The 144,179-nt window shown below is 35.6% G+C and overlaps 5 protein-coding genes across 6 annotated transcripts in view; 2 read left to right on the top strand and 3 right to left on the bottom strand.

Annotated features, from left to right (window-relative positions):
• The window catches only part of LOC132545100 (uncharacterized), a 20,283-nt gene extending 5,049 nt beyond the window's left edge, over positions 1-15,234 (bottom strand). Inside the window, exon 1 of the mRNA XM_060208802.1 lies at positions 15,174-15,234. The gene's annotated coding sequence lies outside the window, so the exon portion shown is untranslated. The remainder of the gene's footprint in view (positions 1-15,173) is intronic.
• A 39,701-nt stretch (positions 15,235-54,935) lies between these two features.
• On the top strand, positions 54,936-66,796 carry LOC132544542 (transmembrane protein 45B-like). Of its 2 annotated transcripts, none has more exons than XM_060208264.1 (2): positions 54,936-55,036; positions 61,700-66,796. In XM_060208264.1, exon 2 carries the CDS (start codon positions 61,760-61,762, stop codon positions 62,609-62,611), a length of 852 nt encoding a protein of 283 aa, XP_060064247.1. In that variant the 5' UTR covers positions 54,936-55,036; positions 61,700-61,759; the 3' UTR covers positions 62,612-66,796. The 2 variants fall into 2 exon arrangements, with proteins under 2 accessions (XP_060064247.1, XP_060064175.1); XM_060208192.1 differs by lacking the exon at positions 54,936-55,036 and adding an exon at positions 58,338-58,405.
• A 608-nt stretch (positions 66,797-67,404) lies between these two features.
• LOC132550056 (MORN repeat-containing protein 3-like) lies at positions 67,405-74,466 on the bottom strand. The gene is made up of 5 exons (XM_060214096.1): positions 74,322-74,466; positions 73,797-73,951; positions 71,564-71,723; positions 70,178-70,362; positions 67,405-67,473 (listed from the first exon to the last, which is right to left on the bottom strand). Exons 1-5 carry the CDS (start codon positions 74,464-74,466, stop codon positions 67,405-67,407), a joined length of 714 nt encoding a protein of 237 aa, XP_060070079.1.
• A 407-nt stretch (positions 74,467-74,873) lies between these two features.
• LOC132549765 (protein orai-3-like) lies at positions 74,874-79,597 on the bottom strand. The gene is made up of 2 exons (XM_060213762.1): positions 79,173-79,597; positions 74,874-78,461 (listed from the first exon to the last, which is right to left on the bottom strand). The coding sequence occupies exons 1-2, from the start codon at positions 79,353-79,355 to the stop codon at positions 77,955-77,957; spliced, it is 690 nt and encodes a 229-aa protein (XP_060069745.1). The 5' UTR covers positions 79,356-79,597; the 3' UTR covers positions 74,874-77,954.
• Positions 79,598-79,914: 317 nt separating this feature from the next.
• LOC132549663 (lysine-specific demethylase 2B-like) lies at positions 79,915-118,059 on the top strand. The gene is made up of 17 exons (XM_060213650.1): positions 79,915-80,013; positions 95,584-95,722; positions 96,000-96,078; positions 96,765-96,811; positions 97,273-97,445; positions 97,688-97,794; positions 97,979-98,072; positions 98,664-98,817; positions 100,030-100,145; positions 100,537-101,238; positions 101,660-101,743; positions 103,347-103,559; positions 104,733-104,978; positions 105,115-105,288; positions 105,572-105,898; positions 107,816-107,968; positions 113,524-118,059. The coding sequence occupies exons 1-17, from the start codon at positions 79,981-79,983 to the stop codon at positions 114,862-114,864; spliced, it is 4,182 nt and encodes a 1,393-aa protein (XP_060069633.1). The 5' UTR covers positions 79,915-79,980; the 3' UTR covers positions 114,865-118,059.
• Positions 118,060-144,179: the final 26,120 nt, after the last annotated feature.

Raw genomic sequence — 144,179 nt, 5'->3', positions numbered from 1 at the left:
CAATATTACTGATTAGCATGTACATCGAATTTTCATTGTTTTCCCCAAGACGCGGTTTATGTGCAGGTATGATTATGAAATGGTCTCAGATAAGATTAAGTCGGTAGCGATTTCGCTTTCCTGTAAAAATTGTCACTTTTATTGATGTCAACAGAACAGATGTTGAATTTGTTAAATGCGAGGATTCTAAACATTTCCTGTTTATAGTTCTTTATGATACAATCAGACATCCAACATGGTGTATAAATTACACATACATAATAGTATTCCCACTAAAAACAGATATTAATTTGGAGACACGTCAGTCTATTCTCCCTTATAAATCACGGTGAATCATACACGTATCTGATAATAAGGAATGGTTTCATATCTTTTAATTCTGTTTTTGTCTTTAAACATTGATATATATATATATATATTTTTTTCCTTTCTGGATGCATAATTGAATCCCAAAATTTGAGATGAGAAATATTATAGAATTGATTTTTATGAGAATAATGTGTCTGGGACTTGATGGAAAGCTTAAAGTAAAGGACTGTAGTATATATACATTTACAAGTGTATTCTTACACCTCATCTACTCACTTATTCCCAAATCCTCTTTCCTGTACACCACTTTAACACAATTCTATGGTGCTATATAGACAGATAGTACCGACGTCTGTCATTGTCAAATGTGATAATAAGAAACAGTGCTAGATAAAAACTGTACGACTGCAACCAACGAAACAGGAAGAAGCTGAAGTTGGTTCTCAGTTCTTAGTCCTGTATAACGGAACTAGGAACCAGATCATAGTTCCGTTTAAGGAAAACGTATGTTGGTGACAAAACGGCAGATCCAATACACATGATGTAATTCTAATTCGGTACAGGAATCGAACTCGCAACCTTTCCGATAGAAATAAAGACTACCATAGTTTTTGAAAAGAAACGGGTCTTATACGGAACTAACATTCAAACTCGAGTTCCGTTTGAGGTTAAACGGAACTAGGCTCTGGTTCCCAGTTTCGATTTTTTAAAGTCTATCACAAAAATATAGTGTAAATCAAACTTGTAAATCATAGAACTCGATACAAATATATCACAGAACTAAATCATAAATCACAGAACTAAACAATGTAAATCACAGAACTAAACAATGTAAATCACAGAACTAAACAATGTAAATCACAGAACTAAATCATAAATCACAGAACTAAATCATAAATCACAGAACTAAATCATAAATCACAGAACTAAATCAAAAATCACAGAACTAAACAATGTAAATCACATAACTAAATCAAATCACAGAACTAAACAATGTAAATCACAGAACTAAATCATAAATCACAGAACTAAACAATGTAAATCACAGAACTAAACAATGTAAATCACAGAACTAAATCATAAATCACAGAACTAAATCATAAATCACAGAACTAAATCATAAATCACAGAACTAAACAACGTAAATCACAGAACTAAATCATAAATCACAGAACTAAATCATAAATCACAGAACTAAATCATAAATCACAGAACTAAATCAAAAATCACAGAACTAAATCATAAATCACAGAACTAAATCATAAATCACAGAACTAAATCATAAATCACAGAACTAAACAATGTAAATCACAGAACATAAATCACAGAACTAAATCACACAGAACTAAATCATAAATCACAGAACTAAATCATAAATCACAGAACTAAATCAATGTAAATCACAGAACTAAATCATAAATCACAGAACTAAATCACAGAACTAAATCACACAGAACTAAATCATAAATCACAGAACTAAACAATGTAAATCACAGAACTAAATCATAAATCACAGAACTAAACAATGTCACAGAACTAAATCATAAATCACAGAACTAAATCATAAATCACAGAACTAAACAATGTAAATCACAGAACTAAATCATAAATCACAGAACTAAACAATGTAAATCACAGAACTAAACAATGTAAATCACAGAACTAAATCATAAATCACAGAACTAAACAATGTAAATCACAGAACTAAACAATGTAAATCACAGAACTAAACAATGTAAATCACAGAACTAAACAATGTAAATCACAGAACTATATCGTAAATCACAGAACTAAGCAATGTAAATCACAGTACTAAACAATGTAAATCACAGAACTATATCATAAATCACAGAACTAAATCATAAATCACAGAACTAAATCATAAATCACAGAACTAAATCATAAATCACAGAACTAAATCATAAATCACAGAACTAAATCATAAATCACAGAACTAAACAATGTAAATCACAGAACTAAATCATAAATCACAGAACTAAATCATAAATCACAGAACTAAATCATAAATCACAGAACTAAACAATGTAAATCACAGAACTAAATCATAAATCACAGAACTAAATCATAAATCACAGAACTAAATCATAAATCACAGAACTAAACAATGTAAATCACAGAACTAAATCATAAATCACAGAACTAAATCATAAATCACAGAACTAAATCATAAATCACAGAACTAAACAATGTAAATCACAGAACTAAATCATAAATCACAGAACTAAACAATGTCACAGAACTAAATCATAAATCACAGAACTAAATCATAAATCACAGAACTAAACAATGTAAATCACAGAACTAAATCATAAATCACAGAACTAAACAATGTAAATCACAGAACTAAACAATGTAAATCACAGAACTAAACAATGTAAATCACAGAACTATATCGTAAATCACAGAACTAAACAATGTAAATCACAGAACTAAACAATGTAAATCACAGAACTAAACAATGTAAATCACAGAACTAAACAATGTAAATCACAGAACTAAACTATGTAAATCACAGAACTAAACAATGTAAATCACAGAACTATTTCGTAAATCACAGAACTAAACAATGTAAATCACAGAACTATATCGTAAATCACAGAACTAAGCAATGTAAATCACAGAACTAAATAATGTAAATCACAGTACTAAACAATGTAAATCACAGTACTAAACAATGTAAATCACAGAACTAAACAATGTAAATCACAGAACTATATCGTAAATCACAGAACTAAGCAATGTAAATCACAGAACTAAACAATGTAAATCACAGTACTAAACAATGTAAATCACAGAACTAAACAATGTAAATCACAGAACTAAACAATGTAAATCACAGAACTAAACAATGTAAATCACAGAACTAAACTATGTAAATCACAGAATTAAATCATAAATCACAGAACTTAACAATGTAAATCACAGAACTAAACAATGTAAATCACAGAACTAAATCAAAAATCACAGAACTAAACAATGTAAATCACAGAACTAAATCAAAAATCACAGAACTAAACAATGTAAATCACAGAACTAAACAATGTAAATCACAGAACTAAACAATGTAAATCACAGAACTAAACAATGTAAATCACAGAACTAAACAATGTAAATCACAGAACTAAATCATAAATCACAGAACTAAACAATGTAAATCACAGAACTAAACAATGTAAATCACAGAACTAAATCACAGAAATCACACAGAACTAAATCAAAAATCACAGAACTAAACAATGTAAATCACAGAACTAAATCATAAATCACAGAACTAAATCATAAATCACAGAACTAAATCAAAAATCACAGAACTAAATCAAAAATCACAGAACTAAATCAAAAATCACAGAACTAAATCAAAAATCACAGAACCAAACAATGTAAATCACAGAACTAAATCATAAATCACAGAACTAAACAATGTAAATCACAGAACTAAACAATGTCAATCACAGAACTAAATCATAAATCACAGAACTAAATCATAAATCACAGAACTAAGTCATAAATCACAGAACTAAATCATAAATCACAGAACTAAATCATAAATCACAGAACTAAATCAAAAATCACAGAACTAAACAATGTAAATCACAGAACTAAACAATGTAAATCACAGAACTAAATCATAAATCACAGAACTAAATCATAAATCACAGAACTAAACAATGTAAATCACAGAACTAAATCATAAATCACAGAACTAAACAATGTAAATCACAGAACTAAATCAAAAATCACAGAACTAAACAATGTAAATCACAGAACTAAATCAAAAATCACAGAACTAAATCAAAAATCACAGAACTAAATCATCAATCACAGAACTAAATCAAAAATCACAGAACCAAACAATGTAAATCACAGAACTAAATAATGTAAATCACAGAACTAAACAATGTAAATCACAGAACTAAACAATGTAAATCACAGAACTAAATCATAAATCACAGAACTAAATCATAAATCACAGAACTAAATCATGTAAATCACAGAACTAAACAATGTCAATCACAGAACTAAACAATGTCAATCACAGAACTAAATCATAAATCACAGAACTAAATCATAAATCACAGAACTAAATCATGTAAATCACAGAACTAAACAATGTCAATCACAGAACTAAATCATAAATCACAGAACTAAATCATAAATCACAGAACTAAACAATGTCAATCACAGAACTAAACAATGTCAATCACAGAACTAAATCATAAATCACAGAACTAAATCATAAATCACAGAACTAAACAATGTAAATCACAGAACTAAATCAAAAATCACAGAACTAAACAATGTAAATCACAGAACTAAATCATAAATCACAGAACTAAATCATAAATCACAGAACTAAATCATAAATCATAAATCACAGAACTAAACAATGTAAATCACAGAACTAAACAATGTAAATCACAGAACTAAATCATAAATCACAGAACTAAACAATGTAAATCACAGAACTAAATCATAAATCACAGAACTAAATCATAAATCACAGAACTAAATCATAAATCACAGAACTAAACAATGTAAATCACAGAACTAAACAATGTCAATCACAGAACTAAATCATAAATCACAGAACTAAGTCATAAATCACAGAACTAAACAATGTCAATCACAGAACTAAATCATAAATCACAGAACTAAGTCATAAATCACAGAACTAAATCATAAATCACAGAACTAAACAATGTCAATCACAGAACTAAATCACAGAACTAAATCACACAGAACTAAATCATAAATCACAGAACTAAATCATAAATCACAGAACTAAATCATGTATATCACAGAACTAAACACTGTCAATCACAGAACTAAATCATAAATCACAGAACTAAATCATAAATCACAGAACTAAATCATAAATCACAGAACTAAACAATGTCAATCACAGAACTAAATCATAAATCACAGAACTAAGTCATAAATCACAGAACTAAATCATAAATCACAGAACTAAACAATGTCAATCACAGAACTAAATCATAAATCACAGAACTAAGTCATAAATCACAGAACTAAGTCATAAATCACAGAACTAAACAATGTCAATCACAGAACTAAATCATAAATCACAGAACTAAGTCATAAATCACAGAACTAAATCATAAATCACAGAACTAAACAATGTAAATCACAGAACTAAACAATGTCAATCACAGAACTAAATCATAAATCACAGAACTAAATCATGTAAATCACAGAACTAAACAATGTCAATCACAGAACTAAATCATAAATCACAGAACTAAATCATAAATCACAGAACTAAACAATGTCAATCACAGAACTAAATCATAAATCACAGAACTAAATCATAAATCACAGAACTAAACAATGTCACAGAACTAAATCATAAATCACAGAACTAAACAATGTAAATCACAGAACTAAACAATGTTAATCACAGAACTAAATCATAAATCACAGAACTAAATCATGTAAATCACAGAACTAAATTATAAATCACAGAACTAAACAATGTAAATCACAGAACTAAACAATGTAAAGCATAGAATCACCAATATTATCAGAACGAGAGAAATGTGAATCACAGAATCAGATAGATATTAATTACAGAAACAGAGAAATGTGAATCAAAATATCACAGGAATAAAAAAAATTTCAAAAATACATAAATGCGAACCACACACCTAAATCGTAAGTCACAGAACCAGAGAAATGTGAATTACAGAACTAGAGAAATGAGAATCAAAATATCACAGGAATAAAAATTAAAAAAAAAACAACACACAAATGCGAACTACACACCTAAATCGTAAGTCACAGAACCAGAGAAATGTGATTCACAGAACCAGAGAAATGTGATTCACAGAACCAGAGAAATGTGATTCACAGAACCAGTTCCAGAGAAATGTGAATTACAGAACAGGAGAAATGTGATTCACAGAACCAAATAAATGTGATATCAGAACTACATAAATGTGAATCACAGAACCAGAGAAATGTGATATCAGAACTACATAAATGTGAATCATAGAACCAGAGAAATGTGAATCACAATCACAGAACCAGAGAATTGTGATATCAGAACTACATAAATGTGAATCATAGAACCAGAATAATGTGAATCACAGAACCAGAGAAATGTGAATCACAGAACCAAAAAAATGTGAATTACAATCACAGAACCAGAGAAATGTGATATCAGAACTACATAAATGTGAATCACAGAACCAGAAAAATGTGAATCACAGAACCAGAGAAATGTGAATCACAGAACCAAGAAATGTGATATCAGAACTACATAAATGTGAATCACAGAATAAATGAAATATCGATCATTATTACCACTTTTCCTCACTTCATTGTTATTTGTTAAAATATAGCACATGTTACCTTAATAATTCACCTTGTTATATGAATCGGGAACAGAGATAACTTCATAATTCATCTATTACGTAATGGTATATTGAAATGGTGTTAGCGTTTCGGCTTTCTCTTTTCTAACTGAAACCACTAACGAAAGGTCCTTGGCCGGTGAGTAGTGGGCGGTGAACTCTCTTTCCTGACCGTTTGAACCCAGTGTATATACACAGCGTATGTCTGTCCTCGAATCTCGTATCGATTTGGTGGTACAGCCTCCGACTCCGTATAAAACATTATCGCACGGACAACGCTACAAAGACGTTGATGTACACTCATATTACATTGATATATGCCATCTTTCTGACGAGTTCAACTTTTATAGAAGTACTTTATGGTGAGGTGGGCAAAAGTTTACAACACTAAATTGCTTCCTTCCCTTAGTGGCATCTTATACAGTATCAAGTTACAGTGTACCAGAAATAGTGAGGAAAGTAACCACAGAAAGAGGGCAGGCGGTGAATGTTGACTTCACCTGTCATAACTCTACTGGACGTATCAATTATGCGGGTTAAAATTGCGTATTGAAAGATAGCTCTGACCAGACAAAGCATGTGATGAAACAAAGAATTTAAAATCATTCAAATAACTAGGAGACCGTTCTTGATCATTCATATTTTACTTTGTCCGTGAATGTAAAATATTCACATTTTATGAATGTTTTACGTTCCGATATAATATGTAAATCAGCCAATCTGTAATATATATCTATTCTGTTTGTAAATAAAGAAAGGTTAATAAGATTTAACAAGGAGGAAATAAATGTGAAACAATGTAAACTACCAGTATAATAACACATAATAAGATTATTATATTTATTATCTTAGTGTTTTGTTTGATGCAAAGGGACATTATCTCCGTTTTATCTCTATGTAATCATGATATGTGACAATGGGTAGTTGGAGATTGTGACAATGGGTAGTTACAGATTGTGACAATGGGTAATTGCAGTGATTGAGACAATGGGTAGTTACAGATTGTGACAATGGGTAGTTGCAGATTGAGACAATGGGTAGTTATAGTGGTCGTTGTTATTTAACAGGTTCGAATAGACCAATAATTGTAAAGTACGTTTGTATAGACCTAATATTGTTCTCTAGAACAGGTTCGAGATAAGCTACGTTTGTATAGACCTAATATTGTTCTCTAGAACAGGTTCGAGATAAGCTATGTTTGTATATACCTAATATTGTTCTCTAGAACGGGCTCGAGATAAGCTACGTTTGTATAGACCTAATATTGTTCTCTAGAACAGGTTCGAGATAAGCTATGTTTGTATATACCTAATATTGTTCTCTAGAACGGGTTCGAGATGAGCTACGTTTGTATAGACCTAATATTGTTCTCTAGAACGGGTTCGAGATAAGCTACGTTTGTATAGACCTAATATTATTCTATTGAACAGGTTCGAGGTAAGCTACGTTTGCATTACTCCTTATATTGTTCTATTGAAGTTTGACTATTATTTTATTCAATTGTACTAAATGAGTTCGTGATAACCTACGATCATAAGTACATAACATTCAGTAAATTTACCCTCTAATATTTTTACAGATGTGTGATATATGCCTTGGAGCGTTTTTATTGACTGCACCACTCGGATATCAATTTTGACATTCAAATATGGACAATGACGTCATGTCAATAATTGAAGCAACAGCCGCTTTTGATTTTTTTCCACCACATTTTTACTTTATAAATAATCGAAATGTATTGATATTTTCTGAGTGATGTGATTAAAATGCATTTCACAAGAGATTTTATAACACTCGCCTGCAAGTTTTAATTCTGGCGAGAAGCTTGCAAAATTTTCTTTTAAACATTTTAGGTCTTGTCTTATGAAATCTCACATGAAATGGCTACTCGTCATAAGACCCTTTATGTACTTCACTATTCGTTGATGTTGTGTTCTGTTTATTGTTAATATTAACCTTTCTCTAACCAGAACATGTCATAATCAGTTTTCCTAATATTCTAAATTCTAAGTTCATATGAATCTTCATATGTACACGTTTGGTCTCTCTATTTTACTGGTTCAACACTAACCTTCAGTTGTATGTTTGTACTGACACCTCTGTCTCCCTATTTTTCTGGTTCAACACTAACCTACAGTTGTATGTTTGTACTGACACCGCTGTCGCCCTATTTTACTGGTTCAACACTAACCTACAGTTGTATGTTTGTACTGACACTGTTGTCTCCCTATTTTACTGGTTCAACACTAACCTACAGTTGTATGTTTGTACTGACACTGTTGTCTCCCTATTTTACTGGTTCAACACTAACCTACAGTTGTATGTTTGTACTGACACCGCTGTCTCCCTATTTTACTGGTTCAACACTAACCTACAGTTGTATGTTTGTACTGACACTGTTGTCTCCCTATTTTACTGGTTCAACACTAACCTACAGTTGTATGTTTGTACTGACACTGTTGTCTCCCTATTTTACTGGTTCAACACTAACCTACAGTTGTATGTTTGTACCGACACTGTTGTCTCCCTATTTTACTGGTTCAACACTAACCTACAGTTGTATGTTTGTACCGACACTGTTGTCTCGCTATTTTACTGGTTCAACACTAACCTCCAGTTGTATGTTTGTACCGACACCGTTGTCTCCCTATTTTTCTGGTTCAACACTAACCTACAGTTGTATGTTTGTACCGACACTGTTGTCTCCCTACTTTACTGGTTCAACACTAACCTACAGTTGTATGTTTGTACCGACACTATTTTACTGGTTCAACACTAACCTACAGTTGTATGTTTGTACTGACAGGGGTGTCTCCCTATTTTACTGGTTCAACACTAACCTACAGTTGTATGTTTGTATGTTTGTCTCCCTATTTTACTGGTTCAACACTAACCTACAGTTGTATGTTTGTACACCGCTGTCTCCCTATTTTACTGGTTCAACACTAACCTACAGTTGTATGTTTGTACTGACACCGCTGTCTCCCTATTTTACTGGTTCAACACTAACCTACAGTTGTATGTTTGTACCGACACTGTTGTCTCCCTACTTTACTGGTTCAACACTAACCTACAGTTGTATGTTTGTACCGACACTGTTGTCTCCCTACTTTACTGGTTCAACACTAACCTACAGTTGTATGTTTGTACCGACACTGTTGTCTCCCTACTTTACTGGTTCAACACTAACCTACAGTTGTATGTTTGTACTGACACCGCTGTCTCCCTATTTTACTGGTTCAACACTAACCTACAGTTGTATGTTTGTACCGACACTGTTGTCTCCCTACTTTACTGGTTCAACACTAACCTACAGTTGTATGTTTGTACTGACACCGCTGTCTCCCTATTTTACTGGTTCAACACTAACCTACAGTTGTATGTTTGTACCGACACTGGTTCAACACTAACCTACAGTTGTATGTTTGTACTGACACTGTTGTCTCCCTACTTTACTGGTTCAACACTAACCTACAGTTGTATGTTTGTACCGACACTGTCTCCCTATTTTACTGGTTCAACACTAACCTACAGTTGTATGTTTGTACCGACACCGTTGTCTCGCTATTTTACTGGTTCAACACTAACCTACAGTTGTATGTTTGTACTGACACCTCTGTCTCCCTATTTTACTGGTTCAACACTAACCTACAGTTGTATGTTTGTACTGACACTGTTGTCTCCCTATTTTACTGGTTCAACACTAACCTACAGTTATTTTACTGGTTCAACACTAACCTACAGTTGTATGTTTGTACTGACACCGCTGTCTCCCTATTTTACTGGTTCAACACTAACCTACAGTTGTATGTTTGTACTGACACTGTTGTCTCCCTATTTTACTGGTTCAACACTAACCTTCAGTTGTATGTTTGTACTGACACCTCTGTCTCCCTTTTTTACTGGTTCAACACTAACCCACAGTTGTATGTTTGTACTGACACCGCTGTCTCCCTATTTGACTGGTTCAACACTAACCTACAGTTGTATGTTTGTACTGACACCGCTGTCTCCCTATTTTACTGGTTCAACACTAACCTAAAGTTGTATGTTTGTAATGACACCGCAGTCTCTCTATTTTACTGGTTCAACACTAACCTAAAGTTGTATGTTTGTACTGACACCGCTGTCTCCCTATTTTACTGGTTCAACACTAACCTACAGTTATTTTACTGGTTCAACACTAACCTAAAGTTGTATGTTTGTAATGACACCGCAGTCTCTCTATTTTACTGGTTCAACACTAACCTACAGTTGTATGTTTGTACTGACACCGCTGTCTCCCTATTTTACTGGTTCAACACTAATCTGTAATAGAGAATTTTTACATAGCTTCCATGTTGTGCTCAAATCGCGTTAACGTATAATAACACACACAGTAAAAATGCCAATTAGCTTACCAACATTATTCAATTAAAAGAGATACACGACAGCCTCATAATTTTCACAATACATTTCCATTTTTAGTTGTATGGTCTGTCTATAATTGTGTTTGGTAAATGTCAAATCCAAATATCAACTCACAGGACGAAGTGGGCGGACAGCGAGGTTCTCACGGTACATTGTATGTCGTCCGTCTGGATTTATACTTCAATCATCCAGCCACTGTTTTATCTAAAGTTCCATGAGATTGTGTAACTCGATAATAAGATAATTATGAGATAGGACCAGATCAGATGAACAACCAATTGTTTCTTACAGATACATTTATATATAACATTTTACTGTGTATTTTTATCTCCATCTCTATTACCGTTTTTAAATAGAGTTTGGTCCCCCGGAATATGTTTACTTGACCTCTAACTTTTAACTCTACGAGAACCATAATAAACATGTCAATTTTTTTCATATCTTAATATATTTGGTTTCTATTCAGAAACTATAAATCATGTTTCTGTTTCAATGCATGCAAGAAACATTTTACTATAAATATTTTCGATCAAAAACACGAAGTATACATCCTTATCTTAATGTCAGGATTTCTAATTGTTTCGTGAACAAATTGATCATTTGTATTTTCCTAGTTTACAACGACCAGTGAGAATAATGTAAGCTAGATATAAGTAAATTGTAAGCCAGTTGCAAAGAGACTACATGATACAGCTTACTTATTCAGCAATGAACTTGACAAGTTGGTACAATACCACACCTTTTTAAAGAGAAGTATTGTGTGTCTGGTAGAAATAACAAAATACAGAAACATCGTAGTCGAACAGTTGTTGTGAAATTTTTCTTTAAAACGTGTTCGATTTAATTCTAGCTTCAATATCAAGATACGATAGTGCGCTGCTGCAATATTACATTAAAACCCAGGTAGATATTTACTGTGCAAAATGTCCTTTTCACTATCACGTGCTGTTCATGCGTAACAATTCAATTACGAGTTACTTCCCTTAGATCACGTTAACACAGATCTTTAACCATACCACACATCAGGTACTAGTTTACATAAGCAAAATTATTATGTATTTGAATGTATGCATATAAAAATGATTCATATGTAAAAAAAATGATTCATTTGTCAGTGTAAAAAACCCTCTTATGAAAATCTAAAATACTACGCTTACATTATCTTGGACAACAGTAATTTAATATAATAAAAAATCAGATCTCTCCTGTTCACTCCAAACGCCTGTACCCGGAAAACCTAAATAGCTAACCATAGAGTTGAACGTCTTTTGTTTTGTAGTTCAAATCTTTGCGAAACTTAACTCTCTTGTGTTTAGCCATGTGCGAAATTTCATCGAATTTAGAAATAGATTTTGAAAAAAATTATTTTAATGATGTTATATATCTATGGCTACTTGTGTTAATATATATTTCACGGATATCGTGTAATTTTAAATGTATGATAGGAAGAAGGTTTTAATAAGTTATAATAACTTGTGTCTAATCCCTTGTTCGTATTTCTAATATTTGGGTTCAACAAAAAATGCTGGTATCCGTTTTTAATAAGGAAACATTAAGTTTACAGGGAAGTTGACTTGATAGGTTCCCGGTTCTACATGCCGATTTAAGTAACCCAATAGTCTTAAACCCATTCTATAAAACAGGTCCCGTCTGTCAATACATTCCATAATACAGGTCCCGTCTGTCAATACATTTATTCTATAAAACAGGTCCCGTCTGTCAATACACACATTCTATAAAACAGGTCCCGTCTGTCAATACATTCATTCTTTAATACAGGTCCCGTCTGTCAATACACACATTCTATAATACATGCCCCGTCTGTCAATACACACATTCTATAATACAGGTCTCGTCTGTCAATACACACATTCTATAATACATGCCCTCACTGTCAATACACACTTTCTATAATACATGTCCCGTCTGTCAATACACACATTCTATAATACAGGTCTCGTCTGTCAATACACACATTCTATAATACATGTCCTCACTGTCAATACACACTTTCTATAATACATGTCTCGTCTGTCAATTCACACATTCTATAATACATGTCCCGTCTGTCAATACAAACATTCTATAATACATGTCCCGTCTGTCAATACACACATTCTATAATACATGTCTCGTCTGTCAATTCACACATTCTATAATACAGGTCCCGTCTGTGAATACATACATTCTATAATACATGTCCCGTCTGTCAATACACACATTCTATAATACAGGTCCCGTCTGTCAATACACACATTCTATAATACATGTCCCGTCTGTCAATACACACATTCTATAATACATGCCCCGTCTGTCAATGCATTCTATAATACATGTCCTCACTGTCAATGCATTTATTCTATATTACATGTCCTCACTGTCAATGCATTTATTCTATAATACATGTCCTCACTGTCAATGCATTTATTCTATAATACATGTCCTCACTGTCAATGCATTTATTCTATAATACATGTACTCACTGTCAATGCATTTATTCTATAATACATGTCCTCACTGTCAATGCATTTATTCTATAATACATGCCCCGTCTGTCAATGCATTCTATAATACATGCCCCGTCTGTCAATGCATTTATTCTATAATACATGCCCCGTCTGTCAATGCATTTATTCTATAATACATGCCCCGTCTGTCAATGCATTCTATAATACATGTCCTCACTGTCAATGCATTTATTCTATAATACATGCCCCGTCTGTCAATGCATTCTATAATACATGCCCCGTCTGTCAATGCATTTATTCTATAATACATGCCCCGTCTGTCAATGCATTTATTCTATAATACATGCCCCGTCTGTCAATGCATTTATTCTATAATACATGCCCCGTCTGTCAATGCATTTATTCTATAATAAAGGTCCCGCCTGTCAATAACACTAATTCCTGAGTCATCTTCTGTAAACATCTGTATTTAAATTTCTCTCCGTCGTAACGATGTCCTCAGTGAATTATCTATATGGTGATATGCATGTAACAAATCCCTTTTTATCACGTGATTGCGTTGCTGTTCAGAGAATATAACCATTTCATACTATTGCATGTTACGCGTGTAATAAACGGTTTAATGGGATACGACTTTGAGGATTGTGACTTAACAATGAAAACCATTGATATGAAGTGGATGTACAATGTAACTGCAAGTTTTACGTAAAAATTAATGTCATTTTACTACAATATTTACTTAAAAATTCCATCATGCGATAAAAAAAGTTATAAAATTCGTTTCGAATCGATATCTAATTTAGGTAACTCGTCGGAATTTTGGTTTTAGTTATTTTAACTCGCCATATGCTCACGTAGATGATTTTTAGACTCATTTTATATCAAATGTGAACTCAGTTAAATTCTATTTATAGACTCTTAACGTCAACAAGAGACTATTACGATATATAACTATATGTCTGTAATTCGTCAGAAGTCACTTTTAAATTTCAAAAACATATTGATTAATCCCTTTTGCATTTTATATGCTAATAAAATCCATATACCTGCATACTAAAATACGTTTGTCAGACTGGCTCAACAACGTACGTCCCTGTCTAAATTCGATCACTGTCCTTTTAACAGATAGATTTCAGTTTCTCCCGATTGTAACAGGCCACCATAAGTTATACCAGACGAATAATGTCTCCAAGTATTATGTAATCCTATTGTACGGAGGACGTAACCGTAATTCAAAACAGACAAAACTAGTTGAGATTAATAGGTGCACGGTCCATATCACCTTCAGCGTGCAACATACAGTTTCCTTCCTGTAAGATCATGCTTTGAATAGATAACCGTACCCCGTATATCCCGTGCTTTTAGCAGAATGAGGATTATGTTTACTTGTTATATAAGTGAAAGTCATTTCCTGAAGAAAACGATGTAGAATAACTCTTGATATAGTTAAAGTGTAAACAAAACGCACGGCTAATAGTGCTACATTAACATTACTTTACGTATTGAGATCTACATTCCAAAGATGAATCAAACGCTATACATATCATTTATGCCTTAAACAATTGTAAACATCAAAAAAATAAAGACTTACCTGATTAACCCTAATGTCTGATTAAACTGAAACCACGTCTTACTCGCAGTCAATACCGTGCCTCTCAATGGCCTAGATAGTCAGTCTGTTTACAAAAATAAACATTAACGCATGCGCAGTATGCGTTGACTGGGGAAGGTCAATGTCCGTTCACGAACTCCAGTGTGAGCGGCCTAGTGTGACCTATACGGGTCGCGCGATACCTACACACAGAGCATTTTTAAAAATCTGTATTACACAATGCTCGCTGCTTTTCCCGGCGTTTTTGTGAGGTGCGAACGAGGCAGTTGTGTGAAGCATTATTTACTTACCGGTGTGTTGGCTCATACCATTTATATGTAGTCCTGTTTACTTAATCCAGTTACTATACATATCCCCAGATGAAGACTTTATTCCAAATGTACTTTAATAAAAAAAAAAAATCAAATACATAGAAAATGTATTTTAGCGTTGAAAACGATACATAATTCACATAAAAACATGTAAAAAAAACGATATTTTCTATCAACTTATTTTTCATTACTTACATATAATCTATTAAATGAAATATATTGTTTTTTATGTCTGATTAAGTTTGACATATTATACATAAAACACGATCCGCATTTTTTACGCAATTTGATATCTTTCGTTGTTAACCACTGATATAAAATTTCTTTAAAGTTTGAACATTAATTGACCAAGATTTGCATGGCGGATGTCGTTGATGAAACAGAACACCCTTCCGGAACACCTGATCTTCTTTTTGTCCCTATCTTGCCCTAGTTGATTCTGTTGATATGCCGGTATTTTATTTAATTTTGTTCTTCTATACCACATGTGCCCGAGTACTACGCTGACTTTCAATATTATATAACTCTCCTGTCCCTTCTTTACAGGTTGATGTAACAAAACATTGAATTTTTGAGTGACAATCTCTTTGCCGAACTATGGTGTTTAAATGTGACAGTTAATGCTATAATCAAGGACTTGTTCCGAATATCACGATTTTCGTGCAAGATGTCAACAGCTGGCAGAAATGCGTGTTGATTGATGTTAAAAGCGAAAGTTTCTCGGGAAAAATGATTTCATGGAGAAATCTGCCTGAATGGTATGAAGTTGAACGTGTTTGCTGTTAGTCACAGTGTAGTATGCCTGGCGGTCCCCTTGTTAACTTTTTTCTCATTTAGGAAAGTGACATTATTTATTCGGATTGACCAAGATTTACACGGCTGATCTTCGACGAAGAGGACGCTTACCCCTCAGGAACGCATGGTCTGATTGTACATGTATCTGTCATTTATACTCTGCACTAGTTTCACTAGTGTCATCGAAGTTGAGTTTGAAATAAGAATAAGTTCTATTGATATGCTGGTATTTTCTTCGTTTTTTAATCTGATATCTCATGACAACAGATGGTAAAAGCATTGTCCAGTAATTTTTAGATAGACTGGTGTTTTGTATTGAGATACCGTGATATTGATGTCCGTTGTCTCTACATTCCCCTGTACTAGACAGGCATGGATTCATAAGAACATTTGCTTTATCTTTGTGCTATATAAAGTAACATGATTTACCTGGATTGATCAAAATTTGCACCCTGGCTGGAGTCGTCGATGAAGCAAGACTTGGTTATCATTTTGTTACGCCTGGTTACACTCTCACTTTAATTTTATTCGAGTGTCGCCGTCTAATTCTATATATATATATCTCACAACCATCTTTGTTTCAGTGGTTAAGGCTTTTTTTTTCTCATTTTGCTCGATAAACTGTTGTAATTCTGTCACCACTTGAAGGGTGTAACATTGTAATCCTCAATAAAATACCATGCATGTTTGTAAAAGCAATTAATGTCGGCAAAATAAAAATAAACATTCTGACACAATTGACGTTGACAGTACAAGGAGATACCGTTCATGTGTTACTTAAGTTATTTCATATTTATGTTGTTGTTTTCTAAATGAGCATGTGACTACCACAATGTGGTGTAGGTGTAAAAATTGTGTAATGAAATTTAATTGTGACGGAAGAAAAGGATATTTTATCTATATTTTGCCGTTTAATCCATTGCTTGGCTCTGCTGTGTCTTATCTAAATTTGTTTTAAATGGTGTCGTTCGTCGTGACCTGCAGGATTCGTTTTAATTAACTCGAAGAATTGTAAACAACAAGATTTTTAAAATTTAAAAGTCGTGTTTTGAAGAGGTAGCTTTAGTGCAGTAGGGCTGTTCTCACGACTTTTATCATCATTACAATAGCAAACACGTCAAAATATCATAATGAGATCATGCATCACAGAGAGCTGAATAGATAGAGTAATAAACACATTGTTTCAAATGTCACGCAGACATTATATTCATGTAACATATAGATTATATAATAAAAGTCACCTTTCTAATGTACATATATGTCAATGTGGCAAAAACTATGACAGGATACATACTGCAGTGCATAATCTAAAACAACAATGCAATATTTATGGAAGAACTTTTCAGAAATTACAATATAAAAGTTTTACAAACACAAAACAGATGAAAAAGCAGTTGTAGAAATAATAAAGGCAGTACGTAAAGGTGACACAAGGTAACGGTTCGTGATGATATTTTCTTTGTACTACAACTGCACATCGAGCCGTCCAAGACGTATAGCTGTTTCCAGAAGTCGGGAAAATTCGACTTTCCATGTCTCATTAAGTAGACCGAAAGGATTTCTTACCATACCTAGTTCTCTTGCGTTGTGGAATAGTAGCAGTGAGGTCGCGTCTGAAATTATAATTTGAAATATTAAGATTGACTAGATTAGATATATACTGAGGTCTGATTCCATGTAAAGGCTTTAAAACTTCCAAAACCTTCGGTGTCAAATATGAAGGAAAGCAACAATTTCTTTCTAAAAGTATATGTAGTTGAGTGGTAAAATGATTCTCTATAAATAGGATAGCCCTTTCCTGTATCTTTTTAATTTCTAATTTCCTGGTGTTTTTCATACTTTAGAAATGCAAAACTAGATGACAATAGTTAAAGTTTGAAAAAAATGAAAGATTTGCAAATAATGATTTTGCACTTCTTGGTAATATATCAACAAATTCGTTTTAGGATAAAAGAATTGCTTGGGAGATTTTTCTGTATATGTCTGTATATATTTACATAAATTAACATTCAGATCAGAGTCGACTTCAACACACAGAAGTTTAACAGAACTTCCTAATTTAATTTCGTGACAGCCAATGTTGAAAGTAGGAATAATTTGATTTGTTTTCTTCACCTGAAAGAAAGCTTGGAATTTATCGAGATTCCGTTGCATATCCTTTCAATTAAACCAAGCTACTAAGGTGAGGTTTTCTTTTTCCAGTGAATTAGACAGTATGACATTGTTATTGCAAGGTTCAATAGACATATACATGATGTTCTAAAATCATCTTCATATATGAAAATTACGATTTTACTTAATCATGTGGTTAGTTCTTCTTCCCATCTAGATTTTGATTTGATCACTTTGGATTTTCCACAATTACCTGCTAGGTTTAACAATCAGGCCTCAGCATTTCTGACTATGATGCAATTAAAATCGATGTTTGGCTCTACTGTATCCTATCTATGATTGTATTTAATGGTGCTTTTCACTTGTGTATTTTTTCACAGTCTTTGACAAGGATTTATTTCTAGTATGGAAATCATGACAAAAACGTTACTCCAGGTCAGGTAGCTACATCTAGTTCATTACAAATCATCATATTTTTATCTCATTTATCATTATAATCGCTATCATGACCTTTGATTAATCATTATTATTTCAATAAAAGTAAAACTTTTACGATGTATACAAGTTCAGTTTTAGTTTTTACGTCGATAGCTTTATAGACTCGAACCTGACTGAAATATCTGTCCTTCTTATTCATTAGTATTGATGTATTTGTTGGATATTTTCTTCATAAATTGTTTTCTGTATTTTTCCTGGCAATTTTGTATTGTACCTAGTAATTTTGTATTGTTCTAAGTAATTCTGTATTGTACCTATCAATTTTGTATTGTTCTAAGTAATTCTGTATTGTTCCTGGCAATTTTGTATTGTTCCTAGCAATTTTGTATCGTTCCTAGCAATTTTGTATCGTTCCAAGTAATTTTGTATTGTTCCAAGTAATTCTGTATTGTACCTATCAATTTTGTATTGTTCCTAGCAATTTTGTATTGTTCCTAGCAATTTTGCATTGTTCCAAGCAATTCTGTATTGTTCCTAACAATTTTGTATTGTTCCAAGTAATTTTGTATTGTACCTAGCACTTTTGTATTGTTCCTAACAATTTTGTATTGTTCCAAGTAATTTTATATTGTTCCAAGTAATTTTGTTTTGTTCCAAGTAATTTTGTATTGTTCCAAGTAATTTTGTATTGTTCCAAGTAATTTTGTATTGTTCTTAGAAATTTTGTATTGTTCCAAGTAATTTTGTATTGTTCCAAGTAATTTTGTTTTATTCCTAGCAATTTTGTATCGTTCCTGGCAATTTTGTATTGTTCCAAGTAATTTTGTATTGTTCCAGGTAATTTTGTATTGTTCCAAACAATTTTGTATCGTTCCTGGCAATTTTGCATTGTTCCAAGTAATTTTGTATTGTTCCAAGCAATTTTTTTCCTAGTAATTTTGTATCGTTCCTAGCAATTTTGTATTGTTCCAAGTAATTTTGTATTGTTCCAAGCAATTCTGTATTTTTCCTAGTAATTTTGTATTGTTCCAAGCAATTTTGTATTGTTCCTAGCAATTTTGTATTTTTCCTAGTAATTTTGTATCGTTCCTAGCAATTTTGTATTGTTTCAAGTAATTTTGTATTGTTCCAAGCAATTCTGTATTTTTCCTAGTAATTTTGTATTGTTCCAAGCAATTTTGCATTGTTCCCAGCAATTTTGTATTTTTCCAAGTAACCTAGCAATTTTGTATCGTTCCAAGTAATTTTGTATTGTTCCAAGTAATTTTGCATTGCTCGTAGAAATTTCAATGAAAACTGTGTGTAAGATACAGATGAATAAAGGTATGTATACGTTAAAAAATTATCATAAGTTAATAAACACTCATAACGCCCAACGGTCATCATGAAGCATGTTAAATCATCGTCCCTGTTGCTTACACGAGGTACATTTGAGACTATGATTTAGTGTTTATGAAAATTTAGCTTACAAGGATTTTCATTAATTAGTCTAACTCTTCTTACTCTTTAATATACGTAACTACGTTTATAACTTACCTACAGAGTAACACGAATGCAAATTTAACCAGAAGTATGCATAACTTAGATCCTACATCCATCAAGGCCACATTTTTTAGTTCTAACGAGTGCTTTATAAACCCAAAACCTATGTATATATTCTACCATGTTTATGTATATATTCTTCCTATGTATATTTATATATTTTACGTATGTATATGTAAATATTCTAAGTATATGTCATATTCTACCAATATATATATATATTCTATCTATGTTTATGCCATAATCTGAATGTGTATATGTATATATTCTTTATATATATATTTTTTACGTATGTATATGTATATATTCTACCTCTGTATATATATTCTACCTATGTATGTATTCTAATCACAACTTAAATATAATTACTTTATTGTAGCGTGTAAATATTTTACTTACCTATTGCAGTAAAGACAGAATAAATATATCAGCGTTGACAACTATGAACACTGTGACCAATTGTTATTTGAGATTGATTTAGTTTAAAGTTAACATAACTCTGAAACATATGAGGAAGCAATTGAAATTGATCATCGTGAATATTTCATTGCAAGGGACCGGCCTATGTTTTAAATAGACTTAAAACACAGGGTTATATCTCTGTTAGTGCTGTGTTTATTGACTGATCGATGTATTTGTCTCTACAGCAGGTTTACAAGGAGGAATATACATGTTAAATCCTCTAGATATAAATCTTTATTAGAAAGTAACATAAGAACTAGAGACCTATCTGACAGGTGCGCCACTTTTGTCAAAATCATTCTGTCAGTGAAAACAAATACAATTCAATAATCTGCGAGTCAAAGAACTGAAGTTTTTGCTTTAGTAATTATTTAATAAATGTGGTATTGCAAGGATTGTTCTGGGTGCATACTTGTGTCTCTCTCTTAATCTGAGGTTCGGAAGGTTTTATATTACAGTCAGTTTGCCATCAGACCTTCGGTACTGACTTGAGTGCAATGAAGTATTGAATTGAACTCCATTGAATTGGGCCGTAGACGGATACTACAGCCAGCGAAACAATGATATGTAATGACGTGTCGTGTGAAGTGTTTATCCTATGTAAACTAACCTCACCCTGAACTCAAGCTGGCGGAAACTTCGGCTGCTTGTGTAACGATATCTGGCCAACGGTCACGGCTGTAACTTGTACCCTTCAGAGTTGAGGAGGTAGCCAACAGCTAACTAGCTTTAGGTGTATGCTTGTTGTTGTATAAAAAATTAGTTTGTTGATAGATTTACGAGATGTTTCCGAGTTAGGTACGCTGTTGGCGTGCAATTAGAGTGTAATTAGATTGGAATGTTTGTATATGTAAGATAGGAAGGGATCTAGTCGATATACGAAACGGCTGGATGGATTAGAGATGAGATAAGCTATGCTTGGTTTCTTTTTATTATTTTTCAATGGATCTAAATGAAATGTTACATGCATCTTTTAACTTATGTACTATATATGAAATGATAAAATGTAACACTTGGTCGAATATTGATTATCAGTAACTAGTAAAAGATGAAAACTGTAGATTGGTAAAACAAAGGATTTAGAACATGTATTTAATGTATAAAGATATGAAAAAATAAGAGAAACATTTTTCAATCTGGCTTCAAAATCACAAAAATACCGTCAATATATTTTGTAATGATTGTATCAAAGACACACAAGTGATAAAGATACAACTGTACCATACAGCTGTTTCGTCCTTCTAAGACTCGTCAGTGATGCTACATCGTAAGCTGTTTCGTCCTTTTAAGTCTCGTCAATAATGCTTCATCATACAGCTGTTTCGTACTTCTAAGGCTCGTCAGTGATGCTTCATTATACAGCTGTTTCGTACTTCTATGACTCATCAGTGATGCTTCATCATACATCTGTTTCGTCCCTCTAGGACAAGTCAGTGATGCTTCATTATACAGCTGTTTCGTCCTTCTAAGACTTATCTGTGATGCTACGTCATACAGCTGTTTCGTCTTTCTAAGATTCGTCAGTGATGCTACATCATAAGCTGTTTCGTCCTTTTAAGTCTCGTCAATAATGCTTCATCATACGGCTGTTTCGTCCTTTTAAGTCTCGTCAGTGATGCTTCATCATACAGCTGTTTCGTACTTCTATGACTCATCAGTGATGCTTCATCATACATCTGTTTCGTCCCTCTAGGACAAGTCAGTGATGCTTCATCATACAGCTGTTTCGTCCTTCTAAGACTTATCTGTGATGCTACGTCATACAGCTGTTTCGTCCTTCTAAGACTCGTCAGTGATGCTACGTCATACAGCTGTTTCGTCCTTCTAAGACTCATCTGTGATGCTACGTCATACAGCTGTTTCGTCCTTCGAAGGCTCGTCAGTGATGCTTCATCATACAGCTGTTCATCCTTCTAAGGTTCGTCAGTGATGCTTCATCATACAGCTGTTTCGTCTATCTTAGACCCGTCAATGATGCTAAAATCAGGAATTCTGAAGCCTAGGATGCGGCATTGAAAAATCCAAAGCGATCGAAAAAAATGTCTTAATCCAGATTGGGAGGTGCGTCGTAATTTTTATATATCTGATAATTGTAGAAGAACGCAAAGTATGTGTTATTAATTACACGTGGTAGGGGGATACCACATATTACTTATGTAAGATTCCATGCCCTGGACGATATTGTTCTCTGACTGTAAAATGCAGTAATCAAAGTCTGGAAACTCCGGAAACGACAGTACTTAACGCTAATGTACTTGTGTTCGTTAGGGAAAGCTACAATAATATTAATAACTAAACATTTGTATTGCCTTGTTAATCAAGCGTGACAGGATAGCATGACAACATCTACAACTAACAAGTCTTACCAAAGACACACATCTGGAAAGGACTTCTCAGTACACATTTAAAATTAGTTACCATAAAGGAAGATGATGAACTATGATTCACTAAACAGCTCTTTTATCCTTTTATAACAGTTCTATTACGCTCACGTTCTAAAGTATTGAAACCTAGGAGGCGACTTAGGAAAATTCGGACTGGTAGAAGAAATGTCAAAAAAAGAGATAGGGTTGACTTAGTTCAAAATTCAATAAAGTTCATAAAAGTCAATAAAACAAACTTTCACAAGGACATGAAATATATTAGTTAATTAAGAACAACTACTCGGAAGTATTCTTTCATTTATCTTCATTTATCTTTTAGTAATCCATTTCTTTATGCGATATAAAGTTGAATGTGTTTGATGCCCATTAGTATATTTGTTGTGCCTTCGTTGTGTACTTTAGCTCATTTGGGGTCGTGATATTATTTACTTGGATTTACATTGCAGGTGTCGTCGATGAAGCAGAAGACCCTTATGCTTACGGAACATCTGGTCTTATTCTCCTTATTATTTAAGTCTACGTGTAAACAATTCTTTTGTGCGTATTTCATCCTTGTTTTACTGAATTTGAGTTTGCATTACGATTATGTTCACGTTTTAGTATTTTCTTGGTTGGAGCAGATCTCTGAGGTAAGGACTTGGCCAATCTTTTTGAAAGCTCAATAACTCTAAAAAGTAGATTGATTTTTTTATTCCTTTTTCATATCTTTACCAGATCGCACCGTCACGCTTCAGTGTCATGAAGGTCACAACAGGCACCCTACCTTCAGTGAGCATATCGTATTTATCATCAAAGAACATGAATTTTCGGAAAAAATACCACATAACTACCATGCTACATGTGTCAAAGTAATATCACTCACTACATTCATTTTTATCATTACACATTACAGCCTAGCTCAAAGGTTTCTATCAATATGTTATTTCACGAATGATTGCAAATCTATCTGAGCGTTCATCGTCGGTAAGTCACGGTCCTGATGCTTACACATAGAATGCTATGACTGTGGCTTAACGAAATTTTAAATTCCTTTCCATTTCACACGAGATTTGTTAATCTCGTATGGACTAAATTCAGCTTAAATTTCATCCTTTTCTTTCAAACATCTACATTTACATACCATATTAGGAAAAAGAATATTTCTCAATGAGATCATTATGACTATAGAGCTTTTCTATGGTCTGCATTAGCTAGCATCTCCCGAAACTTTGTGTCGAGAGTTTGACTGTAAGTTACCAACATCTTGCACGAAAATCGTCGTAATATCGGGAACAAACCATTGATTATCGAATCAACTCTGTGACATGTAAACACCATAACTTGAGGATGCAGGTATGTTGCCATCCAAAAAAAGAAAATCTACAATAGGGAAGTTAAAACAGTCACGCTTATTATGCAGCTTGGTAGAAAGCTGTCCATGTTGGATTCCTGGTAAGGAAAGATCGAGATAAGCTGTTAATGTAGAAGAGTAGGTCGTGTCCTAGATTTCCAATGCTGATAAGAATATTCGATAGTCTTGTATATACTTTTGCTCGTCAAGCTCCTAAAAGTTAAATTTAATACAAAGATGGTATTGACCTCTTGTTACAAACTTCGAGTGCTCGAGATGAATAAAGAAAATCTTGAAAAATCTTGTCTTGTGGTCATTGTCAATAGAGATCATGACATTTAGAGACAAACATCATAAAATGTATTTGAAATTGAAACTGAAGTTTTTTTATAAGCTCCGTGGTCGTTAATGACACGTTCTATTCAGCGTCTACCTAACATGACAATAACTATAGAATAACCGCCAGCACCGTGCTATCTTTTCATGTATAACTGTATATCTAACCATCGTTAACATCTCATTTAAGTATATTTTATAATCCGATGTTTTTGGCTGGAAGTGTTTTTCCTGCCAAGTTTGTTTACAGCTTTGTAACGGAAGTGAAAATATTTTGCATTCTCACGCATTTTAAGTGCCTGATAACATGTATGTGTGTTCATTGTTCTCTTTTATCATGTAAACTGTATGGTTATCTTTTTTAATAAAGCAGTATTTAACGAGAAAAGTCGATAATGTATGTTAAAGGATGTAATGATCCAGACAATACTAGTTTGTCCTCAATTGTTAAAATCCAGGAAGTCTTTGTCACCTCGTCGGAGTTTTTGTTTAAAATTCAAGATGAGTTTGCTTTCACTTACTGGTTTCTATTTAAATTCACACTTATTACTTGGGGGTATTCCTCTTTTCAAGTTCAACCGATTTCATTATCAAAACACTGCATCGCACTTTATAGTAACAAAGAAAATGCTATATTGTATCTCTGTTGTATACGAAATGGCACTTTTCTTTCAATGTTACGTGCACTTTTCACAAATAAACAATTTATTCATCATTCATGACAAACCGTTGTAATGATTTTAATTTTAAACTAAGTAGGATTTTTAAAATTTGAAATAAAGAAATATCAAATCTACTTAATCGGAGGAGCTGTCAACATTATAGAACGTCTGCTCTTCAGTCATCATAACAAACAGAAAAAAATTTTCACCGCCAAGTTTTGATAAAATGTCAGACACCCAACTTTACTGAGAGAGAGACCAAGAAGCAAGCAGGTCCCTATTGTATTACTTAAAACCAGATGTGAAAGGGAATTTATGATTTCAACAAGTGCACCCACGCTTAATAAAATACTGTGCTGCTTTTAAAACTTGGTTAAAAACGATATGTAACAGGATGTTTGTGAAAAATTTTTATGATGATAGCACAGTTGGACTAACAGAACTCCACATTGTTGACTGTTCCTGTGTTCAACAGGATGCTAAAGTATGCTTATTCCGACTTCACGCGCGTGATGTGTGGTGACAGGTTACGTGTACAATGTACGTGTGTAGCGTGGCGCTGACTGTTCGGTCACTGACCCCACAGACGTCCGGATGGTGACGTTTGATTAAGACGTTAGGTTTTATGGAACAAAATCGATGGCCTTTCCTTTACCAGGATAGGTTTGGTATGACTAGATCCTGTTGAGATGTCGGGGTCTACTCTAGGAATACAACTTTCAACTCACGATTGTAAAACGATGTAAACATATACATATTATATACACTGCAACAATGATTGTTTATTACTTATAAGTACAGGCAAACAGTCAGCTCTAGCAAATCTACTTAATCATTTTAATGCTTTTGTTTTGTATTAAGTTCAGGTACATACTTCTTTACTGTACAATCGACACACATCAGAACAAAAACGGTTACGATATTGCTCCAAATTTCATAAATATTTAGCATATTTTCGTTAAATAACCATATTTATAAGAGCAGGATATTACACGTAAATAGAATATAATCACAGGAGTTTTGTTAAATTGTAAATCGTAAACTACAGTTTAAACTGTTTCTAGTTCAACACGTTCAACTAACACAATCACATTATTTTTCGTGAATCTTTTTCACCATGACATTGATTAAGTTACACTTTACCGTATACAGACTACGTCACTGTTTTAGCTTTAATGAAAACTATTAACATATACCTATTGGATACAATGAGCTGGTTCCATGGTAACTTGCAATAAGGATCTGGTCGGGGTCACGCCTGAGAAGGTTTGGATACATTGATAATTTAGGCAGGACCGCAAGAGTAAATCAGGCCACACGGAACTGGTGCGCATTCCCGTCCCGGAAATAGACATTCCGAAAAAAAGTTCGGTTCGGTCTATTCTTGAATTAATTATCCGGAACGCCAGTCGAGTTGAACGGTGATCAACCTGCCATTAACCTCTGATATAAACTACAGATTTGATATATGTGGTCACCAAAGTCATTAGCTCAGTGTGACTCCAACACTTCTTCATTTGTACGGTTTGAATGAATGCGATTAGTTAAAACATAATACTCGTAAAGCCGTTCGAAATCTGTGGATGAAGACGTCATATTGCTTAAACAGTCAATAGCATCACTAGTTAAATCAGATCCCGTTTTAGTACATCCTCTCGGGGTCTGTTCTTTATTAATATGATGAACCAATTAGCACGTGTAAAAACGCACCCAAAGACCTTTATTTCTCATTTAATGTATTGATATATTAATCTTAAAACGTAACAGATACAATTTCTGATATCATTTATGTGTTCCTCATAAAAAAATTATCAATTAAACATTTGATAAAAATGTAGCAAGGTTAAAAGTAACTACATTCTATGAAGAAAGTAATCTCTGTTAATCTAATTAGTGATGTCCATGGGTTGTAGCTTTCACTGCTACTGTAACCTACAATATGTACACCTTGTAGTAATCTGTAGTATAACTACAGTAACTACGGTAACCGTCATCACGTATACACTGTAATCTGTAGTATAACTACAGTAACTACGGTAACCTACATCACGTATACACTGTAATCTGTAGTATAACTACAGTAACTACGGTAACCTACAATACGTATACCTTGTAATCTGTAGTATAACTACAGTAACTACGGTAACCTACAGTATGTATACACTGTAATCTGTGGTATAACTACAGTAACTACGGTAACCTACAATACGTATACACTGTAATCTGTGGTATAACTACAGTAACTACGGTAAGCTACAATACGTATACACTGTAATCTGTAGTATAACTACAGTAATCTGTGGTATAACTATCAGTATACACTGTAATCTGTAGTATAACTACAGTAACTATGTATACACTGTAATCTGTGGTATAACTACAGTAACTACGGTAACCTACAGTATGTATACACTGTAATCTGTGGTATAACTACAGTAACTACGGTAACCGTCATCACGTATACACTGTAATCTGTGGTATAACTACAGTAACTACGGTAACCTACAATACGTATACCTTGTAATCTGTAGTATAACTACAGTAACTACGGTAACCCACATCACGTATACACTGTAATCTGTAGTATAACTACAGTAACTACGGTAACCCACATCACGTATACACTGTAATCTGTAGTATAACTACAGTAACTACGTATACACTGTAGTATAACTACAGTAACTACGGTAACCCACATCACGTATACACTGTAATCTGTAGTATAACTACAGTAACTACGGTAACCCACATCACGTATACACTGTAATCTGTAGTATATCTACAGTAACTACGGTAACTCACATCACGTATACACTGTAATCTGTAGTATAACTACAGTAACTACGGTAACCCACATCACGTATACACTGTAATCTGTAGTATAACTACAGTAACTACGGTAACTCACATCACGTATACACTGTAATCTGTAGTATAACTACAGTAACTACGGTAACCCACATCACGTATACACTGTAATCTGTAGTATATCTACAGTAACTACGGTAACCCACATCACGTATACACTGTAATCTGTAGTATAACTACAGTAACTACGGTAACCCACATCACGTATACACTGTAATCTGTAGTATAACTACAGTAACTACGGTAACCCACATCACGTATACACTGTAATCTGTAGTATAACTACAGTAACTACGGTAACCGACAATACGTATACACTGTAATCTGTAGTATAACTACAGTAACTACGGTAACCGACAATACGTATACACTGTAATCTGCATTATACTACAGTAACTACGGTAACATATAGTAAATACAATGTATGTTGGAATATAACTATAGTTACTACGGTAACTTGTAGTACTACTGTAAGCTATAGAACGTATAAAATGTGTAACCATGGTATCATACAGTAACTGTATAATGTATGTTTTACTCTCGTGAACATATAAGATGTCAGGTAGTACACATTTGCTGTACAATATCACATTTCTATGACATCGAACAGTGAGGCAATTGTGGCGCATTACAATATTGGTTGTTTTGAAATATTTAAGGGTTTAGCGTGTTCACACCTGGGTCAAAATATGATATATGTGAATATCTAGCATGTATAATATAGGATGTTTAATATGTACGGTATTGACGATATGACATGAATATTTAATATAATAAGCTTTTATATCCTGCTGTGAACATTCGAAAACATAAATGTAAATTGTAAGATTAAAATACTCGATTTGAATAAATATTTTTGACACTTTAGATAAAGTTTGGGTGGGTGAGGGTAGGAGGTAGTGGGGGGCGGTAATCTGGAGGGGATTGGTTTAATTGTACGCTGACAGTATGGCTGGGAATATCGAAATAAACATCATGATTGCTATTTGTAATGCGATGTTTGAGTGACTTAATAAATATGCCAGCTCTTGAAAGTAGACACATAAATAACAACCCGTAAACCGATCGATATGTTCTGTTCCAAGCAATCGAACCCTCCGCTTATTACTTTTGCACTGGCAAGTACGACAACGACAGAATGTTGACACATCAGCATTTTTTTAAACACTAGTGCCGATTAGTTTCACGATAGCCTGATAGTTGTTCACGTCTCGACTACCATATGCTTTCTTGTTTTTTCTGTTAGTGACCAAACAATGTGTAACCACATCTTCCGTAAGTCCATAGTCATTAACATCTTACTACAGAATACATGTGAGGAATTTTCAATGGAAGATTAATTTAAATGACAGGAAATAAAAAAATAAAGTTTTCTGAATAAAGCTTTTAGCTAGACCTCCCGGGGGCAGGGGATGGAGGGGGAACGCCACTGTATACACTATCCGGGTCTCCACTGATTTAAACATATATTATTATCGGTGGCAGATCAATGGATGATAGACAAGTTCTAGCAACTTATGAACTCTTATCCATAAATAAGATAACAAATAATTAATATACAGCACGTGACACAAATTTATACTATAAACACGAAGGTGTGTAATTCGTAGACGTACAATTGTAAGTTTAAATCATTTTGTCAAAAGGGGGAAAGATGAGATGATAGGACAGAAAGAAAAGAAGAGAAAAAGAGATAGTATAGATTTTATATCAAGTTTATATCTATTCAGTGCCGACTACAAACAGTTCATAATTAGGTAGTGTTACAACGCTTTGTTTGTTAATAATGAACATGTAAGGAAATAATGACTTGCGTCTTCATTACCATCACCACAATTCGGGGATTGGCAAAAACCAACCCTATATAAATCTGAACGCAGGCCACTACAGTAATGTCTAATGCGGCCATGTAGAACAGAGAGGTATCGATTATTACAATGTCAATAATCAGGAACTGAAGAGTGTATGCGGGAAAGTTTGGTTCTTAATGTTTTAGTGATACGGCCGATTCAGTAGAATTGTCTAAATCATTCCACAAATTTATAGACGACGGAACAAGAGACCTTTTCATAATATCCAGACGACTTCCTGGGAATTAATAGTTGTCTGGATTTCTCAACTCCGTGTTTAAGTCACGCCTATTAGGTGGTATCAAGCTTTCTAAGTATAGAGGGGCGTTTTTGTTAAGTATTTCGTAGAATTTAGTAGGCTTTGATTCTTCTCTTCTCTCTTTGAGTGAATCCAACCTGTTTCAGTCACGAGTCACGAGAAGCAATGGATGTGAGGCCAGAAACGATTCTAGCTGCTTCAAACTGAACTTTTTCGAGTCGGACAAGTATTTCGAACACCCATCCCAAACACACGAGGCATGTTCAAGCACAGTTCGTATAAATGATACATTTATAGTATTGAGAGTAGACTTCACACTTCAGTTTTTTTCAAAGTAATTACTTTTTGAGAAGGAGATTTGATCAAATGGTTTATATGGTCTCCCCATTTGCAATTATAACTGAGATTATTAATGACGATGTGAGTCGTTGCACGTCTCAAAGTTGCATAAAAATTTGGCTTAACTGGGATATGCATAGAGGAGAAGATAACTGCCCCAGTCTTTGCAGGATTGAACTGCATAAACCATTGACCAGACCAAGTTTGATTCAATGTTTGCTTGATTTCATTTTAATTGGTAGATGATTGTTGAAGAATCATCAGCAAATAGTCTGGCAAACGTTTTGCATTGGGTCAGCTAAGTCATTGATATAAAACGGTAACAGCAAGGGCCCAAGTACAGAACCCAGAGGAGCCCCTGCTGTGGCATATTTAAAAGAAGAAACGTTATTTTCATCCACAACAGATTGTTGCCTGTTACTTAAATAGTTTTCTAGCCAGGATAGTAGCTCTCCTTCAATTCAATACTGACGAAGTTTGAACAAAAGGCTTTTATGCCAGACTTTGTCAAACCTTTTGACAAGTCACAAAAACCAACACAAGAGTATTCATTACAGCAGAGATAATATTATGATACAGTTCTATTAACTGGTAGACTGTGGAGTGAACTGAATGAAATCCAGATTGACACTTATAAAAATATCATTGTCTCTAGCAAAGTTTAAAATATGGTTAAACACGCATCTTACCATAATTTTAAACAGACAATTAAAGAAAGTGGTCTATAGTTAGAAGGAATATGAACATCTCCCTTCTTGAATAATGGTAAAACACGAGCTTTTTTCCAATCCGATGGGAAAACAGTACCACTAATAGATCGCGTAAACAACATAGAAAGAGGCTTAGAAAGTGTCCTGACTGTTGCTTTCAGCAAACGATGTCTGATCTTGTCTGGACCAACAGCCTTGCCTGTATCAAGAATGGATAAAATATCAAAGATTTCTTTTTCATGTATGACAATGCTGGAAAGAGAGTTTGGGCATTTTCTAATGAAGTTTGTCACATAATGTGACATTAGAATCGTTAATTGATGATAAAGAAATGAAATAAGTATTCAAAGCTTCAACTTTTTCTTGGTCACTGTATGCCACGTATGGAAAGCCGTCAATTTTGTATTCTAAAGGAGGAATAGAACGAGCAGGAGATGGGCAAAAACTGTTAAGAATTTGATAGAAAGCACGAGGATTTTCACCTTTTATGCATAAACACGTGACTCGAGATTATTAAAGAAGTCAACCTTAGTTTTTTCAAACTCTTGTATGTTTACCAATGTTCAGAGCGTTTAGAACGTAATGCTTTTTGTTTAAGTCTGTCACATATACAACAATGTCTACGTTAAACCGTATCAAACCAAGGTTTGTCAGATGGACGAATAATAACTGTTGAGTTTGGAATATAAGTACTAGCTACTTTCAGATATTTTGTAGTAAAATATACAACTGCACGATCAATAGAAGGTGCATTACAAATGAGATCTTCCCAATCGATTGTCGCTAGTAAATCATTAAAACCTTAGTAATCTGTCCTGTTATAGCTCCAGGCATGTCTTACATATGATGTTTTGCAATTAAAACAGTTGCTTTATGGTCCCTCATTGCGTTGTTTACATTGAAAACCCCACTATCAAGACACTTGATCCTAGGTGTAATTAGGATTGGATCAGGAATTGTTGCTGTATCAGCAGCAACCCGATATGGCTCTGTTATTATATTTAAAGGCTATGATTAGTTGCTATGGTTACTAAACTACTGTTACGACGTTTCAAATCAACAATAAAATCACCAAGGATAACAAGATCAGAACAATGATCACACAATGGAAGTTAAAATAAATCTCCGATAGCTGATCGGGGGTCTAGAGGAAAAAATAGATAAAATATGGTTATTTCCGGGAGATTGAACTTAGGATACATGCAATTCTACAGAGACACGCAAAACTCCAACATTTCTATATATGTAAACCTTATACTACTTAAAAGATACAAAGCTTGAAACATGGTAAGGATAGCAACAGAGATCAAACGGAAGATTGCATTCATGCATTGAAAAATAAGCATCTTATTGAAATATAATATAACACATGTACACAAAGAATCAATCGATAGTAACCTTACACATACATCTATACATAGTCACCGAGGACACCTACCACACATACATCTATATATAATCACCGAGGACACCTACCACACATACATCTATATATAAGTACCTAGGACACCTACCACACATACATCTATACATAATCACCTAGGACACCTACCATACATACATCTATACATAATCACCTAGGACACCTACCATACATACATCTATACATAATCACCTAAGACACCTACCACACATACATCTATACATAATCACCTAGGACACCTACCATACATACATCTATACATAATCACCTAGGACACCTACCATACATACATCTATACATAATCACCTAGGACACCTACCACACATACATCTATATATAGTCACCTAGGACACCTACCACACCTACATCTATACATAGTCACCTAGGACACCTACCATACATACATCTATACATAATCACCTAGGACACCTACCATACATACATCTATACATAATCACCTAGGACACCTTCCACACATACAGTATACATAGTCACCTAGGACACCTACCATACATACATCTATACATAATCACCTAGGACACCTACCACACATACAGTATACATAATCACCTAGGACACCTGCCACACATACATCTCTACATAATCACCTAGAACACCTACCACACATACATCTATACATAATCACCTAGGACACCTACCATACATACATCTATACATAATCACCTAGGACACCTACCACACATACAGTATACATAGTAACCTAGGACACCTACCACACATACAGTATACATAGTAACCTAGGACACCTACCATACATACATCTATACATAATCACCTAGGACACCTACCATACATACAGTACATAATCACCTAGGACACCTACCATACATACATCTATACATAATCACCTAGGACACCTACCACACATACAGGACACCTACCATACATACAGTATACATAGTAACCTAGGACACCTACCACACATACATCTATATATAATCACCTATGACACCTACCATACATACATCTACACATAATTACCTAGGACACCTACCACTCATACATCTATACATAATCACCTAGGACACCTACCATACATACATCTATACATAATCACCTAAGACACCTACCACACATACATCTATACATAATCACCTAGGACATATATCACACATATAGTATACGGTTTTTTTGCAAACAAAAAGCGAATAACTTTACATTAGATATATCTACTTTGGATTAATTAGGTCAACATCATATCAGGATCGCAATATTAATTAATGAAACATTATATTAAAGCACGGACCACATTTTAGTAAGCAAGATTATACATGATAGCATGATAGGTTTGACTATATAGCCTTCATAGAAAAATCTTAATATCACTGTAAAATGTTTCTCGCATTACACAACACAAGCACGTTTTGGAATCACGTGGACAACAAGATAATGACTTAACCTCTTATGCAACTTGGTTACCTCTAGACGAGTTAGTAAACATTTAGGGAAAGAAGCCACATATTAACCATCTAATAACGAGAGGATGGCGATGTGTTCAGAATATGGAAAGTGATTCTGTATTGTCACACCCAGGAATATGTGATCAACCAGCACATTAAAGGCTTTGTCGGGATTAATTTACATGTACATGCACGAATGATGTGGTGATTATATACGGTAGAACATTTTCGAGGACTAAATTCAGGACACTGCAGCAACGGTACATAGATACACAAGACAACGAGAATATACTCTTTCTCATGATCATGCAAGTGATTTGCGCATGCGCTTCCACTCACACTCAAATAATTATTCTTTCTTTACATACGGGAAAATATAAGTTCCATAACCGGATTTTTTTTTTTCGTTAAATCACACAGATACAATTTTTCCATTTTTTTTTCAAGTCAAGAAAGCAAAATAAATTCGTTTCTAAAACAAACATAGAAGACTTGAGGGTAGATATTGACATCAAAAATGGGAAGACACAAAGATAGGACATATGGAGCAAAATTCTGAGAGGAAACTAAATATAACACGTAGTTAAAATGGCCTTGACATATGGAGCAAAAGCTGAAGGGAAACTACCTATTACTTATGATTAAAATGGTCTTGACATATGGAGCAAAAGCTGAAGGGAAACTACCTATTACTTATGATTAAAATGGTCTTGACATATGGAGCAAAAGCTGAAGGGAAACTACCTATTACTTATGATTAAAATGGTCTTGACATATGGAGCAAAAGCTGAAGGGAAACTACCTATTACTTATGATGAAAATGGTCTTGAAATGGATGGTCTTGACATATGGAGCAAAAGCTGAAGGGAAACTACCTATTACTTATGATTAAAATGGTCTTGACATATGGAGCAAAAGCTGAAGGGAAACTACCTATTACTTATGATGAAAATGGTCTTGACATATGGAGCACAATTCTGAGGGAAACTACCTATTACATCATATGCATAGTCTCTACTCCTGATGCGTAATCAGTATTTGCATTAGAAAAAAATTAACAGAACTATAGAAATGCATACTTTTATACACAAAACAAATTTAAATAAGACATAGATAATAATATATTTCTATTCTGGTATCTAAAATGTATTCTGTGGAAAGTTTTATCACTTTTTTACAGTTTTTTTTATTTTGGTTTGAGAAACATTTCGCACAATTTTGCTCCCCGCAAATTTCTTTGTTTAATTGATTTAATTGATTACTATCAATCACTGGCTGGTTATGTGAGTTTAGATGTTGTGTAATGTGTGTCTGTCATTTACTAATTATTGCTTACTGTGTTAGTAGTGACGTGTGGACTCGCCTGAGCACCAGACTATCTTAAATATTTGTATCCTTAACATTTATTAAAACAGACAGATAATGGAGAATTCCATACTATGCGCAGATGAATAAATGCTCATGTTCAAATAAATTACATGTCTGAGATGTGCTGTAAAGAGGAACAGTATTTTTTTTAAATCATGGAAGTCAGAAACTCATAGGACAGTGACCCGTCAAACGCAACACATTTACACACAAGCACGTGAATAACCCACGTGTATGCTAATTTCTTCTCAATTCAATGGCTTTTCGATTTCGTTATCATTCTTATTTTAAATTTGCACAAAAACAAAAAATTCACTTGAAAGTTAATTTCCAATTATTGATCCGGCATACTCGAAATTGTGTAAGGTTACTGTACGGTTTACAAGTACCAGGGGATTCACTACTCGAGACTGAAAGCGAACTGACTTACTGTAAGCTTGTCACCTCGAACAACGAAAACCAGGGAGTGAAAAAATGACATACTACATAAATCTTCATTGTTTTCTGTATAATTTACATGTATGGAAGAGTATATCTTGTACAAGGGAACTCTTGGCTTAGTACATATATCGCAATCTGTCCTTAATCATTATGGCAGTTTTCCTTGGAAAGTGATATGTCGATTTCTGGCTTAAAACTCAAATATACATATATTACGAATATTACAACACAGATATTCCAGTAGGATCAGAAAAAAATTGAAAGTATGGAGTGTGATAACTCGGATTCCAATGTCAGAGGTCACAAAAATATTGAAAACAAGGGAAAATTTTGGTGTGGAGTTAAGAGTTAAGAACAGGATTCTGTACATTAAGAGTGAAACAGTTCAATATGTAGAATACTTAATACAGAGACGTGTGTTATAGATGTCTGACTAAAACCATACACAAGATATTTTCACTTTCGGAGTGATTCAAGTATTTTCTGAATATAGCTTTAAAGGAATGGTATATTTGAGCGTGTCATTTGGTGAGCAAGGAAATTAATAACTTTCTCAAAAAAAAAGAGTGGCAGGATGTTTACATTATCATGACACGAAACTTAAAATTATGCTGTCAACTGTGTGAAATATATGAAAATCAAGAAATCAAAAAGTCATTATTATGAGAGTACACGTACAGTGAATATATTTTACATAATAAAATAAAATTGTTATGTAACCGTGATTACCTATGGAAGGGGATTCGGTATGCAGCGCAGTGTGGTTTGATTGTAAGTGTTACCCAAGATAAAAACACGTGTCTTTCGACTAAATTAAAGGGCCCATCTTATTGTATTACTACACTGTCATGTACAATGTGAATACGTCTATATGATATCCCTACATTGTAAATACTATTACATGATATCCCTACATTGTCAATACTATTACATGATATCCCTACATTGTTAATACTATTACATGATATCCCTACATTGTTAATACTATTACATGATATCCCTACATTGTTAATACTATTACATGATATCCCTACATTGTTAATACTATTATATGATGTCCCTACATTGTTAATACTATTACATGATATCCCTACATTGTTAATACTATTACATGACATCCCTACATTGTTAATACTATAACATGATATCCCTTCATTGTAAATATTATGACATGATATCCCTATATTGTAAATGTTATTACATGATATCACTACATTGTAAATATTATGACATGATATCCCTATATTGTAAATGTTATTACATGATATCACTACATTGTAAATACTATAACATGATATCACTACATTGTAAATATTATGACATGATATCCCTACATTGTAAATACTATGACATGATATCCCTTCATTGTAAATATTATGACATGATATCCCTATATTGTTAATACTATTACATGATATCACTACATTGTAAATATTATGACATGATATCCCTACATTGTAAATACTATTACATGATATCCCTATATTGTAAATACTATGACATGATATCCCTACATTGTAACCTTATTTGGTCTTGTAATAACAAAATCCAACCGATAGAACAGATCCTATTATAGTCAGATAACGTATTTTAACATTGTCATGTAAAACAGCTGTTTTAAGTGAAAACACATGTACAGTAGACTCGTACGGCAATAATGAAAAACGATGTACAATTGTATTTCTACGCCACGAACAAAAGCACACGGTCCACTTCTTTCATGGGGCAATGAAACGGTTGGATCTCCATTGAAGCAAATAGAACCGGAAATACATTTATAGACGAATTGGCCCATCCATGTGTTAGCAGTCACGGTTCCTAATCAATGGATGTTAAGTAAGATGTCTTCATATTGAATCAGAAAGGAAGCTATTAATATGACATCCAGCTTTTTATCCACAATTTAACAAAGAGTTGCATAAAAAGTAGAACGTACTTTAAATCGATATACGTTCTTTACAGTAAAATATGTTATATATTGTAGGTAGTGGGTCTATATCTTTGACACATACTTTTGTATAAATCAATTATCATTAATATGAAACATATTTTAGAACTGTGTACCTGGTATCTCTGACACCACGCCTTGTCAGTGTGGTATCTCGGCTTACATTTTCACAGCTTGTGATCGCAGTTGAAAGGTTTAATGAACTATTTTAATACTATGACCCCTGTGACTTTAAAAACATCCCAGCTCACCGATATAGATTATGTAAAAATATCCAAGTTGTCATGAGCATCATTTAAACATATATAACTATCAGGACCTCGGGAAATTGTAAAGGTTGACACGCAGACCTCAGACGCTATACAGCTCATCATTAGGACACAGCATGTGAGCTGGAAATCATTGAGCAGGAACATTTAATAGGAAAATTGAACCTAGCGGCTTAACAGATACACGTTCTACATGTTTAATTCTGAAAGTTCATACAGATTGTAATCAGTTTATCAAGGACACACAACAATATCAGTGTAAACAATTTAAGAGCAAAATAAACCAACAAACCAGGTAAACTTTAGCTGTGACTATCAGCTTTATAGCATCAATTATCAACAGCAGGTAATGACAAACAAAACACACACACAAAAACCCAAACTTTTATTCAATATATCTAACTCTATATCACTTGAATATGTCACATGTGGGATGGAGAAACAAGGATAGGATTTTAATGCTTTTCCCAAATACCTATATAGATAAATTATTCTACAGTACTGAACTACCTCAGTTCAACACAGAAAGAATGGTAACATTTTTTGAAAGTGATATACACGTATAGAAATGTTATTAACCATAACTCATGCACTTCGGAAGACATTCATACTTGAAGTATTTTTTAATACTGACATTTTATTCTGCCGATTTGCTGGTCTTTCATACAAATCACAACCTAACACTTTGTTACATAACTGATAACGGCACAAGTTTGTTTTTATCCAAATCGCCTTACGTCCATGGTCCGTGGTCCATGGTCCGCCATCTGCCCCTAAACAAATTTGTATTCGCTATTTCTTTATAAAAATAATCTATGGATCAAATTTCTTTAGTAGGCTCCTCTTGGTCCCTAGTTGTGCCTGTTTGATTTTGGGTGTAATCATCTTTGATTTTTACTTTCCAAGTTATCGATATTTCTTGAGTACTCTATGGACCTCTCTGTAGGTTTGTTGGCCCATTTAGATTTGGGACTGATCTAAATGGCTGGCAGGCGGTCATCTTGGATGTTTTACTTTAAAAATTTGTTATCGTTATTTCTTGCATTGATCTTTCTCAAATTTTAACTGTAAGGACCCCTTGGTCCCTGGTTGCCCTCGTTTGGTTTCAGGCCTGATCAGAAAAACAAAATGGCCGACATGCGGCCATTTTGGATATTGACTTTGAAAGTATGTTATGCTTACTACTTGAGAAATACTTTATAAATCTTTCTCTGCTTTCATGTTTGGGTTCCACTTTGTCACTAGTTGTGTCCGTTTGATTTTAAGGACTGATAAGGGGGGGGGGAATGCCTACAGGCAGCCATCTTGGATTTTTATAAAGATTGTTATCCCTATTTCTTAAGAAATACTTAATGGGGAAAATCATGACAGTACGAGTAGTGAATTTCAATCCGATTCAATCTTTCATTACTCTTGATTTCATTAACGACAGTTTAATGAGATGCACATATTGACCTCATCTGTTCCCATGAGGGTATTGGGCGGGGTCAAAAATTGACCAAATTAGCTGAATATCAAAAACAAATACTTTTCCAATCCCAGGTATGGTAGAATCATGTACTCTTCATGGATGTGAAGGCCTTTAGATGTTTTACCAAAATTGTAAATAGGGTCTCGCATTTCCCCTAGGGAGGGGGTAAAGTTTACTATAGGTTTTTATAGGAAATCACATTTTTAACCTTATTTGTTAATTTACTTTTGGAAAAGTTCAAACCTGATTATAGTTATTAGATTAAGATGAAAGTTTAATAAGATACACATATTGACTTCGGCTGGTATCTCTGTATTATGACATCACAAAGCTCTTGTCATGATCAGTCGTTTTGCGTTCTTCATCGTACAAAATATATTTTTCGCTCAGTATTGCCGGATTCTTAATTCAATTATCCAACATGTTTTGGGTAATGAAAGTACTTTCCGAATATAGTGCAGTAGTCGATATAAACGTAATTCGTGTTGTGGTCGATGTAATTGTAAGTTTCCCTTCCAGTGATCCGTCTGTTCAGTAAAAGTTCAGCAGTTGAATGCTGCAGGGTAACAACTAGTATAAGCATTGATTACTGTACATTGGGAATTCGTGCAAAGAAGTCTGTGTATACACTGAGGTAAATTTGTTCCTTATTCAGGTCACTTCGACCTGACTGGGTCACTGTGATACCGAGGCGTTCCTACCTGGCTAAGGTGAATGACCGACCGAGCAGACTGTGGGAGGGTTAACGTCCGCTCAATCTGTTCTCCCCTTCCTGTTACCATCATGGAACCGTTTGTGTATACAAATGGATCAGTGCATTGTCGCACTAGGGGTATTTCTTTTTACCGAGACTTACGTAATTCATTTGATGGCTGTAATAGCGAGACTAGAACTCGAAAGATTCTCATCTTGAGTACAAGACTCCTATAAAGTGTTACCAATATATATAGTTCTAACACTCCTTTCTTGTCCTTGGAGTTTGATAATTAAATCGTTCTCTTTCGGTGTCGTAGGAAGATGGTCGCCGAGTTTCTCACCAGACTGTGTATATTCGTTGAAGATCACAACACCGAAGAATGTCTCTGAACATACGAAACATATATCTGTAGGTCTTAAGAAATATTTTCTTCCTAAAGAAACTTACACTTTATATTCTTCTAAAATTACCCGATATGAGGAAGTTACAAAATTTATTGAATAATGGGGCTGCTGCACCTGGTTTATATGTTAACTTCTCTTTCAGTCATTCTGGATTTCTTCAGTCACCTCCTAGACTTCAAAAATTGAGGCCCTCAGCATCACAGCTAACGTGCTATCCACGTGTGTGTCTTTTGCACAGTTTTTTATACTCTTTAGGCTTTGAACATTACTGATAAGTCGTGAAGGTGGTTATCTTACAAACCTTTAACAAATCAGGGATTAACAATGAATGTTTAAAGGATATTACTAAAATAAAGATTCATATTTCACCATGTTGTTGACGACATGCTACTTCTAATAAACAAATAGCCATATAATATCTAATTCATATGTTTAAGTAATAAAATTAGTGATCAATACCAGTGTTTATATAACACTATTTCTCCCTTCTCTTACACCCAGTCTAATATTATATCTAGGCTACATGATAACACTGTGTAGATCTAGGTTACAGGATAACAGTATATGGTTGTCCTTATTAATCACTACTTTTGTTTATGTTTTCAAAAGATCGGAGCGTCACAAATGAATGTAACACAATTATCACAATGATAAGAAATAAATATTGTACATAAAAAAATACATCTTTAACATAATATATAGTGTACAGGTATACATTGCACTTTCAGGAGGGACAATTCTCATAGAATCGCTTCGTAAGATCAACTAATCCTTCTGTTTTCAATGTAGTTATATTTGCGATCTTATTTCATCCTCGAAATAAGCAAAGGAAAAGGAGAACAAAAAATGAAAAAGAAACTGTCGACTATAGAAGACTAGGTTGTACCCACAGCTATAACAGTCTGGTTCTCGTTATGTGTTTATTTTCTAACGACTGTAAAATTATCGACTGTAGAAGACTAGGTTGTAGTTACATTTCTTTATCCTCTGAAGACTGTGTTGTACCTGAAACTATCAAATATTTTGTTGTATTTCGCTAAATCTCCTATCCTACATCAATGTACATAGAGAAATATATCATGACGTCACACTGACCCCCGTATTGTCAGAATGGCTGATATGGTGATGAGAAGTGACAAAAGAATTAATTTAAAACTTCTTTATGACCTTTATCAAAGAAATAGTTAAACATTGACAATATTGAAGATATATGTAATAATTGTGTACTGTATTTCACTAGTTATTGGTTTTGACATTAGACACGATCATCTGTAGACAGTATATGTACAATCACTTTATTTGCTTCTCCAAAATACCCCGTTCTCCACGGTCTCATGTTAGATAAAGACGGTATGACGGTTATTGATTCCCATCGGCGACAGTCGTGTGTACGTTTTTCGGATTTATCGGACAATGACCTCTGTTGAGCTTATCTATCCTGAAGTCAGTAAATCAATTCAATATACAAACAGAGCCAATCAGTGTAGCATACATTTCGTCAACTCATCATTTGGCTGGTTAATGTAGACTACCTCAGCCTGAGCACAATCCGACCCTCAACGCAGATGTTAATATAGAAAAAATATCGTATGGCGCGACAGTGATGTTTACTTATATGAAACTAATTGTAATATTGTTAAATCTGTTCAAAAGTTTATAAAACAAAGCGTTTTAACACTAACCAATTATGAACTGTTTGTAGTCGTCACTGAATTGATATAAACTTGATAGAAAATCTATACTATCTCTTTTTCTCTTCTTTTCTTTCTATCCTATCATCTCATCTTTTCCTCGTTTTGACAAAATTATTTAAATTTACAATTGTACGTCTACGAATTACTTCATATATATGGTAAAAATATGTGTCACGTGCAGTACATTAATTATCTGTAATATCATTTATGGAGAAGAGTTAATAAGTTTCTAGAACTTGTCTCTGATCCATTTATCTGCTACTGATAATAAAATATGTTTAAATCAACGCAGATCGTTTTGCTACGTTGTTAAAGTATAATAGAAAAATGAAGTATGAATTGATATCAAAACCATAAAATTCAATTTATGAAAGGGCTGATACCTATTGGAGGCCTGCTGTTTGTCTAAACATATTATGTACTACACATATTTGCTTATGGAAGATTTTTTTTGTAATTTGACAATCTTAATTTCAAATAAATATTTTTTAAGTCTAGCTGACAGTCCTCTCATAAATTATGCATGGTTGCGACCTCACAGACTGCCTTAGATGCTTTATATAGAAACATGTATTCTCAATTGTCGATCAAAACCGGTTTAAACACGCTAGATAATAATGGTACGGTTGTACACTTAATAGGTCTCTATATTTAATGGATAAAAAGCTATTTGTGTGTGAGCTTTTGGAAACTAGAATAAAAATGAATTAAATAAAAAAAAGATGTATGACAAACAATAACAGAGCAACTTGGTATTTTATGGATTTCAAGGTCACTTTTTTAGTTTCTACGGCAATCTTTCATTGTATGCTAACGTGATATTTACTTAGGTTTTTTTTCACGATGACATAAATTTCTATAAACTTTAATATCTATTCTAATTCTGTGAATGGTGGGACAGGTATACATGTGTGTGGCATTCTCTTTTATTATCATAAAACGTTTTAGAACAATAAATACCTATAGTTATGGTATCCCTGAATGTGTGTATTTGTTCTTTGCTATACTTATTAGAAGAAACATTTTAGTTACTATGTCGATCGCCACAGAACTACAGACCAATCTTCCACATCATTGTCACTAGATAAATAACAACTCGTTTAACAATGAATTCTGTTCTTTTCTGTCTGTGTGCTGAAGGCAAACCACGAAGTGATCTGTATGGTGGTGTACAACAATACATCTAATTAATTGGTTAGGAAGATGATTTACAGTAATCGTGGAAAATCAGGAGTCACTACTCCGAGCTAAACACATATACCCGATACGAGTGACGGGAGCACGAGACCTTCAGGTGAGAAAGACGATACAGGTAAGAGGGACAGTAAAAATATTAGTAACGTTGTCTCACAAAAGTCCTCTCCGGACACTCACTTTACAACCAGTACTTTGACCATTGACCAAAGTGCTCAGGGTGCCACACCCAGCACCAAATGTCCCCAATAAAACACCATACCTGTACACCAACAAATGAAAACCCCACATGTATATGCACCGCCATTTTTCTTTACTGACATTCTACAGTGACACCTATTGGATTTCCGCCCATCCCGAGCCCTCCTCCTGTATCCCCGTGTCCCCTAACAGGGAGAGCGATAAACATATGTTGTTGTATAATTTCAGCATTTAAAAGTAGTAAAGTTGAACAGATAAGTTTTGAACCAAATACCCGACTTAATAAGCTGGACATGCTTGACCAGATAACGACTTAATAAGCTGGACATTCTTGACCAGATAACGACTTGGTAAGCTGGATATGCTTGACCAGATAACGACTTAATAAGCTGGATATGCTTGACCAGATAACGACTTGATAAGCTGGATATGCTTGACCAGATAACGACTTAATAAGCTGGATATGCTTGACCAGATAACGACTTAATAAGCTGGACATTCTTGACCAGATAACGACTTGGTAAGCTGGATATGCTTGACCAGATAACGACTTAATAAGCTGGATATGCTTGACCAGATAACGACTTAATAAGCTGGATATGCTTGACCAGATAACGACTTGGTAAGCTGGATATGCTTGACAAGATAACGACTTGGTAAGCTGGACATGCTTGACAAGATAACGACTTGGTAAGCTGGGCATTCTTGACAAGATAACGACTTGGTAAGCTGGGCATTCTTGACAAGATAACGACTTGGTAAGCTGGGCATTCTTGACAAGATAACGACTTGGTAAGCTGGGCATTCTTGACCAGATAACGACTTGGTAAGCTGGATATGCTTGACTAGATAACGACTTGGTAAGCTGGGCATTCTTGACCAGATAACGACTTGGTAAGCTGGACATGCTTGACCAGATAACGACTTGGTAAGCTGGGCATTCTTGACCAGACAATTACTTGGTAAACTGGGCATTCTTGACAAGATAACGACTTGGTAAGCTGGACATGCTTGACCAGATAACGACTTGGTAAACTGGGCATTCTTGACAAGATAACGACTTGGTAAGCTGGGCATTCTTGACAAGATAACGACTTGGTAAGCTGGACATGCTAGACCAGATAACGACTTGGTAAGCTGGATATGCTTGACCAGATAATGAACAAATTTGAACGTTTTGAAAAAAGAGTACATAAAATGCAAACAGAAATAGTGAAAATTAAGGATATTGTGAAAAACCATGGTAACACTTTAGAAACGGAAGAAAGACATCACCATGACATTGAAAATCGATCCTGATCCTGAAATCGAAAACTTGGCAATTGAACAAAAAGTAATTTGAAGGCAGATTTGTTGAAAATACAGGCTCATTCTATGAAATAAGATTTAATTTTCAACGATATCGAGGAAACTGACAAGGAAGATACGGAAGTTGTACTGAAGCGATTTATGGTGAAATTTTGGAATTTGAGAATGCTGATAGTATTCGTTTTCAAAATGTCCATCGCCCGAAGCCCAGAAAACCGAACGGCATCATCGCGAATTTAAACGATACATTGATCGTGACGCGGTTAAGGAGCGGGTACCAGTAAGTTACGAGACAAGTGCTAGTGTTCTGTTTTTCAACAACTTCCACAGGAAATCGCTAATCATCGTTATGTTTTATTACCAAAAATGAGTGAACTCATACATCATGGTTAGAGTGTGCGACTCCTGTACGACACGCTACATGTGAACGACGCACCTGTTCAAGCGTGCGCCCCAGGACAAGACACGTGTACCTGTAGGCGGCGACATTGGAGAGAACACATCGACTAGGTCTTCAGTTATTTTGACTGATCACGGAAATCTTTCCGCTAACTGTCTAAATGACAGAATTTTTTGAACCCAAACTTTCTCAATTTATTTCATAAATATGATTTTTTGTAAGTGTTGAATAACAAAAACTGATGAATTTGATGAATGAGAGGTTCTCAATGGTTACCTCTACGTTTTGAAAAAATGATCTAAATTTAAACTGTCTAATACTTTAGAATTTATCAGTTCAGACTAATAATTTGTTCAATGGATTAAAGTTGACATAGGAAACTTTAGTGCTCTAATTGATTGTGTCTATATACCCCAGATGGGTCTGCATACTCGTCAAATGACTGTTGTATTGAAATTGAAAACGAATTGCTAGATATTTCGTCAGGTGTGGATAATATTGTAACAGGTGACTTTAACGCTCGCACAAACTCATCGGTCGACTGTGTCATAACCAAGGAAAAACTCCTAAATATGCTTGATATAGACTCTTCTGATGTAGAGAATACCTATGTCTATCAAAAAATAGCATTAAATAAATTGATAGAGCTAACAAGGATGTTGGTCGCACTAAAAGGTACGGTACTAAATTAATTGATACGTGTAAAAGATGATAACTATTTATAGGTAATAGTATGCTACAGAAAGACAAAGTTGTTGGAATACCCACATATAAAGGAGTGGGCGTGGTAGAAAATTTACAGTTCAGTTCGGATATAGTGTCTTAATTAACAGTTTTAAAATTTGTGATTTTAACCCAATGTTCTCTGATCTCCATTCTCGATTGATTTTTTTATATTGATTATAAAGCTGGAAACATTGAGAAAGAACATTTTCCTGTTTAAGCTAAATCAGTCAAATTCTTTAAATGAGATCAAATTAAAGCAGACGGGTAACAGTTAATGATGATGAATTCAAGAGAATAAGTGAATAGATAGACATCTTGAATGCTGATAATATTATTGAAAATGAAGTATTGATCAAGTTGTGTCAGATTTTTGTGATATTGTTGAATACAGCACAGGAGACAATGGGTGTTAAAAGGTACAGTTAAGAAAACGAAACCGAAAGTAAAGGCTAAAAATAGACCCTGGTTTGTTAAGACGTGTGAAGATGCTCGAGCGACATTTAACAAAAGTAAATCAAGGAATAACAGAACAAAACGTAAAGAATGTAAAAATGACATGTAATCATGCGCTAAACAAAATAGGAAACAATTAGTAGTTTTAATTAACATATTTCAAAATGGGCACATGACTTACGAGTATCTAAAAATAGTGGAAAAACGATATTACCCTTAATTCAATGTTAACTTTTTCAAAGAAATAAATGCTGCTCCTGCTCCTGCTGCTGCTGCTGCTGATGATGATGATGATAATGAAATTTCACTTTATGAATTGAAACAGTGTGTTCAGGTACTCAAAACATCTAAAGCACCTGGCTTTGATGATATATTAAATGGATATATGCAGTACTTACTGGGGGAGGCTCTTGTAGTTATATATAAATTATTTAAACTGATATTTGACTCCGGAAGAATCCCCAAGTCCTAGACCATACATATGATAAAATCCATCTTTAAAAACAAAGACCACCCAATGGATCCATATCACTACAGGGGCATATCATTAATTAGCTGTCTTGGTAATATATTTACATGTATGTTGTACAATAGGCCCACCTTTAACTCAAATAAACACAGTACAATTTCTCGTTGCCAAGCAGGATTCCGTGAAGGTCATTCCACTATTGACAATATTTTTGTACTTCATACATTAATATCACTGTATTTGTATAAAAATAAAACACTGTTTACAATATTTGTTGTCTTTAGAAAAGCCTTTGATACGGTATGGAGATTGGGACTAAAAAATACATTAAAATGAAATCAAAGGATAATGTTTCTCTTTTATTAAAAGTATGTATGATATATCAGATCGTGTGGAGTTGAAAAATACAAGGTGTAAATAATTCTAGTGTCTAGTAGAGGTAAGACAGGGCGAACATTTATTCCCATTTGTATTCTTGATCTTCCTCAATAATATTAAAAACTTCTTCCGTAAATATAGTACAGTTCCTTTGGAACAATTAAAAGACAAATTCCAGCATGAAATTGACATTTTGGTGAAACTTTTTGTCTTGCTTTATGCTGACGATGCTGTAATTCTTTCCAATACTGTTGGAGGTTTGCAGAAAGTTTTGGAAGTTTTCCAAAAAATTCTACTTCTTTACTATCGTAATACTCCAAATTAAGTTTAAAAGTACGAGATATTATCAGGTTATTACAAAAAAATAATTTCTCTTTGTCTTTTATTAAGCAATCTAAACAAAATATTGTAGAAATTCATGTAAACATTACGTAATATTACTGTATACTTCCCACCCACTTTGTCATTTATCTGTGTTAATACAGTTTGTTACCTAATATAATGCATTTTTTATATATATCTGAGGAAATAAAATAAACTTGTAAACTTGAGTCCACTGAAATGTGAGCTGTAGAAACAGTAAACATCTTATTATACTGTACTATAGTACGATTTCGTGTGTCTAGATGTTTACAAGATATCAATCCGAGTGTTTGTCAGATTTTTAAAAAAAAATCAATGGTAAAATCACATTAAACAATGCCAGTAAACATATGCTGTAAAATCTTTTAGATATAGGAAGAATTTCATCACTGCCAAGGTGCTGAATACCAAGAATATGATTGAATTTACGTACGTGGAATTAATACAGGAATCTTAATACCGGGTGTCGTATCATATTTGTATCCCCCATCAGAACAGGATCCGGATCACTTTTCCCTCATCAGAAAAGGACCCGGGGATCGATTTTCCCCCATAAGAAAAGGATCCCCCCTATAGTATTTTGTGAATTTTATTTTGAACTTTATAGCTTATAAATAAAATAAAATATGATAGGTAACTGTGTCTGGGACTTGGTCACTGATACCTGGGTTTTGGAACTTTATAATTTGTTGAAAGATAAAACATGTCAGCAAAGACACCAATAAAGGAATTGTACTTGTTGACGTCACCAAGCCCCGACAGGACATCTATGGGGTGAATAACCTCTTTAAAGCCTGAGTAGGACTTATTGATGTCACACTATACGTGGTATGATGGACGCTTTAGGTCATACTGACTTACCGGCCACAAAAAGTCATCAGGATATTTATAAATCAGGTAGAGGTTATGGGGGTCGGTGACCTCTTCTGTAACCAGTTGGAGTGTGTATACACATGCTAGCAGATATCCAGGACGCCATCTTTACCGTGTGTTCACAGATCGATCAGCAATCACTGACTCTAACTATCATGACAATCCTCTAAAACCCAGACGGAAGAAAATCGATGGTTACTATAGAGTTTCTTTTTTTCTGACTTAAACAAAAATAACATTTATTATCAATGAATGTTATGTGAACAAGTATCAATTTCACTTGTATACAAAGAATAATATTTACCTTTAGGTATAGATTATGTGCTCCTCTCCATCCAGATTTTGACATTCTTTCGGTCGTGTTTGATGTTCCTTGGTCGCCTCCCGAGTTTGGAAATCTAGGCCCTCGGCATTCCTGACGAGTCCCAGAAGTACGAATTAGCCGAAGCGGTTTTATTAGTTGGCTCTACTTTTTCTGATTCTAAATTTGTCTTTATAGACTGTATTCCCTGCCGTGTTTTAAGAACAACGAGCGCGGATAACAGACAAATCGTGTCGTATCCGTCTATTACACAGCTCCCTAGGGTTTCAAATTACGTCATGTTTGTTTTGTTTTTTTTTTTTTTTGTACTAGGAGATACGGAACATTTTAAATGTGACTTTACCTGATAGTAGATCATTACACAGTTAACTGATGGGGCTGTTATACACGTCTTGTCCTTATAAACATTCATAGTCTACGACAAATTTCACGTCAAATGGCAAACCCTATAATTACAGAATCCAAATGAGAAATTCGCGTAGAGAATATATGAGAAAAGTTCGTGTAGCAGTTGTATTGTCACATGAGATAGTAAAAAGAATCTGGAAGGGACAATAGTTTTGGGATTGAGTTGTTGTTCCAGCATACAATGTACTAAAACATGAACAAACAGAAACCACACCTGCTATCTTGATTACATAACGTTTTACGTCTCCTGATGTCCCATGCCACTCATAAAGATGCCACCATGGCGAGTTATAGTACTTCTGGGCAGAAGACATGGAGCAATACTCTTTTTCTCGTTTATCGATAAAGTCGACATTTTGGTGAGGAATGTCACTCCATATATGAAATACATTTGTTTTTGTCAGCATCTGAAGAAAATTAATGATCTATTAGCAATTGTAAATTAAAACTACAAAAATTACAACAGTATGCCAACGGGTTCCAAAGACAACATGGCGACGGGTTCCAATGGTTAGTAACACTTCGGGTTCCCTAAGGACGAGAATATAGCGACGGGTTCCTAAGGTTAGTAACACTACGGTTCCCAAGGACAACATGGTGACGAGACCTAAGGTCAGTAATGCTTCTGGTTCCCATGGACAACATGGCGACGGGTTCCTAAGTTCAGTATCACTTCGGGTTCCAAAGGACGAGAATATAGCGACGGGTTCCTAAGGTTAGTAACACTACGGTTCCCAAGGACAACATGGTGACGAGTCCTAAGGTCAGTAATGCTTCTGGTTCCCATGGACAACATGGCGACGGGTTCCTAAGTTCAGTATCACTTCGGGTTCCAAAGGATGAGAATATAGCGACGGGTTCCGAAGGTTAGTAACACTACGGTTCCCAAGGACAACATGGTGACGAGTCCTAAGGTCAGTAATGCTTCTGGTTCCCAAGAACAGCATGGCGACGGGTTCCTAAGGTCAGTAACACTACGGTTCCCAAGGACAACATGGTGACGAGTCCTAAGGTCAGTAACACTACGGTTCCCAAGGACAGCATGGCGACGGGTTCCTAAGAACAGTTCAACAATGGGTTCCCAAGGACAACATGGAGTCGGGTTCCTAAGGACAGTTTAACAACGGAATATCATGGATAGCATAATGACGTGTTCCCAAGGACAGTATGACAAGAGATTTTAAGGGCAATTGATGTATCAATGAAATGATCACAAACGTTGTTCTTAACAAAGATTACTAATTGAATCACACTAGGACAAAATATGAACAAAGGAAAACCTAGTCACACGCAGGAAAAGTCTAAGACGTTTTCAGTGACACTCGCCATTTCAATCTTTGTCAAGCCAGTTAATTTACGTCATGTTCCCAAACGAGAACACGGTAAACAACAACAAAGTCAACAGGCACACTAACGAGCTTAAAACACGTCATGGTATCGCATAAGTAATTATGACAACCGTAAAATTTCACCATCATGTTTTCATCAACCTGCATCTTTCGAAACTCGAAGCCCTGTGTTTTGGGTTGGTCTGTCAGTTATTGTCATTTTTCACGAAGATCATAATACTAAGAAAAAAACTCTCGAATCAACTGCGACATGTAAAGACCATAAGCTGGAGATACAAGTACTTTGCTGTTCAGAAACGGAAATTTTACGACAGGAAAGCTGCAATCATCGCGCTTATCATACAGCTTCAGAAAATGCTGTCCCTGTTGAATTTGTTGTAGGGAAAAAAAACAAAGTAAGCGGCTGATGTAGAACAGTCTGTCGCGTCGTGTCGTGTCATTGGTGAGTATTGCTATGCCTCGTTTCGGCTTTCCTATGTGACATCTAAAAAGATACTCCGCTCAAGTTAGAATTTCATAAGATGCTTTAATGAAAATTATACAAAATTATCGTTTTATTTTTTACTTTTGTTCTTCCCATCAATATACCATTTAAATAAAAGAATGATATTTAATTCGTGGAAATTCTTTCAAGAAGTAGCTAGATCGATTTACAGAGCACGCGCAGCATTCCCTTGAACTTGTTGGTGTCAGGATGTGTTTGTGATATCCAGGTTTAATTCTGCAACCGTAATATGTGTATACTTTTACCTGTGTCTGAATACTTGTAAACGCTGTAACCCCTTTCGTGACATGTTGATTAAGATATATCGTTCAACTGTCACGGTAGTAAATTTAAAGACTTGAACTTTCAATTTACTTAAAATACACCTATGATCTGACATTGATTTTCTGTTATGTTACAGGAATATATGCGTTGGGAGGCTTAAAGGACATAACTTTTGGAATTAAACTCAACTTATCTGTCTGTAGGTGGATCACACCATACAACTACGTAACGATGCACGTGCTATACACGAGATTTCCTTCCTTCGCTTAATGTTTTAAACATTTGATTTGTAACCTTGGTTCCGATTTGCTCTTGTGTTCCTAATGATTCGTTTAAAGCACACGCGACATGTTTGCATCCTATAAAATTTGTTTCCTACACGATTTCTCTGTGTCCTACATTTTTTTTCAAGATTTCCATTAAGAGACACTTAATCGCACTTGTACAGCTATTTATTTGTGATTTTTAGCACATTCATTCACAAGTACATCATCATCATCATCATCATCATCATCATCATCATCATCATCATCATCATCATAATCATCATCCTTTACCGGTATGCACATCATCATCATCATCATCATCATCATCATCATCACCATCATCATCACCATCATCATTTTGACCGGTATGCATAGCATAATTCCTCCTCCTCCTCACCACCACCACCACCACCACCACCACCATCATCATCATCATCATCATCATCATTATCAACATCATCACCACCACCACCATCATCATCATCACCACCACCAACATCACCACCACCACCACCATCATCATCACCATCATCATCATCACCACCACCACCACCACCACCACCGCCGCCGCCGCCGCCATCATCATCACCACCACCACAACCACCACCACCACCACCACCGCCGCCGCCATCATCATCATCATCATCATCATCATCACCACCACCACCACCACCACCACCACCACCGCCGCCGCCATCATCATCATCATCATCACCACCACCACCACCGCCGCCGCCGCCGCCGCCATCATCATCATCCTTTACAAGGTTGGACTTTATTAATATCTAACAATTAATGTAAGATTGATACGTACTTATGTCCTATTTATTATCACATACTCACATATCGCACTCATACACTGTACAAGCAGGATTTACAAGAAAGAGGAAAAAATTATACAGGATAATACAAGAAAGACATACAATGCATTCTATATAATATGTAACTATAGTTTCAGAATACAGTTGTATTTCAGTCAAGAGCTTTCACACTTCCTTCTTTTATGTTCAATTTTACTTTTATATATACTTTATATATAATGCTTGAACAAGGAAGTGAAAGTTTCTAGCGTTAATGAGTCCGTTGAGTTGTAATGATCTGCTAAGACATTTTATGATGATATAAAACTTCCTAAGAATTCAGATTTCGTTGTCGACTGGATTACAATTCTGTGAAACTAATCCAAAAAGAAAAGAGTCTTTGTTATATACAAAATGAATGAAAAATACATCGAGCAGGCTTTCAAATCTCTGAAGAAGTGTCTGGACATCTTCGCATCCCCATAAACAATGAATTATTGGTCCCTGTTCCAAGTTACACAGGGTATGTGGATAGCTTTATTTTATAAAGGAAGATATTGGTTACTAAAATGTGGTGTATAATTCTAATTTGGACCCTTATGCAACTTTTAGAGCTTCTAGAGGATGAAAAATGTATCATAAATTTTTTTCCGCTCTTCATCATAAAATTCAAATGCGTAGATTCCATTTTCTGATTCCAGTTGGACATGACTCTGGAGCAATAATACAATTTGAGAAGTCTTTTGAATACTTTTTACGCTTGATAATAGTTTTTATTGGAATCATAGATGGATGAAACGGTCTTTCTGAAGATAGCTTGGCTCTACATTGATTTTTGTTTCTTAAAGAGTTTGTTTGTCTCATACATGATACGTTCTGCAAGATTTTGTCCTACAGGATTTTTTTATCTTGCTGGATTTGTTGATTTTATCCTACAAAATTTGTTTGATTATATACTATAGGATTTGTATTATACTAAAGGATTTGTTTAGTTTTATCCTACAGGATTTGTTTGTGTCCTGCATTATGTATTTATATTCTACGTGATTTATTTGTATTGTGCACGATTTGTTTGTGTCCTAAATTATTTGTTTGCATCCTACATTCTTTGCTTGTATCCTATCGATTTTGTCCGTGTCCTACATGATAAGCTTGGTTGTTTCTAACAGGATGAATTTGTATCCTACTATATTCGTCATATCTTGTTTGTATTCATCATATCTTGTTTTTATTCGTCATATCTTGTTTGCATTCATCATATCTTGTTTGTATTGATCATATCTTGTTTGTATTCATCATATCCTGTTTGTATTCATCATATCTTGTTTGTATTCATCATATCTTGTTTGTATTCATCATATCTTGTTTGTATTCATCATATCTTGTTTGTATTCATCATATCTTGTTTGTATTCATCATATCTTGTTTGTTGGTTGTATGATTTGTTTGGTTTTAACCTACATCATTCGATTGTGAAGATTTACACTCGACGATTTTCGTGTCTTAAATGATTTTTGCTCGTGGTTAACACAACTCCTAAACACGACCCGTGTTGTATAATATATTGAGCAACGCATTTCATTTCACCAGACAGATAAACTGTTTTCTTAAACAGCTTACCGACATTCGACACTATCAAATGCATATTGTACTAGTAAAGAACCTTGTCTATAATGAACAGTTATTTTCAATATGTGATGGCATAATGCTATTTATTTTCCAGCTTCAGTATACATGGTACAGGTAAATTGATGGCGTTGGTGAGGTTCAACTTTTGTCCTGATGGAGAATGGGAGGTAATACAAACAGGACTGGTGGAACTCTTGAAAAGTTGTCCTGCTACAGTCAATTACGTATCTTATATCTGGCTGATTGGGTTGGTGATCATAATGAGCAATAAAATTAGAGATTAGTATATGCTGCTAGCTTTAGTACTAATAGGTGTTCGCAACGGTTGCCATGGTTTGACGAGGCTCCCAACCAGGGGCGGTTGTCCCGACAATGTAGTGTTCTAACACGAGCTGATAAGGTACTGTACACTTATTTTTTTTCTATTAAAAATTGGATCTGGGTTATATTTACTTATCATTAATTTTGACTTTTTTTCTCTTTAAAATCGAGCATAAAACTCATTCATTTATTAGTGCATGTGTGTAAATAAGATTCTGGTATAATGCTCATTTTCTGTAATGTGTCAATGTAGATAATTTATGGTATAAATAAGATTCTGGTATAATGCTCATTTTCTGTAATGTGTCGATATAAATATTGTTTTCTATAAGATGTCAATTTAAGTATAATTATACATATAACTAGGTTGTAATCCTTGTTTTCTCTAATGAGCTAATATAGATCCTTGGTTTCTATAAGATGTCAATTTAAGTATAATTATACATATATCTAGGTTGTCATCCTACTGTAATTAGTACATAAAACGATAAGTACACAGGTCCATATCTAATAGTCCCATATCTATCGTTTGATTATCATTTATGTATATAATATTTATACAATAGTACTTAGTTGTCTAAAATGTTGTTTCAAAAATGAATCATCTTGATTTAATATTTTATGCTGGTTCTCTCATATCTATAAATTCAGCTGAAGGCGCTAATTACGTTAGCTCATCAGATTATTTCCTTTCTCACGTCAGGAAGGTCCTAGAATCGCTCGATAAACAATTTCTTCTTCTTTTTCTTCTCCTACTTTCTTCTTCTTCTTGTTTCTTCTTTTTCTTCTAACTTCCTCCTCCTCTTCTTCTTCCTCTCCTTCTTTTTTCTTCTTCTTCTTTTTTCTTCCTCTTCTTCTTTTTTCTTCTTCTTCTTGTTTCTTCCTCTTCTTCTACCTTCTTCTTGTTTCTTCCTCTTCTTCTACCTTCTTCTTTTTTCTTCTTCTTCTTGTTTCTTCCTCTTCTTCTACCTTCTTCTTGTTTCTTCCTCTTCTTCTACCTTCTTCTTCTTTCTTCCTCTTCTTCTACCTTCTTCTTCTTCCTTTTTTTCTTCCTCTTCTTCTACCTTCTTCTTCTTTCTTCCTCTTCTTCTACCTTCTTCTTCTTTCTTCCTCTTCTTCTACCTTCTTCTTGTTTCTTCCTCTTCTTCTACCTTCTTCTTGTTTCTTCCTTATCTTCTACCTTCCTCTTCTTGTTTCTTCTTCTTCTTCCTCCTCCTCCTCTTTTTCTTCTTCATCTTCTTGTTTCTTCATCTTCTTGTTTCTTCCTCTTCTTCTACCTTCTTCTTTCTTCCTCTTCTTCTACCTTCTCCTTCTACCGTCTTCTTGTTTCTTCCTCTTCTTCTACCTTCTTCTTCTTTCTTCCTCTTCTTCTACCTTCTTCTTCTTTCTTCCTCTTCTTCTACCTTCTTCTTCTTTCTTCCTCTTCTTCTACCTTCTCCTTCTACCGTCTTCTTGTTTCTTCCTCTTCTTCTACCTTCTTCTTTCTTCCTCTTCTTCTACCTTCTTCTTCTTTCTTCCTCTTCTTCTACCTTCTTCTTCTTTCTTCCTCTTCTTCTACCTTCTTCTTCTTGTTTCTTCCTCTTCTTCTACCTTCTCCTTCTACCGTCTTCTTGTTTCTTCCTCTTCTTCTACCTTCTTCTTCTTTCTTCCTCTTCTTCTACCTTCTTCTTGTTTCTTCCTCTTCTTCTACCTTCTTCTTGTTTCTTTCTCTTCTTCTACCTTCTTCTTCTTTCTTCCTCTTCTTCTACCTTCTTCTTCTTTCTTCCTCTTCTTCTACCTTCTTCTTCTTTCTTCCTCTTCTTCTACCTTCTTCTTCTTTCTTCCTCTTCTTCTACCTTCTTCTTCTTTCTTCCTCTTCTTCTACCTTCTCCTTCTACCGTCTTCTTGTTTCTTCCTCTTCTTCTACCTTCTTCTTTCTTCCTCTTCTTCTGCCTTCTTCTTCTTTCTTCCTCTTCTTCTACCTTCTTTTTCTTTCTTCCTCTTCTTCTACCTTCTTCTTCTTCTTTCTTCCTCTTCTTCTACCTTCTCCTTCTACCGTCTTCTTGTTTCTTCCTCTTCTTCTACCTTCTTCTTGTTTCTTTCTCTTCTTCTACCTTCTACCTTCTTCTTCTTTCTTCCTCTTCTTCTACCTTCTTCTTCTTTCTTCCTCTTCTTCTACCTTCTTCTTCTACCTTCTTCTTCTTTCTTCCTCTTCTTCTACCTTCTTCTTGTTTCTTCCTCTTCTTCTACCTTCTTCTTTTTCTTCCTCTTCTTCTACCTTCTTCTTCTTTCTTCCTCTTCTTCTACCTTCTTCTTTTTCTTCCTCTTCTTCTACCTTCTTCTTCTTTCTTCCTCTTCTTCTACCTTCTTCTTTCTTCTACCTTCTCCTTCTACCGTCTTCTTGTTTCTTCCTCTTCTTCTACCTTCTTCTTGTTTCTTCCTCTTCTTGTTTCTTCCTCTTCTTCTACCTTCTTCTACCGTCTTCTTGTTTCTTCCTCTTCTTCTACCTTCTTCTTTTTCTTCCTCTTCTTCTACCTTCTTCTTCTTTCTTCCTCTTCTTCTACCTTCTTCTTCTTTCTTCCTCTTCTTCTACCTTCTTCTACCTTCTTCTTCTTTCTTCCTCTTCTTCTACCTTCTTCTTCTACCTTCTTCTTCTTTCTTCCTCTTCTTCTACCTTCTTCTTCTTTCTTCCTCTTCTTCTACCTTCTTCTACCTTCTTCTTCTTTCTTCCTCTTCTTCTACCTTCTTCTTCTACCGTCTTCTTGTTTCTTCCTCTTCTTCTACCGTCTTCTTGTTTCTTCCTATTCTTCTAACTTCTTCTTTCTTCCTCTTCTTCTACCTCCCTCTTTTTTCTTCCTTTTCTTCTACCTTCTTCTTCCTCCTCTTCTTCTTCCTTCTTCTTGTTTCTTCCTCATCTTCTACCTCCCTCTTCTTCTACCTCCCTCTTCTTCTTTCTTCCTATTCTTCTACCTTCTTCTTTTTTCTTCCTCTTTTTGTTTCTTCTTCCTCCTCTTTTTCTTCTTCTTGTTTCTTCCTCTTCTTCTGCCTTCTTCTTCTTCTTCCTCCTCCTCCTTCTCCTCCTCCTCCTGCTCTTCTTCTTCTCTTTAGGTTAATAGCATCATTCCTTTGGGTGATATTGGTACGGACTTTTGCCTTGTGCAAATGGTATATGGAATGATTGTGGAAATCTAAATCACTGGTTTGGGTGAGGAATGTTTAAATCAAGGTTTAAAAAAGAAATACTGTGAAGTCCGGAAATAAATTTTGAGTGTATGGTAAGGAATTTAAACAATACGACAAGGAAAAAATCAATACAAATAATAAAGATAATTTGGGTCTCGGCTGGATGTTGAAACCCTGTAGTAGCACGTAAACTTCCGGCCTGGGTTAGCTCCCTTTCCGTCACATCACTTCCGTGCTGGAGAGATGAATCTGGAGAAGTGGAAAGTATTGATACAAGTCTGAACTGGTAGGTTAGCGTAAGTTATCATTATACAGGCAATATACTAAATATGTTCACAAATGTTATAGAAGTGAGCTTGTGGTGTAGTGCACAGTAAACAATGGGAATGGACTATCACAACGACACTCTTCACTGATATAGATCTGGATTGTAAACAACTCACAGACCACTTAGGTTACTGGACTGTCGTTATTTTGGCTGCGACTCTTCACGTGGGTTGTTTACAATCCAGATATATGTGCCTATGGCGCAACGGATGTTGAGCTGTGAAGATTGATATTCAGGTTTTAATTATGTCGTAGCTTTAATAATAAAACAGCCACATGGGCACGTGCACGTTACAACAAAGAGTAATTAGGTACACGGGACTACGCTCTATTTGATCGCCTGGACAGTGCTAAGCGTGTGCGTTTCGTATTGCAAGCCAACTTGACCTAAGCAAAGTTGATCATGTACGTATTTATTAAATAAATAGGATAAAGAGGATATCGAAAATGGTAGACACTAACAAACCCATTGTGCATTAATAGATAGCATCAATGCAGGTTAAGTCCACTAATGGATGTGATGGATGTGACGTTACATTGATGGTAGCATGCATGCAGCCAGTTTCATTCACCCTTTGTTCTCACATCATACTTTCAATCTTGTATTTTTACGTAAAACGTGCATTCTTAAGATGAATGTGATGTAAGGATGGGAGAATTCATTTTAAAACACTATTTTGTAGGTCATGTGAAAGTCTGGTTCTGTATAAGATGTGGTATGATGTTTCTTTTATAAGACATCATATGAGATATCTTATTTACTGAACTATTTATCTAATTAAGTAGATGTTTAATTTAGAAAATAAGAAATCTTATTTAGTAAAATGGATATCTCAAACATTACATATGATCTTATAACCAAAGAGGATATGTTGTAAACAAATAAAAATCTTACTAAATATTTATGAAATAAACAGATGTCTTACTGGATTTTGTCAAAGTACTGAATTATCTTCCTTTATGTACAAATGATGACTTGACATTCCATGGTTTTGGTTAGTCCATTTTGTGAAACTGACTTATCTGTAAAATATTGATTAGCATGCCTCTTACCTGGATGATTTTTGTGATAGTGTTAATTTTATCGTGTATTTTATTGTATTCACAATATGATAATGTTTATATTTCATCTTTTCTTATACGCGTCCGTTTGCCGCATCAATCCGTTTGAAGTTTATCCTGCGCATTGTGAGTGTGTATACTAGTGAGTGTCGTGTGTAAGAGTCACGTGGTGTAGTGTTAACCTGTTTGGCTAGGTCACCTGATTGGCTGTTTTTATTTGTTTTGTTTAAGTTAGTTTTGGCGCAAGTTGGGCAGTGTTGGTCAGCGCAGTTGTAACGACCGGACATGTTTTTTGTTTGGGGTCTTGGTATTTTTAGTCGTGGTGGACCTGAGAATTTAATGACACAGTATTGAAAGACAAGTATATGTACCACTATATATTTGTCGTACGTAACACTTGGGTGTGGAAACCAACAGAAGAGGGTTTTATTTCATCCCTTCAATAAATAAATATATGATTGAGAACCCTGAGTTGTGTGGTTAACCAGGCCCGGAAACACGACTATTACATTTTGTTGCTGCAACTCGAAACAGTTGTGGAAAGAAAAAAATGTCAATAAAACTTGCTATTCATTGTAAGATATTATGATCAATGACTTTCAAATGACAAATCTGAACAGTTTTTGCTAACCTGACCCTAAGGATTGATCAGCTTAATAATTTTTGTTTAAAAAGTTACTACTGATCATGATAGACTGAACAGATTTCTACCAAATTTGGTCAGAACCATCCTTTGGGGAAGAAAAACCAAGTTTATATGAATGTTGGTTCTTGGCCTCCAGGGGCCTGAGGTGCAGAGATGGAAATGGAAAATTGAGCAAGATCTTTAAAATCATCTTTTGTAGGAATGCTTGAATTCTGTCAAAATTTGGTTTTTGGGCATCCTTGGGTGAAGGGAAATCAATCTATGAGATGGAAGGGGCAGTGTAGAGTGGTGGAAATAAAGTAAATCCTTTGAAATCATTCTTCAGTATTTGTATCAATAATTGTTCTGTGAGGGGAATTAATTTTGTGAAAACAATAGCCCCTTGGGATTCAAGTGGTGTAGTGTGCCCATTAGAGGAATAAAGCAAATTCTTAATAATCCTTTTATTTTTCCTGGGAATGCATGGATACTCTCTAAATTTGGTTTGTAGCAACCTTTGATAAAGAACATCAATAAATAAATGGCGGGTCGTGGACCATAGGGGTGCAAGAGGGGATGAGTGGGAGGCAAATATTTGAAATAGCGCAAATTCTTGAAAAGTTTGTGTCTCAGTTTGGTCTGAAGAATCCTTGGGTGAAGGGGGATCAGTTTTGTGTAAATGATGAAACTTGGTCCCCAGAAGTAGGGCCTAATAGGGGAAATAGAGAAAATTCTAATTCTAATCCTTTTTTTGGAATACCTGGATTCTGTCCCAGTTTGGTCTGAAGCTTCTATGAGAGAAGAGGAATCTATTTTGTATAAATGGTTGTTGTCTTTTCCCTGGGATGATAGGGGCTGGGCCCAATAGGGAAATATTGCAAATTCACTGTCACCCTGCTGCTGTAGAAATTATAGTATTTTGTCCCACTTTGATAGGCAGGGTCCAAACTGAACCTTTACCTCTGTCTTTTGACCCAATTTAACTTTTTAAATATCCTCCGAAATATGGAAAAAAACCTATGAATGTCAAGTGATGAAAAAATGGCCATCAGTGATAAGTCATGTTTTGCAAAATTATTTTCTATGATTCACGTAATTCGCAATTTGCCAATTGCAATTTGAGTTGTTGACCTGTAAAGAATGAAATGAGAACTCTAATCGAACAATTTGTAGTACAAACAAAATGTTTTGAAAGGAACATTGCTTATTTGATTTTGTCACAGACTCGAATGATCATAGTTTTTATAACATGATTGTGTTTTTAAGTTTGATTCCTACATGAAAATAGAATCCCAGTTCTAATAATGGTTTCATATTACTTTAAATTGTATTTTCAAGAAATAAGATGACATTCATATTATCATTATTATGACCTTCCATTGATAATCTATCCATTAAGCTAGCATTCACGACATATCCAGTTGGTTTGATTCCTTGATCGGAAAGGTCAGGGGTCAGATTCACCTTTGTCTAAAAGATACCATCAGTATCAATGAAATGCAATACATACAGATGTTTCCTTTAATTCAAATTACTAATTAAAGAAACTGTGTTTTCTTTTTTCAGAATGGTTATGAAGCAAAGTTTAGAACTTGTGCCTCTCTCTGACATCTAATCTGCACAAACATGGATATTCCATTGGTTTTGTCAGGATGTTATTTTTTTCCCATTGGAATCTGGTGGCTGTTTCAAGCAACCAAGAAATTCTTTTACTGTAAACAAAGAAGAATCGAATTTGTCAGTGCAATTTCCTATCCATGTTGCCAGTCTTGCCAAAAGTGGCCTGTAGAAGGCAGTTTAAAGTTGATGAGTTGTCTCATCATTATGGCCTACTGTTTTGCATCATCAACTGACTTTGGTAGAGCCGGTAAAATAACCAGCTACAGTGATTTGAGTCATGGAACAGTATTTGCTTTTTTCGTTATTTGTAGTGCCATAGATCTGACAAAATCTATCTGTGGGAAACTATTTCTGGAAGATTTAGACTACGCAGCACTGGCCTTGACCTTTGGTGTACAAGGCATTCTGTACGGATTCCATGTTCCAGATCTTCATGCTGAGGAATGGACAGTCAACACACTTATGATGATGTCTGCATTTGGCTGTTGTATCACTGTCATTGTAGAAATGAGGATGCGTACACAGATCTTTTGTCCACTTCTGCGTGGGTTTGGGCTAATGGTGCTGGGCACATGGTTCCTGCATTCCTCTTTAGTGTTGATGGATCCTCTCACCATAAAGGGCAAGGTTGAAACTCACGACATGGTTATCTCCCTTTCCATGTTCTACTCTTGGCATGTGGCGGTGAATTTCATCCTGGTGATATGTGGCTGGATCATAACATACAAGCTCATGACTCTAAATAAATGCTGCTGCGTTCCTATGGGGATGGAGACAGGGGGAGATGCTATATTCCTGGAGAACCGTATTCGATTTGACTACCATATGCTCGACCGACTTGATTCAGATATAGATTAAGGCACCACTGATGGGCTTTCATGGAGGTTATTCCAACAAAAGATCTATATCCTACTTCTGGACTCCAGGTTTTGTACAGGGGTAACACCCACAGAATTTGATTGATTATTTACATGTAAATTAGTGATAGGGAGAAATCCAAACCATGAATATATGTTATTTACATTGGAGTCCTGAGTTCAAGTAGATGTTTTACTGGAATAATTATCAGGTATTATTTGAGAATTCTTGATACAATTTTAAAGAGCATTTATTAAATATTGTTATCTGAGAGGAATCGTCTTTTAAAAAATGTAGGTCAGATATGCTATTTTTACCAATGATAGTTTTTTAGAAGATAGTTTTTTCCTTCTTTCTGAAATTCAACAGCAACATAGTAGAAGCAAGTCAACATGAGTAATTATACAGATATACATTATAAATGATATATTCCAGCTTACTTAAACATATCTATAATTATCACACATGTCATTGTAATCAGGTATATGAGGGTGCTTTCCTTTATTTCTTTCATCATTGACAATAATTTTCAGCATGGTATGAATTCCCACTTTGTTAGTTATCCAGTGTTAGGGTTTAACGTTCCTTCACTTCGGATCACTAAGCAATAGTACAAATAATGTAGGTTAGGTAACATGATTACCATTAATGAGGTAAAATGTGTAAATATATGTAAGACCAAATCCACTGAAATTTTAAATTTCAGTAGCGGAATTGGTCCGAGTTAAGTGACAGAACCCTGTATTTGTTTCTCGTTCCTCAGTTCTGCATGTGACCTGTATTATCTTTTCCAGTATTACAATACACATGTTACTCTTTGTCTTAGATTTAAGTGGAAATTATCCAAAGATCCAGTCATTTCTGGGACACAAATACTTTCATGTAGGATTTAATCTTAAGTAATGGGGCTCATTAAAATGATTTCTCATTGTATTTTGAATTCACCTGAAAGAATCTCCCAAAGAACAATGACATCTGATTATCATTTGAATATACACAGACTTATTACCAAAAGGGTATTTCTGAAAGTGGTGTGATTACATTGGTGTTATGTTGTACTATCTGTACATGTGATAAGGATGTCTGTGCCATTGAATATCAGTATTGTGATAAAATAGATGTTTACATTTTATTTATAACTTTGCAATTGTCATATTACATGATTTCGCCGATTCATAATACTAGAAATTATTTTTGGGATTGTTCAGTTTAATGTTATCATTCTAAATTTAGACTTCTGAATTTTATTTTGGTTTTTTTATTTGATATACTATCAATTTGTACCATGCAGATGTTGTCAGTTTTGTATATTTTTTTTATTTTGTACATATTTGATTGTCACAACTTTTAATGATTTTGCATAATATTTTGTTGATGGGTGATGCTTATATACACATGTCTATAGGCTCACTTTGTAAAGGGTAAACATGTTTTGTATGCATGCATTTGTATGATTACTTTTTAAATATTTTGTGAATTACGATAATTTTGTTAACATATACATGTATTTTTGTTGTCATGTTTTTTTTTAAACATTTGTTGTACTGTCTCGAAGTACAAACCCACCTTTTATTTTGGGCCTCCTATTATACAATAAGCTTAGACATGCTTAGTTCAGGAGCCTTTCTGGATAAGAAAATTGATCATGAAATCTGCTATGCTTTCAAGACTTCACTAACATACTTGAATGTGATCATGTCTATAACAAAACAGCAGTCCAAAGGAACATATAAATGTCCAGAAAACACCGAGGGTCCGATTTATTGATCCAATGTTAATGAGTCCCATATTGATTATTTGTAATACATGTATATATTTTTACATATTGCATGATTTCTTTTAGGTTTGGATTGTCAATTTGTTTGGTTTTTTCTTGCCTTTTGTAATAACCTTTTAATTTTTCATTTTACTGGTGTATACAAAAAATATACACATTATCCTCTATACCCCTAAGTCCTGTTCCACCGCCACTAACAACACATATATGCCAAAAAACAAGTTTTTTTATCATGACCAGTACATATTTCTACACGTTCTAATTTATACTTGTAATCTCAGTATATAAGCATGGTAATACCCTGTACAACGACTGACATTAATTGAATCTCATGTCACATGTCTAGTCAGCAGTTACTTCCCCTTTGCTTGGTTATGAATGAATTCAATACTGTATAAAGAGTACTTGTAACAAGATCTCAGTGTAAAATCATACATATTTCCTGAGTTAAGGCTACATAATATCTATATCAGCAATCAGTAACACAGAAATTAAGAAATTATTGTGACATCACAGTGAAAAATGTAAAAAATAATTTTACCTTCTTATTTGAGTTACTTCCCTTTCCATAAAGGGTATGGAATATCCAATATTCCACCGTCATGGTTCTGAGGGTGCCTGCAAAGCCATGGGTATATTACAGGTTTATTTCTATGGTTGACAATAGTCCTGTACAATATAAACATAAAATGTGAAATTTAAGACAAATTGCAAGTGAATGGTGTTGGTAAATGTTTATTTATTTTCTATCTATTTGATGTTGGATGGTTTCTAAACATATCAGCCTCACTTGTTTTAGAACATTTGATGTGTGTGGACTGGGCCACATGGAATATAAAACAGTTTATCACAGATTCTTGTAAAAAAATTTGTGGAAACACTTGTTCATTGGATTTTCCATTTACAAATAAATTGTGAGGTCATGATATGGACAATTACATTGCGTCATGAATTGACAACAGCACAACAAAATGGCTGCCTCTGTTTGATTCTATCCCCAACAAAAAATTGAACTTTTCTGAAATATGGGATAAAAGTATGTTAACAATTCGTTGTCATTTCGTGAGTTTTTATGAAACTTGTCATCAAGGCTAGCTAAAATAAAAACCTCTATGATTTGTTTGATAAAATCTCATAAGAAATTAAACCTCAATTAAGACCCTATGTTAAGATCTTGGTTTGCAGTGGCTTGATCCTTTGCACATCTATAAATCATGTAATCTGTGCCCTGGTGGCAGCTTGCAGGCTAATGAGCCGACCAGCTATGATTTAAGAATATACTGCTGGGAAGTCTGGCTTCAGGAATAGTTACTTTTCCTTTTATTTATTGAGATTAAGAAGGTAGTATACAGTACTAAAAATTCTCCTGAAAATTAGCAAATAAACTACAACATACTTGTACATACATATATGCAAGTGAATCTTGGAAATGTTCTCCCACAACATCGATATATATGTAATGGATTACATTATATGATAGATTTTTCTGGTTCTAGTCCCCATATCAAAATGCTTTTGATATGTTATTTGATAAGGTTGTGAAGTTGTAGGTCTGTTGTCATATTAATCCCATAATTCATGTTAAATGTATTTACATAGAACTTTTTTTTCTCTGGATATAATCTGATACCAAAGGGAGATAATCTGATACCAAAGGGATATAATCTGAAACCAAAAAATATTTTTTCAGGTAGGTCATTGAAAGTGCTCATCTTGCCATAGATATTCCTACATATTTAGTAAATAAAACATCTCTGTATACAATCACTGTTATTGAAATCCACTGTTAGATTTTAAAGTCATAACTTGCCTGAACATCTGTGCATATGTAGTTGCCTTGAATTGGCTATCATTATTTTTAGATGAAGAAATCCATGTATTGTTCATGTTAGTGCTAATGTTTTTTTCTGAACAAGACCGACATGTTTTTGATGTAGGCATGTCATTGGAGAATGTTGATTTGTGAAGGTGAATGTTTCGTATTCAGTTTAATTGAACTGTAGTACAATTTTGTAGTTGTATTCTTAATATTTTTTCAGTAAAAAAGGAATTTTTCAATGTTTTGTGAAGATGAGAATATAAAAAGAAATCAAATATCAATATACAGCATTGCAGCATTGTTTGAAAATGCAAAAAAATTTGGTTCCAGTATTTTTAAATTGAAAGACACAGTGATCCTTGTTAGGGAATATTTAGATATTTTACATGTACATATGTTGTATTGAAATATATTTAGACAAGAGAGAAATTATTTACTAAGAAATTCAGCATTAATATAAGTTTTAACAGTGGGTAAATGTTTCCAACATTAAGTTATCAACACAGGTCTTATTTTGCTTTACATGATGTACAATGTATGTTATAAATATATATATATATTTCAGCTCCAAATAAATTGTTGAGATTTCTCTTTTGCTTATAGTTATTTTTTTAAATCCTAAAATTGGTAATAATGAAATAAACAAAACACAACTTCTTAACATATAGATAATTTATTTACTTTCACTCTTTATATCCATCCTTGAATTCTTCTACTGCACACATCACCGATCACATTCTGATATATCACATGATAACATTCACACATTAAATGTACATTGTGACAACATGTCCATAAAAAGGATAGGGGTTTACATGTACAATATCAATTTTAAAAAGGTTGTATATTGAATTGTTTCACAGGTTTCAGGGAAAATAAGTAATGCCATTGAAGTACTAAAACAAACACTTGATGACAGCCCTGTAGCATTTTTACTGAGGAGAGCGATAACTTAGTCCATAATGCTGATATCACTACAAGGCACACCTTTCTATCAGTGATACTTAAAGCAATATTATACTAATAATTTCTAAAATCATATTTTACAAAATATCTTTTCTTACAAATATAACGTTGAAAGCAGTTGATTATCAGCAGTATATTTCTAGATAAAAATTTTTAAGATGTACAAATGGAAGTCAGACTTGTGCAATCACACATTCTTCTATCTTGTGTATCAACCTAAATTGACGATCTTCACTCATGATCTTGTAGAAATGTCTCCTCAGCATCTTGTAACACTGCATCAGAATTGGCTAATTCAACCTGTCAAACAAAACATGAGATATAGTAACAAGACAGAAAAAATACCCATAACCTCCATTCAGATCAAATCTACATCTCTATTGATACCAAAGCTACATCTCTATTTAGATCAAATCTACATCTCTATTGATACCAAAGCTACATCTCTATTTAGATCAAATCTACATCTCTATTGATACCAAAGCTACATCTCTATTCAGATCAACGCTACATCTCTATTCATACCACAGCTACATCTCTATTTAGATCAAAGCTACATCTCTATTTATACCAAAGCTACATCTCTATTGATACCACATCTACATCTCTATTTATACCACAGCTACATCTCTATTTATACCACAGCTACATCTCTATATCACAGCTACATCTCTATTTATACCACAGCTACATCTCTATATCACAGCTACATCTCTATTGATATCACAGCTACATCTCTATTTATATCACAGCTACATCTCTATATCACAGCTACATCTCTATTTATACCAAATCCACATCTCTATTTATATCACAGCTACATCTCTATTTATACCACAGCTACATCTCTATTTATACCACAGCTACATCTCTATATCACAGCTACATCTCTATTGATATCACAGCTACATCTCTATTTATATCACAGCTACATCTCTATATCACAGCTACATCTCTTTTTATACCAAATCCACATCTCTATTTATATCACACCTACATCTCTATTTATACCACAGCTACATCTCTATTTATACCAAATCCACATCTCTATTTAGATCAAAGCTACATCTCTATTTATATCACAGCTACATCTCTATATCACAGCTACATCTCTTTTTATACCAAATCCACATCTCTATTTATATCACACCTACATCTCTATTTATACCACAGCTACATCTCTATTTATACCAAATCCACATCTCTATTTAGATCAAAGCTACATCTCTATTTATATCACAGCTACATCTCTATTTATACCACAGCTACATCTCTATTTATACCAAATCCACATCTCTATTCAGATCAAAGCTACATCTCTATTCATATCAAAGCTACCACTGAATCAGAAAATGGTACAACTGATGTCCAGATGCTCCATCCTACCTGAACACAGTTGATAAGTCAAGACTCCCTCAATTTTACAAGATGTCTTTTTGTATTTTATAACTGAATTTGCTCTATATAAAACATTGATATTTTGTTTAAATATTTTTATTCCCAAATGTTTTTTCTATTGTTCTAACCTTTCCAAAGAACAATGGTTTCGGAAGCTATGAAATTATGAAAAGTCTCAACTTTTCAAGAGTGTTTCCAACAAAAATCATACTTTTGATTTATTAATAGGTGTCTCCTCTCACAAAAAAATCTAATATGCAAACTCAAATCATTTTTTCTTCTACTATATGTCCCATAATGTATGTAAGGATGGGTGAAACACTTCTAAGAAGTTACAGTACTTTGGTAAATGTTTCACTCCCTAATTAAGAGAAGAATTACTTATGGGAAATGACCTTGTGTCAAAACTATAGAGGGACAGGGAAAAATATTCTTGTCCCAGGCTTGTTTAAGGCATTTCTCCTAAGACTCACTATAGGTATTTTATATTTGTGTGGGTCCTGGTGACCTTTCTCAGACTCACTATCAGTATTTTATATTTGTGTGGGTCCTGGTGCCCCTTCTCAGACTCACTATAGGTATTTTATATTTGTGTGGGTCCTGGTGACCTTTCTCAGACTCACTATCAGTATTTTATATTTGTGTGGGTCCTGGTGCCCCTTCTCAGACTCACTATAGGTATTTTATATTTGTGTGGGTCCTGGTGCCCCTTCTTGAACTCACTATAGGTATTTTATATTGTGTGGGTCCTGGTGCCCCTTCTCAGACTCACTATAGGTATTTTATATTTGTGGTTCTGGTGCCCTTCTCAGACTCACTATAGGTATTTTATATTTGTGTGGGTCCTGGTGACCCTTCTCAGACTCACTATCAGTATTTTATATTTGTGTAGGTCCTGGTGCCCCTTCTCAGACTCACTATAGGTATTTTATATTTGTGTAGGTTCTGGTGCCCCTTCTCAGACTCACTATAGGTATTTTATATTTGTGGTTCTGGTGCCCCTTCTCAGACTCACTATAGGTATTTTATATTTGTGTGGGTTCTGGTGCCCTTCTCAGACTCACTATAGGTATTTTATATTTGTGTAGGTCCTGGTGCCCCTTCTCAGACTCACTATAGGTATTTTATATTTGTGTGGGTTCTGGTGCCCTTCTCAGACTCACTATAGGTATTTTATATTTGTGTAGGTCCTGGTGCCCCTTCTCAGACTCACTATAGGTATTTTATATTTGTGTGGGTTCTGGTGCCCCTTCTCAGACTCACTATAGGTATTTTATATTGTGTGGGTTCTGGTGCCCTTCTCAGACTCACTATAGGTATTTTATATTGTGTGGGTTCTGGTGCCCTTCTCAGACTCACTATAGGTATTTTATATTTGTGTTGGTTCTGGTGCCCCTTCTTGGACTCACCTTAGGGATTTTATATTGTGTGGGTTCTGGTGCCCCTTCTCAAACTCACTATAGGTATTTTATATTTGTGTAGGTCCTGGTGCCCCTTCTCAGACTCACTATAGGTATTTGATATTGTGTGGGTTCTGGTGTCCCTTCTCAGACTCACCTTAGGTATTTTATATTGTGTGGGTTCTGGTGCCCCTTCTTGGACTCACCTTAGGTATTTTATATTGTGTGGGTTCTGGTGCCCCTTCTCGACCAAAGTCCTTCATTGTACCACACTTTGCAATGTCATCATTCCATACACCTTCATACACCTGTCCTGTAGTAAGGTAGAAGAACTTCCCTGGCCCATTCTTTTTATCATTCCGCCAGGATCCCTCGTAACGATTCTCATTGGCTGAATAGCAAAAATGTAACTTTTTTTACTTGAACAAATACCGTGCTCTTCATGACATTCACCTTAAAATAAGAAATGTGTTGTACATGTACTTGATTATGGTAGCATTAGAGCTACACATGTACCAAGATCTTGATAACTATAAATAAGTGTATATATCAAATGTTTTTTTAAAGAAATAATAGTTCCACTAAAGCATCATCTTTTTATCACATTTTTGTGAGATATTTCCATTCATGCATTGCTTTTGGTTTTCTAGTTCATACACAATAAATTCACAAAATGAACAAGAGATCGCAGAGGGGATCTTGGCGCCCACCATTGTTTGATCTTTATTTGCTCTTTGAAAGTTGGATCTTTTTCCTTCTTTTCTCTTCTCTGTTTTTGCCCTTTATCATAAGAAATTTGAACATCCCTTGCAGAAACAGTCATGATAATCTTTAACTGCCAAATCCAAGATGTTCGCCTTGATACATATTTTTTTTTTTTTTTATGATCAATCCCGAAATCAAACGGGCACAACTAGAGACTAAAGGGAACCTTCATATGAAATTTGAACAAAATCCATTCCGTACTTCTTAAAAATAGCAATAACAAACTTTCAATGTCAAATTCCAAGATGACCATCTGTTAGCCATTTTGTTTTTCTGATCAGTCCCATAATTAAACGGGTACAACTAGGGACAAAGGGAAACCCATGTATGAAATTTATTAATTCAGTTCTTCTTAAGAAATAGGGAGAACAAACTTTCAAAGTCGAAATCCAAGACATTCATCTGTCTACCATTTTTATTTTGCTGGTTAGTTGCAAAATTGAATGGGCACAACTAGAGATGAAGGAGAACCTACATATGAAATTTCAGAGAGATCGATCGAGAAATTGCAACAACAATCTTCATCGAAAACTCCAAGATCGCCTGCCAACTGTCAGCTATTTTTTTTTTTTCTCTTATTAGTCCCAAAATCAAAGGACTGCAACTAGAGGCCAAGAGGAACCTACACAAGAAATTTGAGAATGATACATCCAGTTCTTCTCTCTAGAAATGGCAATAAAAAATTGTTTACAGACGGACCAGACCATCGACCACAGATGTAGGGTGATTTAAATATGGTGGGCTGAAAATATTTTAACAAATTTATTAGCGGATTGTCACTTACTTTATCAAAAAAAGTCTATTAGAAGAATTTAAATGTAACTTACTTAATCGGATCATGCCTTGGCCATTACGTTGGTCATCATACCATTCTCCTTCATATATCGTACCATCCTTAAAGTACATACGACCCCAGCCACTTCGTTTGTCAGCATACCACTCTCCTTCATAATACTCTGAATCAGTGTAAAATTGTGTCCCATATGCCTGTAATGTAATTATAATCACTATATTGTACTGTAAAGGCTTCCTCACAATACAAGTACCAGTGTTATGTTACAATATATACTGTATATATTTCTTTACCTTCGTAACCTCTACTTGCTTACAAACAAGTACCGGTATAAATTTCATAAGAATATCTATAATTAGTAACTTTGACCCTTTACACAAAACAAATATTTTCAATACAGAAACAATGTCTGCATGAAGTTGCATTTTAGTAGCATAAGTGAAAATCTAAGTTTTTTCATAAAATCATTTACTTGTTCTAACTTATTAAACATCACAATCAGTGACTTCATTAATGAACATCGCTATATGTCCTTTTCAAGACGAAGTACGAATAACTTTCAAATATTTATAATGGAGACAAATACCAACAGAAAACATTTGTTGTTTTGTATCCTGATAAAACTAAGACAGAAGAGAAAATCTCCATACTGTGATTGTGTTGAAACAGATGTGAATTTCATCTATATAACTGATATTTGGAACAGGAATTTGTCAAAATAAAACACTGATGCAGTCTGATCCTGATTCACACAAACCAAAACAATAATATATATATGTAAAATTTCAAAATGTGCAAATTTGTTCAAATAAAGAAAACTAGACCTTACATTTCTGATTAATAAAGCAAAGTTTAATTAATCTGTAAATATGATAAATGAACAGAAATCTTCAGGAGTCAGTTTATTTTTCATCCTTCCCGACACAAATTTAACTTTCTGATCAATCAGTTAGGAGCAGAGTGTGAAATATGATAACACCAACTGCTAATTAACATGGTATAGTATGAGGTACTTATCAATAAAGTAGATCATCTAATGAAATTATGATAGGACTTAAAATTCTGTTGATCCTCAATGTTGTGGCAAAATTACTACTGATAAATGTATAGTTGGTAATATGGACACATCAATGTAAACATCAATGTAAGGCACCTAGGATGAAACTGGAGTTTCATTTGTGTTCATTCTTCAAATGCAATAATTTTTCATCTTACCATATACAAAATACAGGTCATACTGATCTAAATCATACACTTTATCAAAGACATATATACTTTTAAACGTTTCATACTTCTTCAGGAAGTGATATTGGAGACCATACTCCAGAAACAAATTGGACAGGTAGATCTGTCTGTCTATGAAGTTGTCTCTTGAGGACTATTTATGCAATATATATTAAATAAATCCCTGCTCCCTTCTCTCAAAACATAGGTAAATCATAATTTGAAGGTGGTAGAATTCTTTTTTTTTAAAAAAAAAGGAAACATGCATGCACAGTTATAATGAATGTGCTTTTTTGAAACTGTTTCCTAAACATATCTATTCATATAGAAATGTGGGTTGTATTTTACCAATACCTTAGTTTTCAACACCATGGTAGATGGTTACAAATTGTGTTCTATAGTGAAACATCTCAAATATATACATTTGAAATCTAAATTATTATTACAGTGAATTAAAGTTTTCAGGATGATAATTTTGTGAAAAAGGGTCATGCTGAGAAAGCAAACCTGCTCATATGCTATCCTCACTTCACTTTTAATCCTGCACAAAAATATACAAAACACTTCATCTTTCCACAATCATCTATTTACTGGTAGTAAATTCACAACTCACAATCTAATTTTCAACCGAAGAAAGAATATGGATATATCATATATATAGGTCACATTATCCTAAATTTGGTTTTGATTATTTTTCATCTTCAGGATAAGCTTTAGAACTTGGGTATACAATTGTATATTGTATAGTGATAAATCCAAAGACAAAGTTTCACTAGAAAAAGGAAAATACTAGGTAATCAATGTGCTCTACATCAAGTTTCTTAATTTGCCAAGAGAATAATTAAATGGTTGTAACAAACCTTAGAACTAGATTAACATGATTGGGACAAAAGCTAAAAAGACTGGTTAAATACTACATGTACCTAATTGTTATATTTAATCAAAGAACATTTAGGGGTTTTTTTCCAGTTCTTATGTGTAACTTTAATTCCCATCAACAATTTTTGTAAGACATAATACTTTCTCTAAATATCAGTACATACATGTCGCATATCATTCTTCCAGCCTCCAGAGTATTCTTTCTTGTAGCCCCCCTTTCCATCTGGAACACTATATGTCCCAAATCCATTTCGCTTGCCCTTCTTCCAATCCCCATCATACAGGGCTCCATTTGATTTCCACTTGTAAGTTCCCTTACCTGATATAGAATGGATATATATATTGATACATAAATTTGAAAGAAAAGAACGTTAAAGCACAATAATACATTGTTTAACAATTATGAAATTATACTGCATTGCAACATGTTTATCATAATCATTCTTAAATTTTGAATAAATTATAAATATTTATAATCTGGGACATAAGAAGTACGACTTTATGGTATCAGCGATGAAGCTAGAAACAACCCTTGACAATTTCATGTAAAACTGAAAATTTGAATAGCAACGTTTTGTAAAAAAAAAAAAAAAAGATGTTTTCAAACGTCTTGCCTCGTTTGTACTTAACTGTGTTTATCGTACAGAAATACAATCTATACAATATCAACACAGCTTGACGCCACTTACCGTCTTTTTTGTTGTCTAGCCATTCCCCCGTGTATTGATCCCCATTGACGGAATACACTGTATGCCGAACACCTTTTTTCTGGGCAAGATAATCCCAATCTTTCCACAACGGCTGTTTCTCTTTCGTTTCTTTTAAATGAGGCATCTTTGTTTATGTTTGAAATAGCCTTTGTTTTTTTGACAATATATTCTTGAGCGTACCTCGTTTGAAATTACCTTTAACCAGCTAATCTGTCATCATACCATATGTTAAAAGCTTTCATTAAAGATATAATCGCCGTTATTTCATGTTGTTTACACCAGCTGCGGAAGTGAACGGTTTGTTCGGGAGAGTTTGCACGTTGTCATGGCGCCGACGAAAGAGTACATATCAAGAAAGATAACCCTAGCTCTCGATCACCTTTTGTATATGTAGTTATCTCCCTTCCATTAACAAACTGCTACTACAGAAGAATATATAAAAACAAATTTAAACAAAGAACTCATTTCCTTGTTAACTGAAAGTCCTGGATTGTGGACTTGAAATATGTTAATCAAAATAAAATAAATAAATTCTTTTCAAATATTTTATTTAACATTATTAGCAGTAAAGAATGTTAAAAATGTGGATGAAACAAATACTAATGGAAACTTTCAATATAGCATTCTATTTACAAAATTCAAAATTGTACATACTGTATACATTTTTTTAAACATTTTAAAGCACACTACAACCTATCAACACCAATTATAATGTATCAACAAATTAACAATTCCATGTAACAATATTAATGTAGAACTGTAGAATCTTGAAAACATAACTTGAACATGGGTCTCGGCTAATGACAGGTCATTGCATCACATTCTTGCACCCTTGCACCCATCACTGGTGATGCATAATTGGTAAAAATTATCAAAAACAAAACAGACTTTATATATATTCATATTTATATATATTTAGCATAAGTATTGAATTTCTTTCTAATGTAAACAATATTTCACAGAATTTTAAAAGGTGATGTCCAATGTTGACTGTAGATAGTACATTGGAAGAAACATATTAAATAGCCCTGGGGATCTTTTAAATAACACTTTAATATACTTATAAAATCAAAAGTACTGGCTAAAACAGTTCTTGAAAACCACACATTTATATCATATATATTTCTAAGAAATTAATATTTTTAGTGCCAACAAAATTACACGTATATAATTAATAGATAGTTTTTTGTTTGTTCAAAGTGATACATGAGAACATGCAATGTGTAAAATCATGGGATGAAGGGAAAACTGAAATTAACAGAAATTGGTTAGCCTTTCTGATGTTATGAATCCACAGTCATGTATGATATGAATAACTGAAATCATAGACCTTAAGTTCATTCTCAAACAGGCCAAATAAGAAGTCCATCCCATTTTGATAAACTTTATTATGTAACAAGTATGCATAAATCAGGGCTTTCATTTGTTATTTCTTTATAAGTAACTGAACAGAACTTCAATACAGTAATGAGAATTTTATTTCCTCTCTCTCCCTCTTGCTCGTTTATTCACTTATATATCTCAACTTAAATGGTGACTTTTATATACAAGTACAAATGTAGCACTATGAATTTATAAAGCAGAAAAAATATAACCTTAACAATTCATACATTCAATAATATTACCAACATCTTCCATGTATACATTCCTGTAGAAAGTGATAAATATTTATTACAGTAACTCCCTTTTTTTAAATTTAAAGCTTTGCATGTATATATATACATATATATATTGACATTCATTGCTTCAATACAAATTATTTCCAGCACCAAGTGATCATTAAAAAAAATTACTGGTAAATTAAGCTATTATTCACCTTTGTAAAAAGTTACTTTGAGCCCCCCAAACTGTTGCTTATCTATGAATCTGAATAAAACCTGAAAACAATGAACTTCATAAAAGACAGTTCATAAATCAGAGAGCGACAATGGTTAACAAATGAAAACAAACAAGAACAACAATAATCAAATACATTAAGTTTCTTATATACATTATATACACTGGACATTGACTTGCTTGTGGTGCTATAAAGTATAAAGTAGCTGGAACACAGATCAAAATTTGCATGTTATTAGGACAAATCAAGTTGTTTCTCTGAACCGTGATATTCTCAGTCTGAAGAGTGGGTATAGGAGTTCAAATACAAGAAATAACTGACCAATAGGATCTGCTTCTCAGTAGACCTGAATGTGAAAATTGAGAAGTAATATATACTACACCTGTAAAATCAGCCACCTAGTGGTCACTTTATTTATATTCTAGTGAGAGAAGTAGCATACACTCTAAGTGTAACCCAGTGGTCACTTTATTTATATTCTAGTGAGAGAAGTAACATACTCTAAGTGTAAAAATCAGTCACCCAGTGGTCACTTTATTTATATTCTAGTGAGAGAAGTAACATACTCTAAGTGTAAAAATCAGTCACCCAGTGGTCACTTTATTTATATTCTAGTGAGAGAAGTAACATACTCTAAGTGTAAAAATCAGTCACCCAGTGGTCACTTTATTTATTTTCTATATTCATCTCAATGATAAAACATGGACAACTAAAGGATTCAGAAGACCTAGCTGAAATGGTTATCTGCTGCAGTACAAGATATATATATACATAAAATATATTTTTTATACCAAAGAAGTTTCTTAATCACAGAAATATGAAACATTCATATAATGTTATACAACTGATCATGATTAAAAAGCCACAAATATAACACTTATGTGTATACTGTACACACAAGTATTTCAATGGAAATCCTCTTTATCGATATATCATAGTATTTCGGTTTTTGTGTGTTGTTTAATTTTAAATGACAGTGCCATGTCATGGATGATTTAGTTTTCCTTTCATTAATTACCTAACCATTCCTTTCACTGTATCAGTTATTAATGCTAAATAGCACCATGCTTCCACCTCAGCCATTTTCACAAACATGATTTTTTTCTTTTACATTTATTTTGCATATAGTTGATTGATGTAAATCTTTCTTTTGTTCATGTTTTGCCTTTTTTTTTTCTTTAAATATAAGTTAGAATTGAGATTCTGTTGACATGTCACAATTTACTTTTATTCTCTCTGTTTACAGATGAACTTCATCTATACCGATGAGCTTTGAGCTAATTAATTGCACATTACCTTCTCTTATTAACAAATAACTGATATAAAAACTCCAAGAGATTTTCATCATGATATAAACAATCGTTGCTTGTGTATATTTTCAAGTTACTTATTGATTTCATATTAGTTGACTAAATTCTTCTAATACTTAAAATGTAGGCAAGTAACTAGCAGCTCCCAACAGGTGAACACAAAGGTACAACACTTTGATAAAAAAACATTGATAACATTGAACCTACATTAACATAAGCAGAAGTAGACCAAAAGTAGACTTCGTATGCTAGCATGTAAAGTGGTGTGATCCTGATTCTGGTGTTGCCTTGATTCCATATGCTGTCCATTAATCAATTACAAATGTGACTTGCTCTCATTGGTTTTCACATAATATAAATATATTTCTGATTATGTACATATACACATATTGATGATCAACATCAAAATTTCTGACTTAGAAAAACACTGAATTTCTTCAGTAAGAATCTCACATACATGAACTTTTACACATTTTCAATATCATTGAAATCATTCTCCTGGTTGCCAAGTTCTGACACCATTTTATCCAGATCCTGTAACCCCATATTGGTTTGTTGGAATTTGTGAGCTATAAGTCTCCTGTAGAAATGAAAGGCAAATACTAAAAATAAGATCCCTACTGGAATGACAACTGCCGTAGCAGCCCATGCAGCTCCTATGTTGTTGTTTACTGCCTTCACATTAAACTTTATCCAACAAATGAGGACTAACTCTGTCAGGAACAAAAGTATTCCAAAGCCTGTTGAGAATGTCCACGACATCTGGATGAATACTTGCATGCGCTCATGTGGGGACTCCTGAACCGAGTTGACATTGTGTACATTGCTGACAGCCTCTATGTTGGGGAGAATACAGGTGCTTATCATGACAGCCAGTAGATGTATAGATACTAGTAATGTTGTATTGATACAGAATACCACCATCAACCAACTAGGTACGTCCGGCTCTATCCCAATCTCCACCAATGCAACCTTAAACAGTAACGTATATTTTGGTGTTAACAAACAATCAGGAACAACAATACTTTAATAAGTGTAGTAGGTAGTTTTAAGCCTAAAACTTGATCTGTATCAGGAGGTAACATATTTCCAAAATTAAGATGGCTCCAATGAGAAGAAGTTAAGTATGAAACCTGTACATTGTGATATGTTGTATTAATCTCTTTACAAAGCTTGTACATTTAAAATTAGGCTCATAAAATGTACATATCAATACTTTTAGGTTTTAATCTTTGTTTCAAATATTTTGTGCAGTGTCTGCAATGTATCTGTCTTTAATAGATAAACTGTAGTTATCTAATACAGAAGGTGTATATAATATTCCACAGATGGGAAATCATTTACTTGTCGACAGCATAATTGAGAAGATCTTTTTAGCAGTAGTTTGTGAGCGCATCAATTTTTCTATTAAAAGACTGGAAATTAAGCGCAGCATAGGGAAAAGAAGCTTTTCTTATCCCCCAACACCTTTGGATACCTCCCAGACTTAATCCGACACTACTGTATCGCATTTTCTTTTACCGTAGCTCTATAGATCTTGACTCCAAGCAGAGACATTAAAATTGGAAGGGGATGAGGCGGTTACAACATATATTACCGTTAGAAGGAAGGAAAAACATCAACAACAACTGTGCTATGACAATCTACATGACGATGGTCATCGCGTGAAATATTAATATTTACCATGGCAAACCCCGATAGTAATGCTGACGTGTTGCCAGTTGCTTTCAACTTTGCACGACTAAGAAAAAGTTTTCTCCATGATATTGCATGTCTTGCGTGTTGAACCTCCATCTGTTTACTGTAGTACGCGTGTAGCATCCAGTCGTCATAAGCACCGTTTGCAGTTGGAGCGTTACCGTGCATGTGTCCTGATCGGCTCTGATCAGGAAACAGCGGAAGTTGACAACTAGTAGGACTTCCGCCGCATGTAAATATGTATGTATCGCCTATACAAAATCTACATCAATATGGATGAAAGCTAGTTCTAATGTATATGCTGAGCGAAAATATCACTATTTATCCCTCGCTGTTAAATGGTTAAACAAAAGTACCGAAGACTGTTTTGCACAGGGAAGAAAGTCTTACATAAAATGCCGAAGAAATTCTAGTTTACATGGTTGACTGCAAATATAGAATTGTGAATTAGAAACGAAAGTAATTGACCTACATATGAATAAAACTTCTTCAAACTCTACATTCACTTCCATAATTTTTCTTCTTGACTAGTAAATGAAAATACATCTTCAAGTGTAATTGAAAAAGATAAATCATGTTGTTTAAGCCAGACTATTAACAATACGAGGTCGTTAATATACAATCTGAAAGATTTAACAACCAAAAGTATATGTCACGTGATATTTTGTTTTATTTGGGGCAATATTGTGACGTCACATACACAAAAGTTACCGCTTGGAGGAATAAATATTTCTTTCTCCAGACTTAAAAATCGGAGTATTACGTGATGTGAAAATTAACTGCGGCCCTAACTATGGCAGACAGCAACGAAGCTGGAAGGAAATTGGTATGTTCCGTTATTGTTATAAAATATTTGACATCGTAAACGTAGCAAGTACTTGTCAATGGGAGCAGCCATTTTGTAGTACTCACATAAAGGCTCATAAGAGACATAACAACGAGTTTTCAATTTCAGATATTTAATTAACGCATTTTTGACAACATAAGTTAGTGGATATTGTTGTTCAATAAATATATTAACTTTTTACATACAATTTACATACTTGACTAATTTAGAACCTGCTGTTACAACGTCTTTTTTCAGTGTACCCCACGTGGTTTACCTCAAAGATGCTCTTTTTTGATGGAAGAGTGGTCGTAATTTCAAATATTTCACATGTTACAGGGCATTAATATTTGATATTTTACTTGCAAAAGTTCGTGTGACTATGATAGGCAGTTTTTATGGCAAAAGCGAGAATATACCATGTTGATTTTAAAAATAGTAATAAAAACTTACATCGAAGCTGAGAGACTATATAGAGAACATGGGACACTACACCGCGAAAATAGAAGTTTTGGCGTGTTAATATTATCAGTTTGTGTTTATTACCAAAGCCTCTGCAATTCAAGCAGCCGGTATACAATGATTGTTAGGAATAAAATTACGTGATCTCAGTTATTGGGAACAATTCACGAAATACTTTAATGACAAAGGTATAGCTTACGTGCAGGAAAGGGCTTCTGGAATGTCTTCCGTTTATTGTGAAATTATTGAATTTCAATACCAAACGTACACTATTTTGGAAATTTTTTGTGCATACTGTTTTTAAAATTAACTATATCAATATTCAGTGCCAATCTTAAAATAATTCTTGTTGGATTTTATAATTATGAAGAACGACCTCGGTCAAAATCCTGTTTTGAGAATGTTATACAAGATGTATATATGTTTGATGTACATATGTGTTTGACGTCAGTGAAAGGGGTAGGGGTTGATAACTTATTAAAAAATTGAAAATCGTATTCACAAGTGTATATGAGTATGAATTACGTATTTTCTGATAATTAAATTCGTATGTAATTGTAAGTCTTGTTATCAGTAGTAAAGAAATTTCGGCACATTTTTTCATTTTTTTTTCATGTTCGAACGATGTTTTTATTAGACAGGACTATTTATTTATAATTATTTTTTCATTTCTATTTTTTATTTTTTGGAGGGAGGGTATGGATTTCTGTCAGTCACTTTGTAGTCTTCATGGTCTTCGTGTAAATCTTCTTTTAATGTCACAATGACAAACCTGGATGAATATCTTTCAGTACGTGTTGTACTTGTCATTCTCGTAGATAAGCGTTTTCCCGCCATTTTAGATACGTTATTATATAATTCGCACTACGTCCTTGGTCACTATGTCATACTTGCTTAAATAATATTTCATATTTATTCGCTAATATTCCCTTCTGTATATTTTATTTGAATTAACGGCTATATCTGATGTTGTCATGATATCGATGTGTCGTCTGCTTAGATACAGGAAATCGATTGTAGTAGAGAGATGATAACAATGACGATTTCAAGAGAGTTGCTTAAGGGAAATCACACCACGTAATTGATCTTTTTACAACCAGGTTAGTTGTCGATCTAATTACAACGTTCCCTCTATATTTGAAATCACGTTCCGGAAGTACATTGTACATACATATTAATTCTGTTCTTTTTGCATTTATCATTGTATTAAAAAAAGAAAAACATTCCCCTCCCCTTCAGATAGATTACTGAAGAAGCTGCTATATAAATTCCGAAGCCAGGAATCTTATCATTTAGCGATGTATATTCATTTACTAGTAAGTGCAAGCGAGAATGAAAATCATCAAGAATTATCGTTGAAACAACCCGATCACGTTGAAAATGAGAAGTTTTTAATACGAAAATGTGACTGCGTGTATTATCGAAGTGAAGTCAATTGGTGTATATATTGTCAATAATTTTAAGTATTACAGAGAAAAAATATGTTTAAAAAACTCTATAAGTTGTTTCTATAGTCATTCATGTGACGAAGAACTTCTGTTTAGTTCGATGCTTCTTGGCGCTCTCTCGTCAGGGTTATTGTGAGTGTACACATTTCTACACTATATCTAGACACTTCACAAGTAAAGATAAATGACCACTGGCCAGAGGTCACAACTGGCCAGTGGTCTGGTAACAATTTGTAAAGGTCACTTTTGTTAGTGCTGTCGCGTTATAGCAATGCGTATTTGTAAACTTCCGGAGATCAAATTAATCGATTGACAGGTTAGTAATACATTCTTAATGTCGACAATAATTAGTCGTTACAGTACATAGATGAATTCAATTCTAATGAAATTCTTATCTATGTATATGAATAGAAGAATGTATAAAGATGTTAGTTCGAAAGAGAAAAAAATAACGAAATTTCTTGGTTAAGAGGTATTTTAGAATAAAAATTATTGAAAGAAAATATAAAATGGGCACTCCTGCATAACTAGTACTGAAGACCTTTTATTTACAAGAAAATCATGATTAGTCCATTCCGTGTCCTTGTGTCACTAGCTGATTCTGACCGACTTTCAACAGCTCATGTCCTATGACATCAAAATAGCCATTCTGCATTATACAGCTTTATAAGTCACAGCGTATGAAAGCTATAAGACAATTAAACGTTATTTATTTTACAACTATTGCAAATCGACATATCTGTTTAGATTTTTCACTCTTGTTGGCCCAGATGGAAGCGTGCGAGAGGTCTAATTGTGTGAGGAAAACGGAGTACCCAGAAAAATCCCACGTGGTCGGGCGCCCCTTTGTATACATGTTAGCTGAATTATTTACAAGTAACTACATATGAAGATTTTGACTAAATATGTAATTCATGATTCTTCGAAAAGAATGTCATTACTAAATGTTTGAAATTACATTTTTTACTGTTGCTGTACCCGTGTCTCCTGGTACGTATATATCAGCATGCGTCAAAAATGCGCTGTCTTCTCCGTCATCTTGTACTTATGAATGTCATACATACATTTATCTTGTAAATCCTATTTGATATGCTGCATTTGAAAATAAATTGAAATCGAACTTGATCCTATACATTTTCACGTCCAATATGAGAATCGAACCGCGGACGTCTAGGTGAACGGCGATGCGTTACCACTGCACCACCCGACCACCCAATCTATAATATATTACAGTTACCACAGGGACTTGTTACGATTTCCTAACCCACGGTCCATATATATGTATTATAGTTTCACTATGATATATGGACATTAACTGTGACAGTTACAGGGACACGGCTAATTCATGAATGGAGTTCAGACTCCGACTCGCTAATATGTATGTATCTGTGATAACTTTGGGCTGTTGATGATACCATAAGTATTGTCATCACTAACCTTACTGATGTAATTCGTCTTCAGCCGCTACAAGGACATTTACCTAACTTTCATCGCAACGTCCCCTTGTTTGTGCAATTGCAAGTTTTAAAAAGTGTGTTTGTAGTATTACTTCTGTAATAGAATTGTGTATAAAAAGTTAAACGTGGGCGTTTTATAGAAATTGGTGACTTTATAGTATATCAGCTACAATGACATTTTTGCCATCACTTAATCTGCCATATCTTACAGAATCAATATGTTCCATGTATTATTTTGTATTCACAATTACTGATTTTATGGTGAATAAACTTTTAAGTTTGATTTTCATGTAAAATATGCAGTTTACGGCTTGTCAGTGCATCGTTTCGGAAGGATATACACAATATTGGTGTAGAATTATTTATACTTACACAATTAATTTACAATACGATTTATTTAGTGTCAAATATGATAAATACACAAAAAATAGTATGTTAATTACACACGAAAGTGACACGTTAGTTACAGAATAAAACATCGGAGCGGTCGTTTTGATATAACAGTATAAACATTCTAATGTTATTTACTGAAGCTACAGGTATATGTGTTAAAGGTAGATAATATTTTTGTGTTTCTGGTACCATTCAGATATTAGCGTAACTTAAATAAATTCCTTAACTCGTTTTTGTGTGATCGCCTAACCTGCTTAACTTCGCCTATAAAACGGTAAACAAAACTGACCTGGTAGGTTACATTGCGATGACAGTGACTTTCTGTTGGTAAATAACGATTATATATTGACGGTATGTTGGATGGGCGTTATACGGCGTATTTAACAAGTACTTCTTCATCGTCTCACTTGTAGGTGCAGGCACACTAAAGAACTTTAATGTTCCGCATTACAAGCGAGGTAGTCTCGCGTGACCTTCAAAATTCTCATTCACTGAATTAACACAATGTAAACAGTATCATTTGGTATAAAGTATTTCAATAGTTTTCAACACTCACTATTCAGAATGGGTACAAAAAGTAGTTAAGATGGCTAAAATTTGGGTTAGTGATATATATATCTTTGTTGTTATGTCTAGAATTTGCAAAATAATTTCATTCAGGTATTTCATGGTAACGACAACTTGTTTGCTTGTGAAATGTTTTATCAGGAACAAACAGCTCGAGGGACAGAAATGTGTCATTGTATTTTGTCCTAGTTTCTCAATAAGATATGTTAGCGATTTGTCGCAGACGTTTCCCCAAGTCAATCGGCCTGTCATGCCCACACGAGTCGGTTTTGCTTCGATTTCTTGCCCAACAGCTAAGCTGATCAATCAATCTTTGGACGCTGACGGGAGATCATCTGTTTGTAATCATGCATACTTCTGATTTTTATCCTAGTTTACAGGCCACACAGTCCAAATTGGTATTGTACAAGTTGCCTCTTTCCCTCTTTATCCACTACATCCTACATAAGATACACATGAACTATTACGTGTAATATATGTATATATACGTTCCAATAGGTTTAAGTAGAACGATATGTTGTTGAAGCTAGATTATAATTACAAATTGAAGCATATATATTCACAATGTATATATATATCATACTGGGATTAAAGCTATTTTGTGGTCCTACTTTATAGACAATATCAGTGTAATTTCCTCGATAATCGACGGGAATTATGTTACAATACATATAAATATTCCCAACAGATACATACTATGTCATATTTGACCCCAGTCTGATATATTTCTATTGCTGTTCTTTATTTCGTAACCTTTACATAGGTCAGTACTTAGTAGGAGACGTCTGGCTGGTCCTTCCTGATGGGGTTACGTCATAACTAATTTACTATGATAAATTATACAACGATACACAACAATACAGAAGTGAGAGACGAATTAATGTACAACCACCGCCTCATTGAATAGTGCTTTGGACTATCATTTACACGTTTGTCAACAACAACAAAAAAATAGGAAAAAATCTATTGATAACATGACATAGTCAATCGGTACTGTTCTAGATTTTTTTCTTTAATTATTATTATTTTTATTTTCTAAGATAATTAAATCCTTATCACGTAATTCATGCATCGCCTAAACGCGTGACGTTGTTCCCCGTTACGCTCGAATGAAGCTGCAAACCCCCCAAAACTGGTGGAATTTATGACGTGCACCCTAGAATTTCAAGCACCCTCTTACTATAATACATTGTTAGGGGTCCACGGTACTCCCAGTTTGAAAAGTCAAGGAGGGACACTTGGTCTTAGATACATATTGTTCAACATGCTTTTTCCTCTCTCCAATGGCTGTAAAACAATTTCTTTGTTAACGTCACATGTTGTCTGGTCTGCCCATGGGATAATTACCAAACCACATAGAAAACAAAAGAAGTCGTGTTTATTTTTATTTAGATTGATTAGAATCATGTAAGTTTCCAAAATCCTGATCCTCCACCAGGAATAACTGAAAATTATTATCACTCTGAAATAAAATCGTTTTTATATATCTATAATATATATGATGTGAAGTTGCATAATTGAATATAAAATTTGTAGAAAATGACCTTTTGCGCCAAGCCTTCAGGACCGTTCCCTGCCCTCGTATACAGTAGAAAATCGTTAACGTCATAGTTTTGTTGATAACCTGGTTTTATCTATAGTGTAAAAACCAGGAATATGTTGACAGTGTATCGCGTTTTATTGGTCATGTTATATAGTTCTACATTGTATTAATATCAATATCAACCTTAATGATAAATCAGATCACTATACATACAGTTTTGGTTGAGTTTACATACACGTACCAAAGATTCATTTAGACCAATTTTACTACTGGAAAGGGTAGAAAAGAGTATTCCGGAAGTGGTGTGTTTTTCATCTTTTTACCTAATATATTTTCAAGTAAAGCATCAAGAAAAAGAACTATAAATCTGACCTCGACATTGTCAGATTTCATTCATCTAAATTTGATATGTATCATTTATCTTATCATATATACCGTAACCCTATCTCCCTCAAAATACATCAAACATTTCCTTTTATCCACAACGAGTAGCATTCCCTAAATTCCTAAATTCTAGATTAACCCACGTGTACATGTAGGGGCGTGATGAACTTAACATACATGCATAATTGACCTTACATACAAATGTGTCGTTCTAGCTGGTGTGCTTGACAATACATACATGTGTGATTGCCGTCACATACAGATGTGACTCACCTTGCCAAGAAGTGTGGTTGACCTTGCATATAAGTATGGCTCCATACATACATGTAGTTAACATTACATTCAAGTGCGATTGATTTTACATACAAGTGCAGTTGATCATACATATTAAAGCGGTTGATCTGACATACAGGGATGCTGTGGTTGATCTTAAATACAAGGATGGTTGACTTTACATACAGAGGGGCTTTTAGACAGCTTTTTGTTGTCGATAATAAGCCCATTTCCATGTGTATTTAAGCCTAATTCCCAAAATTCACTCCTGATCATTTCCTTCCTAATTCACCAATTTTCATCCTGAAATGATGCAAAAACGTCCCACCCTAAACCGGTAAAGGCATACAGTTGTGACTAATGTTACAAGTGTGGTTGACATTACATACAGTCGTGGTGGACTTTGCATTCAAGTGTGATTGACATTACATACAGTCTTGATGGACTTTTCATACAAGTGTGGTTTACATTACATACAGGCGTGTTGGACTTTGCATACAAGTGTGGTTTACATTACATACAGGCGTGTTGGACTATGCATACAAGTGTGGTTTATATTACATACAGTCGGGGTGGAGTTTGCATACAAGTGTGGTTGACATTACATACAGTCGGGGTGGAGTTTGCATACAAGTGTGGTTGACATTACATACAGTCGGGGTGGAGTTTGCATACAAGTGTGGTTTACATTACATACAGTCGGGGTGGAGTTTGCATACAGTTATGGTTGACATTACATACAAATTTGATTGCTCTTACACGCACTTGTGATCTTACATTTACATACATGTTCCGAAAACACTGAATTAAATCACACCATGGTTTATATCACCAATTTACACCAGGTCAATCTGATTTTGTTCATTGTGGTCAGCACATTTCCGTCGGTATTTTAGATAAAACAAAAAAAAAGCATTGAAACTACGTAACTTTCCTTAATTTCAGTACTTTTGAATTTATCTTGTTAAAATTTACGAATTATTTTCATGTAAGATTGTGGTAGAGGAACGAAACCTCACTTGTAAACAATGAAGTATTTCCTATAATTATCCGCCTGCTAGTTCATCCTATAGATAGCAAACAATGACATTCGCAAAGGTGGTTGGGAACCGGACATGCTCGTCAAGTATGCCAGCAGCTGTATATCAAAAGTAAGTTTAAGCTCTTTCGTTTTCAAAATGTTTAAATCTACATCCACTTAAAATGAAAATTATTATCAAATAAATTTAAAGATTGATAAATATATATATATTTTTATAAATCTTCTCGCAAAAAAATAATATCAATGTTTAAAACGGGTTTTCATCATTAAGCTTCCTTGACTGCTGAAGCTGGTGATCTCTACGTACAGGTTTAATCGAGAAGTAGTGAGATAATGCGTATAAGTACATGTACCCTACCGCGAAATGTTAATGTACAGAATAAAACTGTATATTGGATCATTGTGATAATGTATGCAAACCCGAATCCGAGGTTAAATCTATTCTTTTCACGTTTCGCATATATTTAGACATAGTAAGTTTTTAAGCTGTTTGTATGTATTACTCTTACCGCCACTAATTTACCCGAACAGAACCGTTTTATTAAGTTATGCACGATTATACAGCTGGATTTCAGGTACCTGTAACTAAAAGTGACGAAACCGTGTAGTTTCTGTATAAGTAATATAGTATTTTGAATAAAATCTTGTATAAACTTGTTTACACTACCTGTAATGGAAAGATTAAAAGCGCCACTCTTTTTGTCAAACATGAACGATAAATCGGCCACGTTTGTTGTCTTTAGTTTTATGCTATACATAGCTTCAAATATTCCTAACTTTGTAATCTTATATTCCACAAGTGAATCGGTCACTTTCATTTTTTTTGAGGTGTATCATGTTAACCAACTCTAGATAAATAACGTTTTTAACGGTAAGACCGAAAGAAATGTAATATTTATTTTCTTGTAATGTAAATATATGTAATAGCTCTACATAGTAAATGGATATTTTATTTCAGTTCATATACAATTCATATAGCTTTTGAAGTTAACGTGGTCAGATCATCTCTCCTCATTCCGCATCAAATCGTCCCATTTATGATCTTTCCATGGTACCTTTGATCACTCAGTAAGAATTTTACCATTCAATGAGCGCCATTTTGTATATACTGACAGTATGAATACAATATGATCTACAGATAAATTAGAACGCCGTGAATATCTCTCCCAGGTTGCATTCATATCGACAATAACGACAATCTGAACATAGTTATATAAATAGTTATGTTATTATTTATATTTCAGGAAATGTATTAAAAACAATTCCAGTATATTTTTTTAAAGCTGTTAAAAATTTCCCCGAGTAAGTTTCTTTACTGGAGAGCATCGTGAAAATCCTAATCACGTGAATGTTTGATGTAAACCTACGTGTGTGTTATCGGAAGTGACGTGCAAAGCAGTAGCGTTACGTAGGTCAACTTGACGCCAGTACAACGTCATATTGTCAAAAAATTCTGAAATAATGTAAACATCCACTAGTATGTGCAAGTTTTTTGTTTTTATTTTAAGGTTACAGTAAAACCACATAAGTTTTATGATAAAAAAGCATACATAACGCACTATCATGACAGACGCATCATATATTATATCGTTCTTTATTGTGATATTTGATATCTAAATACACGTTTTATTTCCCTCCTTGTTGTTATGGAGAAGTTACGTATTTGATGTTTGTTTTTGTAATGTCTCATTAAAATGCCGGGTAATTTTTTCCATGATTACGAGTGGTCGAGATACATTGTACACTTGTCTGTAAAAAATCGGCAGAAGAGGCGGGGTCAACACTGAGAGAACTTGAATTTTTCATGGTGCCATTTTATTCCTTGGAGACTTTTAAATGGATCTGTAAATAAAAAGGCTTAATTTAATGTAAAATTTCTATAGTATATAAATATTTACCTAATCACTAAACACTGATTATCTCTAGTCAAGTTTTGAGCTGTTCGGCTGGTTATAACGGACATAAAATGATGTGCAATGTGAAGGTCATTTATGGTCCAATAAGTTACGAGCATTGCGTTATAAGTCTTGGTAATGTATCTCAACTATGCATGTTTTATACTTATCAAAATCCTGATATGTAGAATTAAGCTTTAACACACTTTTAGTGTTTTTTTCATTTTTTGTTGACATTCTCACCGGATATGAATGTAGTTCAAATTGAAGTACTTTGTATCAAAATGTATCATTTTAAGTACACACGCAAGGCTAATGTTTCGTGTGTACACCAGTGAATATGCCTGTAGGTCATAAGCATTGTCATTATTGTGTCAATAAATGACGACATTTAACGTCTTATCTGTGAAAGCAACATCACAATGTACCATGACAATATGAAGTCATGAACGTCACCTATAGTCATTTTCATGACTTAATATTATGTGCGTTTTATAAGTTACGACCAGGAATCACTTTTCAATGTTCAATACAAGCCCGGGATATCAGCGGATGACTTCGAAATTATTTAGAGATGTAACTGTATACGCCGAGAACTCCCTTGGTATATACAGACAGGAGGACAGTTTTTGTTTAAACGACAGTGTTTGACACGTGCCCTGAATGTGTCGTTTAATGTTGAAATATAATTTGTCTATAACGTTTTACATCCTCGTGTCGGACATTCAGCTGAGGTCATACAAGGTCTTATTTACAACAGCAGATTCACGAAGAACGATTAAGTGGATATAAATGTAAATATGTAGAGGTTGCTTAAATCCCAGGGTTAGTAATAAACATCTAACTGTACTGAAGCAAAATACGATGACAATAGTGTTATTTATAAGGTGTAATGTTCATTTCACTAAGTTTTCAGGTATAAGCGTTTTCATGAATTATCCGAAAGCTATCGCATCTTTGCTCATATCTTCTTGACGATGAGGCAGTAAACAATAATATGACGTCATAAAAGATATTGTCTGCACGTGAGTTCAAAATTACAAATATAACCCGACACGCGATCGATGATGGAGTTTTCTTTCAACCATAACGTGATTATACATCTACAGGCCCTATAATAAAATATTTTCTAATTAAATCATACAATATTTCGGTTAAATCCGATGCTGAAAATCACACTATAAACTACATAAATAATTAATTTCGAAAGAAGCCGGAAAAACGAATAGAAAAACAAAAATAAAAGGCATTTGACATTTCTGTGTAAAGCACATGTATACAAAGCTGTCAGTTCTCCTGTATGCATGTATGCATGAATGCTATATGATAGTGCAGTACATCCAAAACAGGCCTTAAAATACAAGTCTGCTCAAACGGACGTCTTTCGTGTGTAGTTTTATTTACATGTATAATAATGTTTACTGAACATCTGAATTTATGTATAGCAATTGACAGTGAACGTTTTCCTTTTTGAATGAATGTATTCAATATATTTCAGGATGTCTTTGTATTATAGAATATATATGCATGGATACTTGAACACTATAATGAATTTACAAAATATTTTGAAGTTTTGATTAAAGATCAATTTCCTTTATAAAACTTCTCTTACACACAAAGTAGCTGCAGTTCACTTGTACTCCCAAATTTCGAGGTGGTTCTTCATTAAATTGGGCATTAACTTAAAGAAGAAAAAAATCGATATGTTACATATATGACGCACTATATATTTGTTTACCATCTGGTGATAATTTATTAACCCAGGTTTCCATGCATGTGAAAAATTACGTCACAAACAGTGCCGTTATGTTTATACGACCGTCAAAAAAAAAAAAAATGACGAGACGAGTTATGGTTTATGTATTGCGTTGTCCGCCCGTCCGTCGTAAACTTTTACATGTCCGCAGTATGAGTCTTCAGTCTTTTTCAAACTTTGTAAACTTATACTAAATCAATTACCATGATATTTTGATTCGATTGTTTTTTGAAAGAGTAACTGCCCCTTTTCAAGTCCATCTCGCCAAATTAACCTAAAGAGCATAAGAGGACTTATTTTTTTACTACAAAGATTTACTTTTTTAAATGACTTGTCCATAGATCTTCTTCCCATTCCGTTTTTGCCGGATTTCTTTAGAGCTTGGTGTGTTTCATCATCGAAAGATGTGAATTCAGTTCGTTTTGGAAAAGTAATTGCCATTTGTATTGTCATTTTTCAACCGATTTCTTCAAAACTTGGAATCTAAGACCTGAAGCTGTACTTCCTTAGTGGCAGTTTGATCAGACAATTATTGATTCATTTCCATATTTGTCCTCATTTATGAAATATTACTTCTCTTTGTCATGGTACGGTCTATATTGTTCCGACTCGTGGTAATTGTTTAAGTCACGATATGGAAACATATAATCTTTTAGTCCATCGAAAGTCATACTTCATAATGTACTGAATTAGGTAACACTGTGATAGATGTGAGAGAACTTCGCTTTGATGACTTATTATAGAAACTGGTAAATGAAATAACATTGAAAAACAAAACAGAATATGTCCATATTTGGATACGGATGGAATTAGTGTTGAATACCATTATCTTTCGTTTTATACAGGGAAGCTGTATACAAGGCCGAATATTATTAAAAGTTATAACTTGAGGAGTGTTACAAAGTTTTAGTTTAAAAAAAGTGAAATTATTTTTAGGGCTTGTATTCCGTATTTATAATTTCGCATATATGTTTATTTACACTGTACTGTTGTGAACGCCATTTCAAGGTTATTTCCCTATTTAACTGTGGTACGTGTACAAGTCTGTACTAGACACAGTGTTAGTTTTGTTAAGATTTGAGCTCGTGTTACGTAATATCGAGTCAACACAACAAACACTTTTGTTAAATTATGTTACGTAATTGGTGTAAACAAGTTTAGTAAAACATATTAAAAATAGTGTATTATAGTACGACAGCTAGTAGGGTACACATACACACTGCCTGCTAAATATATTAGACTGATGGGACACATACTTTTACCTAAGGCTGATGAATAACACGTTAAGTCTATGTCAAGCATGATATTATATCTGTATAAGATTACACTTAAATTTAGTTTTAAGTATCACAAAGGCACTGCTTAATTTTTTTTTCATTTCTGTGAAATTCTTGTTTCACGTTTTTAACAAATGAATACTTTACATTTTAACTTGTGTTAATAACAGAGCCTTTCGTTTTTCACGTGGTTTGTATAGACACGTGTACATTAGGGAACCTGTTGTTTTATACATGGTTTATAAACGAAGAAGTGAGGGCGAGCCTCTAACGACACGTGTACATCAGGGAACCTGTTGTTTTATACATGGTTTATAAACGAAGAAGTGAGGGCGAGCCTCTAACGACACATGTACATCAGGGAACCTCGTGTTTTATACATGGTTTATAAACCAAGAAATGAGGGCGAGCCTCTAACGACACATGTACATCAGGGAACCTCGTGTTTTATACATGGTTTATAAACCAAGAAATGAGGGCGAGCCTCTAACGACTTTTATACATGATTTATAAACCAAGAAACGAGGGATAGCTTCTAACGACACGTGTACATCAGGGAACCTCGTGTTTTATACATGGTTTATAAACCAAGAAATGAGGGCGAGCCTCTAACGACACGTGTACATCAGGGAACCTTGTGTTTTATACATGATTTATAAAACAAGAAATGAGTTCGCCTCTAACGACACATGTACATAAGGAAACCTCGTGTTTTATACATGATTTATAAAACAAGAAATGAGTTCGCCTCTAACGACACATGTACATCAGGGAACCTGTTGTTTTATACATGGTTTATAAACCAAGAAATGAGTTCACCTCTAACGACACGTGTACATTAGGGAACCTCTTGTTTTATACATGGTTTATAAACCAAGAAATGAGGGCGAACCTCTAACGACACATTCCTAGTTATTGAATAAGAAATTAATGAGTTAAATAGGAGTCCATCATTACAAGTCTGAATTCATATCAGCACATGTACGTTGATATATATACATGTATAGGTCGGACTAAATTTGTAATTTTATATTTTCTGTTTCATGGGACTGCTAATGACTTAGATCAGTATCTGATTAAGCTACCTCTATAGTTCATATCCGTATCACAACCCTATATTTCGCCATTATGTTACGTTGCATGCGTAAATACTTTTTGACTTTTCCTACAGTCTTCGAAATGAAAAAGATGTTTCAAATTAGAAATAGTTCTTTTTTGTAAAGTTCGCAGATTTCTAGAAAAAAAACCGCTGAAATTACTGCTTGTTTTGTGAGTATTTTCAACAGTGACATCAGTTTACATACTTTATAGAATGAGGTGATATATATGGAATTGTGAACATATACTTGTATTGTGAATGAGTGTCTGATTAGTACGACATACACAGGTACTCGGAATACTTAGACTCGATATCTTTATTTCTTTTCTGAATCAATTTAAGGTGTATCATTTCCAGATAATTTCGTTTTTTCTTTAACCAGGACGCACACTAATACACGCAGCAGTGTACATATTTATTATGATGTTTACAGTTCATTCATATACCGCCTGGATTACTGGTATAGATAGTAATTCTGAAGCGATTTCCTTTTGAATAACTGGCGACAAAACATGTATAATCTATTATCAGAAAAGACATTGTTGGTGGTCTCTAGTATTTTATGAACCGAATTATTTTATTTAGTAAATATTTCAGCATATGCTCTTTCAGAACTGTAGATATCTGGGTTTTATTATAACTGAAGGCTCAGTGTGATATTCTTGGCGTCTGCCTCTTTCTCTATAACAAGTCAACTTTGGCATTTTGTTGTCAAGAATATGATTTCTTTTTCTGTATTACAGGTAACTAGGTGTCTTCTGTATTACAAATAACTAGGTGTCTTCTGTATTACAAATAACTAGGTGTCTTCTGTATTACAAATAACTAGGTGTCTTCTGTATTACAAATAACTAAATGTCTTCTGTATTACAAATAACTAGGTGTCTTCTGTATTACAGGTAACTAGGTGTCTTCTGTATTACAAATAACTAGGTGTCTTCTGTATTACAAATAACTAGGTATCTTCTGTATTACAAGTAACTAGGTGTCTTCTGTACAAGTAACTAGGTGTCTTCTGTATTACAAGTAATTAGGTGTATTGACATGTTAATGTAACTACTGTGTTACAGAGAGCTAAGGAGAGGTAACTTTGTATCTAGTGTTTAGTTAATGTAACTACTGTGTTATGTAACTACGGTGTTACAGAGAGCTTAGGAGAGGTAACTTTGTATCTAGTGTTAAGTTAATGTAACTACTGTGTTACTGAGATTTAAGGAGAGGTAACTTTGTATCTAGTGTTTAGTGAATGTAACTACTGTGTTACAGAGAGCTTAGGAGAGGTAACTTTGTATCTAGTGTTTAGTGAATGTAACTACTGTGTTACAGAGAGCTTAGGAGAGGTAACTTTGTATCTAGTGTTTAGTTAATGTAACTACTGTGTTATGTAACTACTGTGTTATTGAGATTTAAGGAGAGGTAACTTTGTATCTAGTGTTTAGTTAATGTAACTACTGTGTTACTGAGATTTAAGGAGAGGTAACTTTGTATCTAGTGTTTAGTTAATGTAACTACTGTGTTATGTAACTACTGTGTTACAGAGAGCTTAGGAGAGGTAACTTTGTATCTAGTGTTTAGTTAATGTAACTACTGTGTTACAGTTAAGGAGAGGTAACTTTGTATCTAGTGTTTAGTTAATGTAACTACTGTGTTAAGTAACTGCTGTGTTACAGAGAGCTAAGGAGAGGTAACTTTGTATCTAGTGTTTAATTAATGTAACTGTGTTACAGAGAGCTAAGGAGAGGTGACTTTGTATCTAGTTTTTAGTTAATGTAACTACTGTGTTATGTAACTACGGTGTTACAGAGAGCTTAGGAGAGGTGACTTTGTATCTAGTTTTTAGTTAATGTAACTACTGTGTTACAAAGAGCTAAGGAGGTGACTTTGTATCTAGTGTTTAATTAATGTAACTACTGTGTTACAATTAAGGAGAGGTAACTTTGTATCTAGTGTTTAATTAATGTAACTGTGTTACAGAGAGCTAAGGAGAGGAAGACATACACTGATGAGGACCTTGATGATGACGACATTGAGGGAAAGAGGGCCTTCAACTTGGAGGAGAAACTCCAGTCCAAGAAATACAACAAAAACTTTGTCAAGGTCATGAAAGGTCATGGTATGTTTATTTATACACAATTAGAACTTACCTGTATTTAAGGAATTAATGCATGGAGAACTCTTCCATTCATCTCCAGTTTGACAGAGTACACCAACTCTGACAGACATTAGGGTCTGTTCCCAGCCAATGTTATAACAATGTCTGAATTTTGTTATCATGCCGTCCCAATAGTGAAGATGAGATGTGAAGGCATTGGATACATGTATATTTGTATACTTTATAGTATACCATGACATATATTTGTAAATAACTGCTCTTTGTCTGTTTTCCCTAGAATTGAACATGAGTTACCTGCAGGCCAATGGATTGGAGGCACCCATTGTGATGTATGACAAGACTGGACTAGGAATGAGGTAAAACTGATAGGTCTTACTCAATCATAGGGAACCACATGGGACTACTTCCAAACCATACAGAACCATTAGAGGGGCTTTATCCTACCATAGGTAACCAATACAGGGGTTTTACCCTACCATAGTGAACCATTAAAGGGGTTTTACCCTACCATAGTGAACCATTAGAGGGGTTTTACCCTTCCATAGGTAACCATTAGAGAGGTTTTACCCTACCATAGGTAACCAATAGAGGGGTTTTACCCTACCATAGGTAACCATTAGAGGGGTTTTACCCTACCATAGGTAACCATTAGAGGGGTTTTACCCTACCATAGGTAACCATTAGAGGGGTTTTATCCTACCATAGGTAACCATTAGAGGGGTTTTACCCTACCATAGTGAACCATTAAAGGGGTTTTAACCTACCATAGGTAACCAATAAAGGGGCTTTTCCTACCAAAGGGAAGCATTAGAGAGGTTTTAACTTACCATAGGTAACCATTAGAGGGGCTTTATCCTACCATAGGGAACCATATAAAGGCTTCTCCCAAGCCATAGGGGCTGTAAAATGTATAAAAAAAACCCCAAAAAAGGTACTTAAAAGTCTACCCAGCTGTAGATATATTGTCTCTTGGTTATATCATTGTATTTTATGTTAAACAAATTCAGGGTTATAGTCACTTTTTCTCCTTATTCCATTACAGAGTACCGAGTCAGAACTTCCGAGTTAATGATGTAAAACAGTGTGTGGGTATGTATATACGACTGTTGACTATATAAACATTCTGTAGCTGGAACTGAATCATGTGACATTGTGTATTATCCTTGTATTGGTCATACAAATGTGGAATCTGATGTTATACTCAGGTCTCTGGTGTAGTTTTGGAAGATGTTTGTTCTGTATGTTAAACATTATTTGATTGGTTGATGCAATTTGTTAGATGTTTCTTCTTTATGTTAAACATGATATGATTGGTTGATGTAGATAGTAAGGTTAATGAATTTTATAGTATAGAAGATTTAATTGGTTAATAGTGACTGAGCATGTTTTGCTTGTTATATTATTGGTTGATGACATCGGAAATGTTTTTAGTTTCATTTTTGATTCATTAAAGCCTACAGTTGAAAAATTATTTTATAACATTTAGAAGAAACAGAGATTCTCATTAAGATCCTCTATAACAGGTTGAGATTGATTGGATGTTTTTACAGGAAGTAGGCGTGTCCTCGATGTGATGGACGTGACAACACAGAAGGGCAAGGAGATGACTATGAGGGAGTGGGTCCAGTATTTCGAGAACCCAGAGCGGGAACGCCTCCTGAATGTTATCAGTCTGGAATTTAGTCACACAAAACTGGAGAATTATGTGGAATCTCCAACATTGGTGTGTACCTAATGTTGTAGGGGATTATCAAATTTACACATTAATAGTTATGGACATGGAAGCCTTACAAAAAAAAAAAAATCAAAATTATTACATATAAGTTCAACTTTCCAATTTCAGAAGAACTTACCTGAAACAATGTTCCTTAATTTCATAGATGTATATGATATACATCTCTATCATTCTTCACTTGTAAAATCACCTGTGCTTTGTCTTGAGGTTGATGTGTTTACGTGTTAAAGGTACGACAAGTCGACTGGGTGGATACAGTTTGGCCACAATACCTGAAGGATTGTCAGACGGAGTCCACAAACATCATAGACAAAATGAAATATCCAAAAGTACAGAAGTGAGTATTGGTGACCAAAACACAAAACCTTTGTTTAATAGTCCAAGGGAGGTAATTCAATGATAAATTTAGTAACTCCAGCAGATTTTTATTGCCCCCTAAGATTTTGTCCAAAAGTAGTTTGATGTAGATAAACCCATTTAGTTCTTTCTTGTTCAAATAATTTTCTTGTTTGTCACTACAGATACTGCCTGATGAGTGTGAAGGGCTGTTTTACCGACTTCCACATTGACTTTGGCGGGACATCTGTGTGGTACCACATTTTACACGGCCAGAAGGTGGGTACCTATATAAACTTTGATCAGCTTACTAAGTCACACACACACCTGTTAGCTGACTGTTGTCAGATGGTTGCCTATTCAGATAGATCATATTGCTTGGGGTGTCTGTCCTTAAACAATATTTGGTAGTCACCATAAAGTTGCTGGATGGATTTCCAACAAAAGTAGGTTTTCCTTGTTCCCTTAATTTTCTAACTTAGTTTTCAGGCAGAGAGGAAGAAAAACAGCTGACTGGTGTCCATCTCAGATTATGACAGCTTAAATTTTTTTTACCACAGTGAACAGAAAGTATCATTCTCTCATATTATATACTTTTCTCCCTAGTAATTTAATTTGTTCACTTTTGAATTTGATTGGAAAAACAGGATGACAAAAAGCTGTGTATGTTTCATTGGTTTTCTGAATGTGAAGTTTACTGTTTTTTCCTGAGAACATGTAAAGAATCCATTTGAAATTAATTGGCCATGCTCAGATCCAAATGTTCTTAGTATTTGTTGCAAGCTTTGCCAGATTGCTGGGCACACTGAGGACCTGGTGGTGTAAGTGTGAGTTGTATGCTTTCTCAGACCACTGTTTGTTATTTTCCAGGTGTTCTGGTTGATTCCTCCGACAGAGAAGAATATTGACAGCTATATAACCTGGACATTATCAGGGAAACAAGGAGACTTCTTCCTCGCTGATCATGTAGAGGGATGTCAAAGAATAGAGCTCAACGAGGGTTACACTTTTATCATACCATCTGGTAATGTTATTTAACTGATAGTTGTACCACTTCAAATATTCAGTGCACAAGCCCTAATCACAATATAGTGAAGGCTAGAGCAAAATAACATTTGAGCAAATTTTAACTTTTTTAGGGTCTTGGTTAAGTGTCATGTAGTCTGGAATTTATTGAACCAAGTTCAGTGACTTGATACAGTTACATATATCAAATTATTGAAAGAGTTCAATAACTCGATACAATTCATTATTAAATGAGCTTAATAAATTCCTTATTTCATTTACACAACCACAAAATTCTATTTGTAAGCAAAAACATAATTAATTTCCTTATATGACTTAAGGTTAATTTTGACTCAGACAATATGTTTTTCACTACCAAGTCATTTTCATGAACTTAGGCATAACATCACAATAGTGTTATTATACTTCATGTAGATCTCAATAAGGAGATGTGCAGTGTACAAGAACCGTCTCTTTTTATATAATTTAGGAGTTCTTGCCCTTTGTTATTTTTCATACTTACATTTTGTCCCATGCGGGGAGCATAACCTGTCTCTGATGGCCCTTGTTACATAAATGTCTTACAATATGCATCACATAACTGTATGACATACTGCAACAGTCCAGTTCAGATAAATAAAGTTGTCTCTGTCATGTTATGGCTCAGTATCATACCTGTTTCTTGTCTTCACATCACAGTTTATACAAATGTCAGGTATAGATTTGTATGTCAGGGTTTCAGCTAAAATAAATCTAAGGCCATTGTTAATATCTGTAAAAACTTTTTTTTCAACGATGACGTTAGTATATATGAGATTTGAGCAATTTTCTTAAGACATTTTCTATGCTCCCACCATTTCGTGGTCAGGACATGTTAGTGTTGAATCATCATTCTGTCATTTTGTCAATCTTGTTTCAGCTCCTTTAGTGGGAACATGCGAAGAGCTATTGTTGTATATAGTTGTATTATGATAAGTTTCGTCAGTAAGGATCAAATTTTCACAAAAAATGATCAGGCCAAAAATGGAAAGCCTTGCTTAACTCCTCTAGGAATTTCAAAACATCTCTTAACAAAGCCAATAACACCATGCTTTTCAAACTTCTCCTTGGTTTTGGGGGGAGCTTTCATGTTGTGCAGACACATCTGGTTTCAGTTAACAGTATAATACTCTAAGTATTTACAGATGTTTCAGATATAGAGACATTTAATGATTAATTATCCATTAAACAGGATGGATCCATGCTGTATACACTCCTAAAGATTCTCTAGTGTTTGGAGGTAATTTTCTCCATAGCTACAACATCGTGAATCAACTGCGTGTATCCGAGGTTGAAGATAAGACTCATGTGAGTAATTGAATTTAAACAATAGAGACTTAAAACTGGAAACCACACATAAAAATGTATACAAGACCATCAAACCACGGATTTACAACCACATTATTTTCATTGGTTGCCCATTCCAAGATGCACTATTGCTAAATCCTGTATTTATCAAAGCATGATAATTTTTACATTACAATGCCCTGTATTTTACATATTGTTACATTCTAGATTAAGCATTGAATGTTAAGTGTTATATCATAACAATAGATTTGCAGAAGGGCAAACATCAATGATAATATTATTATGAAGTGTTTCTTTAAAGAATGATTTTATTGACTGGATCAGCACAAGAGGTATTTTTGACATAAATATTTGTAGAGATGTACACTGAACAGACTCTTTGTTGATACAGGTGCGTCAGAAGTTTCGTTACCCTTTCTATGCAGAGATAGCCTGGTATGTTCTTGCTCAATATCTCAAGTGTGTCACTGGGAAAGAATATCTTAACCTTCGGAAGCCTCCTGAAGAGAAGGAGTCTGAGGACATCAACATGGAAACGTTCTCAAATGATGACGATTCACGCCCACCGTCAAGGTGTTCTCAGGAAAATGGATGTGTCGATAATAAACCTGTTGACTTGAAGGATGTGATAGCTCCAGGCACTCCCAAAATGGCCAAGAGTGTTACTATTGAATTGACACGAATCGACCAATCACCAATTAAACGATCACAGAGTGACGATGAGTGTAGTACACCTGGTAGACGACGATCACCAAGGAAGTCTTCGTCAGACAGCTGTAGTTCAGCGGACACAGAAATATATGAAAGACCTGATGAAATGGTTGTGGACAATTTAAATGATGTTGACAATGACAAGGACAAGAAGGTAGAAAAAGCTGTCTTTAGTGGTGTGAGTAAGATGGAGGTAGCTAGTGCTGATGTGAGTGAGGTGACTGGTGTAAGTGGTTCCAAGTCAGGAAAGTGGGTACATCTGACAAAGTGGGAGCTACAAGGACTGCGCACATTAATTGAATGGCTGGAGGGACTAGCACCCACCAAAAAGGGAGTTCCAAAAGAACTTTTGGAGCCAGACACTGTGCTAAATGAAGCTAAGGTAAACCTATCTGAAACTTCTGAAAAAAATACTATTCATCTTTTTAGCTTATATTGAGTTATACATTAGCCTCTGGTATCAGTTATGGGGATGAGTTTGTATTTTTCCTGAATATGTAACACACCCTTCCTATTTATGGTACACTCAAGTTGTGGTATAACTACAATTAAGCATTTATGCACAATATTTCTTAATTTTGATGTTTTAGACATTTACTGTAACAAAGACATATGAAAAATAATCTAAACTCGTTAGAAAAAATTGCACTACTTACCAAATTTTAATTGATTCATGCTACTGTGTGTTTTGCAGTGTTAAAACTTGTGTAGAAAATATGATCAATAACTGCTGCTTTTCCAGGTTCTTGATGACAGATTTTGCTTATATTTCATACTTACATCTTGATTGTTCTCTGTTGTAGCAACTGTTATTGGACCATGCTGAAGATAACCCTGCCTTAGCTGTCACTGGTGAACCTGTACTATTCTGGCCTCCCTCCAAAAAGGTAAGCCACTTTTGTATGATTCTGTAGGACTGTCACAAACAGCAGGTACTTCAGCCTAGATGCACTTTTTACCTGATTTCAACAAAGAAGTAAGGGATTTCTCTGTGACCCTGGTAAATACTAGCCGCAATATATCGCTTGCCTAGAGACGACTTTTCCTTGATCGGTTGAGTGTCAGATGAGTAAGCTAGAGGTCCTGTCTCTATGAGATTGTGTTTTCTTCCTTTTGGTTTGACGGAAACATGTTCCTTGTATTTGTATGTAAGATAATGAAAACGGTGGATGTAAAACACTTGTATTAAATATATGTATTTCACATGGGTGCTTAACAAAAAGTAAATGAACCGAATGAACCTAACTACAATGATGATGATCTATTCTGATGATAAAAGTTATTCAAAATTTGTATTGCCTGATCAGGAGTTTGGCAGTTCTGCTTGGAAATACTCAGTGTAAATAATAATCTTTATTTTGTGCTGTATTTCTTCCTGTTAGTACCAAATATGACATTTGTTGATCTCAAAATGTGCCATATGTCATGTATTACTGAGAAATTTCATGTCCATCACTGTACATGTACTGACTGTACAGTTAAAATTTCAGTACAGTATAACTACATATGTAAATTCCAAATCTGAAGAATATATTGTCTGAGAAATGGGAGGTCAGATGTTTTTTTCTTTTGTTTTTTTTGGGGATTTTTTATTTTCGAGAAATTAGACACTTTTCTGTATCATACTTCTCACTATTGAGTCGGTGATCTGGAATCCACTTAGCTTAAAAATTAACTATACTTTGTTCTCATGACCAGGACCCTGGGTAGTTATCCCTGTGTGCTGTCATTGTTCTCATGACCAGGACCCTGGGTAGTTATCCCTGTGTGCTGTCATTGTTCTCATGACCAGGACCCTGGGTAGTTATACCTGTGTGCTGTCATTGTTCTCATGACAAGGGCCCTGGGTATTTATACCTGCGTGCTGTCATTGTTCTCATGACCAGGACCCTGGGTAGTTATACCTGTGTGCTGTCATTGTTCTCATGACCAGGAACCTGGGTAGTTATACCTGTGTGCTGTCATTGTTCTCATGACCAGGACCCTGGGTAGTTATCCCTGTGTGCTGTCATTGTTCTCATGACCAGGACCCTGGGTAGTTATGCCTGTGTGCTGTCATTGTTCTCATGACCAGGACCCTGGGTAGTTATACCTGTGTGCTGTCATTGTTCTCATGACCAGGACCCTGGGTAGTTATACCTGTGTGCTGTCATTGTTCTCATGACCAGGACCCTGGGTAGTTATCCCTGTGTGCTGTCATTGTTCTCATGAAAAGGACCCTGGGTAGTTATCCCTGTGTGCTGTCATTGTTCTCATGACCAGGACCCTGGGTAGTTATACCTGTGTGCTGTCATTGTTCTCATGACCAGGACCCTGGGTAGTTATACCTGTGTGCTGTCATTGTTCTCATGACCAGGACCCTGGGTAGTTATCCCTGTGTGCTGTCATTGTTCTCATGACCAAGACCTTGGGTAGTTATCCCAGTGTGCTATCATTGTTGACAGTTAAAGTTTCCAGAAATGATAGAATTGAAACCAATTTGTTTCACAGAAAATTAAACCAAAAGTGAAACTATCTGGGCCAAAGAAGGCTGCAGGGAAAGGCAGTCCATCGTCAGGTGTTCGTCGGCGCAGGACACGGTGTAAGAAATGTGAGCCATGCACCAGGAATGATTGTGGGGAGTGTAATTTCTGCAAAGACATGAAGAAGTACGGTGGACCTGGGAGGATGAAACAGTCATGTATCAGTAGGCAGTGTCTAGCAGTAAGTATTTACACTCAAACATTGTCTAGCAGTAAGTGCTTACACTCAAACAATGTTTAGCAGTAAGTGTTTACACTCAAACATTGTCTAGCAGTAAGTGTTTACACTCAAACAATGTCTAGCAGTAAGTGTTTACACTCAAACAATGTCTAGCAGTAAGTGTTTACACTCAAACAATGTCTAGCAGTAAATGTTTACGCTCAAACAATGTCTAGCAGTAAATGTTTACACTCAAACATTGTCTAGCAGTAAATGTTTATACTCCAACATTGTCTATCAGTAAGTGTTTACACTCAAACAATGTCTAGCAGTAAGTGTTTACACTCAAACAATGTCTAGCAGTAAGTGTTTATACTCCAACATTGTCTAGCAGTAAGTGTTTACACTCAAACAATGTCTAGCAGTAAGTGTTTACACTCAAACAATGTCTAGCAGTAAGTGTTTACACTCAAACATTGTCTAGCAGTAAGTGTTACACTCAAACATTGTCTAGCAGTAAGTGTTTACAGTACACTCCAACAATGTCTAGCAGTAAGTGTTTACACTCAAACATTGTCTAGCAGTAAGTGCTTACACTCAAACAATGTCTAGCAGTAAATGTTTACACTCAAACAATGTCTAGCAGTAAGTGTTTACACTCAAACAATGTCTAGCAGTAAGTGTTTATACTCCAACATTGTCTATCAGTAAGTGTTTACACTCAAACAATGTCTAGCAGTAAGTGTTTACACTCAAACAATGTCTAGCAGTAAGTGTTTACACTCAAACATTGTCTAGAAGTAAGTGTTTACACTCAAACATTGTCTAGTAGTAAGTGTTTACACTCAAACAATGTCTAGCAGTAAATGTTTACAGCAGTAACAGTAAGTGTTTACACTCAAACAATGTCTAGCAGTAATATTTTATGCTCAACCCATGTTATCTGAGTTATATAAAACATACCTTTAAAACTTGCAGTTTAAAAGAAAAAGAAATAAGATTTTGCTTTTCCACAATTTTTGTGTTCTTGTTTATCAAAATATTGATATTTTCATGAAATCTATCTTACTTGTTAGACCAGACAACACAACTTTAAAGATATTCTTTATGCATATATAAATACAATCAAATTTTAAATTTTACTTTTGGTGACATCACAACATGAACCTTACACATTGATATGTTTGTGTTAAGCCTGTTATCCCCCATGCTGCTGTGTGTATGATCTGTGGGAAGGATGACCGTATCAAGGAGTCGGAGGGTTCAGACGAGACCATCACAACACTGATGGAGTGTGGGATATGTTGGGAGATCGTTCATCCGCCCTGTATCAGACTAAAATTTGAGAACTTGGACAACAATGGTAAAGTAAATGAGGACCTGCCAAACAGCTGGGAGTGCCCTAAGTGTTGTCACGACGGGAAGCAAGGACAGCTCAAGGTGATCATATATTAAAATGAATATGATTTTTCACTACACACGATAAAGATTTGATCATTTTATCAGTAACAGACCTTTAGTTTGAGATAGTTTTATCTTGATTCATGCATTAACTCAAGAAGTGTTGACCTTTCAGCCAAGGATCTTTAAGGGTGTGGGTAAGATAGGTAAGGGAGGTGAAGCCGCAATGTCATGTGACTCGCCTTGTATGGAGACCAATCACATGATCAAGACGGAGGATGAGGATTCATCTGAGGGCAAAAGAGTAACATCACGCCAGTCACCTCTGATTGAGAACACAGACCACAAGGTACAATTATCCTATACTGTCAAGTCAAATGTTTTTGTGGGTCTCAAATTTGGTGGTTTTGTCAAAACAGTATTATTTAGTGGATACTTGTATTTGTGGATGCTGTAGAACTTATGTAGAAAATATTATGATCAAATTTATTAATTGATGGACAGGTAAATTTGTAGAAAAGGAATATCCATGAATTCAAGAACATCAAAGGTCCATAAAATATTTGGTCGTTATGGAAGGATGAAATGATAATATGGTACACTCCTAGATATATGATGTCATTTTGATGTAGCATGAAGACATGGAGATGGATGAAAGCAACATTGAGACAGAGGAAGAAGAGGTTACACCCAAGGGAGATAACTTGAAAGATATAAAGAGAAAAAAGACAATTAAAACAAGTTTATCTAAGGGAAACTTGAAAAAGGGGCGTAGTCCCTTGAAGAAAGTAAAATTGAGAAGATTATCAGGTCAACAAATCCCACAAAGACGACCTCTTCACTCCATTATGACTAAGCGAAAATCTCCTGGTCAGCTCAAGTCTCCTGTTCAGCTAAAACCTACAAGTAAACTCAAAACTGCTGGTCAACTCAAGCTTAAAAAATCTCCGGTCAAAAGGGTAAGTACTGTACTTAATAAAATCTCAAGTCAACAGGATAAGTACTGTTCTATATTAAATCTCAAGTAAAGAGGGTAAGTACTGTTTTATATAAAATCTCCAGTCAAGAGGGTAAGTACTGTACTTTATAAAATCTCAAGTCGAGCGGGTAAGTATTGTTCTATATAAATACCCCAGTCATGAGGGTACATACTGTTCTATATCAAATCTCCAGTCAAGAGAGTAAGTACTGTTCTATATAAAATCTCCAGTCAAGAGAGTAAGCACTGTTCTGTATAAAATCTCCAGTTAATTAGGTCAGTATTGTTCTGTATAAAATCTCCAGTCAAGAGAGTAAGTATTGTTCTATATAAAATCTCCATTCAAGAGAGTAAGTACTGTTCTGTATAAAATCTCCAGTCAAGAGAGTAAGTACTGTTCTATATAAAATCTCCATTCAAGAGAGTAAGTACTGTTCTATATAAAATCTCCATTCAAGAGAGTAAGTACTGTTCTGTATAAAATCTCCAGTCAAGAGAGTAAGTATTGTTCTATATAAAATCTCCATTCAAGAGAGTAAGTACTGTTCTGTATAAAATCTCCAGTCAAGAGAGTAAGTACTGTTCTATATAAAATCTCCATTCAAGAGAGTAAGTACTGTTCTATATAAAATCTCCATTCAAGAGAGTAAGTACTGTTCTATATAAAATCTCCATTCAAGAGAGTAAGTACTGTTCTATATAAAATCTCCATTCAAGAGAGTAAGTACTGTTCTGTATAAAATCTTCAGTTAAGAGAGTAAGTACTGTTCTGTATAAAATCTCCATTCAGGAGAGTAAGTACTGTTCTGTATAAAATCTCCAGTCAATTAGGTCAGCATTGTTCTATATAAAATCTCAAGTCAAGATAGTAAATACTGTTCTATTTAAAATCTCCAGCCAAGTTGGTAAGTACTGTAATTTATTGATCTAGAAAATCATATGTGAAGGAACAAAGATTATGCCATCATGATGAACAGACAATGTGTGAGGTTATCTATTAGTTGTAATGTTAGTCTGCAGTCAGATTTGTTTTGTTAGCCAACTACCATCAGGCATTGATCTTCTTAGATAACTTTTTGCCATTTTCTATCTGACGTAAATTTTATTTAATCACTTTTTCTAGAGGTGAATTAGACAGATATTTCTCCAAATTCATAATCATGTATGATTTTGAGGCGAACTAGACAAAAGTGATCACCTGACTGTTGAAGTTGTGACAATACCATTTCTTGGTGTTTATTGGATATTTCACCAGCTGTTGGCTATGACTTATGTTACTATATTATCCTTTCTTTACTTCTGGAAAGTTATATAGGATTTTGGCCTTTGAAGTCTATTAGATTAAATAGATCTTTTGAAAATTGAAAGTTGTCTCCCCTAGCTCATGTTGTGCATGATGAGTTTTGCAACTGATCCTAAAATATTGTTGATGTTAATACAGGTAGTCATCTTCTAATTTGACTGTCAAGCTGATTACCACAGTTTTTAACAAAGTTGTGCAGATGTCTTTTGTCATTATTGTTATTTCTCTTCTTTTTTCATATTTAATTCCTGCTTTGTAAAATCAAGTGATAGTCCCGAGACAGAATTCCTGACCATCAAGAGCTTACATTTTCTGTTTGTTTTTATATACAAATGTTTTTTTTCAAATTCCATAATCAATAGCCTTTTTATTGCCTTGTTATGTATCTTTATAATGACTGCCAGAAATCTGAGATATGTTAAATCCCTTGATATGTTATACTCTTGATGTATTTAATGATAGGAGAGAATAGAAAAGGAAAAGTTGATACATTAAGTATAAAGATATCTGATGGTAATTAGTTCAATGTCATCAGAGTGGATCAATTTATGGTAATATCATGCTATTTTAGAATTAACATTTTTGTTTTCTCAGAAGCGAGACCAACTGATTGACAGCCTAAGTCCTCGGGAACAGTTGGTGGGTATTCCAGTTATAACACGCTCAGGCAGGACGGTGAAGAAGTCGCCTCAGCTGACAGACGAAAACATGTCATCTGACATACCACGGAAACGTGCCCGACGTGAGGTAGTTATTCCACGCCGATACTTGGATTAAATGTTGTACCCATCCCGTCACAAACACCTCCAAGTTTGTGTACAGTGGGTGGTAGTCTCCTGTTTCTTTTGTGATTTGTTCTTTCTTCCATTAATATGATATGCTACCTTACTGTTCATCATCTTCAACCAAAAAGAGTTCCACACCCAGACTTTAATATCTCCCTTTTACTAACAACAGTTTGAAATGGTTTAAAAATTTTAAAAGAAAGCTGGAATTGACGTAACTGTACGACAAGGTAATTAGTTTCTGGAGGATGAATGAAGTATATTGTAGCATATAACACTTATGTTTTTGAGAGACCAAATTATGATTCTCTATAGCCACAAAGTCTTTGCTTTAAAGGTTTTGTGTTTTTCATGCATGTGCAGGAAGAAAAATATTTTCCTTTTTGGAAATGAATCAAAATTTCAAGGTTATGAAAAAAAAAGAAATTCTATGCAGCATGTTTAATACCCATTGGCTACACTTTTAATTTAAATATCACATCTACATCTATTTTAAGACATGATAAATTTAACACATATCTAGATGTAAGTAAATCTAGATAATATTTCTATGCCAGATGGATATTGCCTTCACCAAATACTATATTTTTATACATAAAGATGATTTGTACTGTTTCAGTATGTCAATGTTTAATTGATTCTATTGAGGATTTAAAGAAAAAAAAATTTTCTTAACACATTCATCATCATCATCATCATCATCATCATCATCATCATCATCATCATCATCATCATCATCCTCATCGATCTTTCTCTGTCTCTCTTCTTACCTTCAATCGTTTTGTTGATTTTATGTGTTTTCAGTATCCCCTTCTGGGGGAAATAAAGATTGATGATGATGTCATTGCTCGAATGTATTTCACCCTAAAGAGTTCAATAACTAGATACTGGTGTTGACATCATGGAGTCTACAATAGTGTCTAGAGATATGTATTGATAATTTAAATACAGTGTTTTAAGATGAGAATTAAACTCTTTGTTAATCTGAACGAGAGTAATGACAAAGCAAATAATGGATGTTTTAACAGCAAATTGATTCTTGAATTACGTAATATATTCCTCAAAAATAGAGAACTTCCATGCAACATTACTTCAGTGAAATATATGTTTCTAAGTGCTACATAATTGGCCTTTATTGAGGATAGGACAACATTATGAAAATTGAATAAAAATATTCATGAAGACATTTGTGGTCTGTTCTAGATTTGGGTTGAAAATTAAACCACTACCTATCTCCTATGTGATCACATCACCATTGTAGATCATACTTTGTACTGCGCCCAGATGAGGGATAGATTATCTTAAGATTATTTTGTTATTTTACTACACAGAAGACAATTATCTTCTTTGTGAGAAAATCTTTACTGTGAAGTTGATTGTTTTTGTATTCTTTTTGACACATTTTTTATCAAGGCAGATCGCTTTCAGAAGTTTGTATTAAGAATGTAAATTTGCAACATTGAAACTCAAGATCGCTGAAAAGGATATCACAACCTGATACAAGCAGCTAGAATGAGACTTGTGTATTGTGAAGTTGCCTTGTACAATAGCCTACCTCATTGTGGTGTACATGTGATGTATATAAGTGCATAATTGATGTTAATTTATGGTCATTTACATAAAAATTCTAATTGTTGCCTTGTAAATGAAGATCAAGAAAATCTTCACTTCAGTTGCTGTTGAAAACCCCTTTCAGATGTAGAGAGGAATATAAACCTACTAAGTTGCAGTCAAGCTTCATTCTAATACAGAGTAAAAATCATTAATTGCTGCCCAGCCATATAACTTTAGAGTTATCTGCCCTGTCACACTGGAATTGTTTGCTTTTTTGTGCAGGCATTGTCCAATATGTTACTGTGAAAATATTTTCTTTGTTAATGTGAAGATATTTTTCATTTTACATAGTACATGTATACCATGTTACACTGGAGTTATCTACCCTTTAACAATAGAATTATCTACCATGTTACAAAGGCGTTAGGTTGCTTTGATGATATCTACCATGTTGATGTAAAGATATCTTACATTTTACTGATTGATATCTACCCTGTTAGTACACTGTAGATACCTACCATGCCACTGTAAAATCATATTCAAAAAATGTTATCCTCAAGTATTATAGTCCATGTCTTCTTGAATGTGTTTATCATTTTGTGTACAAATAAATTAATGGATTTAGAGTACAAACTAAGGAAACGAAAATAAATCCTCATGAAAATTAAAGATTTTACAGTGCCTTGAAGATATCTGCAATGTCACACTGGAGTTATCTACCTTGGTACAATTGACATTTCAACCATGGTACACTAGATATATATTACCATGTTACAGTAATATATCTGCCACGTTACACTGGAGTTATGTACCATGGTGCAGTTGAGGTATTTTACCCTGTCAGACTGGAGTTACCTACCCTGTCAGACTGGAGTTATCTACCCTTTTATGCTGGACGTATTTAACCTGTTACATAGATGATATCTACCATGTTTCACTCGATATTTCTAGCATGGTACATTGGAGTTATCTACCCTGTTACACCAGAGTTGTGTACCATGGCACAATGGAGGTATTTTACCCTGTGACATTTGAGTTATTCACCCTGTTACACTAGAGATATCTATAGTGTGATACTGCAGTTATTATCCATGTCACCCTGGTATTATTGACTCTGTTACATGGGAGATATCTACCTTGTAACAATAGAGTTATCTACCTTTTATCAATAGAGTTATCTACCTTGTTCACTGGAGATAACAACCATGTAAAACTGGAGATATTTAACGGAGTTATCTACAATGTTACATAGAAATTGTCTACCTTGTCTTGTAGTAATTTTCAACTGATGTATACAAAGCATCTAACAACTTGTATATGTATTTCTTAGCAGTTGTGACTTGCCAACCAAATCATTAATATGTTATTATAACATGCCATGTATCATTTTATGTAACATGTTGTATACAGAGTGTCATTTGCTCAATTTTGCATAATTCAAAAAGTTTTATGTTTATTTTTAAAATGATATTTCCATATTCTTAAGTCACTTGTATGATTTACTTTGTGCTTTAAACTCTCATGCACCTGAAGTCAAATTTTGTATGGTGCTGTTTACCCAAAAGTGAGAAGTGGTATTTGTGAATAGTATATCTTTGTAGTCATGGTGAATTAGAGAAAGATAAATGTAGTTATGAGGTTAGGATAAAAGTCTGTGTAGTAGTCAGTAGTACAAAAAGGTCTAGAGTAAAGGTGGTAGGAGAAAGGTCTGTAGTAGTCAGGGGAAGGAGAAAGGTCTGTAGTAGTCAGGGGTAGGAGTAAGGTCTGTAGTAGTCAGGGGTAGGAGTAAGGTCTGTAGTAGTCAGGGATAGGAGTAAGGTCTGTGTTGTAGTCAGGGGTAGGAGTAAGGTATGTAGTAGTCAGGGGTAGGATTAAGGTCTGTAGTAGTCAGGGGTAGGAGTAAGGTATGTAGTAGTCAGGGGTAGGATTAAGGTCTGTAGTAGTCAGGGGTAGGAGTAAGGTCTGTAGTAGTTAGGGGTAGGAGTAAGGTCTGTAGTAGTCCGGGGTAGGAGTAAGGTCTGTAGTAGTCAGGGGTAGGAGTAAGGTCTGTAGTAGTCAGGGGTAGGAGTAAGGTCTGTAGTAGTCAGGGGTAGGAGTAAGGTCTGTAGTAGTCAGGGGTAGGAGTGAGGTATGTAGTAGTCAGGGGTAGGAGTAAGGTCTGTAGTAGTCAGGGGTAGGAGTAAGGTCTGTAGTAGTCCGGGGTAGGAGTAAGGTCTGTGTGGTAGTCAGGGGTAGGAGTAAGGTTTGTAGTAGTCCGGGGTAGGAGTAAGGTCTGTAGTAGTCAGGGGTAGGAGTAAGGTCTGTAGTAGTCAGGGGTAGGAGTAAGGTCTGTGTAGTAGTCAGGGGTAGGAGTAAGGTCTGTGTAGTAGTCAGGGGTAGGAGTAAGGTCTGTAGTAGTCAGGGGTAGGAGTAAGGTCTGTAGTAGTCAGGGGTAGGAGTAAGGTCTGTGTAGTAGTCAGGGGTAGGAGTAAGGTCTGTAGTAGTCAGGGGTAGGAGTAAGGTCTGTAGTAGTCAGGGGTAGGAGTAAGGTCTGTAGTAGTCAGGGGTAGGAGTAAGGTCTGTAGTAGTCAGGGGTAGGAGTAAGGTCTGTAGTAGTCAGGGGTAGGAGAAAGGTCCGTGTAGTAGTCAGGGGTAGGAGTAAGGTCTGTGTAGTAGTCAGGGGTAGGAGTAAGGTCTGTAGTAGTCAGGAGTAGGAGTAAGGTCCGTGTAGTAGTCAGGGGTAGGAGTAAGGTCTGTAGTAGTCAGGGGTAGGAGTAAGGTCTGTAGTAGTCAGGGGTAGGAGTAAGGTCTGTAGTAGTCAGGGGTAGGAGTAAGGTCTGTAGTAGTCAGGGGTAGGAGTAAGGTCTGTAGTAGTCAGGGGTAGGAGAATGGTCTGTAGTAGTCAGGGTGAGATAGTCAAGAGATTTTGAGAATATTGCAGTTTTACCTAGAATTCCAGATATTATGCCAGAAGATGTTCTTATTTTCCTACATATAAGATGATCCAAGTTTTATACTGTTTTACAAATTTTACCATTATCAGCCTGTGCCTAATTTTTAATGTTACTGTGTGTTCATGCATTCAATTAATATGTATACTACATTATGAAGACACACTGAGAATGATAATACAGCGAATTCTAATAATACATCTTTGGAGTGTAATTTTAAGTACTCCTGAAGGTGAAGGGTTATAGCTCTGTTGTATCTATATTGTCAGGTAATCAACTTGTCACTATAACAGTTTTAACTCACATTTCAGTTATTGGCAGCTTGTTGTAACCAGTTTTTAATAAACATTGGAGTTTTTCAGACGGTACCAATGCTATCTTGTGTATATCTTTTATATGTGATATGTATGATGCTTTCCTCGCTGTCTTTTCTTGCCTTTACTTGATGACATTAGAATGTAGACAGGCCCTGTATAGAGTCAAGAACGATGTAGAAATTTTTAAAAAAAGAAGTATAAATTATTCGGTTCATCTTGAGAATTCGATTATTTGCTACTAGCATAATTCAATGAAAGATGAAAAAATCGATTATCTATGGGTTGCACATTATACGATAAAGGCGCTGTAGCTATACCTATCTGTTCCAGCGACAACCCACTATTACTCCGACAAGCTCTCTGTAACTGATAGCGTGTGAGCATTGTTTCATTATTGCTATACGATTAAGATGCAAACGTCGGCAGTTTGGAAGGGAAAACTCGTTTAATCGGGATAGGGTATACATTGGACTAGATGCGGTAGTCAACATCAAAACCATTAAGATAGAGTTGATAAGCTACATCAGGGGTGTTTGAGCGTTTGATTTTAATACATATTATAAGGAAATACGCGTCTATTGTTTTAGTTATTCATGATGCTCAATATTCAACATTTGATGAAGATATTATTCGGATATGTTTCTTGTGCAAGAACACTTCTGAAAAGGTTGCTTGTACTAGAGAATGGGTACTCACCGTAGTTCTTGTTCTTGCAGGGTCTGTCTACACCTACCGGATCACCAAAACATGCCCAAAAGACGAGACACTCGAGTCAGTCGCCTGGTGGTGGTGTTGGTGGTAGTGGAAAGCTCCGCCCAAGACCTCACAATAGCTCTCCCGGGGGGTCGGGGGTTCAGGATACTCCCGAGGGCGTTGGGCGCACAAAAAAGACGCCCAGAAAAATGCTAATGTACGCGGGAGGTAATGCAACTGGTCAAAAAGAAACTACGCCTTCGACTCGACAAACCGTCGGTGTAGGATCGGGCGTAAAAAGGAAGAAGCTAGCGGCGAAGGCTGTGGCAGGTGGGTCCGGATGTTTGTCTCTCAACATTCGTTCTGCGGCGCAGCTCAGAGGTGCCACGGGTGGTCAGACTGGCAAAAGTTCAACCCAGTCTGGTAAAGGAAGTGCAGCATTTATGTGTGGAAAGAGCAGTGGGGCATTTGATCCTTCACAGTTTAACTTGAAGGAGCCTAAGCTTGTATTAGAGCGGTACGTAATTAGACCAGCACCACCGTCTCCTCCGCCAGATCATCTGGAGCTGAATACCGGTCGCAAACACGTCCTAAAGAGGATGATGTGGCTGAAGATATTTTCTTACCTGTCTAGTTCCGACCTTGTCCGATGTATGGCAGTCAACAAGATGTGGTACCGCTGGTGCCTTCACCATACACTCTGGATGTATATAGACATCAGCAATAGGAGAGTATTACAGACGCATCTCATCGGCATTGTTAAGAGGCAACCTTTCTCACTAAAACTCGATTCTGTTACTATGACACAGATGCAGTTGTCATGGTTACTCGCACGCATTCCACAATTAAAGGAGGTGTCCTTGGCGTCTTGTTCCTGGGCTACTGTTAGTGCCCTCTGTCTGTCCTGTCCACTCCTGGCATCTCTCAATCTCAACTGGGTGTCGGGTCTGTCTGAGGATGGGTTTCAAGACATCATCACCCCTCCAACAGAGCGAATACCAGGCATGCAGGACGTCAGTCGTCTGCATTGCCTTAAAGTGCTGTGCTTGGCGGGCACTGGAATCACGGATTCATCTCTAGCTTTGATGGCAGAGCATCTGACAAGAATGGAGAACTTGGATCTTAGCTACTGTACTAAACTTTCAAATGCAGGTATGGAGGTGCTACTGTCGCCTCATTGGTCAATTCATAAGACAATAAAAAAGATGGACCTCTCTGGTTGTCGGCGGATCACGGAAGCCGTCCTCGACCTCCTTTCCGCATGTAACAAGTTGCGACTTGTTGTTGCCCGAAATTGCACAGGTATCTCAAAAAACCAGTTCGTGAAGGCATCGTCGTCATCGAATATAACTTATATCACGTGATATATCATGTAGATTTGCCGGCATGTAATGCATCGGTCGGAACTGTGTCGTCGACATCCAACATCGCGAGATATCCCATTACTTGTGTTACATGATACATGACATTAAAAGACCTAATCATGATGCATTTTGAAAATGTGCCGTAACCATCCAACATCACCAATCAGGTGATACTAGAAACCATAGACCTACACGTGATGCATATTTAGCTAACCATCATCAAATGGTGGATGTTTCAAATCTCCCTACGTCAGTTGTCAGTCCGTTAACTATTCTCGTTATGGCTGTTTCTTGGGAAGTACTCAACCAAATTTTCTCAAATTTCACATAAATATTCCCTATAGTCCCTAGTTGTGCACTCTTGACTTGGAACTGACGAGAAAAACAAATTGGCTGATAGGCGACTATCTAAGTTTTGACAATACAGTATTTTTATTGCTTTTTCTCGAGAAGAACTCGATGGATCTTTTTTTTAATTTTGAATTATGTTTCCTGTAGTCCTCAGATTTTTAAACTTACGAGAAGAACAAAATGGCTGGCAGGCGGTCATTTTTTATTTATGCAATGAATGTTATCGTTATTTCTTAAGAATTACGAGTTGAAATTTTCAGAATCTATGTATGTAGGTTCCCGTGGGTCCTATGCCCTTTTCAAGTTAGAATTGATCTGGGGTGGGGGGATAGCTGACAGGCGACCATCTTCGATTAAAAATTAGTATCACTATTCCTTACGAAGTCTTGTTTTAATTTTAAATTTCGAATTAAGAGCAAGAACCGAGAAAAGTATAGGAAAGAGTAGAAAAGGTAAAACTTGTAAAGAACAAACAATGGTGGGCGCCAAGATCCATCCGGGATCTCTTGTGTAAATGTGCCGTTACCATCCAACATTATGTAAATCACGTGATACCAGATGTCATAGACCTACATGTGATGCATTTTGTAAATGTGTCGTCATCATCCAACATTCGTACATCACGTGATTCATCATGTAAATGTTCATTGTATTGTCATCAATAGCCTACACAACATGCATTTTTTAAAGATTTCGTCATCATCCAACATTACACAAACCACGTGATACATGTATGGTAAAATGTGTTATGCATTCAAAGTACAATGTATTTATAACAGTAAAATGTGAAAAATAAGGTTTTGTAGAATAATACGCACACAAACACCTGTCGGAACTGCCATGAATCATTTGGAAAGTTAAGATTTAATGATGTTGGTACCTTTAAGTTACTTTTGAATTATGTTTTCATATAATGATCATATTTAAAGGAAAGCCAGCTACTTGAACCCGCTGTGTATTCCGTCTCCAGCGAAGCTAGCGATGTGTACTGAAATGGACTCGGGCCATCCGTCCGGATATCTAGGAACGAATGAACGGAACACTACTTAGTGTTTATGTTAGGGATGGTTTATATCGCCTACGTTTCATGCTTTACCTGAAAAAAATATAGTAATTGCGCATATCATATATGGGGAAAGTGTAGAAATCTCATGCATCGGTGAGTTGTGTAACTTGGGTTGGAGAATGAGAGACTGCTTCTTGCGAATGCTGAGTTCGACCTACTTTTTATTCTTCAATGTCATAGTTCGAAATCTGGTGTAGAAGGAAACTATTTGGAAATCTTGTACTCGGTTATGTGTTGCGTTGGATGAATTCTCTGAGCGGGAAACATCAATCCTGAATGTTTGTACCAATAAGGTATAGTTATAGGATGGACAGTCTCGCATTGTGTATTTGGGTGAATATTTTCCGGATACAATGGTAATAGTATGGACAGTTTCGCATTGTGTATTTGGGTGAATATGTCTAGGGTACAATAATGTGGACGGTCTCGTACGCCGTATTTGGGTGAACATGTCTAGGGTACAATAATGTGGACGGTCTCGTACGTTGTATTTGGGTGAATATGTCTAGGGTACAATAATGTGGACGGTCTCGTACGCTGTATTTGGGTGAATATGTCTAGGGTACAATAATGTGGACGGTCTCGTACGTATATGTGGGTTGAAATGTCAAGGGCTACTAATCAGGATGTTATCGGATGTTGTATTTGGGTAGAGATGTCTTCTGTCCTATTTTGGGTGGAGGTGTCTAGAATCCAGAAGTCTGGGCGATCTCGTACGTTGTATTTGGGGGACAGTCGTGTTGGAGTTACTTGCCCTTTGTGATATGTTTATACGGTTAAAGTATTAATGTTAACATTTAAATCATTATTCTGAATTATGTAGATATATTTGCGTTGCTTACTTTCATACCTCCGAGTACATGTCATCAAACAATGTGTTAATGTATACATCGACATCTCCGTGGTGACGGTGGTACTTTGACCTAAAATATCAATATTACGGATATAATCTATAAACAGCTATGGTTTCAGTTATTGTTCCAAGGTGAACTATTTTTGTAAACATTTAGTTTTCTGCCTAAGACGTAAGTAGATCTTTCCCTGTCAGGCAGATTTAAGTACAGATGTTGTTTCCGAATCAGGCAGATTTAAGTACAGATGTTGTTTCCCTGTTGGGCCGATTTAAGTTCAGGCGTTGTTTCCCTGTCAGGCAGATTTAAGTTCAGGCGTTGTTTCCGAATCAGGCAGATTTAAGTACAGATGTTGTTTCCCTGTTAGGCAGATTTAAGTACAGATGTTGTTTCCGAATCAGGCAGATTTAAGTACAGATGTTGTTTCCCTGTCAGGCAGATTTAAGTACAGATGTTGTTTCCCTGTCAGGCAGATTTAAGTTCAGGCGTTGTTTCCGAATCAGGCAGATTTAAGTACAGATGATGTTTCCCTGTCAGGCAGATTTAAGTACAGATGTTGTTTCCCTGTTAAGCAGATTTAAGTACAGATGTTGTTTCCCTGTCAGGCAGATTTAAGTTCAGGCGTTGTTTCCGAATCAGGCAGATTTAAGTACAGATGTTGTTTCCCTGTCAGGCAGATTTAAGTTCAGGCGTTGTTTCCCTGTCAGGCAGATTTAAGTACAGATGTTGTTTCCGAATCAGGCAGATTTAAGTTCAGATGTTGTTTCCGAGTCAGATTTAAGATGACGTTTCCATATCGGGCCGATTAAAGCCGTATTTTCCATTTCAACAAGATTTGTGTATTGACGTGTTAATTGTTGCTCTTATCCTGTATCAGATGTCAACATCGGTATGGTGAAGGAAATAAAGTTCCATAACGTTAGAAAATTGGCAGTCTATCTTCATTTTATCGAAAGTGTGCCGGAAACAAATTATTAGCACGCAATACAGGTAATATTTTGCACATGACAAAACTCAATATGGACCAGAAACACACCATACATATCTAAGTCTGTCTGTGACAACACTAAATACGGACCAGAAACACACCATACATATCTAAGTTTGTCTGTGACAACACTAAATATGATCCACTGTCTGTTGACATTAGCTATATGACACATTGTCTGTTGACATTAGCTATATGACACACTGTCTGTTGACATTAGCTATATGACACACTGTTGACATTAGCTATATGAACCACTGTCTGTTGACATTAGCTATACGACCCACAGTCTGTTGACATTAGCTATACGACCCATTGTCTGTTGACATTAGCTATATGACCCACGGTCTGTTGACATTAGCTATATGACAAACTGTCTGTTGACATTAGCTATATGACCCACTGTCTATTGACATTAGCTATATGACACACTGTCAGTTCACATTAGCTATATGACCCACTGTCTGTTTACATTAGCTATATGACCCACTGTCTGTTTACTTTAACTCTATGACCCACTGTCTGTTGACATTAGCTATGTTACCCACTGTCTGTTGACATTAGCTATATGACCCATTGTTCACATTAGCTATATGACACACTGTCTGTTTACATTAGCTATATGACCCACGGTCTGTTTACATTAGCTATATGACCCACTGTCTCTTTACATTAACTCTATGACCCACTGTCTGTTGACATTAGCTATATGACCCACTGTCTGTTGACATTAGCTATATGACCCACCGTCTGTTTACATTAGCTATATGACGCACAGTCTGTTGACATTAGCTATATGACCCATTGGCTGTTGACATTAGCTATATGACCCGCTGTCTGTTGATATTAGCTATATGACCCAAAGTCTGTTTACATTAACTCTATGACCCACTGTCTGTTGACATTAGCTATATGATCTACTGTCTGTCGACATTAGCTATATTTCCCACTTGTTGTGTCGACATTAGCTATATTTCCCACTGGTTGTGTCGACAATAGCTATATTACTGACTAGTTGTGTCGACATTAGCTATATTACCCACTAGTTGTGTCGACATTAGCTGTATTACCCACTGTCTTTATCAACATAAGCTGTACATCCCACTGTCTGACTCAACATTAATAGTATTGGGCACTATTTGCTGAAGTCAATGGCAGCTACACAGCTGACTAGAGTGTTTACCTATAGTCCATCAATGATTAAGAAATTCCAGACTGCGAGGGCCATTACATCCCTACCGGGAATCGAACATCGATCCTTCAATTCTCCAATTGGCAAGTAATTCATCCAATATACGCAAACTTGATGAGCTTCCTTCGAGCCGTTAGGAGGTGAAAATCCCAAGACAGTGCTGATACAGCCAGTCTGCGCCCCTGGATGAGCTTCACCAGCCAAACTTGTCCACTTTACCATGATCAAAATCAAAATTAAATATTTAAGACTCATATAGCTTTTTTTTTCCGATGGCGTGATTGAAAACCCTTCATGAAATTTGGTAGCTAGTTGTACCCTTGTGATTTTAGGACGGATCAGGAAAACAAAATGGCTGACAATTGATTATCTTAAAGGAAAACTAGAAAAAAAAATCGTTATTTCTTGAGAACTGGTGGATGAATCTTTCTTACAAATGGACCTCTTGTTGTCCCGGGTTGTGATCTTTTTATTTTGGGACTGATCGAAAAAAAGCAAGACGGCTGACTGGCGGCCATTTTGATTTTGACAATGTTATCGCTATTTCTAAAGAAAAACTCGATGTATCTCTCTCATTTTAAAAGATGGCTTCCCTAAGTTCTAAGTTGTGCTTTCTTGATCTTTTGAGTGATCGAAAAAAGTGACCTACACGCGGCCATCTTGGATTTACACTAGGAATTTTTTTATCACCTTTTTCTTGAAAATTACAAAACATATCTTTTTTCAAGATTATATCTAAGTTACCGTTTGGCCATACATGTGCCCTATTGATTTGGAGAATGAGGAGAAAATGATCTGGCTGACGGGTACAATCTTGGACTTTGACTGTGAACATTTGTTTTTTTTTTTTCGTATTGCTTGAGTACAGATGTTTCTCAAATTCCAATTATAGATTTTTATTTGTTCCTTGTTGTTGTGTCCGATTGATTTCAGGACTGATCAGAAAACCAAAATGGCTGACAGGCAGCTGTGTGGGATTTTGACAATGAAAGTTTGTTATCGCTATTTCTAGAGAAGTACGGCATGAAACATTCTGAAATTTCATACGTAGACTCCCCTTGGTATCTAGTTGTGTCCTTTTGATTTTGAAAAAATGATGAGATAAACAATATGGCTTACATGTACATGCGACCTTCTTCGATTCTGACCGTGGAAGATTGTTATCGCTATTTCGTGAAACATACCATGAATCTTTCTCAAATATTATATGTTCTTGGTCCTTCATTGTGTGCCCTTTTCATTTTTGGAATGCTTGGAAAAACAAAATGGCCGACAGGCCACCATCATGAATTTGAGAAAGGTTCTTAAATCTTTCCATACTTTTAATTTGGCATTAGATGGATACTTCTTTATCAGTTGTGTACGCCGACATACAATGGAGGGCAAATATAAGAAAAGAAAAAATCTATAAAGAACCACTGAAGATCATACAATACTGGGCGTCAAGATCCCAATAAAGGTAATATACTACTGGGCGTCAAGATCCCAATAAAGGTAATATACTACTGGGCGTCCAGATCCCAATAAAGGTAATATACTACTGGACGACCAGATCCCAATAAAGGTAATATACTACTGGACGACCAGATCCCAATAAAGGTAATATACTACTGGACGACCAGATCCCAATAAAGGTAATATACTACTGGACGACCAGATCCCAATAAAGGTAATATACTACTGGACGACCAGATCCCAATAAAGGTAATATACTACTGGACGACCAGATCCCAATAAAGGTAATATACTACTGGGCGTCAAGATCCCAATAAAGGTAATATACTACTGGGCGTCCAGATCCCAATAAAGGTAATATACTACTGGGCGTCCAGATCCCAATAAAGGTAATATACTACTGGACGACCAGATCCCAATAAAGGTAATATACTACTGGACGACCAGATCCCAATAAAGGTAATATACTACTGGACGACCAGATCCCAATAAAGGTAATAGACTACTGGACGACCAGATCCCTATAAAGGTAATATACTACTGGACGACCAGATCCCAATAAAGGTAATATACTATGGACGACCAGATCCCAATAAAGGTAATATACTACTGGTGTTTACGACCAGATCCCAATAAAGGTAATATACTACTGGACGACCAAATTTTCAATAAAGGTAATATACTACTGGACGACCAGATCCCAATAAAGGTAATATACTACTGGACGACCAGATCCCAATAAAGGTAATATACTACTGGACGACCAGATCCCAATAAAGGTAATATACTACTGGACGACCAGATCCCAATAAAGGTAATATACTACTGGACGACCAGATCCCAATAAAGGTAATATACTACTGGACGACCAGATCCCAATAAAGGTAATATACTACTGGACGACCAGATCCCAATAAAGGTAATATACTACTGGACGACCAGATCCCAATAAAGGTAATATACTACTGGACGACCAGATCCCAATAAAGGTAATATACTACTGGACGACCAGATCCCAATAAAGGTAATATACTACTGGACGACCAGATCCCAATAAAGGTAATATACTACTGGACGACCAGATCCCAATAAAGGTAATATACTACTGGACGACCAGATCCCAATAAAGGTAATATACTACTGGACGACCAGATCCCAATAAAGGTAATATACTACTGGACGACCAGATCCCAATAAAGGTAATATACTACTGGGCGTCAAGATCGCAATGAAAATCATACAACACACGACGTTAAGATCACTCTTTTTGAGTAAATTTCTACATGCAATTTGTACATTGGCTCCTTATCTACATGTAAACTTATGGTCCTGTCTCGGACGCTTTTATTTATAATCTGCTGTGTGTTTAGCAAAACCCAATACATATAAATAATAAAATATCTATTAAATCAAATTTTCAACTAAAACAATTTCTCAAACGATTTTTTCTCTGTGAACATCAAGGTTGTGACACAAATTCTGCCAACGCCATAGACCGAAAATATAAACAAGTCAGTTTTGGAACCATATCTTTCCGGAACTCCATTCCGTCCATGGCCACGTCTACATTTCTGACACAGTGCACATCAACCACACTACAACAGAACAATTCTTTATTTTATTATATCTTTGTTAAAGGTCATAAGAAGTGAGGGCTATCTAGAACCCGTCCAACAGTACATCCCTAGGGGTTTGCGTTATATTTACTGTGTATGGTTTGAAGTCGTGACCGCAGTATTAGATATAATGCTGTTTTATTACACAAGAGAACGACACCATTTGTGTTTCTAACAAAAATATGCCCATACCGTTAACCAATAAAATATAATATTATTCGGTTCCGTGTTAAATAAACCAGCCTGAATTAATGCTTAGACGTCAGGGCCAGGATACTAGTGATCCTAAAATCCAGACGTCAAAACCAAGCACCTGAGGAGTAGAGCAAGGATACTAGTGATCCTAAAATCCAGACGTCAAAACCAAGCACCTGAGGAGTAGAGCAAGGATATTCGTGATCCTTATAGCCTAAAGGTCAAAGCCAAGCACCTGAGGAGTAGAGCAAGTATACTAGTGATCCTTATAGCCTAAATGTAAAAATCAAGCACCTGAGGAGTAGAGCAAGGATATTCGTGATCCTAAAATCCAGACGTCAAAACCAAGCACCTGAGGAGTAGAGCAAGGATATTCGTGATCCTAAAATCCAGACGTCAAAACCAAGCACCTGAGGAGTAGAGCAAGGATATTCGTGATCCTTATAGCCTAAATGTCAAAACCAAGCACCTGAGGAGTAGAGCAAGGATATTCGTGATCCTAAAATCCAGACGTCAAAACCAAGCACCTGAGGAGTAGAGCAAGGATACTCGTGATCCTTATAGCCTAAAGGTCAAAACCAAGCACCTGAGGAGTAGAGCAAGGATATTTGTGATGTGATCCTCTACCCTAAGGGTCAAAACCAAGCACCTGAGGAGTAGAGCAAGGATACTCGTGATCCTAAAATCCAGACGTCAAAACCAAGCACCTGAGGAGTAGAGCACGGATACTCGTGATCCTTATAGCCTAAAGGTCAAAACCAAGCACATGAGGAGTAGAGCAAGGATATTCGTGATCCTTATAGCCTAAATGTCAAAACCAAGCACCTGAGGAGTAGAGCAAGGATACTCGTGATCCTTATAGCCTAAATGTCAAAACCAAGCACCTGAGGAGTAGAGCAAGGATATTCGTGATCCTAAAATCCAGACGTCAAAACCAAGCACCTGAGGAGTAGAGCAAGGATATTCGTGATCCTATAACCTAAAGGTCAAAACTAAGCACCTGAGAGGTAGAGCAAGGATACTCGTGATCCTTATAGCCTAAAGGTAAAAACCAAGCACTTGAGAGGTAGGGCAAGGATACTTGTGACCTTATAACCTAAAGGTCAAAACCAAGCACTTGAGAGGTAGGGCAAGGATACTTGTGACCTTATAACCTAAAGGTCAAAACCAAGCACTTGAGAGGTAGAGCAAGGATACTTGTAATCCTTATAGCCTAAAGGTAAAAACCAAGCACCTAAGAAGTAGAGCGAAGATGCTTTTGATTCTGTAACCTAAAGGTCAAAACAAAGCACCTGAGAAATAGAGCAAGGGTATTTGTGACCCTATAACCTAAAGGCCAAAACCAAGCACCTGAGAGGCAAAGCAAGGATACTTGTGACCCTATAACCTAAAGGCCAAAACCAAGCACCTGAGAGGCAAAGCAAGGATACTTGTGACCCTATAGACTAAAGGTCAAAACCAAGCACCTGAGAGGCAAAGCAAGGATACTTGTGACCCTATAGACTAAAGGTCAAAACCAAGCACCTGAGAGGCAAAGCAAGGATACTTGTGACCCTATAGACTAAAGGTCAACCCCAAGCACCTGAGTACACTTTGTGTATAATTTATAGCGGTTCCTCTCTAACATTGTGTACAATTTATTTTGTTCCTGTCTAATGCGGTGTATAGTTTACTGTGGTTTGTATCTGACGTTGTGTATAGTTTACTGTGGTTTGTATCTGACGTTGTGTATAGTTTACTGTGGTTTGTATCTGACGTTGTGTATAGTTTATCGTGGTTCCTGTCTAACGTTGTGAATAGTTTGTTGTGATTTCTATCTGAAGTTGTGTATAGTTTGTTGTGATTTCTATCTGACATTGTGTATAGTTTATTGTGGTTTCTATCTAACATTGTGTATAGTTTATAATGGTTTCCATCTAACATTGTGTATAGTTTATAATGGTTTCTATCTGACGTTGTGTATAGTTTATTGTGGTTTCTATCTAACATTGTGTATAGTTTATAATGGTTTCTATCTGACGTTGTGTATAGTTTATTGTGGTTCCTGTCTAACGTTGTGTATAGTTTATTGTGGTTTCTATCTGACATTGTGTATAGTTTATTGTGGTTTCTATCTAACGTTGTGTATAGTTTATAATGGTTTCTATCTGACGTTGTGTATAGTTTATTGTGGTTTCTATCTGAAGTTGTGTATAGTTTATTTTGGTTTCTATCTGACATTGTGTATAGTTTATTGTGGTTTCTATCTGAAGTTGTGTATAGTTTATTTTGGTTTCTATCTAACATTGTGTATAGTTTATTGTGGTTTCTATCTGACATTGTGTATAGTTTATTGTGGTTTCTATCTGACGTTGTGTATAGTTTATTTTGGTTTCTATCTAACGTTGTGTATAGTTTATTTTGGTTCCTGTCTAACGTTGTGTATAGTTTATTATGGTTTCTATCTGACGTTGTGTATAGTTTATTGTGGTTTCTATCTGACGTTGTGTATAGTTTATTGTGGTTTCTATCTGACGTTGTGTATAGTTTATTGTGGTTTCTATCTGAAGTTGTGTATAGTTTATTTTGGTTTCTATCTGACGTTGTGTATAGTTTATAATGGTTTCTATCTAACGTTGTGTATAGTTTATTTTGGTTCCTGTCTAACGTTGTGTATAGTTTATTGTGGTTTCTATCTGACGTTGTGTATAGTTTATTTTGGTTTCTATCTGAAGTTGTGTATAGTTTATTGTGGTTCCTGTCTAACGTTGTGTATAGTTTATTGTTTTTTCTATCTAACGTTGTGTATAATTTATTTTGGTTCCTGTCTAACGATGTGTATAGTTTTTTGAGGTTTCTATCTAACGTTGTGTATAGTTTATTTTGGTTTCTATCTGACGTTGTGTATAGTTTATTTTGGTTTCTATCTAACGTTGTGTATAGTTTATTTTGGTTTCTATCTGACGTTGTGTATAGTTTATTTTGGTTTCTATCTAACGTTGTGTATAGTTTATAATGGTTTCTATCTGACGTTGTGTATAGTTTATTGTGGTTCCTGTCTAACGTTGTGTATAGTTTATTGTGGTTTCTATCTGACGTTGTGTATAGTTTACTGTGGTTTCTATCTGACGTTGTGTATAGTTTATTGTGATTTCTATCTGACGTTGTGTATAGTTTATTGTGGTCCCTGTCTAACGTTGTGTATAGTTTATTGTGGTTTCTATCTGACATTGTGTATAGTTTATTGTGGTTTCTATCTAACGTTGTGTATAGTTTATAATGGTTTCTATCTGACGTTGTGTATAGTTTATTGTGGTTTCTATCTGACGTTGTGTATAGTTTATTGTGGTTTCTATCTAACGTTGTGTATAGTTTATTGTGGTTTCTATCTGACGTTGTGTATAGTTTATTTTGGTTTCTATCTGACGTTGTGTATAGTTTATTGTGGTTTCTATCTAACGTTGTGTATAGTTTATTTTGGTTTCTATCTAACGTTGTGTATAGTTTATTGTGGTTTCTATCTAACGTTGTGTATAGTTTATTGTGGTTCCTGTCTAACATTGTGTATAGTTTATTGTGGTTCCTGTCTAACATTTTGACAATTTCCTTAGTTCACGTTACTTACCATCCCTGTGGATTTACGTTACTGTAAGTACATCTAGCAACAGTAAGTATCGGTACTTAAGTCTGGGCCCTCGTGCTTGAGAAAGATTTCGTTATAGACCTTTTCCTCGCCTCAAAGATCTCTTCATTATCAGTCTTTATGTTGTACACGTGGCGAGGTAATGACGAAGGCGCTAGCACAAGACCGTCCGCCAGGTGTGGTCTTTTTGTACAGTCTTCTTGTTGTTTGTTGTCTGTTACAGATCGAGGCTACGTGAATTTGTCAACGCTATATATAATCAATTGCTCGAAGCTGAAAGATTGAACGACCAATAGAAGACCTTATAAGGAAATGACCAATATTTCTATTTGACGAAAGAGATTAAGATTCTCAAATCGTTTTTACGCGTGTATATTTCTTAAATGTCCTTAACCATTGACATTTTTTTTAGTTCTACATATTTATTGTATAAAGTCTGGTGTGGATGGCGTAGCGTATTGTTTGTATCGTTTGTTATTACCCTGCAGTGCTATAAATGCGGGCACTGTTGGTAATGCTATCATCTTATTCTCCTGAAGGTGTTGTAAAATATTCATATTTGTTCTGCAGTGCCAATATATAATATGAATGACGTTTGATCGAAATTCATCAAAGAATGAAACCACTAGAATGCTGACAAAGATTTTCTAGTTTCGGTTGCCTGTCGTTTGACCCTACAACCATAAGATTCAAACGTTTTCGTGATATTTTGGTATTTTATATGAATGTGAACTTTGGTCAAAACCCGACGATAATTTTCTAAATATAGTAACATTGTTTTGCCATTTACCCTTCAAACCTGGAACTTCAACATCTTCGAGATAGTATGGTCTTTTACAAGTACAATGATGTTTATTCATAGTCCCCAAGGAAATGAAGCCGTAAGAACGCTGACAGTGATGTTCTAAGTAACCTTGACCTTGACCTTATAACCTGAATCTCGAACTTTTTCAAGATGTTATTGTCCTTTACAAGTGTATGAAGAATGATGAAAATGTTTCAGGAAAATGAAGCCGCAAAGACACAGACAATCATTTAATATATAATTCATAATATGTATAATATGTACTACTAATACTATCAATGACCTTGACCTTGACCCTAGGACAATGAAACTCTTCTGAGACTGCATCGGCCTTGATAAATAAAGTTTTATCAAAACCCCACACGGAATGCTGGAGTGTTGACAAGGATAAGTGTAACGGAAACAACCATATATCTTCTATAACATTTGTTGCACGGTGATAATTCATTCTGGCTCAAGCTTTGCATGTAAAATGGTTAATTTCGCAGCCAAAATGGACGGTGCATCACTACATACTGGGATCAAGAAAAGTTTAAATAGTGGCTCGCGTTAGCATATTTTAGCGTATGGCAGGCCAAGTTGTATGCTGATTCAGTACTCAGGTTGATCTAATTTATAAGATATCTTATTTGTTAAATAAGACATTCAATATATCGAATTGTCTATTTGATTAAATAAGATATTGTATTTCAAAGGATGATAAGATATTTATAAGAATTTACCTAATAAGATATTTTGTGTACTTTGGTTATGCACAGGATCAACAATGTTCATGAACGAATGACAACTTGGCTTGTCTTACTAACAAGATACATGTACAACTCAAGATTAGTGACAACTCGTGTCGTACAACTCCAGATTAGTGACATCTCGTGCCGTACAACCCCAGCTTGGTGACAACTCGTGCCGTACAACTACAGCTTAGTGACAACTCGTGCCGTACAACTCCGACATAGTGACAACTCGTGTCGTATAACTCCATCTTATTGACAACTTGTGTCGTACAACTCCAGCTTAGTGACAACTCGTGCCGTACAACTACAGCTTAGTGACAACTCGTGTCGTACAACTCCAGTTTACTGAAAAATCGTGTCGTACAACTCCAGTCAGGTGACAACTCGTGCCGTACAACTACAGCTTAGTGACAACTCGTGCCGTACAACTCCGACATAGTGACAACTCGTGTCGTATAACTCCATCTTATTAACAACTTGTGTCGTACAACTCCAGCTTAGTGACAACTCGTGCCGTACAACTACAGCTTAGTGACAACTCGTGTCGTACAACCCCGGTTTACTGAAAAATCGTGTCGTACAACTCCAGCTAGGTGACAACTCGTGTTGTACAACTCCAGCTTAGTGACAAATCGTGTCGTACAACTCCGGCTTAGTGACAACTCGTGTCGTACAACTCCAGTTTAGTGACAACTCGTGCCGTACAGCTCCAGCTTAGTGACAACTCGTGCCGTACAACTCCAGCTTAGTGAAAACTCGTGTCGAACAACTCCAGATTAGTGACAACTCGTGTCGTACAACTCCAGCTTATTGACAACTCGTGTCGTACAACTCCAGCTTAGTGACAGCTCGTGTCGTACAACTCCGGCTTAGTGACAACTCGTGCCGTACAACTCCATCTTATTGACAACTCGTGTCGTACAACTCCGGTTTAGTGACAACTCGTGTCGTACAACTACAGCTTAGTGGCAACTCGTGTCGTGCAACTACAGCTTAGTGACAACTCGTGTCGTACAACTCCAGCTTAGTGACAACTCGTGTCGTACAACTCAAGCTTACTGACAACTCGTGTCGTACAACTCCAGCTTAGTGACAACTCGTGCCGTACAACTTTGTAGTGTTAGTGAAGTGTGACATTATTGTTAAAAATTACACGCATTATGGCACACTCCAATACACAATCAATATCTTAATAATGGTACAAATCATGTCTGATAATTAGTTTGATTAAAAAATGATGTTCAAGGTCACTGAAGATATTTTTTAGATACGTCTATGAGGGTTTATTCAACAAAGGCTATTACAGATATTCCATGTTCTGCAGTGAATTACAGACCTGCCAACAATATAGGCTATTTCGTACAGTTTTATTATCTGTACTTTCAAAACACAAGGGTGCCAGCAAAGCACATCCATAATAATAAAAAATGATATGAACTAGTTTACTTGTTCCCTCACGTCATGGAATAAATATTAGCTGCCTCTGACACGGTAACTAGCATCCGGTATTACTTATATCGTGTACACGTGTATATCTCGTAGAAAGACAGTTCAGCTCCTCTGTCTGTTTTGAGATTGTTTGTCCTGTGATTAATTATATTTATATCATAAGATGGTCCAAAAATACACCAATCGGCTGTAGAGAGCTATTTAGCCCGGGCATAACACCCATCATGTCAGTTTTAGTGTACTTGATTACACGGGAGGACACCATTTACCAATAGTTGACACTCGAGATGAATTGGCAGAATATTGTAAGGAAATGCTGGGCGATTGGTGACTTCACTTTTCTATCGATAATCGATATCAATGAGAAAATAAGAATCAAGACGTCTTCATTCGGATAGTGGTGCCAAAGTTAAACTTCTTTTCGTGTCAATCTCTCGAGTACATGTTTGGCATGAAATAACAACATTAAAATCAATGGTTTCGTATGTTTCCGAACAGTACAGTAAGTCTCCTGTAACACCGGGAATCCCATCCTGTTTTTCCATAGTCTTTATCTCGTCTTTGGAATTGATTTGCAAAGAACAATATCATATTTCATGAATGTATTTTTCATGATACAGTGCATCAGGGAACTAGATATGGAATTTCAGGGATGGCGGGTCTTATCTGTTCCTCGGTGTATTACACCAGCACTTCGCCATGTTTTTTTTTATTTACAACTACTACATTGATGGGGTCTTTCGATTTAGAGACGTTTTGAAATCGATATTTTCGGGTAGAGCGTTGTTCTGTGTCTAGAGGCACAGCACGTTCCTGTCGATCGCTCGCGCGGCTACACGTAATTGACGTGTTACTCGCACTCCTTACTTGGTGATCACCTACTTTGTAGGGATTTGGTGATCTCTCGCAAACTTGGGTTTGGAGGGGGAGGGGTGGATATCCTTCTGCCAACTTAGGATTTTGACGATCTCTCTCTCTCTCTATTTAACTATGTTTGTCAACACTTCCGCTACTTCGGGTCTTGAGTGGTCTCTCCCGTTAACTTGGGTCTTTAGTGGTCCCTCCCACTACTTCGGGCCTTTAGTGGTCTCTTCCACTACTTCGGGTCTTTAGTGGTCTCTCCCTCTACTTCGGGTCTTGAGTGGTCTTTCCCTCTACTTCGGGTCTTGAGTGGTCTCTCCCTCTACTTCGGGTCTTGAGTGGTCTTTCCCTCTACTTCGGGTCTTTAGTGGTCTTTCCCTCTACTTTGGGTCTTTAGTGGTCTTTCCCTCTACTTGAGGTCTTTAGTGGTCTTTCCCTCTACTTGAGGTCTTTAGTGGTCTTTCCCTCTTCTTCGGGTCTTTAGTGGTCTTTCCCTCTTCTTCGGGTCTTTAGTGGTCTTTCCCTCTACTTTAGATCTGTAGTGGTCTCTCCCTCTACTTCGGGTCTTTAGTGGTCTTTCCCTCTACTTCGGGTCTTTAGTGGTCTTTCCCTCTTCTTCGGGTCTTTAGTGGTCTTTCCCTCTACTTTAGATCTGTAGTGGTCTCTCCCTCTACTTCGGGTCTTTAGTGGTCTTTCCCTCTACTTCGGGTCTTTAGTGGTCTTTCCCTCTACTTGAGGTCTTTAGTGGTCTTTCCCTCTACTTGAGGTCTTTAGTGGTCTTTCCCTCTACTTCGGGTCTTTAGTGGTCTTTCCCTCTACTTGAGGTCTTTAGTGGTCTTTCCCTCTACTTCGGGTCTTTAGTGGTCTTTCCCTCTACTTGAGGTCTTAAGTGGTCTTTCCCTCTACTTCGGGTCTTTCCCTCTACTTGAGGTCTTTAGTCTCTTTCCCTCTACTTGAGGTCTTTAGTGGTCTTTCCCTCTACTTGAGGTCTTTAGTGGTCTTTCCCTCTACTTGAGGTCTTTAGTGGTCTTTCCCTCTACTTGAGGTCTTTAGTGGTCTTTCCCTCTACTTGAGGTCTTTAGTGGTCTTTCCCTCTACTTCGGGTCTTTAGTGGTCTTTCCCTCTACTTCGGGTCTTTAGTGGTCTTTCCCTCTACTTCGGGTCTTTAGTGGTCTTTCCCTCTACTTGAGGTCTTTAGTGGTCTTTCCCTCTACTTGAGGTCTTTAGTGGTCTTTCCCTCTACTTCGGGTCTTTAGTGGTCTTTCCCTCTACTTGAGGTCTTTAGTGGTCTTTCCCTCTACTTTGGGTCTTTAGTGGTCTTTCCCTCTACTTGAGGTCTTTAGTGGTCTTTCCCTCTACTTGAGGTCTTTAGTGGTCTCTCCCTCTACTTCGGGTCTTTAGTGGTCTTTCCCTCTACTTCGGGTCTTTAGTGGTCTTTCCCTCTACTTCGGGTCTTTAGTGGTCTTTCCCTCTACTTCGGGTCTTTAGTGGTCTTTCCCTCTACTTCGGGTCTTTAGTGGTCTTTCCCTCTACCTTTAGTGGTCTCTACTTTAGATCTTTAGTGGTCTCTCCCTCTACTTCGGGTCTTTAGTGGTCTTTCCCTCTACTTCGGGTCTTTAGTGGTCTTTCCCTCTACTTGAGGTCTTTAGTGGTCTTTCCCTCTACTTGAGGTCTTTAGTGGTCTTTCCCTCTACTTGAGGTCTTTAGTGGTCTTTCCCTCTACTTCAGGTCTTTAGTGGTCTTTCCCTCTACTTGAGGTCTTTAGTGGTCTTTCCCTCTACTTGAGGTCTTTAGTGGTCTTTCCCTCTACTTTGGGTCTTTAGTGGTCTTTCCCTCTACTTGAGGTCTTTAGTGGTCTTTCCCTCTACTTCGGGTCTTTAGTGGTCTTTCCCTCTACTTCGGGTCTTTAGTGGTCTTTCCCTCTACTTCGGGTCTTTAGTGGTCTTTCCCTCTACTTTAGATCTGTAGTGGTCTCTCCCTCTACTTCGGGTCTTTAGTGGTTACTTCGGGTCTTTAGTGGTCTCTCCCTCTACTTCGGGTCTTGAGTGGTCTTTCCATCTACTTGAGGTCTTTAGTGGTCTTTCCCTCTACTTGAGGTCTTTAGTGGTCTTTCCCTCTACTTCGGGTCTTTAGTGGTCTTTCCCTCTTCTTCGGGTCTTTAGTGGTCTTTCCCTCTACTTCTGTAGTGGTCTCTCCCTCTACTTCGGGTCTTTAGTGGTCTTTCCCTCTACTTCGGGTCTTTAGTGGTCTTTCCCTCTACTTGAGGTCTTTAGTGGTCTTTCCCTCTACTTGAGGTCTTTAGTGGTCTTTCCCTCTACTTTGGGTCTTTAGTGGTCTTTCCCTCTACTTCGGGTCTTTAGTGGTCTTTCCCACTACTTCGGGCCTTTATTAGTCATTCTCTCTACTTTGGCTCTTTAGTGGTCTGTCCCTACTTGCTTAATTCGGTGACCTGGCTCCCTATCTGGGGCCGCGAAAGCTCACTAGGTTTAGCGTTGGTCTACGTTATCTGAGAATATCCGTGGTGCGTAGTTCGTTATATATGACCTGTCGTGACTGAGTCCATAGACAACATGCTTTACTTTGATTGCTCCGGATAGCGACGAGCCTCCCCTTTGTTGTTCAGCGAGGTATCCACCAACTACTACAAGGGAACTCTGCCTCAAAATGACTCTTGATTCAACAAAACGAACGTTATCGTTACCAATTTCGCTTTTGTCATGTAAGTTATAAACTCTTCTGTAAGTAAGTTATATCAGTACCACGTTTCCCATCGTTCTCTCCTGTCATATAAGTTATATCTCTACCACAAAACCCGTGGTGTTGTGTCAAGTAAGTAAAGTCTCTACCACAATACCCGTTCGAAGGTTCAAATTTCAACCTGATCACGGTACATAACCTATGAGCCCCGAGAGAAAACCAAAATTATGAGCCGAGGGTGAACCAAAATTATGAGCCGAGAGTGAACCAAACCTATGAGCCGAGAGTGAACCAAACCTATGAGCCGAGAGTAAACCAAACCTATGATCCGAGAGTAAACCAAACCTATGAGCAGAGAGTAAACCAAACCTATAAGCCGAGAGTAAACCAAACCTATGAGCCGAGAGTAAACCAAACCTATAAGCCGAGAGTAAACCAAACCTATGAGCCGAGAGTAAACCAAACCTATGATCCGAGAGTAAACCAAACTTATGAGCAGAGAGTAAACCAAACCTATGAGCCGAGAGTAAACCACATCTATGAGCCGAGAGTAAACCAAGCCTTTGAGCCGAGAGTGAACCAACTGACATGGCCGTCCATTGTTGGGTCGTAGCTATCACTGAAGTGTGAAGTGTCCGACACTGGAGACTTTTAACTTTAACTATCAACAAGTCCATGTATGTGTGGTCTTGTCACATCCATACATATTAAAGCATGTATTATATACCATTACCATGCATGGCTGTCGTACTGCACTTATCAAAACCCAAATTACGTCAGCAAAATTCGACTTACATCAAAGACCACGCTACAGTATAAAACACTCGCGAATTAAAATAAAAGATCTGAACATGAAAACATTCCAGAAAATTATACAAGTGATGTATGTCACGTAAATCTCTCTATATTTTCTCGTATTTGATTCCCCCAGTAGGCTGTAGGAAAGACGAAATGATGAGCCTGACAAACCCGTACTTTACTTTGTATGTTTGCATGTGAGATCGATCGGGAGCAACAGGTTGCCAAAGGGCCTATATATCTAAATGAAACGAGTCTTGCCGACAACGTTTCTGTTCGTAAGGTTTATATCTTCTCAGTACAAAAAGGCATGCAGTCCAATGTTGCGTACATTAGTATTTATTATCTGTTAAAGAGACGAAAATAAGTTATGGAGGGCTAAACGTAGACTACAGACAGCTCTCACTGAAGGTCTGGCCTCCAGCCTACAGCGTCGATTATAAATTAATGTTTTCACTAGAAATTCTCACAGAGGAAAAAGTCAAATATCGACACAACGGTAGTATTACAACTACACCGTTAACTAGAACTGGAGAATTAGTTTACGTCTACAAATCATTTGAAAATTTGATTTGATTATGAAGTATATAGTCTTAAAGTGAATTGATAGCATGTAAACTGCAGCAAGCCAATGTAAGCATCAGCTTCTAACATACCCTGTCTGTCTGACGTCACAAGAAAGAGATGAGAAGCATCACATCACCTTTTTTGAGTAATATCACTCATGCTGTGATACTAGATGTCTTAAACAATCTGAAGAGACTTTGGTGGTCGGGTATCGCAGTGGTAAGGCACTCGTCATTAACCTAGCCGTCCGGGGTTCGATTCCCTGTCCGACCACGAGAAGTTTTCACGGTTGCTCCACTTTCCTTTCACAAAAAATGTTGTAAAACTAAATAAGTTTATATGTAGAGTCTCACTGATAGACGTTACTGACCACAAACCGGCGTTACTGGCCACTTACAGGGACGTGAATGATCTCTGATAGACGTTACTGACCACAAACCGGCGTTACTGGCCACTTACAGGGACGTGAATGATCTCTGATAGACGTTACTGACCACAAACCGGCGTTACGGAACACTTACAGGGACTTCAATGATCTCTGATAGACGTTACTGACCACAAACCGGCGTTACGGAACACTTACAGGGACGTGAATGATCTCTGATAGACGTTACTGACCACAAACCGGCGTTACGGAACACTTACAGGGACTTCAATGATCTCTGATAGACGTTACTGACCACAAACCGGCGTTACGGAACACTTACAGGGACTTCAATGATCTCTGATAGACGTTACTGACCACAAACCGGCGTTACTGGCCACTTACAGGGACGTGAATGATCTCTGATAGACGTTACTGACCACAAACCGGCGTTACGGAACACTTACAGGGACTTCAATGATCTCTGATAGACGTTACTGACCACAAACCGGCGTTACGGAACACTTACAGGGACTTCAATGATCTCTGATAGACGTTACTGACCACAAACCGGCGTTACGGAACACTTACAGGGACTTCAATGATCTCTGATAGACGTTACTGACCACAAACCGGCGTTACTGGCCACTTACAGGGACGTGAATGATCTCTGATAGACGTTACTGACCACAAACCGGCGTTACTGACCACTTACAGGGACGTCAATGTCCTCTGATAGACGTTACTGTCCACAAACCGGCGTTACTGACCACTTACAGGGACGTCAATGTCCTCTGATAGACGTTACTGACCACAAACCGGCGTTACTGACCACTTACAGGGACGTCAATGTCCTCTGATAGACGTTACTGTCCACAAACCGGCGTTACTGACCACTTACAGGGACTTCAATGTCCTCTGATAGACGTCACTGACCACAAACCGTCATTACTGACTACTTACAGATGTCGCTGGTCCTGACAAATGTCACAGACCACATGTTAATCTCACAGACAGTTAACAGACATCAGTGATACACGTTGTTGACCGCTAACATACGTCACTGACCACTACCACACGTCACTGGTCACTTTCAGACATTACTGACCGCTATAGCAATCCTCACTCCATAACCCTTACACTCGTCAGCTGTTTTTTTACAGCAAGTCCATACAACAGGGACAATAATACGATTTCTTCTACAAGCAGGCGTCAGGGTCTTCTTACAGACGCGATGAGATACTAGCAAATGTCATGGTTCACAAGGCATTGAACAAAGTCAATCATACGCTAGTCGTTATTGTTGTAGACATTTTTAGATAAAGGGAGCAGAAAAAAACAATATGTCAAATAGTTCATGTGTTTAATTATGTCTACTTGTTTCGGAGGATGATCTGGAACCTTTGAAAATCGCAATGTTTAGGTCATCTGCTCTGAAGGGTCACGATGACCTATAGACCGCGTGTTTCGTCCGGCGTTGTGCGCCGACCGCAGTCCGCCGTAAACTTTCCATTCAAATGATTTCTTCTCAATAACCAAAAGGCCCAGGTTGCTGATATTGGACCTGTAGCATACTAGGATGAAGAGCTATTAAGTTTGTACATATTACTGACCTTGACCCAATGCAAGGACACGGGGCCAAATTTGTTTAAATGACTTTTTCTCAATAACCAAAAGACATTGGGCCTGTGTGTCATACTGGGAGTGGGGGGGGGAGAGGGGGGCAATTTATGTGATTGACCCTTTCTCTTTCTAAAGGGGGTCAAATGTGCTAACATTTTCATACAACTTCTTCTCAATAATGAAATGGTCCAGGCTGTTGATATTGGTTCATTAACATAAGTGGATGGAGGGCCACCAAGTTTATTTAAATAATTTACCTTGACCGATATCCAAGATCTCTTGCAGCGAATGAGTTGGGATCTTCAAATATCTTTTTCAACAAGCAATAGGTCCAAGGTAATGATATTTATGTATATTAAGAATATGACTTCAAGTTTGCAGAATATGTTTTTATGAGCTAACAATTTCATCTTTGTAAACTGCAGAGTAGTTCAGAATTGTTAGACCTATTTGGTCTCTTGCATATATATGTCTTTATAGTCAGATACCCGTTAAGTCCCGTGGGACTCTTGTTTTAAATGAGCACGATCTCTACCTTAGAAAGAGGCGTGGCGCATAACCGCCTGATTCGGCCTAAATGTACCAATAGCAAAATAGAGAAATGAATTTCAATGGATTCCGATAGGTAATTTCAATAAGTTATGTCCAACTACAAAATAATAGAAAAAATATCATGGATATATGTCGTGTTATTTTTATAGATCGTCAAAGTTGCTACCTGAAGTAATATGTACGAAAACACGGGGGTTTCCTCGGCTTCGAATGCAGTTTCAACACAAAGCGCACACATGTACCAACTTCTAGACAACTGAACCTAATCTAGTGTATCAGATACACTTATTGAAACCCTATCCTAGAAAATTGGTACAAACATGTGCTGTTACTGAAAAATTTTTAAAAGTTGGACCAAAAATGTTTATTGTATATGCTTTCAATATTGAATTTACGATTGAAATTTCATCAGTGTCTTTAGCACAGAAACGTTACTCCTACGTTAGTTGAATTTTCATGGGATCGTACGTTCGATCTCACCTGCTGGCTTCATGCAATCATAATATATATATATTGTTTCCATACACATTTTTGATAAACTAACACTTGTGGCTAGGGTCATTTAACTTATTTTTCATATTCATACGCATGACAGCAATTACTGTCCAAAATCCGAATGTAGTCGATGAGTTACATGATAGTGCTGGATACATAGAGTACTAGTGTTGTAGACATGGTAGAATGTCACCTCAATGTTCAATGTAACTTCAGGATTATGAAAAGTCACATATTGAGTCTTTTTTTGCCTTTTCTTGTTCGTTTCTTAGCTTTTATCGCAATATCACAAGCGACATACACGTAAAACACACCCCTTTTCGGACGTACATGTTCTATATTTAGACACGTTGACCCCGAATGCACGTTTACCTGACGTCATTAGTCTTGTTTTTTTAGAACGAACTGAAACAGATGCTCCGTCTCGGTAGAGCGCCAAACCTCCTTAGTTGAAGCTACAAATGTATTACATTTATTGTACGGTAAGACCACCTCTTCATTGTTGAGATTATGGAATATTAACAGTACAGTGTATAGAGAGATTCGACTCCCTAAGCTGTCCATATCGACTCACTAGTAATATTGACCTTCCTATGCTCTCCATATTGACTCACCCGTAACATTGGTCTTCCGATGCTCTCCATATTGACTCACTAGTAATATTGACCTTCCTATGCTCCCCATATTGACTCACTAGTAATACTGGTCTTCCTATGCTCCCCATATTGACTCACTAGTAATATTGACCTTCCTATACTCCACATATTGACTCACTAGTAACATTGGTCTTCCTATGTTCCCCACATTGACTCACCCGTGATATTGGTCTTCCTAAGCTCTCCATATTAACTCATCCGTGATATTGGTCTTCATATGCTCCCCATATTGACTCACTAGTAATATTGACCTTTCTATGCTCTCCATATCTACTCACTAGTAATATTGACCTTCCTATGCTCTCCATATTGACTCACCCGTAACATTGGTCTTCCGATGCTCTCCATATTGACTCACTAGTAATATTGACCTTCCTATGCTCCCCATATTGACTCACTAGTAATACTGGTCTTCCTATGCTCCCCATATTGACTCACTAGTAATATTGACCTTCCTATACTCCACATATTGACTCACTAGTAACATTGGTCTTCCTATGTTCCCCACATTGACTCACCCGTGATATTGGTCTTCCTAAGCTCTCCATATTAACTCATCCGTGATATTGGTCTTCATATGCTCCCCATATTGAGTCACTAGTAATATTGACCTTCCTATGCTCTCCATATGACTCACTAGTAATATTGACCTTCCTATGCTCTCCATATCGATTTACTAGTAATACTGGTCTTTCTATGCTCTCCATATTGAGTCACTAGTAATATTGACCTTCCTATGCTCTCCATATGACTCACTAGTAATATTGACCTTCCTATGCTCTCCATATTGACTCATCCGTAACATTGGTCTTCCTATGCTCTCCATATTGAGTCACTAGTAATATTGACCTTCCTATGCTCTCCATATGACTCACTAGTAATATTGACCTTCCTATGCTCTCCATATCGATTTACTAGTAATACTGGTCTTCCTATGCTCTCCATATTGAGTCACTAGTAATATTGACCTTCCTATGCTCTCCATATGACTCACTAGTAATATTGACCTTCCTATGCTCTCCATATCGATTTACTAGTAATACTGGTCTTCATATGCTCCCCATATCGATTTACTAGTAACATAACAATTTACGATATTGAAAGGAGAACAGGACAATAATTACAGTCTTCTTTCAATGATGTAATGAGATCAACGAGGTCAAACTTGACATTATTATCGAGAAACCTGCTTCTGTTATCATTGGGATGTAGTATATATTGTACCTGGCCGTAGATAGGAACAGATTGTCGGACGTTGATTGTTGACAAGGGATCAAACGATATAATATTGTCAGCAAGAACACCTGTTATCTATATCTGTGTATAAACAATGATATTCTCGCAGACAAATGCATGTAATCCAATAACTGAATGGTCGATAAATTTGACTTGGTCAGGTGTTTAACAAATTCAAAGTATCATCTAATTAGTAGGCCACAGTTTCTGAGTTTTCTGTTTATTAAACTAAGCGTATGCCCATATCTGACACCGTTAAGTATTCGTTGTGGTCATATTTATAGACTACGTTATTTCATTACTTTAACTGAAGTTACTTAAATAAACCAGGAAAAAGCAAAACGCCTATAAATATATCTATTGTAAAAATTCCTTACTTAGAAAGTGAAAATATAGCGTTCTCTCTTCTCTGACAAAGGCATCGTTCACAACATTTCGTTGCGCTATATAGATATGGCCAGGTACATCGGACGCTCCAGGGGATTTAATGTAATTGTGTTGCTTGTTGAATGAGCAGTTAAAGCGCAGAGGGATGTTATTTATACACCAATCGTGTCAAATTACTTTGTTCTCAGCCACTACAACAAATTGAAATGCATAATTAACTGACCAATTTAAAACTACTTAAAAATTTATACGTGTGCGTCATTGTAATACACCAGAAACGCTGGCTCCTCTTGTTTAATTTGGTCGCAATCCACTGAATCTATAAATAGCGTTTGTAAAAACAACTGTAACGTGTGCTACTCCAGTAAACCCATCGACCCCCAAACAATACCGTGACGTCATTCTTACGTCTAACCAGTAAACTCCTAGATCCCTAAACAAACCCGTGAAGTCATTCTTATGTCTAACCAGTAAACTCCTAGATCCCTGAACAATACCGTGAAGTCATTCTTACGTCTAACCAGTAAACTCCTAGATCCCTAAACAAACCCGTGACGTCATTCTTATGTCTCACCGGTAAACTCCTAGATTCCTAAACGATAATCTGACGTCATTCTTACGTCTAACCAATAAACTCCTAGATACCTAAACAATACCGTAACGTCATTTTTACGTCTAATCATCACTCCCGTAACGTGTGCTACTCTAGTAAATTTCTTGACCCCTGTACAATACCGTGACGTCATTCTTCGGTTTTTAGATATCTTCTTGTTAAGAAACTTGAATTTTTTTACAGTGGTAACCTTAAAATGCTTGTTACCAAGAGGTTGACCGGTTTTGTTGCGTACGAATATTGAATGTAGCTTAAAAATTTATCGGAGAAATAATCACCGAGTTTTTTTTCCTCTCGGAACTCGATAATTAATGTTACTTAAGTAAGGGAACAGTACTATTCTAAAGAGGTTGACCAAACAAAGGCCTTTTCATCTCAAAATACTCTAAACGACAAACAAGAGAGTCTCTGACGGCTTATAGTCCGGCCGTTTTCTCTGTTGTAACACACAAAAAGATTTTGATTAAATCAAAGAGCAAATGGACTTAATAAAAGGTAAATTTGTTGCCATCATCTTGTAAAAAACATACATATCTCACCTAAACAAACACGTCATATCGCAGACGTTTGCATTACCGTACTTGGAAAATTTGGCTTGGTTTGTACCAGCATGCATCCCCAGCGTGACGTACAATGTAACTCATCCACGTAGTCAGTGGGAATTGACTGGACGATTAGCTGACGTTGATATGACAGGCCGACATTGATTCCCGAAATGGATCCTTCAGTAGGGGATTCAGGCTCAGAGCTGGAAATCATAATGTATGGGTCTCTAATCCAATCAAATCAAACTTGAACCTAAATTTTGTGTTGCTTTCCGCAATGCACATTTTATACCTCAATCGTGGCACATAAGGAAATGTGCTTCATAGATTTTATTACAAATTGATACGATTTTTCCTTGCATGAACTTTGAAAGTAAAATTCCAGTGTTGTTCGTTTTAGTTTTTAGATCATTGTGACTATTTCAGAAAGCATTGCATCATTCCAAGATTCCATCTCTCAAAGTTTTTCAGTTTTGTCCCATATTCTATATCACCATCAAATCTATAGCTCTGTGGTATTGTACCGTATTTTATATCACCATCAAATCTATAGCTCTGTGGTATTGTACCGTATTTTATATCACCATCAAATCTATAGCTCTGAGGTATTGTATCGTTTTCTATACCACCACCAAAACTATAGCTTTGAGGTATTGTACCGTTTTCTATACCACCACCAAATCTATAGCTCTGAGGTATTGTATCGTTTTCTATACCACCACCAAATCTATAGCTCTGAGGTATTGTACCGTTTTCTATACCACCACCAAATCTATAGCTCTGAGGTATTGTACCGTTTTCTATACCACCACCAAATCTATATCTCTGAGGTATTGTACCGTTTTCTATACCACCACCAAATCTATAGTTCTAAGGTATTGTACCGTTTTCTATACCGCCACCAAATCTATAGCTTTGAGGTATTGTACCGTTTTCTATACCACCACCAAATCTATAGCTCTGAGGTATTGTATCGTTTTCTATACCACCACCAACTCTATAGCTCTGAGGTATTGTACCGTTTTCTATACCACCACCAAATCTATAGCTCTGAGGTATTGTATCGTTTTCTATACCACCACCAAATCTATAGCTCTGAGGTATTGTACCGTTTTCTATACCACCACCAAATCTATAGCTCTGAGGTATTGTACCGTTTTCTATACCACCACCAAATCTATAGCTCTGAGGTATTGTACCGTTTTCTATACCACCACCAAATCTATAGCTCTGAGGTATTGTACCGTTTTCTATACCACCACCAAATCTATAGCTCTGAGGTATTGTATCGTTTTCTATACCACCACCAAATCTATAGCTCTGAGGTATTGTACCGTTTTCTATACCACCACCAAATCTATAGCTCTGAGGTATTGTACCGTTTTCTATACCACCACCAAATCTATAGCTCTGAGGTATTGTACCGTATTTTATATCACCATCAAATCTATAGCTCTGAGGTATTGTACCGTTTTCTATATCACACCAAATCTATAGCTCTGAGGTATTGTACATGTACCGTTTTCTATACCGCCACCAAATCTATAGCTCTGAGGTATTGTACCGTTTTCTATATCACACCAAATCTATAGCTCTGAGGTATTGTACATGTACCGTTTTCTATACCGCCACCAAATCTATAGCTCTGAGGTATTGTACCGTTTTCTATATCACACCAAATCTATATCTCTGAGGTATTGTACCATTTTCTATACCGCCACCAAATCTATAGCTCTGAGGTATTGTACCGTTTTCTATACCGCCACCAAATCTATAGCTCTGAGGTATTGTACCATTTTCTATACCGCCACCAAATCTATAGCTCTGAGGTATTGTACCGTTTTCTATATCACACCAAATCTATAGCTCTGAGGTATTGTACATGTACCGTTTTCTATACCGCCACCAAATCTATAGCTCTGTAGTATTGTACCGTTTTCTATACCGCCACCAAATCTATAGCTCTGAGGTATTGTACCGTTTCTATACCGCCACCAAATCTATAGCTCTGAGGTATTGTACCGTTTTCTATACCGACACCAAATCTATAGCTCTGTGGTATTGTACCGTTTTCTATACCGCCACCAAATCTATAGCTCTGAGGCATTGTACCGTTTTCTATACCACCACCAAATCTATATCTCTGAGGTATTGTACCGTTTTCTATACCGCCACCAAATCTATAGCTCTGAGGTATTGTACCGTTTTCTATACCACCACCAAATCTATAGCTCTGAGGTATTGTACCGTTTTCTATATCACACCAAATCTATAGCTCCGAGGTATTGTATCGTTTTCTATACCACCACCAAATCTATAGCTCTGTGGTATTGTACCGTTTCTATACCACCACCAAATCTATAGCTCTGAGGTATACCACCACCAAATCTATAGCTCTGAGGTATTGTACCGTTTTCTATACCGCCACCAAATCTATAGCTCTGAGGTATTGTACCGTTTTCTATACCGACACCAAATCTATAGCTCTGTGGTATTGTACCGTTTTCTATACCGCCACCAAATCTATAGCTCTGAGGCATTGTACCGTTTTCTATACCACCACCAAATCTATATCTCTGAGGTATTGTACCGTTTTCTATTCCGCCACCAAATCTATAGCTCTGAGGTATTGTCTTGTAGTTTAACGCTCACTGAAGTATGTTGCGATTATCGCCAGGAAATATCCAGCAAAATGCCTTAAATGGAATAAAAATTAAGGCTGATCATATTCATTTCCCAGCTGCTCATTTGAAAACCAGTAGATTTATCGGTATTTTATGACTACCAGGCGGTGTGTATATCATAACGTCCACGCTATGTTACTAATTGCTAGCTACAGCTCCCCGGCCTTGGCTGTGTTCTACCAGTAGTAATAATTAATGACACTACACACTCCCAAATTGTAGTAGCCCACTGCCATCCCTTCTAGGTAATCAAACAAGGGACTTGTAGATACCAAACGAAACCTACTGGGTCACATCGAGGAGATCACTCAATGTAAATGTTTAACACCTCAGAGTAATGTAGGTTTAGTTGTAGTTAGAATGCAATATCACAATGGTTTGTGGCAATGTAAAAGAAATTAAACACATTCTCGTCAATTGCCTTTGAACAATTTTGAAATAAAGGTTACTTTACGTACGTATCCTGTAGGTGAATTACCTCCCTTGAACTTATATTTCTGAATATCGTTCTCTAACTTTATAGATATTAGGAAATCGGTGCAGGTGTCCAGAATCATAATCTATAACACACACACCTATACAAACATTGATGCTCGTGCACCAACGAACATCCTATCATACCCCTAATCGATTTGTATATCGGTTACTTTAGAGGAAGATGGTGTTGTCTAGGTATTACTCACAGTCTGGAAACGGGCCATGCTCGTGCTTCAGGTGTCTAATGCATTGCCATAGTATTATGTTTATCGTGTAGTTATGTTGAAAACTGTGTATATGCAGTCGGACCATTGTCGATAACAAACACGATTACGATATTAGTTAATGCCTATAAGGTTTCATTTATGATGAGCGATATATAAAAAAAAAACAAACAAAAACAAAAGAAAAAAACAAACCTAGATTAAGCTTTTGA

This window comes from Ylistrum balloti, unplaced genomic scaffold (assembly GCF_031769215.1).
Source record: "Ylistrum balloti isolate Yb309-2 unplaced genomic scaffold, AGI_CSIRO_Ybal_v1 Utg369562, whole genome shotgun sequence".
Classification (NCBI taxonomy): domain Eukaryota; kingdom Metazoa; phylum Mollusca; class Bivalvia; order Pectinida; family Pectinidae; genus Ylistrum; species Ylistrum balloti.
This window is presented reverse-complemented; position numbering and strand designations above follow the sequence as displayed.

What these genes read in the sequence shown, in the direction of transcription:
- LOC132544542 (XM_060208264.1), top strand. Translation starts at nt 61,760, where the DNA reads ATGGATATTCCATTGGTTTTGTCAGGATGTTATTTTTTTCCCATTGGA.
- LOC132549663 (XM_060213650.1), top strand. Translation starts at nt 79,981, where the DNA reads ATGGCAGACAGCAACGAAGCTGGAAGGAAATTG. An exon ending in CAAGGTCATGAAAGGTCATG is followed by an intron (nt 95,723 to 95,999) that starts GTATGTTTATTT and finishes TGTTTTCCCTAG; the next exon opens with AATTGAACATGAGTTACCTG. An exon ending in CACTTTTATCATACCATCTG is followed by an intron (nt 98,818 to 100,029) that starts GTAATGTTATTT and finishes TCCATTAAACAG; the next exon opens with GATGGATCCATGCTGTATAC.
- LOC132550056 (XM_060214096.1), bottom strand. Translation starts at nt 74,466, where the DNA reads ATGCCTCATTTAAAAGAAACGAAAGAGAAACAGCCGTTGTGGAAAGAT. An exon ending in GCTAGACAACAAAAAAGACG is followed by an intron (nt 73,952 to 74,321) that starts GTAAGTGGCGTC and finishes ATTCTATATCAG; the next exon opens with GTAAGGGAACTTACAAGTGG. An exon ending in GGAAGAATGATATGCGACAT is followed by an intron (nt 71,724 to 73,796) that starts GTATGTACTGAT and finishes ATTACATTACAG; the next exon opens with GCATATGGGACACAATTTTA.
- LOC132549765 (XM_060213762.1), bottom strand. Translation starts at nt 79,355, where the DNA reads ATGCACGGTAACGCTCCAACTGCAAACGGTGCTTATGACGACTGGATG. An exon ending in TACTATCGGGGTTTGCCATG is followed by an intron (nt 78,462 to 79,172) that starts GTAAATATTAAT and finishes TTACTGTTTAAG; the next exon opens with GTTGCATTGGTGGAGATTGG.